The sequence below is a fragment of the Pan troglodytes genome, chromosome 4 (genome assembly GCF_028858775.2).
Source record: "Pan troglodytes isolate AG18354 chromosome 4, NHGRI_mPanTro3-v2.0_pri, whole genome shotgun sequence".
Taxonomy (NCBI): domain Eukaryota; kingdom Metazoa; phylum Chordata; class Mammalia; order Primates; family Hominidae; genus Pan; species Pan troglodytes.
In genome coordinates, this window is record NC_072402.2 from 136,230,986 (window position 1) to 136,374,052 (window position 143,067).

The 143,067-nt window shown below is 45.4% G+C and overlaps 2 protein-coding genes, 1 long non-coding RNA gene, 3 other non-coding genes and 1 pseudogene across 10 annotated transcripts; 3 read left to right on the top strand and 4 right to left on the bottom strand.

Annotated features, from left to right (window-relative positions):
* Positions 1 to 4,287: 4,287 nt before the first annotated feature.
* Positions 4,288 to 40,919, bottom strand: ETF1 (eukaryotic translation termination factor 1). 4 transcript variants are annotated; one of them, XM_001171542.6, is made up of 11 exons: positions 40,777 to 40,919; positions 40,513 to 40,616; positions 16,889 to 17,064; positions 15,751 to 15,890; positions 11,743 to 11,881; positions 10,945 to 11,135; positions 9,667 to 9,796; positions 9,237 to 9,392; positions 8,757 to 8,821; positions 6,863 to 7,010; positions 4,288 to 6,581 (listed from the first exon to the last, which is right to left on the bottom strand). In XM_001171542.6, the coding sequence occupies exons 2-11, from the start codon at positions 40,596 to 40,598 to the stop codon at positions 6,499 to 6,501; spliced, it is 1,314 nt and encodes a 437-aa protein (XP_001171542.1). In that variant the 5' UTR covers positions 40,599 to 40,616; positions 40,777 to 40,919; the 3' UTR covers positions 4,288 to 6,498. The 4 variants fall into 4 exon arrangements, with proteins under 4 accessions (XP_001171542.1, XP_009448017.1, XP_003950685.1 ...); XM_009449742.4 differs by having other exon boundaries at positions 40,385 to 40,616; XM_003950636.4 differs by having other exon boundaries at positions 40,314 to 40,616; positions 40,777 to 40,913.
* An 80-nt stretch (positions 40,920 to 40,999) lies between these two features.
* On the top strand, positions 41,000 to 41,917 carry LOC134810108 (uncharacterized). Its single transcript, XR_010157334.1, has 2 exons — positions 41,000 to 41,084; positions 41,266 to 41,917. It is a non-coding gene; the product is annotated as an uncharacterized LOC134810108 (long non-coding RNA).
* An 11,074-nt stretch (positions 41,918 to 52,991) lies between these two features.
* On the bottom strand, positions 52,992 to 73,444 carry HSPA9 (heat shock protein family A (Hsp70) member 9). Of its 2 annotated transcripts, none has more exons than XM_001171426.6 (17): positions 72,907 to 73,444; positions 71,735 to 71,793; positions 71,430 to 71,517; positions 68,644 to 68,825; positions 66,620 to 66,744; positions 65,344 to 65,417; positions 65,150 to 65,256; positions 64,683 to 64,845; positions 64,301 to 64,393; positions 59,241 to 59,450; positions 57,523 to 57,750; positions 56,209 to 56,313; positions 55,522 to 55,639; positions 55,055 to 55,149; positions 54,428 to 54,520; positions 54,106 to 54,246; positions 52,992 to 53,768 (listed from the first exon to the last, which is right to left on the bottom strand). In XM_001171426.6, the coding sequence occupies exons 1-17, from the start codon at positions 73,204 to 73,206 to the stop codon at positions 53,691 to 53,693; spliced, it is 2,259 nt and encodes a 752-aa protein (XP_001171426.4). In that variant the 5' UTR covers positions 73,207 to 73,444; the 3' UTR covers positions 52,992 to 53,690. The 2 variants fall into 2 exon arrangements, with proteins under 2 accessions (XP_001171426.4, XP_063667609.1); XM_063811539.1 differs by having other exon boundaries at positions 71,735 to 71,836; positions 72,907 to 73,088.
* LOC112209336 (small nucleolar RNA SNORD63) lies at positions 56,626 to 56,695 on the bottom strand. Its single transcript, XR_002944077.1, has one exon. It is a non-coding gene; the product is annotated as a small nucleolar RNA SNORD63 (small nucleolar RNA).
* LOC112209335 (small nucleolar RNA SNORD63) lies at positions 58,705 to 58,772 on the bottom strand. Its single transcript, XR_002944076.1, has one exon. It is a non-coding gene; the product is annotated as a small nucleolar RNA SNORD63 (small nucleolar RNA).
* Positions 73,445 to 108,265: 34,821 nt separating the features above from the next.
* LOC100611508 (large ribosomal subunit protein uL1-like) lies at positions 108,266 to 118,823 on the top strand (annotated as a pseudogene).
* Positions 118,824 to 121,076: 2,253 nt separating this feature from the next.
* Positions 121,077 to 121,180, top strand: LOC112209361 (small nucleolar RNA U13). The gene has a single exon (XR_002944098.1). It is a non-coding gene; the product is annotated as a small nucleolar RNA U13 (small nucleolar RNA).
* The last annotated feature ends 21,887 nt before the right edge of the window (positions 121,181 to 143,067 follow it).

The window sequence follows — 143,067 nt, forward strand, 5'->3', positions numbered from 1 at the left end:
CAACATCCTGCCTTATTACAAAGAGTCCCCCTCTGCAGGCCCTCCAGGCCCACCCCAGCTGGCTCATGTTGCCTCCCCTTTCCCCACCAGAGAGCCTAGGCTGGGCATGTCTTTGGGTCTGGACAGTAATATAACATGGGGCAGAGGGTCCTGGCATCATCAAGCCCTGATTTCTCCTCATGCCTTCTCCCAGGAATCGGAATATCTCTGCATCTTTGCCTCTCAGAAGATCCTTGCCATTCCTGCTCGGAGCCTTTCTCTCAAGTTTCCACCCTCCTTCCTTATTCTCCTGGCTTCCTTGGAAATGGGTTTGCCCTCTAGCTTTGAGTGGGGATGGACAGGCAAGCAGAAGGGGCTAAGCCTAGGTATAGTATCTCAGCAGAGTGGGAGGAGCTGGAAGTCTATGGCAGTCAGGGAGAGCTAGATGGGGCTAATTTGGAAGGCCGGGGGCTGAAGAAGCAAGTTGATCCACACACCCAAGCCAACCTTGACTCACAGGGAAGTGACTTCAAACAGCTTTCATAACTCCATCTGGATGTTGGCCACCTTTCCTCTCCTAGCTCTTTGGTTTCAGGCCACCTGCTCCCTCCAATTGTCCCTTCTCTCATTTATAACATTGGAGAGAACAGGGCCTGGATGAAGAATAACAAGATCATCCAGCTGTTAAGAGCACCGAATCTGGAGTTGGAGCAAGTGTTCATGTTGGCTCTGCTAATTTGCTGCATGAGCCTGACAGGTCACTATATTGCTCTCTGGCCTCAGCTTTCTTCTGTCTTTAGTGAGGGGATTGGAATAGGTAAGGTGCAAGACCCTTTCTAGTGCTAAAATTAAGGGGCCCGGCACAGTGGCACACACCTGGAATTCCAACACTTTGGGAGACAGAGGCGGGCCAATCACTTGAGCTCAGGAATTCAAGACCAGCCTGGGGAGGCTGGGCACAGTGGCTCACGCTTGTAATCCCAGCACTTTGGGAGGCTGAGGCGGGCGGATCACAAGGTCGGGAGATCAACACCATCCTGGCTAACACGGCGAAACCCTGCCTCTACTAAAAAAAAAACAACAAAAAATTAGCCGGGCGTGGTGGCTGGCGTCTGTGGTCCCAGCTACTCAGGAGGCTGAGGCAGGAGAATGGCATGAACCTGGGAGGCAGAGCTTGCAGTGAGCCGAGATCGCACCCCTGCACTCCAGTCTGGGTGACAGAGCAAGACTCCGTCTCAAAAAAAAAAAAGTCCAGCCTGGGCAACATGGCGAAACCTCATCTCTACAAAAACAACAAAAAACCAAAAATTAGCCAGGTGTGGTGGCGTATGCCTGCAGTCCCAGCTACTCGGGAGGCTGAGGTGGGAGGATCGCTTGATCCTGGGAGGTTGAGGCTGTAGTGAGCCAAGACTGCACCACTGCATTCCAGCCTGGGTGACAGAGTAAGACCCTGTCTCAAAAAAAAAAAAAAAAAAAAAAAAAAAATTAGGTGCTAAAATTATAATTCCTTAAGAAGTCTAAGTATTGGGTATTGTGGAGAAAAGCTATATAAAGGTATGGCTGTAGACTAAGGACTAGAGTCGAATGAGACTCTTTCTGAGAGTCCGTTCTGAGAATGGGCTTGACATTCCCAGGTACAGCTTTGCCTTCTTCTCATCACTTCCAGGATTGCTCACCTACTTGGGGCCAAGGGCCCCCCAGGAAGCCCTTCTTCATGCTGTTTTATTTCACTCTGTAGGGATGACCTGCATTTGCACTGGCTTTGGAACCAAACAGACCTGACTTTGAGTCCCAGATTTTGCCACTTAGTAGAACGTGGATGGGAAGATATAAACAGCATCTCCCTCACTACGTTTTTCTAAGGATTACATAACTGTTCAACAAATGTCAGTGACTATAGTTACTTCACAGACGGATAGCTCAAAGCCCAGAATAAGGAGTAAGAAAACTGGGCAGAGCTGGATTGAGACTCCTGGGATCTCCTCTCCGTTCACTCATCCCTACTCCTTTGTTAAACTGCCCTCTCCACTTTCCTAAAATTTAAGGGCAAAGCAAGTTGTCCCAGGCACCTCTTAATGCTTGTCAGAAATCCCCCCTACTTCAGATGAAGCAAATTTCTTCCAGTCAGCGTCCTTAACTCTATACCACCACCTTGTGGTCACCAGCACAAACTTTCCCTGGCCACTTCCAGACGACCAAGGTTGGGAGTGGAGGAACCATGAGTAGCTGCCATCCCAGTCCTTGCTAAGTGCCTTCATGTGCCTTACTCCATTTAATCCTTATTACAGGTGGTGAAACTGCTACTCAAAGACATGGAATAATTTGCCAGCCTCTCAGGTGGCGCCAGGATTTCTACCTCAGACCTCAGAGATCCTGCTTCCTACTGCACTCTCCTGATAGCTTCCTGGGAAGCTGGCTGGCATGGCACTTCAGATTCAGGGACTGCCTGATACTGTGAAGTCACAAACCCAGTTAACTGCAGAGCCAGAGCCTTTTTTTCTTTTTTTTCGAGACAGTCTCTCTGTCGCCCAGGCTGGAGTGCAGTGGTGCCATCTCGTCTCACTGCAACCTCTGCCTCCCAGGTAGAGTTTCTTGTGCCTCAGCCTCCTGAGTAGCTGGGATTACAGGCGCCCACCACCTGTTCGGCTAGTTTTTGTAATTTCAGTAGAGACGGGGTTTCGCCATGTTGGTCAGGCTGGTCTTGAACTCCTGACCTCGGGTGATCCACCTGCCTTGGCCTCCTGAAGTGTTGGGTTTACAGGCGTGAGCCATGGTGCCCAGCAGAACCAGAGCTTTTCTTGACTCCCTTGTTTGGTTCTGGGCTCTTAGCTAAGCCCCAGGTAAGCCTGCCAGTTTCAGGGAAGGACTCCTGGAGATGGCTGTATCTGAAACAGAATTCACCAGACAGGGTTTTAGACTTGATTTACAGTGAACCCTTTAGGTGGTGAATTGTTTTCACCTGTTATTTCTAGTGCCTGCTATTCAGCCACATCCTCAGCAACTTGCAGCACCCAAACTGCCACAAAACAAGCAAGTAACTGTGCCCTGCTTCCCTAGCTCTAATCGGATGCTCCCACACCACTTGGCTGTTCAGTTCCTAGGTCCCCTGAGACCCAGTCCCATCAGGACTGGACTTGGCAGGCAGGAATCCCCTGGCATTCACTCAAGCTGGCAACAAAGAAGCTGGCATGAAACTTAAATTCCACCTTGGCTCTCAGCCCTAAATCCACTGTGCCTGTCTGGGAGTGTCATGGCATGCGTCTTGGAGCCAGAGAACAAAAGATGGCAAGTGCTGCAGGCCCAGACAGGCAAGGACCACAGCCCATATATCCTGCACCACTGTGCTGCCTTCCAACAATTTTGTCTTCAAGAACAGCACCTAGACACGCATTAGAAGGGAAAATTACACTTCCACCAGCACAGGCATGTTCGCCCCTTCCCAGCTGGTAATTGAGTTTCGTCGTCAGAGCTATCACCTAGATCAGGTAAGAAAATGGGTGAAAAGTATGCCAAGTGCCATTACTGGTCAATTTTACTTAAAACAGTTTTCTCAAACCTGGAGAAAGCAAACCATGCACCACCTTGGCTCCTCAACTAGGCTTCCTAAACTACCTAAGAGGCTCTTTAAGCACCTCAACCTTGGGGGAAAACAAAGAAAACAAATCCTCTTCTGCTCTGAACCTGGCCTAGGAGCCCTGCTCCTCTGGACCAGCCCCTGACCTGCTCTTGGATGGGCTACTACTCTCCTACCCAGTGTAAGGTATGTAAGATGAAGGAGCGTGGGAGAGAGAGGGCCCAGGCCTAGTTTCTGCTATTCCATCTGGACCATTCTATTACAGGACTCAAAGACAGATACAGAGAGAACTTTGGAATAAGGCCTGGGATAAAATTTTGGTGTTATCACTAAAGAGCTGCTACTTAACCTTCTTTTGTTCTGTTTCATCACCTGTAAAATTGGGTACACCATCTACCTCCATGGGATGCTGGGTTATGGGATAATATACTTAACATACCTTAAAAAAAAAAAAAAAGCAAGATTCCCTTTGGCATGCATATAGAATGGGGGAGAATACAAATTAGTTTGGCCCCAGCAACCTGAACCTTCTTCTTCTAGCATAACTCTGGGATCATGACCTCAGAAAAACTTTGCATATACCTTTCCATAGACAAATGTAGTAAACACAACTCAAACCCAAGGCTGAAATGCTATTGGCCGTGACTAATCTGAGGTATGCCTTGGAGAACTCACTGTCTCCACAGTTCAGGCCTTTCTAGACCAGTCCTAAAAAATCTCAAGCACACAAAGTATATTCTTAAATATGGTTTAATACTCTTCTCCATTTCTGTACATCACAACACCAAGATTTTGCTGCTTAGGATCTCTCTGCAGAGGCTATAGAGAATGCAAAGGCTACGGTTTTCACCCCCTCTTATATGTGTTTGTATGTGTAAGTGTAATACATATCAATATATATTGATACACACATCAATATATAATGCAATATATATCACCGAAGAGAACACATTGATTAAAGAAATACAAAAATTTGGCATCATTTCCAAACTTAAATAGTAAAAATAAAAACTACAAAAGGAGCTGCATACCCTAAATGTATCATGTGAAACAACAAGCATATTCAAAAATGTAAATTTACATCCAATTTCTCTGGTCTTGTCATATCACATCAGACCCATTTACAATGGCAAAACCCTAAGGTACTGCTGTGAAGAGAGCATGTTTGCTCGCTCTTGGGTGTTCTGCAAACAAATAGCAGAGCCCAAAGCAAAAAAGCCTGTTCCGGTGAAGTCTCCCACGTTGGTGAACACCAAATAATGGACTCTTCTCACGGGGGGTTGAGACATCAGGTTACACATTGACAGACAGTATTTGGACCTCAGAGTACAGTGTGAGAACCAGAAACTTTACATTTAAGACATACTCCCTTCATTCAAGTGAAACAGGATTATTGGAACGATAGGCAGGTCTGTAACCTGGGAACAAGGAGCTGGTTCAGACCAATAAAGCTACGAGTGACTGAATCAAGTCAGTAAAGAACAGCAGTCAGGCACTAAAGTGTTAAAAGTACCCAATTTGAAAACCAAATGCACCCCACTACCCTAGTCAGTGTGGAGGTGATACCAATTGACTTTTAAAACCTTTGGTCCTTCAAAGTCCATTTGGTATACTTTTTTCCATCGCTACCACTGGGCACGTACTATACACTTTGTTCAACTGTCACCACCCTGGGCACGCCATGACCTTGCATGTCAGCTGGGTTCAAGTCTGACTTACAGCCCAGCTGTGAAGCATAAGCTTCAGGGTTTCAGGCCAACTTTTGGATCCAACATGGTCTTAAATCCATGGTGCCAGAAGCTGTGTCCCATCCCTTCCCACCCGCCCCTAATTTGTCATGTGAGAAGTGCTTGTAAGTCCCACATTTGAAACAGATGCTCCAACCCCACCAGGAGGTCAGGAGTTTATAATTACATGCAGTCATACATGTCTGTCGTTCCTGTGAAAAACCTTGCAGTTCATTTTAATAAATCAAAACATTCACATAATCTCATGCCATCCAACACAAGGAAAACACATCCACCTCCCTTTTAACAAGGATTGACCCAAGCAAAATAAAATCCTCTTTAAATTTCTTCGCTTCCACTTAAATTGCATGTTTTATTTCTCCCAATCCCAGCAATAGCACAGAAGCCCCATCATATCCATCCCAAACCGGTTTCGAGTAGGTTAAGGTTATAGGGACCCTTGTCGGAACATTGATACAAAGGGCTCCCAAACGCCGGGCACAAATGTGTCTGCAAACAGATGGAAGTAAACAGTGCACTGGCCCAAATGCTTCATGAGTCAGTTTGATTTTGCAACGCAATTTGCATCCTTGAAACTGCCAGTCTGGAGGGGGACGGGGTAGCGTGAGGGAGTGAAGTTGAAAGTGCCTCCTATTAGCTCACCCTTTCAACATTAAACAGAGACCAAGAGAGAAATGGTTCCAACATTTCACCACATATATTTCTTCTTACGCAGTCTAAGCTGAGAATGCCATGTAAATGGGTCACTGCGAAATGCAGCAATTTAATTTTTCTCCAATCAAAATAAGAAACAAACCAGTATGATCTCACTTCTATTAACTTTTGAAGGTTTACAGCAGTTAAAGTATTTTTGCTTCTATGTATGAAGGTTAAAAAAATCATTTTTTTTTCATAAAATACAAGAGCAACCAATTTCACCATCCAGTAAAAGTAAAAACTGGGATTCTTTTTTAAATTAGTCCAAAGTGGCATTTAGGAACTTAGTTGTAGGCTGCTGCGCTGACACCATGACAAACCAAAGTGTAGGGCTGGGTCTGGTTTTGTTTCGGTTTTCTTTTCAATATCCAATGCTCATGGATTAAGTTCTGGAAATGTTCCAATTGTAAGGCAGGGATCTGTTTGGATTCCACCATGGGTATGCTCCTTGGGTTGGATGCTGGAGGGTGAGGCACGTTTTGCCGGACCCATGTCGACTACCTAGTAGTCATCAAGGTCAAAAAATTCATCGTCTCCTCCTTGGTATTCCATTCCCTGGAAATCTACTCGGTACCGCAAGATACCTGGGGAAACAAACCAAAAGGTAAATTACCTGTGTTCACGGGATGGGCATGTGTGTAGGTGGCTGGTAAGGGAATAAGGGAAGCCCTATTCTCTTGCAGAATTGCAGAAAGCAAAGAGGTAATAATAAACATGGGTCCAAATTAGGAACCTGCACCTGCTGCGTCAATCACCTATCCCAGCAGATAATAAGCACCTCACCGGAAGCAGGGCTAGGGCTAGCCAGGAGGGACCTTGACCTGAGACCCTGGTTTTAAGTTTGGTTTGCTGATTTGCTACTCACCTCCAATTCCACCAAATCCTTTCACAAACTGAGACCCTTCTTGTGATTTATCTGTGACAATTTCCAACGTAGCTCCAAATTTTTTATAGTTGTTAGCAAACCATTCCAACAGGGGCATGCTCTCGATAAGCTCATGTTCCTGTCCGGTCTACAGGGGTGACCATGAGATACAAAAATGGGGGATTAGGATATACAAAGGCTAATTAGTCCCCCTCACAGCCCCTTGCCCACCTATCACTCTCATCCTCCCATTTATAGGCATGTCTGTGTGTAAAGCTCTGTAAGTCATCTCTGGTTTTGATAACCTAATGGATATAAGCAGAGAAATTCGGATTATTTCAAACAACACTTCTCCTCAGGCTCTACCCTCAGCTATGAAATACCAACACAAAAACTCAGTGGGTATTCAGCTTATGATTCCTACTGTTGACTCTAGAAGTCAGGCTGTTGTAGTGTCTCTAAGCAGCACCCATTCAATGGCTCAGAAGAGACATTCCAGGACTGCTTTTGGGAGTGGCCTCGTAGAGAACAAACCTCTCCAAACCAGAATTTGAGGAAGCTATCATTTAAACCTATCTCATACGGGAGGGTCATACTTTCAACTGTTGTGATGCACTTAGAGCAAACCAGAGAAGCCACTGCAGTGGAAGAGCTGATCAAGTGAAGAAAGCAGCACAGGTTTCACAGTGCAGGAGAGGCATTATGTAAATTACATTTTCCTCCCTATTAAATTTCAAGGATAATGAAATGTTTTCCTGATTGCTTAACTACTTAAAAACAAAGACAAAAACAAACAAACAAACAAACAAACAAAAACCAGGCCAGGCATGGTGGGTCACGCCTGTAATCTCACCACTTTGGAAAACCAATGCAGGAGGATCACTTGGGCCCAGGAGTTCAAGACCAGCCTGGTGAACACAGCAAGACCCCATTTCTATAAAAAAAATTAGGCTGCCTGGCATGGTGGCTCACGCCTGTAATCCCAGCATTTTGGGAGGCTGAGGCAGGTGGATCACCTGAGGTCAGGAGTTCGAGACCAGCCTGGCCAACATGATGAAACCCAGTCTCTACTAAAAATACAAAAATTAGTCAGGCGTGGTGGCGGGCGCCTGTAGTCCCATCTACTCGGGAGGCTGAGGCAGGAGAATTGCTTGAACTCGGGAGGTGGAGGTTGCAGTGAGCCGAGATCACACCACTGCACTCCAGCCTGGGTGACAAGAGCAAACTCCACCTCAAAAAAAAAAAAAAAAAAAAAAAAGGGAATGAGGGCTTGTGCCTGTACTCCTGGCTACTCAGTAGACTGAGGCAGAAGGATTGCCTGAGCCCAGGGGTTCGAGGTTATAGTGAGCTATGATTGTGCCACTGAATCCAGCCTGGGTGACAGACCAGGACCCTATCTCAAAGAAAAAAAAAAGACTGGGCATGGTGGCTCACACCTGTAATCCCACCACTTGGGAGGCCGAGGTAAGTGGATTGCTTGAGCTCAGGAGTTTGAGACCAGCCCAGGGCAACATGGTGAAAACGCCTCTCTACAAAAAATTCAAAAATTAGTTGGGCGTGGTGGTGTATGCCTGTAGTCCCAGCTACCAGAGAGGCTGAGGCAAGAGGATCACTTGAGCCCAGGAGGTGGAGGTTGCAGCGAGCCGAGATCATGCCACTGCACTCCAGCTTGGGCAACAGAGCAAGACCTTGTCTCCAAAAAAAAAAAAAAAAAAAAAGCTGCAGCTCCTTCCCTGAAATCAGATTCGCATGTGGCAGATAGATGACCACCTCCCACAGCACCCCCAATTAGTATGAGGTTTGGTTTCCCAAAGCTCACCCTCTACACAGCCAGTACTCTAACACACGGATTTATGCTTGCACGTATCATCAAACCAAGAAAATAATCACATACCTCTTTGTCTGTGAAATGAGATTTATCCTTTTCTTGCTCTGGAGTTAGATAGAGAATTTTCTCCTCTGTAGTATTAGGAGGAAAAAATGTGTTAACCTGGCTCTCATATACTAATCTGTGTAAGCTCCATAAGATGAGGTTAGATGAGAAAAGGGCTCAGGGACTCAATCTCTCAACATTTTTTCCATAAGCATGTTAGCATACACTGAGTGTCTACTAGGTACAATGCTTCAACCATAAGGAACATCAGAGATGTTCAAGATATAGTCCTGGTCCTCAGCAGATGTAACAATCTTAAGCAGACGTTAAACAGTTCAAGCAGAAAAATCTATGCAGGAATGTGCTACAGACTGAAGGACTGGGGAACAATGGGTAGATCTACCTTCTGATTGCTCCTGAAATCAGCCATCCCTCCCAAATCTCCACCCCAGGCTTCCTGGCTCAGTAACAAATAGCAACTTTATTTTCTAATTCTCATACCTTCTGTGCCTTGGCAATGAAGAACATATCTCATTATATCCAGATTTTCATAGACTATTAGAATTTCTACAGCTCCCATTTCCAAAGCCTTTAGTGTATCTTCAACGCCAAAACAGTACTTGCCCGTGTCCTGGCTGATTTCATCAAAGTATCGTCCTATGATTAGGGATCAGTCAACAGGATATATATTAAAGTTTCCCTAGTAGATACAAACACACCTATTCGACCTAATGACTAAAGAAGATAAAAAATAATGCTTTTACTGAGGCAAAAGAGTTAATAAAAATACTAAATATTCCTTTTTACATTTTTGGTACCTTGTCTCATACATACAATCACGTACACACACACACACACACACACACACACACACACACACACACACACACGAAAACATTTCACAGAATATGTAGTTGCATTTCACCGATACCTATTAATTTCTTCTCTTGAATGAATTTCACGTTGGAGAGGACTTCAGTAGATAACTCAATAGCTTGGTTGAATCCATTTTCACCACCATAGGATATATCAACTAATTTTAAAACTTTTGATTGTAACCTCTAACACACAAAAAAAATATTATTAGTACTTACTGGTACTTATTTAAAATATTATTAAAACACCTTTACTCAAACCCACTAACTCTTAATGGTATGCAAAGCTCAGCACTATGATCACTGAAGTCTAAATATGGGGAAGGAGCCCAATTTAATCAAAAGCTGCTCTTAAAGTGAACAGCACTGCCAATTATATCACACATTTTATTAGACCTACTATAGGACAACTCATTAAGTGCAAACAAAAATAAGTTATTGTGGAGGAAAGGGGGGACCACTGGCTCCTGCCAAATAAGGTAGTAGAGGTTAAGACGGGCTGGGGAGGGTGGCTCACACCTATAATCCCAGCACTTTGGGAAGCTAGGACAGGCAGACAGCTTGAGTCCAGGAATTCTGAGACCAGCCTAGGCAACATGGTGAAACCCTGTCTCTACCAAAAAGTACAAAAATTAGTTGGGCATGGTGACACATCCCTGTAGTCCCAGCTACTTGGGAGGCTGAGCTGGGAGGATCACTTGAGCCTGGGAGATCGAGGCTGCAGTGAGCCATGATTGCCACTGCACTCCAGCCTAGGCAAGATAGCCAGACCCAAGCTCAAAAAAAAAAAAAAAAAAAATATATATATATATATATATATATATATATATATATTTTTTTTTTTAAAGGCAATTTCTTTGGTGGACCCTCTACCATAAGGCTACTTCCTCCAGATATTGAAAGTGTATTATGGCTGAGCCCATGTTATAAAATGTGCTTTAAATGCTTTAGGCTGAATCAGCTGTCATACTGCTGAGAGCTTTGCTGCTATGTATCTCCAAGAATAAATCAGAAAAAGAAAATAAGGAACAGGTTTTAGTTTCTTTGAAATCAAACTCCATTCTACAGCCAATTCTGACAACCCAACTAAACAAAGGACCTCCACAGGATCCATAAGAAGCCCACCTAAAAATGGTTGATTTCAGAAGAGAAGGGGCTCAGAAAAGCACAGGGGAATGTTTCCTGATAAACATCTGTAAACCTGCTGTTTAACTCAGAGGCAAGTTTTTAACCCAAGGAATTTTAAAAAGATGTGTCTGTTCCAGTGCTCACACAGAGGACTCACCTACTCCTACCTAGGGTCTTACATAATAGAGCATCTACTTCTTACTTACCTGATCAAACATATCAGATTGACTTAGTTCAGTTTTAAAGTCAGCGGATCCAGCTAAAACTAGACCAGCCACATTCACTTTGTCCCCAGAAATAAACAGCTGCACAGCAGTCTCTGCTACTTTCCGAACATAGTTATGTCGCTTTTCCATTCTTAAACGGGCAAAACGCAAGGCTGACTGACCTCCTCTACCTTTGACACAAAAGTAGCAAGAGAAAAAGGCAATTATTAAGAACTACAAGATGTCTTCAAATTAAAAATAATCATGTCATCATCTAAGAAAAGGACAAAGAAAAATCACCATTCCCTTAACTAAACGTTCAGCATAAACTGCTACTTGTTTTCAGAGAGCGACTACTAATTCTATGTCAAGAGAGGAGCTGTAAGCACCAATGAGGCACCAGTCATTACAGGAGGCTTCTCTCCCCATCATCTGGATTCACTCCCCTCACATCATACTGTTTTCTTTTTTTTTTTTTTTGAGACAGAGTCTCACTCTGTCGCCCAGACTGGAGTGCAGTGGCGCAATCTCGGCTCAATGCAACCTCCGCCTCCCGGGTTCAAGCAATTCTCCTGCCTCAGCCTCACAAGTAGCTGGGATTACAGGCGCCCGTCACATTTTTGTATTTTTAGTAGAGACAGGGCCGGGCTGGTCTCGAACTTCTGACTTCGTGATCCACCCGGCTCGGCCTCCCAAAGTGCTGGGATTACAGGCGTGAGCCACCGCACCCGGCCCACCATACTGTTTTCTTATTGCTAGACACAAAGTAAGTGGGTTCATGTTCTCCTCCTGTATTACCGTGTTTCTTTGGGAGATCCACAGTGAATTTGTGCAGGACTTCTCTTGTGTTTCCTTGGAGTGTGCCAAAAAGTGCACCACTACCATCTATTACAATGAATCCAAACTTGCTATCATCTGAAAGTAGTGCTGTAAGAGCCTGAAAAGCAAACACAAGTACCACACGGTGAATCCCAAAGCTTTGCTAAGGTCAAAAAAACTCTGAAAGGATATATACAAGCCCTTTCACTCCACTCACCATGCTATTAGCACTGTGGGAAAACCTTCTACGGAATAATTTATAGACTTCAGTTATAAACATGTAACTCTTATGGACAAATTTGAACCCAATAAGGAAATAACGAATGATATCTATGTGAAGCTTTTCAACATATTTGACATGGGCATGTAAATATAAAACCACAAAGATATCTGTATGCCCATGTTTATAGCAATATTACATACAGCAGTTAATACTACTCAATCTCAAAAAGGAAGAAAATTTTGAAACACACTACAACAGGGATGAAACTTGAATACATGCTAAGTGAAATAACCCTGTCAAAAAAGGACAAATACTGTATGACTCCACTTATATGAGGTTCCTGGAGTAATCAAAATCAGAGCCAAAAAGTCAAATGGTGGTTGCCAGGGGCTGGAAAAAAGGGGGAACAAGGAATTATTGCTCAATGGATACAGTTCCAGTTTTATAATATAGAGTTCTAAGCTGGGTATGATGGCTCACACATGTAATCCCAGCACTTTGGGAGGCTGTGGCAGGCAGATGGCTTGAGCTCAGGAGTTTGAGACTGGCCTGGGCAACATAGCGAAACACTGTCTCTACAAAAAAATACAAAAATTAGTTGGCTGTGGTGACACGTGCCTGTAGTCCCTACCAGCTACTTGGAAAGGCTTTAGTCTGGGAGGTGTAGGTTGCAGTGAGCCAAGATTGTGCCAGTGTACTCCAGCCTGGGTGATCCAGAGACCCTGTCTCAAAAAACAAAAAAACTTTAACTTGTTCCTTTTTTTTTTTTTTTTGAGACAGGGTCTCACTTTGCTGGCCAGGCTGGAGGGCAGTAGCCATCATAGCTCACTGCAGCCTCGAAGTCTTGGACTCAAATGATCCTTCTGCCTTAGCCTCCCAAAGTGCCGGGGTTACAGGCATGAGCCAGCATGTCTTTAAAGGTATTGCAGCTAATGATTCTGAGTTTTATGAGGAAAACCTTCCTTCTATGTTAACTTTATATCCCTTTATGCCTTCCCAAAGAGAAAATATTGAAACAGTCCTGGGACATACATAGATAAGAGTTCTCACAGTGGAATCGGAATACTACACACTTAGTTGATCTCTAATTGCCAGGGGACAATCTCTTTGGAAGTAAGAAATTGTTACCCATTCCATTTTATTTTTATAAACTGATCCTCCTCTTTGGCCTCCCAAAGTGCTGGGATTACATAGGTGTGAGCCACAACACCTGGCCTTACCATTCCATTTTAAGAAAATAGCCCCTTCAATAATTGACTAGAAAGCAGATGGATCAACTAAGAATCCATCTTTAACAAACCATGCTAGATAGTTAGCATTAAGACATGAATATTGTGGCCGGGCGTGGTGGCTCATGCCTGCAATGGCACTTTGAGAGGCCAAGGTGGGTGGATCACTCGAGGTCAGGAGTTTCAGACCAGCCTAGCCAACATGGTGAAATCTCATCTACTAAAAATACAAAAATTAGTTGGGCGTGGTGGTGCACACTTGTAATCCCAGCTACTCAGGAGGCTGAGGCAGGACAATCACTTGAATTCGGGAGGCGGAAGTTGCAAGGAGCCGAGATCGTGCCATTGCACTCCAGCCTGGGCAACAGAGCAAAACTCAATCTCAGAAAAAAGAAAAAGAAAAAAAAAAAAAAAAAGACATGAATATGAGTATTGCACGTTAATAATATAGCCTTATCAAAATGACCTGTTAGGTAGATTGAAGTTTTTAATAAATCTGCTTATCAGGGAATAGGCATATCCCTTATTAGAATATATAATTACCCTGATAAACAGGATATAACCCTCTCAGTTAACGCTAAAATGTACAAAGTTAGCAAGATTAAACAGTATCTTAGAAAAGGAGTTAAGGTTTGGAAAAAAGCCAACAAGGCTAACTCAGTAAGTGAGCAAAAGCCAGACAACATGGGTACCTGGCACTGTTTAAATCAACAAGATTCAAAATCGGCTTTCATCCAACCAGATACAGGTAAGTGGTTTCAGTGGCTGAGAGGCTCCCTGAAAAACCCTCTGCTGTAAGTAGAGTGTGGTAGTGAAGAGAAAAACAGTCTGGATTGTCTATGCAGTCGACCAAGATCCAACTATAAATGGACTTCCCATCAAGTTAGCAAAAATCATCCACTGTAAACTGTCGACAAATGTCAGCTCTAATTCCACTGTAGAGGTTTTTCCCTAGGTTGATGAAAGGCAAGAGAATGAACTAAGGAGCCAGCTGTGAATTCTTGATTGTTCTACTGTTGACTGATTTAGGTCACTCTAATGAGGTTTCCTTTCCACCGTTCAAGTTCATCTTATGGCAGCTTTGTCACTCAAAAGTTTCAGGGGAAAGGGGGGAAAATGAGTTCTTACAGTTCTGCTACTAAAAATTTTACAATTGTTATATGAAAACTGAGTGCAATAACTCAAAGAGTATAACTGGACTGCTTGTAACACAATGGATATACGCTTGAGGAAATGGGTACCCTATTTTCCATAGTGTGATAGCTCACATTGCATGCCTGTATCAAAACATCTCATGTACCCCATATACACCTACTATGTACCCACAAAAATCAAAACACACACACACACACACACACACACACACTTTGGGAGGCTGAAGCGAGCAGATCACTTGAGGCCAGGAGTTTGGGACAGGCCTGGCCAACATGGCAAAACTCTGTCTCTACTAAAAAAACACAAAAAATTAGCCAGGCATGGTGGTGCACACCTGTAATCCCAGTTATTCAGGAGGCTTGAGGCACAAGAATCGCTTGAACCATGGAGATGGAGGTTGCAGTGGGCCAAGATTGCACCACTGCACTCCAGCCTGGGCGACAGTGTGAGACTCTGTCTCAAAACATGCTGAATGACTAGTGTCATAATAAATGTAAATTGCCTTACTTTTTGAAAACAGACAGCTTTGTAAAATGGTACAACGGTTTGGAAAACAGTCTAGCAACTTCTTAAAAAGTTAAACATAATTACTATATAACCTACACGATTCCACAAATCTAAGAAACATGAAAATGTATGGTCACATAGAAACTTGTCCATGAATGTTCACAGCAGCATTATTCATAACAGCCAAACAGTGCAAACCACTCAAATGTAAAACTGATGAAAAGAGAAGCTATATAAAATATGAAATATGGCATATATGTATACAATGGAATACTACTTGGTAATCAAAAGGGATGAAATGTACTGATGAATGCTACCACATGGAACCTTAAAAGTATAAAGTAAAAGAAGCCAGTCACAAAAGGCCACAAACTATATGATTCCATTATATAAAATGTCCAGGCTGGGCGGGGTGGCTCATGCCTGTAATCCTAGTACTTTGGGAGGCTGAGGTGGGTGGATCACGAGGTCAGGAGTCTGAGACCAGCCTGACCAATGTGTTTAAACACCATCTCTACTAAAAATACAAAAAAATTAGCTGGGTGTGGTGGCATGTGCCTGCAATCCCAGCTACTCAGGAGGCTGAGACAGGAGAATCCCTTGAATCTGGGAGGCGGAGCTTGCAGTGAGCCGAGATCATACCACTGCACTCCAGCCTGGGAGACAGAGCGAGACTCCGTCTAAAAAATAAATAAATAAATAAAAATAAAAAAATAAAAATAAAAGAAGTACAGCACAAGCATATCTATGGAAAGAAAATATAGTGGTTGCCTAGAATGAGACAGGTAAGTGGGAGGGATGGGGGACTGACTGCTAATGGGTACGGGGAAAGAATTCTGGAGCAATGAAAATGTTCTGGGTTTGACTTCTTACCTCTGTATGGAATTTGTTGTCACACAAATACAATGACGTATTAATTGGTTTGAAAGGTTCAAAGTCAATGTTGACTTTCTTTTCCTTTCCTTCTTCTGTTACAATTGTTCCACAGTATACAACCAGACCATTTGGAGGTACTGCAAAGAACACAAACAATTTTTCTACTTTACCCCATATCTAGTTTTTCGTCAATTAATAGAAAATGTTCCCATAGCCTATTTTCCCTGCCTGATCCTTTAAGTCATAATTTAAATAAAGCAGAAAAAGCTTGAAATCTCTCAGGCAGAACTCTCTCCCTAATTTTAAAACTTCTTCTGAGACGTTTCAGTAGGATTTATTCTTTAAAGTAAACAGGCTGGACGTGGTGGCGGCTCACGCCTGTAATCCCAGCACTCTGGGAGGCTGAGGTGGGCGGATCACCTGACATCAGGAATTCAAGACCAACCTGGCCAACATGGTGAAACCCCATCTCTACGAAAAATACAAAAAGTAGCCAGGGGTGGTGATGGGTACCTGTAGTCCCAGCTACTCGAGAGGCTGAGACGGAAGAATCACTTCAACCTGGGAGGCTTGTGGTGAGCTGAGATCGGATTACTGCACTTCAGCCTCTGGGTGACAGAGCAAGACTCTGTCTCATCCCAAAAAAAAAAAAAAAAAAAAAAAAAAAAAAAATTGAGACAACGCCTCACTCTGTCACTCAGGCTAGTGTGCAGCAGCGAGATCGTGGCTCACTGCAACTCCCACCTTCCGGGTCCAGTTGATTCTCTCGCCTCAGCCTCCAGAGTAGATGGGACTACAGGTGTGTGCCACCAGGCCTGGCTAACTTTTGTATTTTTTGTAGAGACAGGGTTTTACCATGTTGTCCAGGCTGGTCTCGAACTCCTGACCTCAAGTGATCCACCTGCCTCAGCTTCCCAAAGTGCTGGGATTATAGGCATGAGCCACTGTGCCTGGCCTACTTAACTTTCAATAAACAAAAAACAAAACAAAACAAAAAAGCTAACCACCAAGGCCAAAGAGACACTGATGACAGCCGACTTAAGGGAACATTAGTGAACAAAGCACCATAGCAGCATCACAGTATGAAACATAACCAAAATGTGTAGAGAAGGAAAAGGAGCAAACTCCAGATTACCTTTGTTATAAAGTTTGAGTCTTTGTTGTACAGATGTAATGGCTCCCAGGACTGAAAGGCGGTTTACTCGTGACTTAATGTTAGATGCAGTTCCAAACTCATCCGCTAACATTTTTGCCACTCGTGAAATCTGGTCTTTGGGAGGAATGATCAATGATATCATGCTGGTGCCATTGCTGTGGAAGAAAGAATAACTCATTAGGGATTTAAATATCATGTAAGTAAACTCATGTTTCTCTCTGGTAAAAGCAAGCTACAGGGAGATGCCCCAAAGTTATGGAAACAGGTCACTCTCAAAGGAGTAATGTAGGGACTATATTAGTCTTGTTTATGAACGTATACACAGAGTTAGGAACAGTGTTCAGAATCTAGTGCTCAATTTGATTGAATAGTGAGGTAAGTTATGTAAAGAATACACTTGGAGAGATACTTGAGAAACACCTCATTTCCTAAAGAAAGAAGCTATCTATGATAAATAAGGAGTGTCAACAGGCTGGAATTTGGTAGTGAATCTGTCCGTGGGAGAGCCTTCAAATGTGGTGGTTGAGTGGGAGACGCCATGATAGGATGATGCAATGAGTCTTTCCAAAGTCTAGGCATATTTGTAATCAAGAATTTAGTATTCTAATGATGGGAAAGGAGAACTGTGGAAGTCACAGAAATGTCCCAGTTATGAAATCTCTCTCTCTCGGCCGGGCACGGTGGCTCACGCTTAATAATCCCAGCACTCTGGGAGGCCGAGGCGGGCGGATCACAAGGTCAGGAGTTCGAGGCCAGCCTGGCCAACAGAGTGAAACCCCGTCTCAATTAAAAAAAAAAAAAAAAAAATTTGCTGGGCATGGTGGCAGGTGCCTGTAATCCCAGCTATTCAGGTGGCTGAGGCACGAGAATCACTTGAATCCGGGAGGTGGAGGTTGCAGTGAGCCGAGATTGTGTCACTGCACTCCAGCCTGGGCGACAGAGCTAGACTTAGTCTCGAGGAAAAAAAAAAAAAAATCTCTCTCTCACAAACTCATTCTCTTTAAATGGCAACATATTAATTGCATTTGAGTTTGATTAAAAGGAGGAATGACTGACAGCCTGATAAATTCTGGGTGCCCAACCAAACTCAAGTTTTTAGAACTAAAAAACGGGACCAAAATCTGACCTATGGAAGATACCATCAAGGCCCTGCCACATGGGAGGTCCCTTCTGAGCAGTTACCAACCCATTTTTAAGCCCCCTTTAAATTTCAACACCAATGCCAGTAACATATCTTTTTTGTCTACAACTTCCAAAGACACTTATCATCACTACCAGTCAAGAAATACCTCATCGGAAAATTCCTACTTCTATGCAAAGCAAACACAGTGGCTCACACCTGTAATCCCAGCACTTTGGGAGGCTAAGGTAGGAGGATCACTTGATTCCAGGAGTTTGAGAACAGCCTGGGCAACATAATGAGGCCCCCATCTGTACAAAAAATAAATAATCAGCTGGGTGTCACGTGATGCAGGCCTGTAGCCCTAGCTATTCAGGAGGCTGAGGCAGGAATATCACTCAAGCCCAGGAGTTAGAAACTGCAGTGAGCTATGATTTGCCACTGCACTCCAGCCTGGGCAACAGTGTAAGACTGTCTCAAAAAAGAAGGAAGGAAGGAAACAAAGTGTTGGTGAGGATGTGGAGAAACTGGAACCCTTGTGCATTGCCAGTGGGAATATACAATGGTACAGCCATGTGGGATAAGTGTGGTAGCTCTTCCAAAAAAAAAATTTTTTTTAACACCTAATTACCATATGATCTAGCCATTCTACTTTCAATTATATACCCAAGAGTGAGAGCGGGGACTTACACACCAATGTTCATAGCAGCATTATTCACAATAGCCTAGAGGTGGAAGCAACCCAAACATCCACTGGTGGATGAACAAATAAAAAAAAGTGGTGTGTGTGCACAATGAAATATTATTCAGTCTTAAAGGAAGGAAATTCTGACACACAAAATGGATGAACCTTGAACACATTATGCTAAGAAAAATAAGCCAGACAGAAAAGGACAAATACTGCATGATTCTGCTTACATGAGGTAACCTAGAATATTAAAGTTCATAGAGACAGAGAGTAGAAATGCAGTTGCCAGCAACTGGAGTAAGGTGGAACTAGGCAGTTGTTTAATAGCTGTTTTAGTTTTACATGATGAAAAGTCCTAGAGACTGGCTGTACAACAGTGTGAATGTACTTAATACTGCTGAACTATACACTTGTAAATGGTTAAGATGGTAAACTTCATGTTATGTATTTTTTACAATGAGAAAAAAATTCTTAAAAATCAACTACTTAGTCCATTTATAACTTATTTTTTTTTTTTTAGATGGAGTCTCGCTCTTGTTGCCCAGGCTGGAGTGCAGTGGCACCATCTCAGTTCACTGCAACCTCAGCCTCCTAGGTTCAAGCGATTCTCCTGCCTCAGCCTCCCAAGTAGCTGGGATTACAGGCGTGTGCCACCAGGCCGTTAATTTTCTTTGTATTTTTAGTAGAGACTGGGTTTCACCATGTTGGCCAGGCTGGTCTCGAACTCCCGGCCTCAGGTGATCCCCCTGCCTCAGCCTCCCAAAGTGCTGGGATTACAGGCGTGAGCCACCGCGCCCAGCCTGTAAGTTAAAATTTTTTAGAGCATGCACTTCCCCAAAACAGTAGTTCAGTTCTCAATTTTTTGCAGATGAAAATCACCTGGGGAGTTCATTCTAGGTGATTCCTTTTCAAAAAGGATTCCTGTAAGTTTCATTTCTTTTCTCATCCTGATTTTTCTTAGTTTAGTCACAACATGGATAAACGACTATTTAAAATATTAGATGATCTACATCAAGTGGATTTCAAAATTAAAAACTTTTAGGCTGCTCTACAGAGTAGCCATTCTCTTGTTTTTTGTTTTTTTGTTTTTTTTTTACTTCTCTAATCAACTTGCTTTCATTCTCAAAAAAAAACCCAAAAACCGACCTTTGGACTTCAAAGGATAGCATTAGGAAAGTAAAAAGACCCACAGAATGGGAGAAAATATATGCAAATCATATTATCTCTTAAGATTTATGTAAAGAATATAAAGAATATGTAAAAACTCATAATTCATCAACAAAAAACCCAAATAAAAAATGGGCAAAGGGTGTGAGGAGACATTTCTACAAAGACATAGCATGTGAAGAAATCAAAATCTTGATTCAATGCTGTTGGGAATGTTAAGTGGTACAATACTTCCAGAAAACAGTCTGGCAGTCCTTAGGAGTTTCAACACAGAGTTACCATATGACCCAACCACTCTACTCTTAGTTAGATACCCAAGAGAACTGACAAAATATGTAACACACAAAAATTTGTGCTTCAATGTTCATGGAGGCATTATTCATAATAGTAAAAAAAAACCAAAACAAACGAAAAAAAGAAACAACCCATATGTCCAACTGATAAATGAATAATCAAAATGTGGTACATTCATATGCTGAAAAACTATTCAGCAATAAAATAAATGACATATTGCATTAACTTACACTACATTGGCCAGGTGTGGTGGCTCATGCCTGTAATCCCAGCACTTTGGGAGGCTGAGGCAGGAGGATCACAAGGTCAGGAGATCGAGATCATCCTGGCTAACATGGTGAAACCCCGTCTCTACTAAAAATACAAAAAATTAGCCAGGCGCAGTGGCAGGCGCCTGTAGTCTCAGCTATTCAGGAGGCTGAGTCAGGAGAATGGTGTGAACCCGGGAGGCAGAGCTTGCAGTTAGCCAAGATAGCGCCACTGCAGTCCGGTTGGGGCGAAAAGAGCAAGACTCCGTCTCAAAACAAACAAACAAACAAACAAACAAACAAACCCTTACACTACATCAAGTAAAAACTGTCACAAAAGAACACATATTGTAGACAGGGCACAGTGGCTCACGCCTGTAATCCCAGCATTTCGGGGGGCCAAGGTGGGCGGATCACGAGGTCAAGAGACCGAGACCATCCTGACCAACATGGTGAAACCCCGTCTCTACTAAAAATACAAAAATTAGCCGGGCGTGGTGGCGTGTGCCTGTAATCTCAGCTACTCAGGAGGGTGAGGCAGGAGAATCGCTTGAACCCGGGAGGCGGAGGTTGCAATGAGCCGAGATCGAGCCACTGCACTGCAGCCTGGATGACAGAGCTAGACTCCGTCTCAAGGAAAAAACAAAAAAATTAGCCGGGCGTGGTGGCGTGTGCCTGTAGTCCCAGCTACTGGGGAGGCTGAGGCAGGAGAATCGCTTGAACCCGGGAGGTGGGGGATGCAGTGAGCCGAGACCGTGCCACTGCACTCCAGCCTGACAACAGAGTGAGACTGTCTCAAAACAAAAAAAACACCACATATTGTATAGTTCCATTTACACAAAATGTTCACAATAGGCATTCCAGAGAGACAAACGTAGATTAGTGGTTGCCAGGGGCTGAGGAGAGGGAGGAATGCAAAGTGATTGTTAAAGGGTACAGGGATTTTTAGGTTGATGGAAATACTGTTTTTCTTTTTTTAAGGAAAATATTTTAAAATTAGTGGTTGCACAACTCTGGAAAAACAGTGAAATAATGCACTTTAAAGGGGAAAGGCTGGGCGAGGTGGCTCACACTGGTAATCCCAGCACTTTGGGAGGCTTGAGGCAGGAGAACTGCTTGCGCCTAGGAGTTTTGAGACCAGCCTGTGAAATGTAGTGAGACCCTGGCTGGGCATGGTGGCTCACACCTGCAATCCCAGCACTCTGGGAGGCTGAGACAGGCAGATCACTCGAGGCCAGGGGTTCAAGACCAGCCTAGCCACTATGGTGAAACCTCACCTCTACTAAAAATACAAAAAGTTGCTGGGTGTGCTAGGCGTGGTGGCTCATGCCTGTAATCCCAGCTACTCTGGAGGCTGAGGCACGAAAACTGCTTGAACCTGGGAGGCAGAGGTTGCGGTGCAGTGAGCCGAGATTGTGCCACTGCACTCCAGCTTGGGTGACAGAGTGAGACTCTGTCTCAAAAAAAAAAAAAAAAAGTTGGGCATGGTGGCACACGCCTGTAATTCCAGCTACTTGGGAGTCTGAGGCACGAGAATCGCTTGAACCTGGGAGATGGAGGTTGCAGTGAGCCCAAATCGTGCCACTACGCTCCAGACTGGGTGACAGACCGAGACTGTCACAAAACAACAAACCAAAAACCAAAAAAATATAGTGAGACCTGTCTCTACAAAAATTAGGCAAGTATGGTGGTATGTGCCTGTAATCTCAGCAACTTGGGAGACTGAGGTGGGAGAATTACCTAAGCCCTAGAGGTTGAGGCTGCAGTGAGCCGTGATCACACCACTGCACTTCAGCCTGGAAACCAGAGTGAAACTGTGCCTCTTAAAAAAAAAAAAAAATTTCTTTCTGTTTTTTTTTTTTTGAGACGGAGTCTTGCTCTGTCACCAGGCTGCAGTGCAGTGGTGCGATCTCGGCTCACTGTAGCCTCTGCCTCCTGGGTTCAAGCAATTCTCCTGCCTCAGCCTCCCCAGTAGCTGGGACTACAGGCACACGCCATCACACCCGGCTAATTTTTGTATTTTTAGTAGAGATGGGGTTTCACCATGTTGGCCAGGATGGTCTTGATCTCCTGACTTCGTGATCCGCCCGCCTTGGCCTCCCAAAGTGCTGGGATTACAGGCATGAGCCACCGTGCCTGGCCAGGATATTTCTTTCTTTCTTTTCTTCCTTCCTTTCCTTTTTTTTTCTTTTTTACATTTTTGGAAGTTAATTTTATTATATGAAGATGGTATACAAAATACATTCATCATGACTAAAAATAATAGGACCCAGGATATTTCTTTTAATGTCTCTTGGTCTCAACCTGACAGTTTCCCCCATAAAAGCCAAAGCATGTTTTCCCGAGAAGTAGTAATTTGTGTTTTTACTAAATTATTAATAAATTCTAATTTTATCATGTTAAGAAAAACCAGCTTACTATTAATAATTTTTTTTTTTTTGAGATGAAGTCTCACACTGTCACCCGGGCTGGAGTGCAGTGGGGCGATCTTGGCTTGCTGCAGCCTCCACCTCCTGGGTTCAAGCAATTCTCCTGCCTCAGCCTCCCAAGTAGCTGGGAGTACAGGCGTGTGCCACCACGCCTGGCTAATTTTTGTATTTTTAGTAGAGATGAGGTTTCACTATGTTGGCCAGGCTGGTCTCAAACTCCTGACCTCGTGATCCGCCTGCCTCAGCCTCCCAAAGTGCTGGGATTACAGGCGTGAGCCACCATGTCTGGCCTATTAATAATTTTATAAGGAGAACAAGCAGCAGTATAAACAGAATCAAATCTACAACATATGGGAAACTAGAAATCCCAAATCTGCCCTGACCTGATCTAAAGGCTGGCTTTAGTACAATAGCTACCAGTATAAATTGAGCTGACTTACATCTTGAAGGCAAAGGCTGATCTGATATGAACCGAAGCACACTAAAAAATGCAGTATCACCTGGCCAGGCGCGGTAGCTCATACCTGTAATCCCAGCACTGTGGGAGGCCGAGGCGGGTGGATCACCTGAGGTCAGGAGTTCGAGACCAGCCTGGCCAAGATGGTGAAACCCCATCTCTACTAAAAATACAAAAATTAGCTGGGTGTGGTGGCACACGCCTATAATCCCAGCTACTTTGAAGGCTGAGGCAGGAGAATCGCTTGAACTTGGGAGACAGAGGTTGCAGTGAGCAGAGATCACGCCACTCACTTCAGTCTGGGCAACAGAGTGAGACTCCGTTTAAAAAAAAAAAAAAAAAAAAGTGTTATCACTTTATAAACTGTTTCTATCTGATATTTCACGAGACTGTAAGAAAGTTACTTCCTGAGATCCTTATAGATTATTGGATCTATACCCTTAAAGGGTATTATAATAAGTTTAATATTGTAGTTAGACTGCCAGAACCATCTAAACTTTCCCCTAATTACTGAGAGTGCATCATCTCACAGTAGCCCAATATGCCAGCTTTAATAGAATCTCACCTATCCAGAGTCCAGTGGAAGCTGGCAAGAAAAAGAAATCAGAAAGCTGGTTACAGAGTCAAATTAAATGGGCTTACGTGTTAAGTGACTAGTAAGAACAGAAGCAGCACTGTGAGGGGAACGAAAATAAACCCCCTATATTAGCTTTTAACTACAGGTGTTTAAAACATGAAAATATCTCAAATTGGGTCCTAGAAAGCTTATTTCCATAAAGCAAAATTTCATAAATGTGTACTATAGTGTCTTCGGTATTTGCATTGGGAAGGGATCTCATTAACAGGACCTCTTGCCCTGGAAGTTTTCTCCTAGTGGTTAATTCCACAGGTTTTCCAGGCAGAAAATGGTTTTCTTCCCGCCTACCCCCTGCCCCCCAAGGATGGAGTCTTGCTCTGTTGCTCAGGCTGGAGTACAGTGGCACGATCTTGGCTCACTGCAACCTCCGCCTCCCAGGTTTAAGCAATTCTCCTGCCTCAGCCTCTGGAGTAGCTGGGATTATAGGCATGCACCATCATGCCCAACAGCTATTGTTTTTTTTTGAGATGGAGTCTCGCTCTGCTGCCCAGGCTGGAGTGCAGTGGTGCCATCTCAGCTCACTGCAAGCTCTGCCTCCTGGGTTCAAGCAATTCTTCTGCCTCAGCCTCCCGAGGAGCTGAGACTACAGGTGCATGCAACCACACCCAGCTAATTTTTTGTATTTTTAGTAGAGATGGGGTTTCACCATGTTAGCCAGGATGGTCTCGATCTCCCGACCTTGTGATCCGCCCACCTCAGCCTCCCAAAGTACTGGGATTACAGGCATGAGCCACCATGCCTGGCCTTCTAATTTTTGTATTTTTAGTAGAGATGTGGTTTCACCATGTTGGTCGGGCTGGTCTGGAACTCCTGAGCTCATGATCCACCTGCCTTGGCCTCCCAAAGTGCTAGGATTACAGGTGTGAGCCACTGTACCCGGCCCAGAAAACAGTTTTCTTTCTAACTAGATGAGCTGGCTGTCCAGTCCTCCCACTATCAAAAATAGCTACTCTCAGATTGGCAGCCAAAGTTACATATCCAAAAATCAGAATTCTGTTTGGGTGTCTACCTTGAAGGCTGGTTCATAAACTTCTGTGCTATTTTCCCCAATAAATTACAAGCTAATCAAAGACAGTACACAGGACAGTATGGTGTGTGCTCTGCTGCCACCCCTTGGATAGGGGAGCAAGCATTCTGGCCAAACCACGGAATCAAGGAAATTTATGATACACTGCTTCAGTTATCATCACAAACACTTGCTAGGCTTCTAAACTGTAATTTCCAAAAAACCTTTTTGATAATTCCTTCTGGAGTTATGTCAAACTCTACATACATGCCAATGGAGAGAAAAGATATTTGCTTTGGGAGAGACTGGAAACACTGGGCAACTAAACAGAACTTCCATCACAATCTAGACTGTAGGTGCCACCTACCTGACACAGGGGTCCACTCATGCACAGGGAGAATACGAAGAGATAAAAGATGGGGAAAACACTTGAGTACCAATTTTACTGGCTTATGCTTGGTAAGCCAATTCTCAAGGGGCCTACAACCCTAGGGGTTTGTAGGAAGTTCTTTCTTTTCTTTTTTTTTTTTGAGAGGGGGTTTCCCTTTTGTTCCCCAGGCAGGAGTGCAGTGGCACGATGTCACCTCACTGCAACCTCCGCCTCCTGGGTTCAAGCCATTCTCCTGCCTCAGCCTCCTGAGTAGCTGGGGTTTCAGGTATGTGCCACCACGCCTGACTAATTTTGTATTTTTAGTAGAGACGGGGTTTCTCTATGTTGGTCAGGCTGGTCTCGAACTCCCGACCTCAGGTGATCCGCCCGCCTCAGCCTCCCAAAGTGCTAGGATTACAGGCGTGAGCCACCATGCCCGGCTGGAAGTTTTTTCTTAAAAGGTGTTGGTTTTTTTAAAAAGCCGACATGCTCTGACTTACAGAGAATAGTTTCCTAAGATGCAGTCGGCAGGGAATGGAATGAAAACGGATGGCAAAGGTAAAGGCTCAGAGCTGAGGAAGAACAGGCAACAAACCCCAAAGATTTGGAAAGTTTAAGGCTAAAGAGGGGAGAAATTTGGGACAAATTAACTGAGAGAACTCAAAATGCCTTACAGCAACCCTTCAAATAAGATAATGATGTGGAGGGCAAAGCAATGACCTTAAGATAAGCAGCTACTTACTTTCCACTGCTGATAGTTTAAGAAGATAAACATTCATTAAGCAACCCTATTGTATAGTCCAGTTGGGCAACCTTACATTCCATATCCATGTAACATTCCAGAGGACCAAGGAGCAAATACACCTAAGAATGTAATCTTGTTATAGGATTCCACTTTAAAAAATGGCTCAAAAGTGTAGCTTGCCTAAGAATTGTTTTTTGTTTGGTAGATTTCTACAAAGTTGATAAATGAAACAAAACTTGAAACTTGGTCTTGGCTTCTTATTCCTTTTGAATTAGGTGCAAAAAATTACCTTTCACTAGTTTCCCTGCATGCCCCCTCCCCCTACCTTCTATGGGGGAAACATTAAGTTTCTGAATTTACCTTTAAAATAAGACACCTGACTAGGGAGGGGAAATGCAGATTATTAAATGGATGGCTTTCACTTTAAAAATTTAAAGGGTACTTTAATAACTTCTGATGTTTTGTATGTTAGGTTTAATACAAGCAGACTGGGCCGGGCATGGTGGCTCATGTCTGTAATCCCAGGACTTTGGGAAGCCGAGGCAGGTGGATCACCTGTGGTCAGGAGTTTGAGACCAGCCTGGCCAACATGAGGAAACCCATCTCTACCAAAAATACAAAAACTAGCTGGGCGTGGTAGTGCATGCTTGTAATCCCAGCAGGAGAATCGGCTTGAGCCTGGGAGGCAGAGGTTGCAGTGAGCCAAGATCCCGCCATCGCACTCCAGCCTGGGTGACAGAGCGAGACTCCATCTCAAAAAACAAAAACAAAACCAACAAAAACCAAAACCAAACAAACAAAAAAAAAAGCAGATTAACGTTTTTCCAGTAAAGTTTCCAAACAAGATAAACGTTCATTTACCCTCACTCCTGCAAGTCAATCAAAGTTGTTAGACCAGTTTGTGTAAACACCTAAAATAAAATTAAGGAAGCTGAATACTTCCATGTCTTTTAAAGTGAACACCCTTCAGGGGAAAATGAAAAATAAAGCTCTCACTAAGGAGATGCTGGCTACACAGGCAATCTACAACCTGCTTTAACTGTAATAGTTTTCCTTCGTTTTTCTACTATCCCTATACTCCTCTTCCGAAATCAAAGAACTAGTGAATCATGGGGTACAGCAATGTGTCACATGCAGGTTGTAAAAACTGGGCAAAACAAGAGACAACATACAGCAATGTATCCCTCAAAGCTCCCAGGGGCCTCTGCACTCAGATTCTCTTCTTGTTCTCATTGGTTTTAGGGGTACTTTGGCTTATCAAAGCTTTCATCAATGCTTCACCCAGAGGGTTAACTTCTGAAAAATCAAACAGGTGAAAAAAAGGAATTGTAACAGAACTAAACCAAATAAATCCCAAACAAAACTCAAGTAGAAAGATAATTTTTTTAGAGATGGGGTCTTGCTCTGTCACCCAGACTGGAATGCAGTGGCACAATCACAGTTCACTGTAACCTGGAAACTCCTGGGTTCAAGTGATCCTCCCACCCTAGCCTGGGACTACAGGTACGCACCACCACGCTCAGCTAATTTTTCTTTTTATTTTCGAGATAGGATCTCACAAGGCTGCCCAGGCTGGTCACGAACTCTTGGGCCCAAACACTCCTCCCACCTCAGACTCACTGAGCAGCTAAGGTTATAGGCGCAAGCGACCGTGCCCGCCTGACCCACAAGGATCTTAACGTTCACCATCATCAACAATGCTCAAGAACACTTCAGTTTGCATACCTCCCAGCCCTGAATCCTTTTAGAGCTTTCTAAAGAAGCAAAATAAAAGAATACATGCTCAGACACAAAAGATCCCTTCTTCCTCCATCCTGACTCAATAGTTTCTGAATAGGGAGAGTGAGGGTGGTGGTGATTTTGGTTGAGACAGTCTCAATTTTGAAATATGAAAGATTTTTTTTTTCTCTGAGACAGAGTCTCGCTCTGCCACCCAGGCTAGAGTGCAGTGGTGTGATCTCGGCTCACTGCAGCTTTCGCCTGCTGGATTCAAGCGATTCTTCTGCCTCAGTCTCCCAAGTAGCTGGGATACAGGCGCCCACTACCACGCCCAGCTAATTGTTGTATTTTTAGTAGTGATGGGGTTTTGCCATGTTGGCCAGGCTGGTCTCGAACCCCTGATCTCAAATTATCCACCCACCTCAGTCTCCCAAAGTGTTGGGATTACAGGCTTTAGCCACCGTGCCCAGCTCATTCTTTTCTTTGAGACAGAGTCTCGCTCTTGTCTCCTAGGCTGGAGTGCAGTGGCGCCATCTCTGATCTTTGCAACCTCTGCCTCCCCAGTTCAAGCAATTCTCCTGCCTCAGCCTCCCAAGCAGCTAGGGTTACAGGCACGCGCCACAATGCCTGGCTATTTTTAGTAGAGGCAGGGTTTCACCATGTTGGCCAGGCTGGTCTCGAACTCCTGACCTCAAGTGATCTGTCTGCCTTGGCCTCCCAAAGAATTGGGATTACAGGTGTGAGCGACTGTGCCCGGCCTCAAATACGCAAGATTCTAATGCAGAACTAGGGTTGAGAATCACTGCATCTGGCTTGCTTTCTTCACAGGGTCATCTCTAGGTCTGCTGAAGGTAACAAGCCTCCACAACCTCACCTCCACCCAAAGAAGAACCCAGAGCAGTTGCTTGCTGCATTTACCCTATGCTATGGTTTGAAGGTGTCCCCCCAAATTCATGTGTTGGAAACTTAATCCCCACTGCAATAGTATTGAAAGGTGGGGCATATGGGATGTGTTTAGGTTATGAGGGCTCTGCCCTCATGAATAGATTCATGCTGCTATTTAAAATAAGGTGCTTATAAGACCTGAGAGCTACAGTCACACGCGCACACAAAAAAGATAAAATAAGGTGCTTATAAGTAGTGGGCCATCTCTCTTTTGTTCTCTTGCCATGAGAGGAACAGTGTTCCTCCCCAACAAAGGATGCAGCGTTCAAGGTGCCATCTTAAAAGCAGAGAGCAGGCCCTTACCAGAACACCAATCTGTGGTATTCTGTTATAGCAGCACAAAAACAAAAATCAAAAAACCCCCAAAACCTAAGACAACCTAGCTATAATACAACCATAATGAATTGTGACAGCTCAGAGATACTCAACTTTACCAGCCCGAACACTCACTCCCCCTCAAGTACTCTGCCATCCAAGTCATCACTTGTAAATCACGTTAACTACTTTCAGGTTAGGACCAGGAACGTTTTAGACACTTACTATACTCCCTAACTGGGATGTACAGTACATGCTCCCCAAGAAGCTTTCATCCCAGGGTTTGATGGCTGGGTTGTGCCTAGGCTATGGATGGCCAAATTTTTCACCACTTCCCTTTTCAAGCTCCCATCTGTGCCTGCCTCACAAAGTTCAATTTAAATCTCAGCCAGAGGCCAGGCGCAGTGGTTCACACCTGTAATCCCAGCACTTTGGGAGGCCAAGGTGGGCGGATCACGAGGTCAGGAGATTGAGACCATCCTGGCTAACAGGGTGAAACCCCATCTCTACTAAAAATGCAAAAAAATTAGCCGGGCGTGGTGGCGGGCGCCTATAGTCCCAGCTACTTGGGAGGCTGAGGCAGGAGAATGGTGTGAACCGGGAGGTGGGGCTTGCAGTGAGCCGAGATCGAGCCACTGCACTCCAACCTGGGCGACAGAGCGAGACTCCGCCTCAAAAAAAAAAATAAATAAATAAATAAATAAATCTCAGCCAGATCATTTCTGGGAAAGTCACTAAGCCAGCAGTATTACATGGATCACCACCTGAAAATCAATCAGTTCCTCTTCAATTTCTACTCCATTTCCAAAACTGTCATTGTTTTATTCACTGTGTGTTTTCCATTTTTCTTCTCCCAAATTTGCAAAACTAAGTTTAAACTTTTAAACTAAGATGGTCTTTTTGATATGGGGTTAATATGGGAACAGAATAGGAGGAGCCCAGATTCAGGCTCACGTCCAGCTCTATCACTTAATGGCCGTGTGACCGAAGGCAAACCACACAAATCCCTGTGGGTCTGTTTCTACTTACTTCACAAGATCATGACGATTCTACGAGATCATATATGTCAAGTGCCTAGCTTGGAGAGCAGATAGTAACTGATCACTAAATGGTAATGAGATGGAGCTCTAGTTCTTGACTATTGCCTCCCCTCCACCAGTAGTACCAGTTGGAAAGAAGTAGCACAGCCCAACTAGAAATGGGGAGGGGAGAGAGGTAATATCAGATGGGGTTGAAGTCTTATTTGAATCCTGTTAGGTCCTGAAGTATGAGCTGATTTTTTGTAGCAGATGATGGTCACCTTTATGGGATTACAGGACTTGCCAAATCTTCCACAGAACAAAAGAGCTATACCAAAAATAATATGGCCAGAACACTGGAAACTCTGTAATTTATCATAAGGGAGAACCATAGAAATTCATTCCTTTCTAAAACTTGTGTGGCATGAGTTCAGTATTCTGATATAACCTATGGCCAGTCTTCACAGGGACCTGATACCCAACTTCTCTTTTCTCTTCCACCAAGTATCAAATAATGAAACACATTGTTTACAGTAAGTGTATATAAGCTTCTTTTTTTTTTTTTTTGAGACGGAGTCTCACTCTGTAACCCAGGCTGGAGTACAGTGGCGCCATTTCGACTCACTGCAACCTCCGCCTCCCGGGTTCAAGCAATTCTCTTGCCTCAGCCTCCCAAGTAGCTGGGATTACAGGCACGGACCACCACGCCTGGCTAATTTTTGCATTTTTAGTACGGACAGGGTTTCGCCATGTTGGCCAGACTGGTCTCGAACTCCTGGCCTCTCCATCCACCTCAGCCTCCCAAAGTGCTGGGATTACAGGCGTGAGCCACCAGGCCCAGCCCAAGTGTATATAAGCATCCTGAGGGCAAAAATCATTTTAGCACATAGTGGTGCTGAAACATTTGAAAAATGAATAAATGGCCAATTCCTACCATCATCTCTATATACTCTTTTTTTAAGCAAACACCAGAGATTTATTCTAAACTACCAAATAAAATACCAATAAAAAAATCTGGCCGGGCACAGTGGCTCACGCCTGTAATCCCAGCACTTTGAGAGGCCGAGGCAGGCGGATCACGAGGTCAAGAGATCGAGACCATCCTGGCCAACATGGTGAAACCCTGTCTCTACTAAAAATACAAAACTTAGCTGGATGTGGTGGCACGCACCTGTAGTACCAGTTACTTGGGAGTCTGAGGCAGAAGAATCGCTTAAACCTGGGAGGCAGTGGTTGCGGTGAGCCAAGATCGCACCACTGCACTCCAGCCTGGAGACAGAGCAAGACTCCACCTCAAAAACAAAACAAAACAAAAACCAACAACAAATTGTCAGTCCTTGGAGAGGAACTAATGTGCCTTAAATTGACTAACTGTCCCCATCTTTCACTGCACCTAAAAGCTCAAACCATCATACTATTAGGCGTTTACCTTAAGAAAACCAGCACTAAACAAAACCAACCCTTATGAAGTGTCATTTTAATTTTGTTGATCCTCACATTAATGCCACCCCACTCCCTCTACTACCACCTATGAGGCATGTTAGGAGGTGGATGGGGCTGCCTTTTATAAAAGGTTTAGTTAGACTATCAAATTAGGAGGGATGATTCTGTTACCCTTCAAAGGGACTAGGAAAGTTACCTGAAATTAGTTTATGCAATTGACCTTAGAGTCAGATGCTATTACCAAATGGGAGAAATACCAAGACCGGAACTTACTGAGACATTACAGCAACCTCCACCCTAGGGTACAGAATAACTCAGATGTCCAAACATTTTCAGAATAAAGTTCACAAAGGTTCATTTTAGCTTTCTATCCCCCAGAGAACAAAGATTTACTCAGTCATCTAAAACAAAAATGTACACATTTGGTAGAGTGTGTACACTTTTTCTACAATGATAGGCATTATTAGTCTTAAAAAGAAAAATTAAAAGATCTTCACAAACCCCGTGGAATATTCCACCAGGAAGCAGCTTTGAAGCTGGAAAATTTCTCTAGTGTTCTTACAACAGTGCAAAGCAAGAGACTGCAATCACAACCAGTGTTTGGGATTCATTACTTCACTACTTAGATCTTTCTAATATACGAATGAGCTCCTGGGGAGGGATTTTGCAACAAGTTATTTCTCTCTCCACTGATGCTGGTCAAGAATAAACATGTTCAGTATCCAAGTTCTTCCTAGGGTGGAAATAGCATGTCTGTTTTCTTTTAAATATTTGCACCTGAGTCTCAGCACACCTGCTCCTCCTACTAAATTACAAATCTCCATGGACAAGAGTCTTCCTTTCAGAAGGGAATGGGAGACGTCTCTATTCAGCAAAAGAAATACTTGCCAAAGGGCAAGGTAGTGTTGTACAAATTAGCACCACAGGCTTTGAAATCAGAAAAGTGAGTACAGAATCTGGCACTGACCCTTACTAAAGGCTGTGATATTAGGCAGCTATTTACTCCCTGTATGTATTTTAATTTCTTCATCCATGAAATGGCAATAATAGCTTTCCTCACAGAGCTGTTATAAGGTTATGGGGGGGGTCAAATGTATGCTTACTCATCCTCAGAAAACTAGTTTCCTTTTTTTTTTTTTTTTTTTTTGAGACAGAGTCTCCCTCTATAGCCCAGGCTGGTATTGGCTCACTGCAACTTCCGCCTCTTGGGTTCAAGGGATTCTCTTGCCTCAGCCTCCCGAGTAGCTGGGATTACAGGCATGCGCCAACACACCCGACTAATTTTTTTATTTTTAGTAGAGACAGGTTTTCACCATGTTGGCCAGGCTGGTCTTGAACTCCTTACCTCAGTGATCTACCTGCCTAGACCTCCCAAAGTACTGGGATTACAGGCATGAGCAACCATACCCAGCCAATGTTACCTTTTTTAAAGAAGAAGAAAGCATTAGTTCCCCCATGAAGCAGATGGGGAAACTGAAGCCCATGGATGAATAATTGGCTTTTTTTTTTGAGACAGAGACTGGCTATGTTGCCCAGGCTGGAGTGCAGTGGCACGATCTCGGCTCACTGCAACCTCCTTTTAATAAAAGATGAATTTCGGCCAGGCGCGGTGGCTCACGCCTGTAATCCCAGCACTTTGGGAGGCCGAGGCGGGCGGATCACCTGAGGTCAGGAGTTCGAGACCAGCTTTGCCAACATGGCAAAACTCTGTCTCTACTAAAAAATGCAAAAATTAGCCGGCTGTGGTGGCGGGTGCCTGTAATCCCAGATACTTGGGAGGCTGAGGCAGGAGAATCGCTTGAACCTGGGAGGTGGAGGTTGCAGTGAGCTGAGATCACGCCACTGCACTCCAGCCTGGGCAAGAGAGCAAGACCGTCTCAAAAAAAAAAAGAAAAAATTAGCCAGGCTTGGTGGGACACACCTGTAATCCCAGCTACTCGGGAGGCTGAGCTGAACCTGGGAGGTGGAGGTTGCAGTAAGCCGATCGCACCACTGCACTCAAGCCTGGGCGGGAAAGCGAGACTCCGCCTCCAAAAAAAAAAAAAAAAAAGACCTTAATCATCTGCTTATACTAAATCCCCTTCAACATGTACTGTGTTATTCTGTACTCACTAATATGGAGTTGAAAATGGTTTATATTATCATTCCATGGTTGTGTGGCAGATCATGTTTTCATTTTATTACATATTTCTTCCAAAATGTCTAGTGCCCAACTCACAGCAGATGTTTGGTGAAGCCCATTAGCTTACTGGTTAATAGTAAAAGTGCATTTCTGGCTTCATATTCATATACCCAGATGTGTATTTTGGAGGAAAATCTAGTTTATAAGGTCACAGACACGGCAGGAAAACAAAAAGAACCTTTTATTTTGACTATGATCATTCTTCTAAAGGAGATCTTAGAAGAACAAATGAAAATGTGAAAACAAGAGTACAAACTCAACATGCAGAGCTATCTGTATGACAAGAACCAGTTGTCAGGCACCTGAAAATGTCAAGTCCTCTGAACCTGAAAGGATTGTGAGAAGAGTAAAGAGAGTGGGCAAGGATGTGTGTCAAATGGCATAAGATAAAACCGTATCAGAGGAAGCTTCATCATACTCTCTGAGGACAGTACCCAGTGAGAAACCTCAGACTCTCAATTTCTAACCTGCCGGGGAAAAAAAGCCTGAACCTTCCTAATTCCTTCTCCCCCTCACTAAGATAGTAGGCTGCTGAAGAATTAAAAGACACCTACAGAATGTATCCTAGGAGAAGGTTCTATTCTGAGAGCCCTAGAGAATAGGCTGGACTGAGAAGTAATTTCTACTGTCCAGCCTCTTAGTTGAACAGATCCAGCAGTGGGAAGGCAAATTTCTCCTTCCTACTCTTCAAATAGGATCGAAGACCATTTAGCCCTGCTGCAAAGCTGACACTAACTTTTTTAACAATGAAGTACCATCCCAGGACAGGGGGTGGTGCTGTACTGGGCCGACCCTCAATCTCAAGTTCAAAGAAAACGAGCCCTGTGAAGAAAGGGTCCAACTGGTGTGGAGGATGGGAGAGACCTATAACCTACACAGCACTCTGCCTTAAATGATACTCTAATTATGTACTCTTGCTTACCTTGCAATATGTCCAGAGTAAGCCTTCCTTCCCTGGAAGCATAAGTATATCTGCTATTACAATAGGAGGTCTGTCAAGACTTGAAATTCAAAGGGAGTAATTGTTCATTAGGTTCACAGTGCACAGAACACCATGCCAGATACAACGGCTGTTAGGACTAGTTCTGAGTTGAAGCAGGCAGCCTACATACTTGGAGGAAACTAAGGACCACCACCACATCCTTTCTAACATATATACTCTGTCCTCTTCCCTTTACCACCTCTTTTCTCTCTCATCTATTTCTCCTCTTTCTCATAGTTCAGACCTGTGGCATCTGTATCCTGATCTTTTAATAATACAGTTCTCCATTAGGGTATCTCTACAGTATCAATGTTTGTATATACAAAAGGAAAGAGCTAACATTACAGAGCACTCTCTATGTGGCAAATGTGGTGTTAAGTATTTTAACCCGTATTATCTTAACTGTTACCACCTAATCCAAGATTAATGTCCATAGTTACACATGTGGAAACCAAAACTTGGAAAGAGTGAGAAGTCTGTAGTTGTTTGTTCTATATTCATCTCTTCTCACAAAACTTAAAATAGTCTAGTTCTTGACTTTTTTCTCATGTGGTCTTTATTTATTATTATTATTATTATTATTATTTTTGAGATGGAATCTTGCTCTGTCGCCCAGGCTGGAGTGCAGTGGCGCAATCTCAGCTCACTGCAAGTTCCGCCTCCCGGGTTCAAGCCATTCTCCTGCCTCAGCCTCCCAAGTAGCTGGGACTACAGGTGCCCGCCACCATGTCTGGCTAGTATTTTTAGTAGAGACAGGGTTTCACTGTGTTAGCCAGGATGGTCTCGATCTCCTGACCTTGTGACCTGCCCACCTTGGCCTCCCAAAGTGCTGGGATTACAGGCGTGAGCCACCGCACCAGGCCCCTATTATTATTATTATTTTTTTTTTTCTGAGACTGAGTTTCGCTCTTGTTGCCCAGGCTGGAGTGCAATGGCGCAATCTCGGCTCACCGCAACCTCCACCTCCCAGGTTCAAGCGATTCTCCTGCCTCAGCCTCCCTAGTAGCTGAGATTACAGGCATGCGCCACCATGCCTGGCTAATTTTGTATTTTTAGTAGACAGGGTTTCTCCATGTTGGTCAGGCTGGTCTCAAACTCCTGACCTCAGGTGATCCACCTGCCTTGGCCTCCCAAAGTGCTAGGATTACAGGCGTGAGCCACCACGCCCGGCCTGGGCCCCTATTATTTTTGAGACAGAGTTTCACTCTGTTGCCCAGTCTGGAGTGCAGTGGCGGAATCCCGGCTCACTGCAACCTACGCCTCCAAGGTTCAAGCATTTCTCCTGCCTCAGCCTCCCGAGTAGCTGGGATTACAGGTGCAAGCCACCACACCCAGCTCGTTTTTGTATTTTTAGTAGAGACAGGGTTTCACCATGTTGGCTAGGCTGGTCTTGAACTCCTGACCTCAAGTGATCCACCCACCTTGGCCTCCCAAAGTGCTGGGATTACAGGTGTGAGTCATCATGCCCAGTCCTCATGTGGTCTTTTAATTTGTCTAACCAACAGTTTGGGGGAAGGGAGGCATGGAAAGAGCCAGAATAGAGGACAAAAAAAGTCTTCTTTATGAGCCTGAACTTTAAATGGTTCAGGTATCTGTATCAAAGACCACAATGTATCATTTTAGCTACAACCAGTCCTTCAACGATAGTGAGGGAAAAAAAAAAAAGAATGTGAAATTCAGTGCTTTGAGAATATTATTTCCACCACCATTTAGGTGAATATTCTATTAACCAACAATGTTTACTTGGGGAAGGTAGTCAAACACATCCAACATACCTTAATTTATTCAAAGTATATAAATTAAGCAATCTGTTCATATTAATTATCTCTAAGATTTAAAACATTAACCTATTCAATGATCTCGCCAAAACACTAACTGTTAAATCTATATAATGTGAGGAATTCAGTGGGGATTCTTTAAAAATGGTTATATTTGGGGGCAGGAACAACCAATTTTATTTCATTTAGAGTTAAGATATCAACAAGTTATTTTTAAGTAAACAGTTTTTAAAATGTCCAAACACTACAGCAGAAGTTTGCAAGCTCACTGACCTTCAAACAAGGGTTATGGTTATGAGGGTTATCTGACCAAGTGTTCACTGGATAAGAAACACATAAGGTTTCCTAGTGAAGATAAGTGAAGACATTTTAACACCCACAGACACAACCTAACCCAAATTAACACTGTCCATTCCTTTGTCACATTCACCACTGTCCCTGGCTAGCACAGGCTCTAGTTATGATTTTATTAACATTACCTTAAAACTATAAGGTGTCCAACACTATTTCTGAGGCCACCTCTTGCCTGCTCAGAAAACACCAAGAGAAAAAACAACCAATAATTCTCCCCCTTTTTCCAACATACGTTGACCTGTTTTAGTTCCTTATTCAAGATACCCTCAACCACAGTATTGGTTTATGTATACATTTGTCCTTCATAAGCCAACTGTGGAGTATATACCAGGAGCAATCATTAACAGGGAAGAACTACCATCAACTTTAAGTGGGGCCTATGTCTACCAAAATAATTAACTGCTTATTTTACTAGCACACACAAACTAACATTCGACCAGGCTTATCTGAAACCAAATAAGCATGTTCTACCCAAATCAAAAATCAAGTTTATGTGTGATACTCCTTTCAACTCAGAAGATTAAGTATGATGCTGGTTACAAAACAGAATGCTATCAAGTTCCCCATTTTAGTAATGTGGCCTCTATAAATGCTCTTCTACACACGTGTAACATAAAATAGAATCTGTTATAGCTCAGACTACATTTTAAGGAAATCTAGTTTTGTATTTTCTGAAAATAAAATATACCCATTATAGCACATTGGTTTAAGTTCTGAACTCTGCTACATTTTTGCTGTGACATCTTGGACAAATTATCTCTTAGCCTCAGGTGCCTTGTCTACCAAATGGTGGCAATACTTGTGAGGATTAAATGACTTAATAATGTACTGTAGCACAGTCTATAATATAATATAGTATGTGCTTAATAAATTATTTTGCCAACATACTTCCCTTTATTCAGATGTAGTTAGTGAGCCCATTTTGCAGGTGGTTCCTTTTTCAAGCTACATTAAATTTGGGTCATATATCAAGAGATAACCACATAGGATTATCTTAATTTCAAAATCACTCTTATTCTAGCATATTTTAATAACTACTGTTAAAAACAAATCCATGATTCCTATGCCTAGAATTCTACACTGCTAAGGGGAGGAAAGGGCTTTTTCATTTCCAAAACAATACTGTTACTCAACCACTAAGTCTCACTACCTTGTCCTAATAACCATGCCTGAAAACCTCAGTTTCCTCCTGAAAACCAGAGTATCCCCAAAACATCAGCAAATACAGATTCATTTTGCCATCCACTTAAGTCTTTAAAGCCCATTACAATTCTCCTAAAGATATTTTATCACTAGGTAAAGTAGGAATAACATTTTTCACTGTACCCTATCTATGAAAATCTAGAGTCTGACTTTAACACAAGTTGGCAATGAAAATATTCCCACCTCCAAAAACTGGTATATACTGGGGAATCTTCTGACTCCCTTACCAATACTCAGAGATGGCCAAGATTTTAAATTTCCATGGGATCAAGATGCAACCAAATTCTGATTAAAAGCAAAGTAGGACATGATTATTAACCACAATGTGTAGCGGAAGATCCTCCAGCTATTTTAGACAGCTTAATCATGTCTGAAATATCCAAACTCAACAACTTGAAATACAAGTTGTGTCTTATAACTTCATTTTTAGCATGCTTTAAACTTTACTGAACTTTGCTAAACAAAGAGGTAAAGCCTTCAAAAGCCTTAAAGAGGCGCTTAAAAGTTTCTAGTGGCTAGGTAACATGGGTAGAACAAATTTAAGAATGAGTTTCCTTCATTAAGCAGTAGAAAGGAATGCTGTTACTTATTAAGCAATGTCATCTTCAATGTTACTTCATTCAAACAGGCAAATTATAGTCATGATTTAATTTTTTGGACTGTTTCAGAGAATATAACGTATGCAAATTAAAATGTGTGAACCTGCCTGCTACTGAAAGCAGTAAGAACAAATCCAGAGGTCACATCCACCTATATACAATACTGCAACAACAGCAATCTATAAAATGCAATACTGGATTGAAGGCTTCAAGTAACAAAACAGAAGATCCTACTGAAACAAAAGAACCTGGCTAATTCTTGGTAGTGCAACATAATGGGTCGTGACCTATATTACCCTTTCTGTACAGTATTCTCACATTTTGGGAATAACTGGTCACTCTATCATACGGCACAAGTTCCTGTAAGATCATTAAGAAGGTCTGGATATTCTATTGAATTCAAAGAAAAACCTAAGGACTAACAAATAAGCCGCTGTCTTCGATTCATATTAAACTAACGTTTCTCCAGTAAACCGAAGGAGTGAGCACAAGCCCGTCACTGCGTCACTGAATGGGGCCAAACTTTTAGAAGCCTCATTCCAAACAGAACTGTCCCTAATTTATTAAGAACAAAACACTAGTAAAACCAACCTGTGAATTGGGCCTTCAGTACAATTAAGCACATCCTGTTTCATAAAACAGTAATAATGAAGAGCTTGGAGGGGCTGTCATTCTAAAATTGCAAATCTACCCATAAATGACAATCCTGGGCTGGAAACCAGAATGTCAAATTCTTGTGCTGAAATCAACTTTTCACATGGCCTGAGGCAGGCCATTCTACTATTCTAAGAATGCTCAGACATACAAGTATGTAATAATGTTCCAAACACTTTTTTTGGGGGGGGGGGCACTTCCTGTAAGTAAAAAGTTTCTATGACTGGGAAAGGAACAAAATAAAGTAATAGAAGAAACAGGAATACCCCTGGCACACCTTCCTCAAACGAACAACATTAAAAAAAAAGAAAACACACACACACAGCTAATTTTAATCTAGCCTACTCTCCCCGCAATGGACACACCTACAGTTTCTTATCAAAATGTACAAGACTCAAAGCCCATTTAATTCAATGCTGAATCTCACTCAACAAGCATCAAGCACATCAGGCGCCTCTCTACAGCGATATCCCCACAAGTTTCAGAGAAATGCCAGCAGGGACTCTGTAGTTATGATTCCTATCAAACGGCCCCCTAATCCATATTTCTCCTGGACATACACATGCAGATTCATTAACCAAAACCTACCCAGCACCCCTCACATCGCGCGTACGTTGGCATTTTCAGTTTATAGGTGGGTCCTGGAACAGCTAAAACCAGGAAGCTCCGGGGTAATTAGAGGACTTGGGAGAAGTCATCTTGGGACAGGTGGAAGACCCAGAGAAATCAGGAATCAGAAAGAAGCTGTCCCTGGCCACCTCTGCTTCCCGTCCCATCCAAACTTCACCCACCCGGGTCTCAGAAGCCCAGAAGGGAGAGGCCATTTTAATGAGGCCTGGCTGAGAAACGAAAGGAGAAGAGGAAATCAGGGAAGGGCCTTGGGAAAGGAAGGCCGAACACTTTGCCACAATAGCACCCGAGTCGGGTGGCAGCACCTGGAGCCCGAAGAGGGAGGACCTGGACTTAAGGGCCCGGGAGAGGTGCAAAAGTAGCGGTGGCCTACCACGAGGGGGGCCGAGTGATCTAAACCGGGGAGCGCGGGCCCCTTACCCCCATGCGGGGAAAGGACCCCTTCTCGGGCCAACCGCGCCGACCCTCGCCCCTGGGTCAGGGGCTACTACCCAGAGATCCAGAAGGCGGGAGTTGGCTAGTGCCTGGTTCTCCTCATCCGGCCATGCGGCGCGGGGGCGTCCATCCTGAGGGGTCCGGGAACCAAGAGGGCACGGAGGGTGCCGGACGCGGCGCTCACCCGCGGGCCGCCTCCAAGCTCTTAATGAGCTTCTTGATCTTCCAGATCTCCACGTTCCTGTCGGCAGCACTGGGGTCGTCCGCCATCTTCTCGCCTCCTCCTCCCTAGAGCGGCCCGGCGGGGCCCGGAGACACCAAGACCACAGAGTTAGCGCCGCCGCTGGGGCAGAGCGGCCCCCTTCCTCGCCATCCCCCAGAGGCCCTCTCCTCCCGTCCGGTGCAGCTCGCCACAAAGGTCACCGGCCTTTCCCTCCCCGTGCCTTACCTAAGGGCCCAGTCCTGGGCGGCAGCGGCTGCTCCTCCCCGGCGGCGGCTCCGCGGCGGCGGCGGCTCTGACGTAGGACACCGGCTCCCTCTCTCCAGGCAGCTGCATGTGTTGCAATCCGCTCACATGGGGCCTGTGACATCACTTCCTCCGCCAGGGGCGGAGTGGAAGGCGGCAGGCGGAAGGGAGGGGGCCGGTGCGAGTGAGGAGAAGCTCTGCGTCCGCCGCGACTTCTCATTGGCTCTCTGCCCCGCAGCCTGCAATGAGCCCGCCGATTGGCCGCAGCTGGGTCCGCGCCGCCTTGTGAGGTAAGGCTGGGGGGTGGGAGGTGCCACCTTTCTTCCGGCCCGGCAAGGCGAGAGGAGGAAGCGGGCGGAAGCCGGTGGCTCTCGCGAGTTTACTGAGAGCCCCCGTCAGGCTCGAATGGGGGTGGTTCTTAAAGAGAGAGGACCGGGGTCGTCGTCTTTTCAGTCCATTCTCCTTGAATAGGGTGGACATCTGAGGCTTTGCGACTCGAAGCTAGGCACTTGGGCCCGACGCGCGGTTTGAACGGTGCTTGAGAAGCCGCGAAGAAGCGCCTCGCGCTCAGCGGCTTCTTCGCTGACGAAGTGCTGCGGTCTGCGTGCGTCATGGCTGCACGGAATAGTGTGGAGGAGTCCTGGCCAGTAGGTCTGGATGAGGAGCCTGCCTCCGGGCGGTCCGGGACCCTCACCTGCAGGGGCGAAAGAGTCCTGTTTTCTCTCGCCCCAGAGCTAGGAGGGGCTCACTTTGGACTTAGAACTTTATGGGGTGGAAGACAGCGGGGGCTGCCTGAGCTTGGAGACCTGAGGTATCTATCTGGTCCCATGTATGGTTTGGCCTGAGCCGTTGAGAATGGGGGTGGAGAGAGTTGAAACAAAATGGGCATCCACATACGGTTAAAACTTTATCTTTTTGAGTTAGGATTTTTAGGCGGCTACTTTGTCCCCCCTCACCTCGTCTGGGTTCAAATATTGAGCCCAGACCGTGTGCTGGACCCTGTTTTCCTGGGGATACAGAGGTGAACCAAACAGATGACAGTACTTACCCTTATGGAGCTTATAGTCGATTGGGTTTTTAAGTTTGTGATTTTATACTTTTTGTAATAAAATAATTACACAAATGCTTAAGTACTTCAGGGTGCTCTGAGAGTGTATGGCGGGGACCCAGCTCTGAAATGAGACTCAAAGGATGATTAAGAGTTTGTCAGGAGGAAGCAGAATACAGTTGAGAACTACAGAAACGCCAGTGTGCTGGCACAAGGTCAGGGACGGGGAGAGTGGTTTGAGGGAGCAGCAGGGGAAGAGGTCATGTAGGGTCTTTTAAGCCAGATTCAGAAGTTTGGTTTCTTTCAAGAACAGTGGGTAGTTTAAAGGGTTTAGAGCCCTGGTTTGGACTGGAGAGAGCACAGGAGAAGCCCAGAGACCATTTTGGCTGCTTCATTATCATGTGAGAGATGATTTTCGCTTACATTAGGGTGGTGACAGTGCAGATAGAAGTGAATGAAGGGCCTGGTGCAGTGGCCCACGGCTGTAATCCAGCACTTTGGGAGGCCAAAGGGGAGGATCGCTTGAGCCCAGGAGTTTGCGAGCAGCCTGGGCAACATGGCAAGATTCCGTCTCTACAAAATTACAAAATATTAGCCTGGTGTGGTGGCCCGCGCCTGTAGTCCCAGCTGCTTGGGAGGCTGAGGTGGGAGGAACCCTTGAGCCCAGGAATTCGAGGCTGCAGTGAGCTGAGATCACACCACTACACTCCAGCCTGGGTGACAGAGCGAGACCTTGTCTCGAGGAAAAAAAAAAGTGAATAGGACTGGATAATGGATTGGTTGAGGAAAACCAAGAATGGTTCCCAGAGTACTGAAGTGGTGACATTTACTGAGGTGGGAAAGGTGAGGAGTAGGTGTTGGGGGATGATTGAGAATTTCATCTTGGGCCTGTTAAGTTTGAGATTGCTTATGAGACATGTAAGTAGGGATGTCCGTCATGCGCTTTCATTTGTATGGTTTTTGAATACTTTTTGCATGTGTTATAAACTGTGTCCACACTTTGAAGATGGGGGTATGACCTCCATTTCATACATGGGGAAACTGAGGCAAAGAAAAGTGAAAGGGACCTGTTCAGAGTCCACAGCTAGTTTATGGCTTCCCGACTCCATTTTTGGAGTCCAGTGTATTATACAGTGACCCCATTACCTGTATTTTCATAGGGTGGGGACACGGTCATACTTCTGTCCCCCAGGAAATGAATCTCAGGTTGGAACCTCTTCTTTGGGTTCCATTTTGTAGTTTTTGGCATATGTTCATTTGTTATATAATATTGTACTCCTGCTGTGTGTGTGTTATTCACTGTGTTTAGTAGTGAACGGAGGGGTCTTCTTAGTCATAAACACTGCTTACTGACTAGGAATCAACTGTGTCCAAGGTTTTCCTTCATTCCTCTTGCCCTGGTTCCTCCTTTCTATATTAGATTGCCCTACTCTACCCTTCCTGTTCTTTTTTTTTTCTTTCTTTTTTTTTTTAAAGACGGAGTCTCCCTCTGTCGCCCAGGTTGGAGTGCAGTGGCACGATCTTGGCTCACTGCAACCTCCACATCCCGGGTTCAAGCGATTCTTCTGCGGCAGCCTCCTGAGTAGCTGGGACTACAGGCGGGTGCCACCATGCCCAGCTAATTTTTTGTATTTTTATTAGAGTCGGGGTTTCACCGTGTTAGCCAGGATGGTCTTGATTTCCTGACCTCGTGATCTGCCTGCCTCGGCCTCCCAAAGTGCTGGGATTACAGGCGTGAACCACCATGCCGGGCCAGTTTTTGTATTTTTTATTTTTAATTTTTTTTTTTAGCAGAGACAGGGTTTCACCATGTTGGCCAGGCTGATCTTGAATTCCTGACCTCAGGTGATCCACCTGCCTCCGCTTCCCAAAGTGCTGGGATTACATGCGTGAGCCACCACACCTGGCCTCCTCTTCGTTTTGATGTTTGTGTTTACAGCATTGCTTCAGGTCCATGCTTGAAGGCTTTCTTCTGTGTGATTCAGGCTGAAGTAAGCATGACGACATCCCAAGTAGGATTGCTGTTTGTCAGCCTCTGAATTCTTAAAACTTATTTCTTAGACAATTGCAGGCCCAGGTAGCCCCAAAAGCTCCTTGCCTAGTTGCTGCAGATTCACCATCTCTGCATTTAGAATTAGAAATCAGTGCATTAGAGGCAAAGGCTGGGATAACTATCTACGTGAAGAGGTTTGGGATGTATGAAGCACGGATGGTAGTGCCTGCATCAAGGCTTTTTAAATGGGACCATGACGATTCATTGTTGAGGAATGTTCTGTGATATAAAAGTGATAAAGATTTTTCAAACTGCTAAATGGTGAGAACAAAATATATAACCTCTCTAGGCACACAGATTCTCTGAAAAATAAAGGAATTGTTCTTTATGATCTCAGAACTTCCTCCTCAGCTCAAACATTATGTAACAAAGTTAAATATTGGGATATAGGTGATGTTCCTACCTAATTAGGTGGGAGTAGGCGAGTAAGTTTTTGTTTCATTTTTTTTTTTTTTTTTTTTTTGAGGCAGGGTCTCACTGTTGCCCAGGCTGGAGTACAGTGGTACGATAATAACTCATTGCAACCTCGACCCCAGGACTTAAGCGATCCTTCCACCTCAGCCTCCCTAGTAGCTGGGACCACAGGCACGGGCCATGATGCCTGGCTAATTTTTGTATTTTTAGTAGAGATGGGGGTTTCACCATGTTGCCCAGGCTGATCTCGAACTCCTGACCCCACGTGACCCACCTGCCTCAGCCTCCCTAGTAGCTGGGACCACAGGCGTGGGCCATGATGCCTGGCTAATTTTTGTATTTTTAGTAGAGATGGGGGTTTCACCATGTTGCCCAGGCTGATCTCGAACTCCTGACCCCACGTGACCCACCTGCCTCAGCCTCCCAAAGTGTTGGGATTACAGGCCTGTTATAAGTTTTGATGTTGAAAGCACAAATAAGTCTTTGTGCTTAGAGAGAACTGGTCTCTACAAAAACAAGAAAAAAATAATCAGCCAGGCACAGCAGCATGTGCCCCTAGTCCCAGCTACTGAGGAGGCTGAGGCAGGAAGATCACTGGAGCCCAGGAGTTTGAGGTTACAGTGAGCTGTGATCACTGCACTCCAGCCTGGGTGACAGAGCAAGACCCTTTCTCAAAAAAAAAAAAAAAAAAAAAAAGCTACAGAATGAGGTTATTTGTCACTAATGTGAAGATAAGTTTAAGAGTAACGAAGATAGACCACACACAGTGACTGATGCCTGTAATCCTAGGACCTTGGGAGGCCGAAGCAGGAGGATTGCTTGAACTCAGGAGTTGGAGTACAGCCTGAGCAACCTAGTGAGACCTCATCTATACTACAAATTAAAAAAAAATTTAGCTGGGCATGGTGGTGCACACCTAAGTCGTCCCTAGTAGTAGTCCCTAGCTACTCAGGAGGATCACTGGAGTTCAGGAAAAAAAAAAAAAAAAAAGAGTAGCCAAGATGAAGGCAGGGAAGGGATGGTTGTGGTAAGATTTGCTAAAGGGCTGCCTTTGACTCTTCTGGAAGTCAGTGTGGTTGTTAGAGGAAAGTTTTCTCTCTCTTTTTTTTTTTTTTTTTTTTGATACGTAGTCTCGCTCTGTCACCCAGGCTAGAGTCAGTGGCGCAATCTCAGTTTACTGCAACCTCCGCCTCCCGGGTTCAAGGGAGTGATTCTCCTGCCTCAGCCTCCTGAATCGCTAGGACTACAGGCGTGCACCACCATGCCCGGCTAATTTTTGTATTTTTAGTAGAGACGGGGTTTCACCATATTGGCCAGGCTGGTCTTGAACTCCTGACCTTGTGATCCACCTGCCTCGGCCTCCCAGAGTGCTGGGATTACAGGTGTGAGCCACTGCGTCCGGCCAGGATATCTTATAAGTTAAAGTAAATGAAGACCTAAGCTGTAGTAGTACAACATAAAGTAAGATTTAAGGTTTTTATAAATTGACCTAGGACAAGTTGTTTATGGAGTGCAGTGTGTGTGAAAGGGACTTGGAATGGGCAAGTGTAAGATATCCTTTGTTCCCCTGTGGACACCTAGTGGTGAAATGCAATTCTTCAGTTGAAGAGGGGACTGCAGCTAAGGAATGACAGTTTCCTCTCTAGAGGATCAGACATCTCTACATGAATTTTTAGTCTTGTTAAATTAAGCACACACTGGCCATTAATGCTTTACTGTGTAATGATTTCCTCCTTTAAGAAAATAAGGCCCACGGACCCACGGAGAACTAAAACTTAATGTTTTTCTCATTCTCTCAGTGTAAAAAAAGGTGTGTGTGTCTGTGTGTGTGTGTGACAGAATACCTGTTCTAGGGAGAGCTCATTAGCTGGGGTCTATCTCTAGCATATAAGAGAGTATTTATAGGGAGAGCCTGAATCCTGCCCTTGGCCCACCTGAAGAGGCAAGTGCTTAATGTTGCCAGTTGCCAGTGGTGCCTTGTTTGACTCAATAGAGACACTTGTAGAATAGCTAGACAAATGTTAATCTTTTAGTTCAATTCCATAAATATTTATTGCATGCCACTTTTTTGGTCCAGCACTGGGACAAGTGCTGAAAATTTTTAGATGTAATTCAGTCCTTATATTTATGGTCTTTTGTGGGGGTGCAGGGGAGACATAGGGATGTTAAACAAGTAAGATAACAGATAAAACAAATAGTTGTTTCTTGGACTGAAGCAGAAATGAACAAGGTGAGCCTGGAACATCTTGTTATATCAGTAAGCAAAGAAAGTAACATGGACTACTGGGGTTTTGTCAAAACGACTTAAGGGCCAACAGGAAGAGGCTCTCAGGCCAAGGTTAGAACAATTTGAGTATCACTAAGAAAGGTTGCAATGAAGTGAAACATAAAAAGTCGAAATCCATGAGTTCACGATGACACCCAAGAAACCTAATTTCCCCACTTTTGATTATGGAATTAATTCTGAAAACTAGTAAATTAAGGAAAAGAGCTAAACATTTAACTGGTCTTCCCTTATATGTAGGTACATTGCAGTGTAACTTGGTACTTGTTAAAAGGGGAATTTTCTCACTATAGAGGTATTCCAATAAAAATGAAAAGACAGAAGTAAAATAATATACCTTTAATCAAATTAGAGATCTAGGTAATGATCATCAGTGGCTACTAACATGACAAAAGAGCCAACCGAAATTATGTTTGGAATTCATATAATATTTTAAATTCTGATGGAAATACACATCACCTGTTGTAGAAAAATGAAACGGTCTGGGCGAAAGGCTCATGCTTGTAATCCCAGTGCTTTGGGAGGCCAAGGTGGGAAGATCACTTGGCTCAAGGAGTTTGAGACCAGCCCGAACAATATACTTAGCAAGAGTGCCATTTCTACAAAAATCATTTTAAATTAGCTGTGTGTGTGGTGGCAAGCACCTGTAGTCCTAGCTGCTTGGGAGGGTGAGGCAGGAGGATTGCTTGAGCTCAGGAGTTTGAGGTTACAGTGAGCTATGATAGCACCACCCACTCCAGCCTGGGGAACAGAGTGAGATCCTATGTCAAAAAAACTGAACTTGAATTGGATTAAATGGGACGAAGGAATACATTAAATTACATCACAGGGAAGCAATTAGTAAAATCTAGAATGTAGGAGACGCTACGGGACCAGTGGTCCAGTTTCTAAAATAAATTGCAAAGGGGAAAAAAGGCAGGGAAGCCTAAATTGAAAGGAACTTGGACATGTCAAACTATGTGGGTGTGACCCTTGGTTCCTGACTCAGATCAACTTTAAAGTTATGAGACTATTGGGAAAAGCATATTCTTGTTTGCTATAAAGATGTTAAGAGGTGTGAAAATTATATATATATATTTATTATTATTATTATTATTATTATTATTTTGTTTTGTTTGAGACGGAGTCTCACACTCTTGCCCAGGCTGGAGTGCAGTGGTGCAATCTCAACTCACTGCAAGCTCCGCCTCCCGGGTTCACGCCATTCTCCTGCCTCAGCCTCCCGAGTAGCTGGGACTACAGGTGCCCGCCACCACGCCCGGCTAATTTTTTGTATTTTTAGTAGAGACGGGGTTTCACCGTGTTAGCCAGGATGGTGTTGATCTCCTGACCTTGTGATCCACCCACCTTGGCCTCCCAAAGTGCTGGGATTACAGGTGTGAGCCACAGAGCCTGGCCAACAATGATATGTTTTGTAGTATAATCCTTTTAGAAGTATATACTTTCGGCCGGGCGTGGTAGCTCACGCCTGTAATCCCAGCACTTTGGGAGGCCGAGGCAGGCGGATCATGAGGTCAGGAGATTGAGACCATTCTGGCTAACACGATGAAACCCGTCTCTACTAAAAAATACAACAACAACAAAAAAATTAGCCGGGCATGGTGGCAGGCGCTTGTAGTCACAGCTACTTGGGAGGCTGAGGGAGGAGAATGGCGTGAACCTGGGAGGTGGAGCTTGCAGTGAGCTGAGATTGCGCCACTGCATTCCAGCCTGGGCAACAGAGCGAGACTCTGTCTCAAAAAAAAAAAAAAGTATATACTTTGAGTCAAATTATGAATTCTAGAATTTGCTTCAAAATAATCCAGAAGGTAGGGAAAAATGTAATAAAAGAGATGAAGGCCAGGCACGGTGGGAGGCTGAGGTGGACGGATCACTTGAGCTCGAGAGTTTGAGACCAGCCTGGCCAACATGGCAAAACCCTGTCTCTACTAAAAATACAGTTAACCAGGCGTGGTGGTACATGCCTGTAACCCCAGCTAATACTCAGGAGGCTGAGGCAGGAGAATCGCTTGAACCCAGGAGGCAGAGGTTGCAGTGAGCTGAGATTGTGCCACTGCACTCCAGTCTGGGTGACAGAGCAAGACTCCATCTCAAAAAAGAACAAAGAACAAAAAGATGAAGTTGCTAAATGGAACATTAAGTAATTAAAAAATAAGAGCGTAGGGAAGGGTGTGGTGGCTCATGCCTGTAATCCCAGCACTTTGGGAGGCCGAGACGTGTGGATCGCCTGAGCTCAGGAGTTTGACACCAGCCTGGGCAACACAGTAAAACCCCATCTCTACTAAAAATACAAAAAATTTGCCGGGCTTGGCAGCGTGTGCCTGCAGTCCCAGCTACTTGGGAGGCTGAGGCAGGAGAATCGCTTGAACCTGGGAGGCGGAGGATGCAGTGAGCCGAGATCGTGCCACTGCATTTCAGCCTGGGCAACAAAGTGAGACTCCAGCTCAAAAAGAAAAAAAAAGCGTAAGAATTTGAGTGAAATGATCTGTGTGAGCTGAGTGGGGAAGGTATACCAAGGAGGTGGATGGTAGACCAAGGATGCTAAATAAATGCACAGGATTGAGGGGATGGCAAATGGCAAAGGGGTGACTGGTATGGTATGACTTGAAGCCATTTAAGCTAGTAAATTTACCATATAATGGTTAACCCTCTTTGGGACAGACTCCAAGGAACCAGTGAAAGCGATGGACCATTTTCCTAAAAATAATCAATACTCACAATCTTGCACTTTATACTCAGTCCCTTATGGACTCCCCACCCCACAACCCCATCACCTTTGACCCTAATCTTCACTTTCTCAGTCAGGGGCTTCAACAATCTGTTTAAGAGCCTGTGAGTTTGGTGGAACATTTTACTTTCCCATTCTTGATTGCAGGGCTGATGCCTACCTTAAAGGCTGGTTTGATGTTCAGCTGCGGTCTTTAGTGTCAAGACAGATTACCTGACCTGCTGTAGCAGAAATGGCTCCTAATAGATTTAACTGTAGGAAATTGCTGATATTCAATTGTTTATCTACTCAAATGCCTGTTTCAGCAATTCTGTAATTGCTAAAGCACAGCTCCTGCATGCTGTTCAGAGTGCTGTAGGTCGCCCTATAGCTCCTTTATCTGTTCCCAGGGCTTTCACTCATTTTGTATTCTGATACTAGAGGTGGGGAAAGGGAGAAGACAAAGCCCTTACAAAGTGGCCTTATGAGCCGGGCACAGTGGCTCATGCCTGTAATCCCAGCATTTAGGAGGCCAAGGCGGCTGATCACGAGGTCAGGAGTTCGAGACCAGCCTGACCAACATGGTGAAACCCCATCTCTACTAAAAATTCAAAACTTAGCCGGGTGTGGTGGCATGCACCTGTAATCCCAGCTACTCAGGAGGCTGAGGCAGGAAAATCGCTTGAATCCGGGAGATGGAGGCTGCAGTGAGCTGAGATCATGCCACTGCACTCCAGCCTGGGTGACAGAGTGAGACTCTGTCTCAAAACAAAAACAAAACAAAAAAACCTGGCCTTATGACTGGAGAATAGAGTTGCAATGGTATCTGAAATGGTGAAGGGTCTCTTGAATATTGGTTATTTCCAAAATTTGAATTGTTTCTTCATACCCAATCTTTTCATGCAGTTTGTAAGAACTTGCTTTTATTTCTGCTGCTCCATCTTGCTTGTAGTCACTACTATAAATGTTATGTGGATCAAAGAAATGGAATGTCTTGATTTCCCTGAGAATTGACACATTATGTACACATGTATGTAGTATTTCTACTGATAATGTATACCTCACTCAACACAAATAATCAGGCTGGGCACCGTGTCTCATGCTTGTCATCCCACCACTTTGGGAGGCTGAGGTGGGAAGATTGCTTGAGGTCAGGAGTGTGAGATCCTGTCTCTCCCCGCCTCAAAAAAAAAAAAAAAAAAAAAAAGCCTGGCACGGTAGCTTGCACCTGTGGTCCCAACCACTCCATAGGCTGAGGTGAGAGGATCACTTGAGAGGTGAGCCAGGTGTGGTGGTGTGCACCTGTAGTCCTAACTACTTGGGAAGCTAAGGCAGGAGGAGTGCTTGAGCCCAGGAGTTCGAGGTTGCAGTGAGCTATGAATGCACCACTGCACTATAGCCTGGGTGACAGCAAGACCCTGTCTCAAAAAACAACATAAAAAAAGGAGGCTGGGTGCGATGGATCACCTGAGGTCAGGAGCTTGAGACCAGCCTAGCCAACATGGCAAAACCCCGTCTCTACTGAAAATACAAAAATTAGACCGGGCACAGTGACTCAAGCCTGTAATCCCAGCACTTTGGGAGGCCGAGGGGAGTGGATCACTTGAGGTCAGAAGTTCAAGACCAGCCTGGACAACGTGGTGAAATCCCATCTCTACTAAAAATCCAAAATTAGCTGGGTGTGGTGGCAGGGTGCCTGTAATCCCAGCTACTAGGGAGGCTGGGGCAGGAGAATCAGCTTGAACCTGGGAGGTGGAGGTTGCAGTGAGCTGAGATCGCACCACTGCACTCAGGCCTGGGTGACAAGACTGTCTCAAAAAAAAAAAAAAAAAAAAAAAAATTAGCTGGGTGTGGTGGTGCGCACCTGTAGTCCCAGCTACTCAAGAGGCTGAGGTGGGAGAATTGCTAGAACCCAGGAGGCAGAGGTTGAGGTTGCAGTGAGCTGAGATCACACCACTGCAATCCAGCCTGGGCAACAGAGCAAGACTCCATCTCAAAACAAAAACCAAAAAAAACAAAACACAAAAAACCAAAAACAGTAAGTTGGTGTAAGAGGGATACCGTAAGTTCTTCTTGGGACCTAAGCAAGTACTTACAATCACTAAAGGGAGGCTCTACTAAAGAATAAAACCAATCATTTCTTTTTGCCTTTTGTGAGTTAATTTTATGTGTCAATTTAGCCATTGATGCCATTTAATGGGTTAAACATTTGTCTCTCTCCAGAAGAGATTAGTATTGAATTGGAGATTGCTCTGCTTTGATGTGAGTGGACATCATCTAATCAGTTAAGGGCCTATATAGAACTGCCAGAGCTAAGACATCCATATTCTTCTAACCTCGGACTAGGACACCACTGTGTTCCTGGTCACTGAAATTTTACCCCAACAGCTTTCCCAGCAGTGGATTGTGGGTGGGACCTAGGTTCCATAATTGTGAGCCAGTTTCTTTCTTACAGTAAATCTTATTCTAGATATATATCCTATTGGCTCTAGGGAATCTCCATATACCTTCTTGCTATTTATGCTATTAGCTTTACTGATAGGTGACTGAAATACTGTGTCCACCCATACCCAAGCAACTTCTCCCTCCTAATAGAACTCAAATATATATTTTGCTTGGGCATTTGGCTCCTCTCTCTGATCCCAAGGATGAATCTTGACTAGCGTTAAGCCAGTAGTTCTCAACTGGAGTACTTTGGAAATCCTGGAGGGCTTTTAAAGTTATCTTTAGGAGACAGTAGAGGCAGTGGGCAAGGGCCAACCAAAAATGCTAAAAGTTATTTTCCAACACACCATGTAACAATCCTTCATAATCCTACAATGTTCCCATTGAGTGTTCATGTGGTTGGAAACCTGAGCCTAGAATTTTTCACGAATCCCAAGAATCTTTTACATGGGTGTTAACAAGCACTGAATCTTCCAGAAATGTTGTCTAAATCACTTCCTTCATACTTGCAAATTAAATTGATTTCTTATACTGATTTTTGGAAATACAGTAATCTCATTTCTACATATTACAAAACATTATAAAAGGAGCCATTGTGTCTGATATTCTAAGCCCATCTTGATAACAGACTCTTTTGAACATGGCATATGACATTCGTCCATGAAACATAAGGGAAATGTGCTGGAAGACTTTTGGGAAATCTTAACATTGAATAAAGATGTAGTTGCCTTTCTGCTCAGGTTGTCAGCACATGATAATTAGAACTACATCAGAGAATTTGGGACAAGCCAGTACACTGAGGACAGAAAAGCAGAAATAGGGAAAGAAATCTGGGTTCCTGTTATTTTTGAGCCATAGAAATAGTATCTTAGGACTTATTTCTAGATGCAGTTTCTTTAATGTAAGCCAATTCTGGTTATTTCTACTTGGAGCTGAAAGCAACCTGAAAATAGCCACCTTGGTTTTCATGTTAGAGATCTAAAAACTTTCATGTTAGAGATCTAGAAACTTTCAAGATTCTAAATGTACCAAAGGTCTAAGGGGAGAAAATAAAATCCTTCAAACAAGATTTGCACATGCTGATACTGCTCATTATTTCATTATAACAGCCCTTCCAAATCTTGAATTTGCATTTTTAACCAGTGTTAGCAAATCCTGTATTTCCCTCTTTGAGAAATATGGGAAGCATGAGCCATGACATATTCCTGAAGCTAAATCTCAGGGCATCACCCCCACAAACAAGAGATCAAGATGCTTTCTGTATTTATTTAAAAAAAAAAAAATTCCAGAATGGGTAAGAGAACAATCATCAAGGATGTAGGTGCCAGACACAGGGCAGAAGGTAGCTAGAAAAGTATGCCTTAGGGAAGTTAAAGGTCTAGCCTCATTCCTACCTTGTTTTAATAGCTGTACCTAATATAAATAGCTAAGTTTCCCATTGTTCTAGATTCCTCTGCCCCATCTACAAACATGGCACAGCCAGCTTGACTTGCAAGGCCTCAGTTGAAGGACCCCATGTACATACAGGCCAGTACAGCAGTACTAGGCTAACTAGAAGGATCTCATCCCCATATGTGGTCTCATTTCAAGTCTATGGATGACTACCTTCATTGCTGTGTGCGAGATGGTTTCACCCTTTGAAAATATGGTCACTTCAGCATAAAATAGTTAAATCTTCATGATCAATTCATCCTACCTCCTTTTACATGCAGCTGAAAAATGACAGGCTAGGGACATAGAATATTGTGAACTTTATACTGTTAGAATCACTGTCCATTAAATGATCACTAGCTAATGGTCACTAAATTTACAAATTAAGGAAATTATATATAGAATACTGCAAAAACACAGTAAAAAGACTGAAGTTCGCCCATTTCTGCTCAGGAAGTCTCTTCACTCCTAAGCTTCATATGTTGTCCTTCTGGCTTCAAAATTTCTGCTATTATTACTGTTTTTCCTCCTTTTGATCTTCCTTTTGTTCCCCAGTGCCAGAACTTCCAGAGCCTTCTCGCTCAGATGCCATCTGTTAAGAAAACATTTGAGAGCCACTCAGATTTAACGTTAGAGCTAACCATTTGCTCTTTGTTGCACTCCAAGATGAGGGACCCACATATGTCCTCATCATTCATTTCTATTCCACTCCCCCTCCCCACTTTCTACCCTACTGGTGGTTTCTGGATTCCTTCCCTTTGACACTAACTCCAATGCCAAAGTAGAGTCAAGACGGCAGGAGACTATCTCCCAACTCTAATCTCACTCTAAATTCCACAAATGGCTATGGAGGGAGCCACCAGTGACAGTCATCAAGAACAGTTCCATCCAGATCAAGTTAGAATCAAAATCCACTTCAGCCCTTGTACCTTTTTGTATGCCATTTCGAACAGCTTCAATGATGCCTGCTGAAGAGAGGATGCTGCCTGTCTAATATTTTCTCCTGTTTCGCTGTCTTTTCTAGCCAGGAGCTCCCTCATTTTGGAAATCTCTTCTTTCAGCTTGTTGCACTTAAAAAAAGAAAACAAAAGTCCTTACTTTTCCAGGTCTCCTGTACCATTACAAGTAGAAGTACTATTTAGAAATATTTTAAAATAATTAAACCCCTATCAAAACCCACAGAAAAATAAACTTCACTGGCATTGGTAAAAATGTGTTCAACCTCTTGAGTTACTTTAAAATAGAACTCACCTCATCAGCAGGTAATTGGTCCTTGAATTCTTCCATCTTGGTTTCTGTGTCGTGAATGATTCCTTCAGCCATATTAACTGCTTCAACTCGTTCCTTAGAGAAATTAGAAGTTTAAACGAAGACTTTCCAATCAACCAAAGTTTGCTGAATGTCTATACTCAGACAATAAGCTATGTGTTACATACAGTTACAGATAAAAATAGAGTAAGAGGGAGAAATCAGAGTGGCATGAAATAGTCTGGGATGGCTTTGAGAGAGATTTGGGCTAGATTTTGAACATCAGAATTGTGACAGGGAAAACAGAAGAAATAATAAAGGCACTGCAAACATAAGGTATAAACAACGGGGAAGGAAGAATAGATTATCTTAGGTTTTCTCTTACCCACAACCTATGACATGTCCAAACTCTCCCACTTTCTTGTTCAAGCGATTCTCCTGCCTGAGCCTCCCAAGTAGCTGGGACTGCAGGCGTGCACCACCACGCCCGGCTTCAAACGATCTGCCCACCTTGGCAGTGGGCTTACAGTGCTGGGATTACAGGAGTGAGACACTGCGCCCAGCCCCAAACTCCCACTGTCAAGACTGAGCTTTACTAAGATTAAAGTTCAGAAGACAAGAAGTAATCACCTTCTTTCGCCGGTCTTCTTCAGCATATTTCTCTGCATTTTTAACCATATTTTCAATATCATCTTTGCTTAATCCACCAGAAGACTGGATTACAACTGTAGTAAACAGAAAGCATTTCATTAATTCCCAGGTGAAGTTATATGCCTCTTCTTCCTCCATTGCATTAAGAGTACTCCTGCTCATAGCAGCCAATCTTGATACAAATTATGAAGAGGAGAAATACCCTATAGTCCTATAAAGCAAAATGAAACCAAGGACCCAATATATACACAAACACCAACTGGCCTGTTTGCCCATCAAAACTTCAGCAATCCACAGGCTCAGTGCCTGTTTGGGGGGAATAAACATTACACTTGTACAAGTAAATCTGATAACTGAGGGGCAAAGAGGACTCATCATCCTAAGAGGGTCTATTCCCAAGACCTCCCTCACCTCACTCTTAGGGTCTGATAAATAAGGTGACTTACTCTGCTGCTCACGTCCTGTGCCTTTATCTTTAGCAGAAACATGTACTATCCCATTGGCATCAATGTCAAATGTAACTTCAATCTGAGGAACTCCACGAGGGGCTGGTGGAATTCCAATCTAAAATAAATAATATCCAGAGTAAGGTCCTCTTACAGAGGGGTCCAGTGCTATTATTTCCAAATCTATATGGTTTTCTAGTAAACAAGTCACTTGGTTCCTGGGAGAAACAAGTGATTTAATGTACAAAACACAAAGTTTATAAGCAACAGTAGTAGTTTGCTGCCTGAAATCAACTGGTTTTATATCAGTGAAGTTTAGCTATAGCAAGTAACCATAATGGCTGTATGTACCTGTGGACACACTAAATGACAGATAGCAAATCTCCTCACTATTATTCACCTCACCAATAACCAATAAGCAATGCTGATCAGAAACCAGTAACAATATCAAATGTCTTTTAAATGAGTAATCAGGAGTTTATTTCTGAGGAAATTCCTAAGGCACAAGGAAAAAGCAAGGCTTTCAGGTAAAAACTGATGCCATGGGTATCTAGTTGCATCCCTTCTTCTCAAGACTACTCAGTATGTACGTGTATGCCAGCAGTTTATACTAATATTTTTATGGCTTAGAATATTATCTCACTTTACAGTGAAGGAGGCATAGTATTCAGGATTCACAATACCTACCAAAGTAAACTGTCCAAGGAGTTTGTTGTCTCCAGCCATCTCTCTTTCACCCTGACACACTTTAATTTCCACTTGCGTTTGACCATCAGCGGCAGTAGAGAATACCTAGGGAAGAAGAAACCCTCCTGGGTTGGCAATGTGATTAACCTACTCCATTTCTATAGAAAAAATGAAAGCCAAAGGTTCACATTCCAAGACTGGAAGACTCCTAATTTACGGTATGTTCAGAACAAAGGCTGATGTCTTTATAGGGAATAGAAGTAGGATTAGTACAGCAAATGGGCATACAATAGCAACTGTTTCAGCTAAGCAAATGCATTGTACAAAGACGCAGCATTAGGACAGAAGTCCTCAAAAGGAACTAAAATGTTGAAACATGCTCATCTGGGGAAACGGGATCAGAGAAAGAAGATGTATCATGCTCAGTCACAGGAAGTCACCACATACTTTTCTTCAGAGTGATGTGTTGACAAATACATCACGGCACAAATATACCAACAACCATAGTTTTATGGAAAAACATCACAAGATTGGGTAAGTCAGGAAATAATTTTTTTTTTTTTTTTTTTGAGACAAGGCCTCACTTCATACTGTCGCCCAGGCTGGAGTGCAGTGGCATGACCTCAGCTCATTGCAACCTCTGCCTCCCATGCTCAAGTGATCCACCCACCTCAGCCTCCTGAGTAGCTGGGACTACAGGTACACAGCACCATGCCCGGCTAATTTAACTTTTTGGAGAGAGGGAGTTTCACCATGTTACCCAGGCTGGTCTCAAACTCCTCAGCTCAAGTGATCCTCTCGCCACAGCCTCCCAAAGTGCTGGGATTACAGGCATAAGCCACGGTGCCCAGCCACAAATAATTCCTACTTCAAGAACAAGCCATGTCCAAGTAGCCCTGCTTGGTATCTCGGCACCCTCATACCACCCCCTTCATTCATCCATAAGATAAGAACACTCCCCTAAGTCTGGTCCAGACTATCCTTTTTACTGTCTTTGAGAACAGAAGACTACAGGGAATTCAGTCTCAAATGACTGAGATCCCTTTTAGCAAATTATGTTAATCCTGTGGAGGAGACTACTGATGTCCTTCTTATAATCATCACTACCAGCTAACATGTAAGAACTTTTCTGGTAACAAAAAAACAAAAAACAAAACACAGGATTCTCACCACCCACAGTTATCTGTTTAATATTCTAAACTGTAAAACAGAAAAAAATGAAGTTTTCTAGAAAAAACTCATGAAAGTGGCTGCAATTACATCCGTCATAGAACCTAAAACCCATGTGACAAGGTAGGAAGTGATGGCTCTTACCTGGCTCTTCTTGGTTGGAATAGTGGTATTCCTATTAATAAGTTTGGTAAAGACACCTCCTAGAGTTTCAATACCCAGAGACAGGGGAGTGACATCAAGGAGCAGCACATCCGTGACATCGCCGGCCAACACACCTCCCTGAATGGCAGCTCCAATGGCCACAGCCTCATCAGGATTGACAGCTTTACTTGGGGCTCTGCCAAAAAGATCCTGTACAGTCTGCTGAACCTGAACATCAAGGAAAAAGAAACTGTCAGCCCACACTTGGGAACTACCTGAGGAGAACAAAAGGGAGCATGTGTCCTACGCTCCCAGCCAGATCTCAAGACAGGCTAACTCAAATCTGAGAATGTTTATTCAAATAACCATTTCGTACTTGGGTTCCTGCTAATGATCTTCTAACACTCATACACTTTATATCTATAGAAGTATCTCCTTCATGACCCTTGTAAATCTGGGAAGGATTCTCCTAAGTTTTATTATCTGCTTTCCTACACAACACATTAAATCATTTGAAACAGAGGATGCAAGGCAAGGGGACTTAGAAGTCCACATTCTCTTGTATATTATCAACTAAAGACCAAATTATCATAGGCAGCTGTAGCAATAATTTGCATTGCTAACATGGGGCATGGTCTTCCCTTGTGTTTATTAGTGATAAAGTTCCATTTGAATAGCATCGGGGATACTTTTTCTTCTTCTTTTTTTTTTTTTTGAGACGGAGTCTCGCTGTGTGGCTCAGGCTGGAGTGCGGTGGCGCAATCTCCACTCACCGCAAGCTCCACCTCCTGCGTTCACGCCATTCTCCTACCTCAGCCTCCCAAGTAGCTGGGACTACAGGCGCCCACCAAATTTTTTATATTTTTAGTAGAGACAGGGTTTCACCGTGTTAGCCAGGATGGTCTCGATCTCTTGACCTCGTGATCCGCCCGCCTTGGCCTCCCAAAGTGCTGGGATTACAGGCGTAAGCCACTGTACCCGGCCTCGGGGATTTCTTAATATATGAGGCATCCACCTGGTCCAGGACCTTTTTTTTTCCAGGTTCATTTTTTTTTTTTTTTTGCATATTTCCTTAAGGCCATGTATTTCAATGGAAAAATTAAGAAAAAAAACAAGGTCACTATCTTAGGTCCAAGATAATCCTATTTAGGCTACCAAGAAGAACTGCATCTTCAACAGGTTTGTGCTCAGTCATTAGTTTTCCACACGTTCTTTCAGAATGATGTGTTGAATAAAATACATCATTGCACAAATCTTTGTCAAAGAGATGCACTAAGCTGCAAAGACACATGTACAAAGATGGTGGCCGGGGGCGGGGTATTACCAAGGTTTTATGTTCCTCTCTGACCTCAAACTTTGTTTCAATCCTAAAAATTCTATGACTGAGTTCGGGATCCTCCCTGCTACTGCCCCTAAAGAAATTCTGCCCCTCCTAATTTTTCATACATACATACATACATATATATATAAAAATTGGACTCATGTGATCTGCCCGCCTCAGCCTCCCAAAGTGTTGGGATTATAGGCGTGAACCACCATGCCCGGCCTATTCTTCAATTTTAACAAAACAAACAGAAAAGAATTCTTTAGTGAGGATATAATCTCATCTCCCTTTTAGGTCACCCCAGCAGAATGGGCCATATATTTGTGCCACCTGTCCCAAGAATACACTATGCACCAGCCCCCTCTCTCCATGACAGAATTCCATTGGTCCATACCTTGGGCATCCTAGTCATGCCACCCACAAGAATCACTTCTCCTATGTCACTCTTGCTGACTTCTGCATCTTGCATAGCTTTTTGGCATGGAGCGATAGTCCTTCTGATTAGATCAGTGACAATCCCTTCAAATTGAGCACGGGTCAACTTCATATTCAAATGCTTGGGTCCAGAAGAATCCATTGTAAGATAGGGCAAATTGATGTCAGTCTGCAAATGAAATGTTTAATTGCATGTCAGCGAGCAGGCCAAATGACGGTTACATTTATTATTTCAACTAAAATATGACCATGCCCTAGGACAGAAGACTTGCAAAACCACAGGGAGGGTGAGATCTAATTTAAATGAATAGTCACCAAGAATACTTTTTTTTGTTTTTGAGACAGAGTCTCATTCTATCGCCAGGCTGGAGTGCAGTGGCATGATCTTGGCTCACTGCAACCTCCGCTTCCCAGGTTCAAGTGATTCTCCTGCCTCAGCCTCCCAAGTAGCTGGGACTACAGGCATGTGCCACCATGCCCAGCTAATTTTTGTATTTTTAGTAGAGATGGGGTTTCAGCATGTTGGCCAGGATGGTCTCGATCTCTTGACCTCGTGATCCGCCTGCCTCAGCCTCCCAAAGTGCTGGGATTACAGGTGTGAGCCACCCCATCCGGCCAAGAATAGTTACTCTTTAAGATGCAATGTTTTGCCGGGCGCAGTGGCTCACGCCTGTAATCCCAGCACTTTGGGAGGGCGAGGCGGGTGGATCACGAGGTCAGGAGATCGAGACCATCCTGGCTAACATGGTGAAACCCCGTCTCTACTAAAAATACAAAAAAAATTAGCCAGGTGTGGTGGCACATGCCTGTAATCCCAGCTACTTGGGAGGCTGAGGCAGGAGAATCGCTTGAACCCGGGAGGTGGAGGTTGCGGTGAGCCGAGATTGTGCCACTGCACTCCAGCCTGGGCAACAAGAGTGAAACTCCATCTCAAAAAAACAAAAAAACAATGTTTTATCTCCCCAGAGATAAGCACTATAGAATGTTTTAATAAAGTTTATAGTTATTAACAAGAATGCAGCAGATAAGCAGGAAAAAAATCCCCATTCAGAAGATAAAGAACTATTCTGCCACTAAATATTCATTAGAACCACACTACTGTTTTTCCTTCACCAAGTTTTAAAAATATCCCATGTAGGTGAAGAGAAATGTCAAAGTTATGTTCTGAACCAAATAACATGCCATTAACCCTGGGCTCTGTAAGTTCCAGGACGTTTACAAGTGATACGAAAGCTACAGACATGCTCTCATTAATGTATGAGGACTGACTTGTATGGCCATCACATCCACGGAGAGCAGCTGACAGTCACACCATGTAACATCCAGTATTTAATAAATCCCAAATCCCAGTACAACATGGGATCTTACAGTGTGTAACTGAGAGTGAGTCCTTAACCATCTTTCTTCAGGAGAAGTATCCTAAACATTTGAATACTTAATAAATAGAGTTAACACACCATCTGTAGAATAGTAATACCTAAATATTATTGACAATTTCTTTTTTGCAAAATGTTGATTAACCAAATCAGAACACAGAATTATCTAAATCAATGCTATCCAGTAGAATTTTCTGTGACAATGAAAATGCTCCTTATGCTGCTCAATTCAGCAACCACTCACATGACTACTGAGCACTTGAAATAAGACTAGTGTAACTGAGAAATGTAATTTTAAATGTTATTTAATTTTAATTAATTCAAAACCCGTATTTGGCTATTATAGTAGCACGACTCTAAACACTAAAAGCTAATGGCAACCTGAAAATCTCCAGCACTAACTCTCAACCCTCTACAACCACTCCAACATCTATCACAATGTTCTTTCCTTACCCTCCTCTCTCAAACCCAACCACTTATGTCTTACTCTCACTCTCATCCAAGTCTTTTCTCAACACATGGTTACCAATAGCCCCCCCACACCCACTCAGGGTGCCTTCTGCCCTTCACAATTCTCCACTCTACTCCAGCCAAGGGCTTTTCACAAATCGACACATGACCATGTTACTATCCTCAACTCCTCTGGGGTTTGTATTCACTTATCTTGGGAGAGACACCAAATCCCAAATCTATAAAGCCTCTAGCCCAAGGGTATCCAATCTTTTGGCTTCCTTGGGCCACACATAAAATACATTAACGTTAACAATAGCTGATGAGCTTAAAACAAAAACAAAAAACAAAACCCTCAGTATTTTAAGAAAGTTTACAAATTTGTGTTGGGCCACATTCAAAGCCATTCTAGGCTGCAGGTTGGACAAGCCTGCTCTAGCCTCATTTTCCATGCCCACCAACAACCGACCCCAATCTTCACTCTGCCCTTTTGGCCACTCTGGCCCTTTCTCAGGTCTTCACCTGAGAGCCTTACTCTTAACCCATTACACATGCCCATTTATCTTTTTCTGATAAACTCATCTCTCAGATGCTATTCTTGTTATGCTGAACACCTCTCTCAGGTACCTTCTTAGATTATTTTTATTTTATTTTTCATTTTTATTTTTTGAGACAGAGTCTCATTCAGTCACCCAGACTGGACTGCAGTGGTGCCATCTGGGCTCACTGCAACCTCTGCCTCCTGGGTTCAAGCGATTCTCCTGCCTCAGCCTACTGAGTAGCTGGGATTACAGGCACCTGCAACCACACTTGGCTAATTTTTGTATTTTTAGTAGAGACACGGTTTCACCATGTTGGCGAGGCTGGTCTGGAACTCCTGACCTCAAGTGATTCACCTGCCTTGGCCTCCCAAAGTGCTGAGATTACAGATGTGAGCCACTGCGTGCGGCCCCTTCTTAGATTGCTTTTAAGAGACCTGCTCTTTCACCCAGGTTGGGGTGCAGTGGCATTCACAGCTCACTGCAGCCTCAAACACTTGGGCTCAGAAGATTCTTGTGCCTCAGTCTCCTGAGTAGCTGGGACTACAGGCACGCACCTATGGTGTAGTGCACCACGCCCAGCTAGTTTTGTAGAGACGGGGGTTCTCACTATTTTGCCCAGGCTGGTCCCCAATTCCTGAGCTCAAGTGATATTCCTGCCCTGGCCACCCAAAGTGCGGCCCCTTCTTAAATTGTAACTGCATTTTTACCATTTGTTACATTAATAGTAACTTACATTTAGAGTATTCACAATTTCCTATGTTTTCCTAAGCGTGTAATATTTATGAACTTGGTAATGCTCACAACTCTTAAGGGAAGAGTACCACTATTATCCTTGTTTTGTAGATAAGTAATAGTAACGTTAATTCATCCAAGATCACCAATTAATAAGCGATACAATGGGGACTTGAACCCCAGCAGAATGCTTGCAGAACCACCCTTAACCTTTACTTTGTATCACTTCTAGTTTAACGTTTACTAATCTGTTCTAATTAATGTCCATCTTTCCAAACCACAATATAATCTGCATGAGGGTAATAAACGCTAAGAATTTATTCTATAGATTTAAAATCACCTATGCAAAACTGAATGTGTAAGGATGCTCAATACATCTTGCTATAATAAACACTGGAAAACAATCAAAATGTCTATCAATAGGATGCAGCCACACTAATTAAAACCAACCAATCTCTTCCAACACCTCGCATCCCCTACCCCAAATGTCAAATCCCTGGGAAGAATTACAAACTTATCTTCTGGCAGTGCCAGGTATTTCAACCTCAACCCTAACCAACGTTGCAATGTTCTGCCACTCCATGATAGCAGGGGCAAAGTAACATCAGCAAGACCATGGATGCGTGTGTATAACTATGTCACTCCTCACAGCCACTTAAAAAAAAAAAATCCAGGTTTGAGGGGAAGGTTCATTAGCAGCAACCACAGTGACAACCATCATAAATACCTCTTCCCTTGTGGGTGATCAAAATAAAGGTGTCACCGCTCTGCTTTTCCTGCTGTCACCCAAGACACCGGAAATAGATCTGCTGCTTTCTATCTTCATGGGTCTCTAACACAGATCTAACATGGTTTATATAATTCTATTCTTGGTGGTGAAGTCAAGTTTCACCTCTCAGAACTGGAGCTAACCAAGCTGACAAAGAGGCTGTGTAAATCTGATGCTCACAGACGGAAACTTGCACAAGCTTCAGCTCTTTTTCTAGACTGGTGATTCAAATTATTGTCATTTTTTGACACAGGGTCTCATTTGTCACCCAGGCTGGAGTGAAATGGTGTGATCACGGCTCACTGCAGCCTCGACCTCCTGGGCTCAAACAATCCTCTTAGCCTCTGGAGTGGCTGGGACCACAGTTGTATAGACTATGACCAGCTAATTTTTCAAATTATTAAGTGAGAGACAATTAGCCGGGCTCAGTGGCTCATGCCCATTATCCCAGCACTTTGGGAGGCCGAGGCAGGTCAATCACCTGAGGTCAGGAGTCCAAGGACCAACCTGGCCAACATGGCAGAACCCTGTCTGTACTATAAATACAAAAATTAGCCAGGCATGGTGGTACACACCTGTAATCCCAGCTACTTGGGAGGTCGAGGCAGGAGAAATCACTTGAACCCAGGAGGCAGAGGTTGCGGTGAGCCAAGATCACGCCATTGCACTCTAGCCTGGGCAACAGGAGCAAAACTCCGTCTCAAAAAAAAAAAAAAAAAAAAAAAAAAAAAAAAAAAGACACTCAGAGACTCTCCAATTCACAAGGAGAGGTTATTTAATATTGTCAGTTAAGACAGCAGTTTTTCCAAGCTAGTAATTCTAGTTTTAAACACTGCCAGAGCTGGTTTTAAAATAAATGTCTTTAACTGAAAGGCAAACAAGTACACCCAGCACATCATTCACACATTATTTAGCTCCAGTATACGTAACTGATTTGGGTGGCTAAAAAAATTTCAGCTCATAAAGAAACTAAAGACCTTACTGTCCCTGTGCTCATGGCAAAGGTCTCTAGAAACCAGAAAACTGAAAAAACAAACAAACAAACAAAAAAAACTCAACTGACATTAGGCCAATTAGAAAATACTATTTATTTTAAATAAGCTCCGGCTGAAAATATCAATCAAGACTGCTCGAATTTTCCGTGTCTCACCTGCACAGATGAGGAGAGTTCACATTTAGCCTTTTCAGCAGCTTCCCGTACCCTCTGAAGTGCCATGTTGTCTTTAGTCAAATCAACCCCTGTCTATAAAGTGAAGACATTGAACACCAAACACCAGCATTAGTGAGGTGATAAATTTAAACTGCAGTAATAAGGTGGAACAACACAAAATGAAGTCATACCTTTATATATAAGCATGAATTACTTTTTATTACCCTTAATGTGTAGGGAAAAAAAATAATCTATTCTGAAAAGAGTATCTGTGTCTAGAATAAGGGGGTTGAACTGAACTCGTAAACAAAGCAAAGAGCAATCTGAACAAAGAATTTCTCAATATCCCAACGTCTACATATTAACCACATTGGTAACTCACCTCTCTCTTGAACTCCTTCACAATGTGCCGTAGCAAGGCCTGGTCAAAGTCTTCCCCACCTAAGAAGGTATCCCCATTTGTGGATTTCACCTCAAATACTCCTTTCTGAATTTCCAGGATAGAAATATCAAAAGTTCCACCACCTAAATCATATACAGCAATGCTGTAAATGATTTGTGAAAAAAAAAAAAGAAAAGAAATCCTTAAGAACAAAACTTATCACCAGGATATAAATTTCAATAACCAAATACAGATAATCTAAGCTACTTCCCTGAGATATGTACTAGTTAAATTACCATGGCCCAAAAGAAAACAAAAGAATGGTTTTGAAATGAAAAAACAAAGACAATACAGACTTAAAATCAGTAAAAGCACTATTTAGTTTAAGTAAAAGGCTCAATTACTAAGAAATTAAGTGACACTTTAGTTTCACACATCCAGGTGAGAAATTTACTGCACAAACTTACACTTTGTCTTCTGATTTGTCTAGACCATAGGCAAGAGCAGCAGCTGTGGGCTCATTAATCACCCGAAGCACATTCAGTCCAGATATCTGGCCAGCATCTTTAGTGGCCTAGAGAAAACAAAGAGAAAAACATTTTTATACCCTTCCATCCCAGGCACCTTACTTTTTGTGAATAAGAATGCTAATTGACCTCACCTGTCTCTGCGAGTCATTGAAATAAGCTGGGACTGTGATCACAGCATTTTTTGCTGTGTGCCCCAAGTAATTTTCTGGAAAAGAATGAAATTCAATCATGGAATTCTGTCAGAACAGAATTATTAATATAGCCCAACAACCTGTGTCATCCTTTTGGAGCCACAGACAACATTCTTCAGTCTTTTGGTAAGTGACCTAATATGTCCTTGCAGGAAAACACTCCAAGTAAATACACTGGTTAAAAACCCAAGATCAGGCCAGGCACGGTGGCTCACACCCGTAATCCCAGCACTTTGGGAGGCTGAGGCGGGCGGATCACCTAAGGTTGAGAGTTTTGAGACCAGCCTGACCAATATGGAGAAACCCCATCTCTACTAAAAATACAAAATTATTCAGGCATGGTGGCACATGCCTGTCATCTCAGCTACTCGGGAGGCTGAGGCGGGAGAATTGTTTGAACCCGGGAGGCGGAGGTTTCAGTGAGACAAGATCGCACCACTGCACTCTAGCTTGGGTGACAGAGCGAGACTCTTGTCTCAAAACAAACAAACAAACCCAAGATCGGCCGGCCAGGCACGGTGGCTCATGCCTGTAATCCCAGCACTCTGGGAGGCTGAGGCGGATGAATCACCTGATTTGTCGGGAGTTCGAGACCAGCCTGACCAACATGAAGAAACCCCATCTCTTTACTAAAAATACAAAAGTGGCTAGGCATGATGGCGCATGCCTGTAATCCCAGCTAAGTTGCGGGGCAGGGAGAGGGCAGGAGAATCGCTTGAACCCGGGAGGCGGAGGCTTCGGTGAGCCGAGATCGTGCCACTGCACTCCAGCCTGGGCAACAAGAGTGAAACTCTGTCTCAAAAAACAACAACAAAAAACCCCCAAAAAACAGAAACCCCTAAGATCACTCTTTCAACATTTTAGTGAAGGTTCACTAAACTACAATGACCTTTAGACTTACAACAGCCACTTCAAATAGGAAGTTCTAATTTATACCTAACAGGGACAAAAGCTTAATGTGTAGTCTTGTGGCTTTCAATATAGAACATTACCCCCTACTGGAAAAAAAGAAACAAGCCAGCCACCATTAGTGAAATTTGAAGATTAATTCAATCTGCAGGGAAAGCATGAAGTGTAACACAGTTTTGCCATTCCTAGGTTTTCTATACAAAAGGGACCACAGATTCATCTACAGGAGCTGGGGCACAGGGAGCTAGTGATCTCACAGGAATCATTGTTCTTAGAACTTTCCCAGATGTGAACTAAACCCACTCACCTGCAGTCTCTTTCATCTTCATCAACACAAATGCTCCAATCTGACTCGGAGAATACAATTTCCCATGAGCCTCAACCCAGGCATCACCATTGGAGGCACGGACAATTTTAAAGGGAACATTTTTACTGTAAGACACAAAAATTCTATTAGAGAAAACTACCTGAACAACTTACCATGACAAAATTACCACATACCATGAACATCCATCTTCCACCCCAAGAGACTCATTCATGGCCAACAAATGACAGTTTGTGAAATTCTTTAGAAAGCAATCACTAACGTGGTTTATGAGAATTACAAGGCAAAATGAAATAAATAAAAAGCAATCACTAACATATAAAAACATTATGATGAAACCTCAACATTCTTTATTTAGCGCCCCAGGCAGAAGATTTTTGCAGCCACTTTAGAATAATTTGATGAAACCGTTACTGTATGATCCAGCAATTCTACTCTCTAAGACAAATGGAAATATTTATGTCCACACAAAAACTTGTACACAAATGTTTATGGCAGCATTATTTCTAATAGCCAAAAAGCAGAAACAGCTCAAATGTCCATCACTTGACAAATGGATAAACAAAATGTGCTGTATGTCCATACGGTATAGTATTATTTGGCCATAAAAAGGAATGCAGTACTGACACATGCTACAACATGGATGAACCTTGAAAACATGCTAAGTGAAAGAAGCCAGTCATAGAGGTCCACGCAACTCCATGCATACAGAATTCATATTCTACTCAAGCTCAATAAAGCTGTTTAAATTTTTAAAAATATTTAATTTATATATATATAGACAGAGACACACACAGTCTTGCCTTGTTGGCCTAGATGGTCTTAAACTCAGCCTCAGACAGTCTTTCCCACCTCTGCCTCCTAAAGTGCTAGGATTACAGACATGAGCCACTGCTCTAGGCCTAAAACATTTTGTATACAACAGGAAACTCTACCTATGCTTCTAGTTTTTTTTTTTTTTGAAACAGGGTTTCACTGCTATTACTCAGACTGGAGTGCAATGGCATGATGTCGGCTCACTGGAACCTCCGCCCCTCAACGCTCAAGCCTCACTAGTAGCTGGGACTATAGGCGCGCACCACCGAGCTTGGCTCTTTTTTGTATTTTTTGCAGAGGTGGCTTTTCCCCAAGTTGTTCAGGCTGGTCTCGAACTCCTGAGCTCACCTCAGCCTCCCAAAGTGTTAGGATTACAGGTGTGAGTCACCCCACCGAGCCTCTAGTATGTCTATTTTAGAAAAAGGCAGGCTGGGCATGGTGGCTCACGCTTGTAATCCCAATACTTTGGGAGGCTGGGGTGGGAGGGTCAGTTGAGTCCAGGAGTTCAACACCAACTTGGGCAACATAGTGAGCCCCGTCTCTATTGGGAGGGGGGAAGAAAAAAGAAAAATCAAGTCTTTTTCTGTACTGGATCAACACATGATAGAACCTGCCATTTCTGCCTTATGTATTCAACACTGAACTATGTGGTTTAGGAATGCTTTGCAAATTTTCATGTATCATGTCAATACATAGCAAAGACCTAATCTGTAAAGACAAAAATGAATTTTTTTCTTTTGAGACAGTCTCAGCAGCCCAGGCTGGAGCGCAGTGGCAGTGATCTCGGCTCACCGCAACCACCGTCTCCCGGGTTCAAGTGATTCTCCCGTCTCAGCCTCCTGAGTAGCCGGGATTACAGGCACCCACCATCATGCACAGCTAATTTTTGTATTTTAGTAGAGACAGGGTTTCACCATGTTGGCCAGGCTGGTCTTGAACTCCTGACTCCAGGTGATCCACCCACCTCGGCCTCCCAAAGTGCTAGGATTACAGGTGTGAGCCACTGCACTGGCCAAAAATGAATTTTTTAAAGGGATTACCCTTTTGGCAGTGGTACAGATTTCCCCTAGGGACAATAAGTAAAATTACTAAAGTAAGGTGCTCCAGGGATCCTCATCAACATGCTGAGGCTCTTCTGTGTGGCCCTTGCAAATAACTGCTTTTTGCAAAAAACTTTTGCTGTTACTCACATGTCTTTCTGTACTTCAGGATCATCATATCGCCGGCCAATGAGACGCTTGGTAGCATAAAATGTATTGTTTGGGTTGGTGACAGCCTGTCGCTTGGCCGGCATTCCAACAAGTCGCTCACCATCTGCTGTAAAGGCCACAACTGAAGGGGTGGTTCTGGCACCTTCGGCATTCTCCAGCACCTAAACTCCCAAAATGTGATAGAGAGTAAGTTTGTAGTTATCACTGGTATGTTTTTTGAGATGGAGTCTCACTCTGTCGCTAAGGCTGGAGTACAATGGCACAATCTTGGCTCACTGCAACCTCCGCATCCTGGGTTCAAACGATTCTTCTGTCTCAGCCTCCCTAGTAGCTGGAACTATAGGCGTGCACCACCACACCCAGCTAATTTTTTGGCATTTTTTAGTAGAGATGGGGGTTTCACCATTTTGGCCAGGCTGGTCTCGAACTCCTGACCTCAGGTGATCTGCCCGCCTCAGCCTCCCGAAGTGTTGCGATACAGGCATGAGCCAATACGCCCAGCCTATTACTGGTATCTTTGCAGCAATCATTTAAGACACAAAAACAGCTCCCAAATTGCAAAACAAATGCACATCAACAATACTACCGGGCATGCTTTACTGCTGATAGTTAATGAACAGTAGATATTTAAGGTATCTTTAGCCCTTTACTTTCAAACTACTATATTTTTTTTTTTTTTGAGAGGGAGTCTCGCTCTTGTCACCCAGACTGGAGTGCAGTGGCACGATCTCGGCTCACTGCAAACTCCCTGTCCTGGGTTCAATTCTCCTACTTCAGCCTCCTGAGTAGCTGGGATTACAGGTGCCTGCCACCACGCCCAACTAATTTTGTGTGTGTGTGTGTGTGTATACTTTTAGTAGAGATGGAGTTTTGCCAAGTTGGCCAGGCTGGTCTCGAACTCCTGACCTCAGGCGATCCGCCCACCTTGGCCTCCCAAAATGCTGGGATTACAGGCGTGAGGCACCGCGCCTGGCTTTTTTTTTTTTTGAGACAGAGTCTCACTGTCACCTAGGCTGGAGTGCAGTGGCACTGTCACGGCTCACTGCAGCATTGACCTGCCAGCCTCAGCTGATCCTCCCACCTTAGCCTCCAGAGTAGCTGGGACTACAGGGGCACACCACTATGCCCGGCTAATTTTTTGTAGAGACAGTGTTTTGCTATGTTGCCTAGGGTGATCTTCAACTCCCACGCTCAAGTGGCCTCCCCAAGTGTTGGGATTACAGGCATGACCCACCAGGCCTGGCCCTGATTTACATTTTAAAAGCTGCTTTGGTTGCTTAAGACTCTTGTCAGGTGAACCTTTGTAGTGCTGACAATTGTATGTATCTAACTTCCCAGAAAAGGATTTAAATGTGGTATAGAGGTAGGACTACTAATTTACTATTAAGAGGGGTGGGAATGGCTTGCACTGTTTGGTTACTCTGGTAACCACCAAAGTGCTGCATTTTCTAAATTGAAACAAAGTTGGGTGTGCAGAGACAGACTAGAAGTGGAGCTTCATCTCTGAAGTAATGCATGTTGTTCATTGGAGCAGGCTATTTCTTTTGAAGCCTCCTTACTCTGTACATGCAACCTTTATTCCCACCGGGTTCTTAGCAAGATTTAGAGCACCTGGAATTCTTGACTCTTGCTTCTTCCATTCATGGCCTCTTTTGCTTTCATACTTCCTTTACCCCCAATCTCCTCTTCTGAAATAACCTGAACTGTCTATGGTCTTCTTATCCCACTTGTTTGGCACCAAGAGATTATTCCTTCTCTTGGCCCTAATTTGGGCTTCTTGGCATTTTTCCTATATGCCTGATATCTGTGGCCAACCCCCCAAAAAATTTAGAAGTAGATATAATTCTCCATGTGGAAGTAAAGATTCTTGTCCCAACATTGGGTATGAAAAACCTGATCTATAGTCTCTTCTTTTTTTTTTGAGACAAAGTCTCGCTCTGTCACCCAGGCTGGAGTACAGTGATGTGATCTTGGCTCACTGCAACCTCCACCTCCTGGGTTCAAGCGATTCTCCTGCCTCAGCCTCCCGAGTAGCGGGGACTACAGGTGTGTGCCACTACGCCCAGCTAATTTTTGTATTTTTAGTAGAGACAGGTTTCACCATGTTGGCCAGAATGGTCTTGATCTCTTGACCTTGTGATCCACCCGCCTTGGCCTCCCAAAGTGCTAGGATTTCAGGTGTGAGCCACCGTACCCGGCCAATTTTTTGCATTTTTAGTAGAGACGGGGTTTCACCATTTTGGCCGGGCTGGTCTTGAACTTGGGACCTCAGGTAATCCACCCTCCTTGGCCTCCCAAAGTGCTGGGACTGCAGGCGTGAGCCATTATGCCCGGTCAGCCCTGATCTATAGTTATGTTTTTGCTGTTTTAGTTGGAAGTACTTCCAGGCCAGGCTTAGTGGTTCACATCTGTAATCCCAGCACTTTGGAGGCCAACGTGGGCGGATCACTTGAGCTCAAGACCAGCCTGGCCAACACAGTGGAACTGTCTCTACTGAAAATACAAAAAATTAGCCAGGAATGGTGGTTCACGCCTGTAATCCCAGCTATGTGGCCAAGGCAGGAGAACTGTTTGAACCCAGGAGGCAGAGGTTGCAGTGAGCGGAGACCGTGCCACTGCACTCCACCATGGGCTATAGAGACTGTCTCCAAAAAAAAAAAAAAAAAAAAAAGCGCAAATCAGGTTCTCAAATTCCTTAACTAAGGAAAAGAGCACAGAATTCTGGACAGATTCTGGATAAGGTACTAGTTATCAATCATGCTCACCTTTGCTTGTTTACCTTCCATAACTGCCACGCAGGAGTTGGTAGTACCCAAATCAATACCAACAACTGCTCCCTTGATTGCTTCTGATCTGTAAGACATTTAGAACAGTGTCACAGCTATTGTTATCTTGATAGACCAAAGTCACTGGAAGATAATATTTAATTGGAAAATTAACAGTGGTATACTACATAATCTCTAAATAAATACAGATAAATAATTACAGAGAAGAATAATCACAAATGTAGAAAACACTGCTTTGAAGTTTAATATGTATTCCCTCTCAAAGGAAATGATATTATACTTACGCATAATCCCGCCTTGAAACAATTCTAAAAGCCTCATGACTAAGGCCATTCCAGCTATCCTAAAAAAGAAAAAACTGACTCAGTCACCAACCAGTGTGTATCCTGGGAGGAAAAAGAGAAAACTTGGGCTCACTTAATATATAAAAAACATTAAGCTACTAAAACAGTAAATATTAAAGTTTCCCAAATAAGTAAGATGAAAAAAGGTAAATAAAAGATGGCCTTAGAATCACATTACAGTAGGATTTCTCAACCGTGGCGCTGTTAATTTTGGGCCAAATTTTTGTGGTGGGGGCTGTTCTGTGCATTGTAGGATATACAGCAGCATCCCTGGCCTCGACACCCTAGAAACCAATAAGCACCCCAGTAAGTTAGTGACAACCTAAAATATCCACAGACATTGCCAGATGTCCCCTGGGGGAAAACACTTCCCCTTACCTTGCCGTGCAATTAGTTTAAAAGAACTAGAGTTACTAAGGGTCTTTGAAAGAAAAAAGAAAAGTAGTGGCGTTTCACTAGGATAAAAGACCTTTATTACAACTTAACCTCAGGCTCCTTCCAAGCCTTCCTTAATGCCCACATACAATTCCTGTTCTCCAAAGCATTTGTTTTTTATTTTACAAAACAAGTAACCACTCCATAGCCTTTTCTCCGCCCCACGATCTGCTTTTCTTCCTGAAGTAACAAACGAGTACAATCTTACACCACAGATTTTGAGAAAATGTTGCTAAGCACGAAAACTGGAGTTCCGACTCAAAGCTTTCTTATTTTATTTCACCGTATCAACGGGATCCTTACACACTCTGTATTCTGTAGAGGAGCCAAAAATAAAACTGAAAATAGTGGCTTTCCCAATAGACTGCATCCCTCACCCCCAAGGCCAAACCTTTCCATTCAGCCACAGAACAGGCCATCAGGACCACTACCTGGTAATTTTAAAATGACACTCTAGATCGCGAGGGGTGTGACTCAGCAGGGCCCAAGCCGGAGGCAAAACCTTGGGCAAAATCTTGAGCCGGCAGCGCTAACTATGGAAGGCCCGTTACCTTCCTTCCCGCCTGACCTATCCTGGAGAATTCAAACCCTAAAGGGCGCGCGGCCTGCCGCAGCGAGGCCCGAGGCCCAAGGCCCGAGGCCGTGACCCCATTCGGGAAGGTCCCACAGTTCCTCACCTGGTGGCGGGCGGCCGTAGGGCCCCGGGAGGCTGCGGCGCCCACGAGACGGGCTGCTGCAGCTCGGCTGGCACTTATCATGGCGGATAAATGGAAGAGTACGAGGCAGCAAACAACCGCTCCGACGGCTAAGGGCTGCGCGATGCGGTGGCGGCAGCGCTTCTGGAAACCTCCAACCACGTGGGGTGAGGGGCGGGGGTTGGTCACTGCGGCCCAGAGGCCCGCTCTTGCGCTGAGGCGCCGCCCGCGCCGCCTGACCAGAGGATACTCGACTGCCGCTCCCGGAGCCAGGGCGTACATGTAATATGCTCCGCAGCATGACGGTTGGAGAAAGCCTGCCCTTCTGTCCCGGCTGCGGCGGCTCTGAGCTCAGAAAGAGTCCAGGGAAGGAAGAGGGGTATGAAGGCGGTATCTCGGACAGCCCCGGTCCTCGGCGACAGGAAAGACTCAAGGTCACACGGGATAAATTGCGAACCGATTACAGTCTTCTTGCGTCAGTTGCGCGGGAGGAGGAGCCTGTTGCGCCTGCGCAACAGACATCCAGCTAAGAACCTAGAGCGCATGTGCGCAAGGAGTGGCACAAAACATGGGTGGAGACTAACTACAGCGCTCATTGGGTGCCCGAGTGCACGCCAGCGTTCCCTGGGGCGAGCCCGGGCGCGTGCACACCCCCCGGGCGTGGACGTGTTCCCAGCTCCCGCTCCTGGAGGACGGCGCCATCTTGTCTTGTGGCTTTGTGAAGTGAGGACGTCAGTACTTTTGTTGTTTGGTCCCGCCCGTTGTTCACAACTTGAAAGACACTTGGATATGCAGACGTTAAACAATTTCGTGTTGCGTTTTATCACAGGGGTCTTGGGTTTCCAACTACAAAGCGTTTGATTCACACAGAACATTAGGCCAATTAGCCTGCACAAAGGGAAAAAAAAATAGCTGAGCTTGGCCGGGCGCTCACGCCTGTAATCCCAGCACTTTTGGGAGGCCGAAGCGAGCGGATCGCGAGGTTAGGAGATCGAGACCATCCTGGCTAACACGGTGAAACCCCGTCTCTACTGAAAATACGAAAAAGTAGCCGGGCGTGGTGGCAGGCGCTTGTAGTCCCAGCTACTCGGGAGGCTGAGGCAGGAGAACGGCGTGAACCCGGGAGGCGGAGCTTGCAGTGGGCCGAGATCGCGCCACTGCACTCCAGCCTGGGCGACAGAGCGAGACTCCGTCTCAAGAAAAAAAAGAAAAATAGCTGAGCTTCAGGCTCTTCCTCTCCCCACTGTGCTGGGCCTGACTTGAGACTCCTCTGGCCCTTTTTAAACCTTGTGCTGGTGGCAGGATGTCAACTACTTCACTACCCTGTGACCAGTTTTTAGGTTTTTTTTTTTTTTTTTTGAGGCAGTCTTTGTCACCAGGCTTGAGTGCAGTGGCGCCATCTCGGCTCATTGCAACCTCTGACTCCCTAGTTCAAGCGATTCTCCTGCCTCAGCCTCCCAAGTAGATGGGATTACAGGCGCGCGCCACCACGCCCAGCTAATTTTTATATTTTTGGTAGACACCGGGTTTCACCATGTTGGCCAGGATGGTCTCGATCTCCTGACCTCGTGATCTGCCTGCCTCGGCCTCCCAAAGTGCTGGGATTACAGGCGTGAGCCACCGCGCCCAGCCCAGTTTTAGATTTTTAAGAAGAGGAATTAATTGATTCAACAGATATGTTTTGGCATGCCTACCGTGTGTCAGTCACTCTCCTAGGTGGTAGGAATACAGCGAAAGCGAAACACGAATGAATGGCTGATGACAGATTGAACTTGATTTTGGAGATGAAGCAATTTGTCCTGGAAGCCCGCTTTCAAAAAAAGAGAAATGTTTCAGACCCCCTATCTCTTCAGGAAGATCAGTATTATTAAGTAGTCACCCCTGGGTGAGGAACTGTGAAGGAAATGTTGGGGAAAGTTGGGGAGGGAAAGAAGCTAACTGAAGGGTTTACATTCTGAGGAGGATGGCAGTGGGAGTAAGAAAATAAACAAAAGTCTAACGTAACATGGGTTATAGATTATATAGATTCTAAAAGTTTTTAAAAAGCCTCCCACACACTCTTAACTGTCAGCTATTATTATATTATCCTCACTAGTTACTTAACACTTCATTTCTCTTGTTTTTTAGTTCTCTCAGAAGGCAGGGGTGGCCAGGCGGTGGCTCACGCCTGTAATCCCAGCACTTTGGGAGGCCGAGGTGGGAGGATCACTTGAACCCAGGAGTTCGAGATCAGCCTGAGCGACAGAGTGAGACTCCATCTTTAGCCTCTGTCGCCCAGGCTGGAGTGTAGTGGTGCAGTCTCAGCTTACTGCAGCCTCCACCTCTCTGGGCTCAGGTGATTCCACTGCCGCCTCAGCGCCCCCCTCCCCCGAGTAGCTGGGATTCCAGACATGCGCCACTACGCCTGGCTAATTTTTGTATTTTTCGTAGAGACGGGGTTTCGCCTTGTTGCCCAGGCTGGTCTCCAACTCCTGAACTCAAGGGATCCGCCCGCCTCGGCATCCCAAATGCTGGAATTACAGGCGTGAGCCACTGCGGCCGGCCAATTTATTTTATTTTATTTTATTTTATTTTTAATTAGCTGGGCATGGTAGCAAGCACCTGTAGTCCCACCTACTTGGGAGGCTGGAGTGGGAGGATCACTTGAGTTCAGGAATTTGAGAACAGCCTGGGCAACATGGCAAAACCCCATTTCTACAAAAAATTAGCCGGGCATGGTGGTGCACCTGTAGTCCCAGCTACCAGCTACTCGGGAGGCTGAGGTGGAAGAATCACCTGAGCCAAGAGAGGTCGAGGCTGCAGTGAGTCGTGATTATGATTGTGCCATTTCACTCCAGTCTGGGTGACACAGCGAGACATTAAAAAAAACAAAAAACAAAAAAACAGAAAGAAATAAAGGAGAAAGGAAGGAAGGAAGGAGAGAGGGAAGGAGGGAAAGAAGGAAGGAGAAAAGGAAATAAGGAAAGGAAGGAAAGAGAAAGAGAGAAAAGAAAGATGCAGCCGGGCGTCGTGGCTCACGCCTGTAATCCCAGCACTTTGGGAGGCTGAGGCGGGTGGATCACCTGATGTCAGGAGTCCGAGACCAGCCTGGCTAACATGGTGAAATCCTCGTCTCTACTAAAAATACGAAAATTAACCGGGCGTGGTAGTGGGCACCTGTAACCCCAGCTACTCGGAAGGCTGAGGCAGGAGAATTGCCTGAACCCAGAAGGCGGAGGTTGCAGTGAGTGGAGATTGCACCACTGCACTCCAGGTGACAGAGCCAGACTCCGCCCCCCCCCCCCCCAAAAAAAGAGAGAGAGAGAAAGGAAGAAAAATGAGAAGGCAGGCTTTCTTAAAGGCTATCCAAACAGGCTCATGATTCCTGTTTGTAGAGATTTAGATTCTAAAACAATATACCGATGCAAAGAAGACAGAGGAGTGACAAATAATATTGAACATTGAAATGCAATAAAAAACATGTTCTTACGTTGTACATGACGGGGCGGAGAAGGGCAGGTGGAAATAATTGGAGTAACTGCATACTTCTCACTTCTCTGTTGTATTAACTGGTTCTCCTAAGAGTTTTTCTTTTCTTCTTCTTTTTTTTTTTTTTTGTATTTTTAGTAGAGATGGGGTTTCACCATATTGGCCAGGCTGGTCTCGAACTCGTGACCTCAAGAGATCCGCCTTCCTCGGCCTCCCAAAATGCTGGGATTATGGGCGTGAGCCACCGCGCCGGCCAAGAGTTTGCTTTCCTTTTTCTTGCTCCATACGTTAAAAAGCCACGAAGTGTTAATCAAAGGAATCCTGGAATCAGGCCGGGCGCGGTGGCTTACGCCTGTAATCTCAGCACTTTGGGAGGCCGAGGCGGGTGGATCACGAGGTCAGGAGATCGAGACCACGGTGAAACCCCGTCTCTACTAAAAATACAAAAAAATTAGCCCTGCGCGGTGGCGGGCACGTGTAGTCCCAGCTACTCGGGAGGCTGAGGCAGGAGAATGGCGTGAACCCGGGAGGCGGAGCTTGCAGTGAGCCGAGATCCAGCCACTGCACTCCAGCCTGGGCGACAGAGCAAGACTCCGTCTAAAAAAAAAAAAAAAAAAAAAGAATCCTGGAATCAAATGTTGTTATCTAAGGGTGTAGGAAACTACGATCCTATGGGTACATCCAGTGTGTTTGCTGTTTCTGGTGGTTTCTCAGGCGCCTTGCAAATACTCTCCACGACCACAAGGGGGATGTGGTAGCGCTAGATATTCAAAGCACAAGCTTTATCATATCTTCAGCGTGAAGGACAGGCTACTGGACTGCTTTGCAAATTAACATGGGCTACAGCCTGAAGGCTCAAGGAAATGAACCTGAATCTAAAAACATAAAGGTTCAGATGAGCAAGAATGGACAGATCCGTAGCTAAATGGTATAATTCTTCTACAGCACAGTGCTGTATTTTATTTCTGTTGTCATCTCAGTGCAAAATTGGGAAATGGAAGGAGCTAATGCATAATCTGCATGCAGATAAATGTTTACCAAACAGAGCAGGCGGCTGTCCAATACCTGTGTATGCCATACATATATATTATTCAGGAAATAATTATATATGTATAATTATTTTTTCTTTTATAGAGATAGGGTCTTGCTGTGTTGCCTAGGCTGGTCTCAAACTCCTGGCCTCAAGCAGTCCTCCTGGCTCAGCCTCCCAGAGTGCTGAGATTACAGGCGTGAGCTACAATGCCTGGCCTATATTTTTAATAATATTCTAACTGGCATGATTGTTACTTTAGCATATTTGAAGACAGGTAACTAGTTTCAACTTTTAAGTATTTAAATAACTCATTCATTAATAGGAATTGTCATTAGAATAGTAATCACCAATAGTTGTTGAGCGTTCGTTTTAAGTGCCTTACAAATGCTTTATATACATTATTTACTGACATGTTCACAACAATAGTCTCAAGTAAATATTATTGGTATTCCCATTTTGCAGATGTGGAAACTGAGGCCTAGAGTGGTTACATAGCAATTGAATGGTGAAACTAGAATTTGAAGCCAAACTCTCTTACTCCAGAACCTGCACTACTAAACACTAGGCTCTGCTGTCTAATAACCAAGCTAGGTCTTATCTTTTACCTCTACTTTCACATATCCAGAAGGTGCGTTTTATAATACTGGCCTAATACATTATTAATAGCAGTTATTTTAGGCAGCAGAATTAAAAAGTTAGAAATACTTTAACCTTTTTTAGAATTATTTAGGTTCCAGGACAACTATAAAGTTCAATCTGTATTATAACTCATAGGATCAAGTTTATATTTTTAAAGTAAAGTCTCTTTAAACTGGTGACTCAGAAGACATTTTATTCAGTTTCCCCAAAGATGAATAGCATGCTGTGGCACTTTCCATCTTCAGGAAATAAAAATGTGGCATACTGCAGGGATTTGTCACCTTTGTTCTCCTTGGAATTTTTCATGTACCTGTGGCAGATTTCAGGAGACAGTTCCCACTTTTCTCTTTTGGCATTAGCTATACTCTATTGGAGTGCATTACACAGTGTCGCTCCACTCAAGTCTGGTTCAACAGAGCTTGCCCCAGCAAAGTGTAGGAAGAATTATGGCAGGTGATGTCCCTGGCCCCAGAAGTGGTGACAATTAGCAAGTTTCATTCTATGGTGAATGCCTAGTAACCCACCAACCTGCCCTCTTTCTGTTAGGAGAAAAGAGAAATACAGGATGACCCTAAAAGAGAAGTAAGGCAGCAATAAATCAAAATAAGATGTCACTTTGATTAGATAGGACATTTACATTCCAGTGACAATGTAGTCTCATTGCTCAAGGTAGAAAGCAGTCAGTTACTCTCACTCTGGATTTTCAATCATGTTTGGAAAATAGTTGGCTATTGGATAGGTCAAGGCCTTGTGCAAGAAGTTCCTACTGGGAGGGGGGAGGGCTGACAAAACAAGAGATTTGCTCCTCATGAAGATCTATTTAATATTTAATTCTTAAAGATGTAGGAGCCTTTTCTGGATTTTTTAGTTTAGCGGGCCAAATTTGTAATTTATTCTTGACCAGCATGATATAGTGTGAAAGGAACCCTGAACTAGCCGTTAAGCCTGAACTTGGGTTCTAGAAACCTGGAAAGAACCTTAGATAAAGAACAGAGAGAATCAGTGAATTGCCCAAGGTCACACAGACTGTTCCAGCTTCTGCTCTACAGCCTCCTTTTTTAACTTGCTATGCTTTTTAGAAATAACCCACATGACTTCAGGTTAAATGTTTAGTCAGTGCAGGACCTTTTTCAAATGCTTACAGACAATTCTGGCTCATCACCCTCTTCCTCCTATCCTGTCCTCACCCTTTCAGGCACATGATTAGTGAAATTACGTCAGTTGCCTTTTCAGTTTGCTTAGATTATATGCTCTCTCTATGCGAGGAGCTGTTGGTTTCTGCTATAGACTGAATGTGTGTGTCCCCCAAAATTTATGTGTTGAATCCCTAATTCCCAATATGATTATATTTGGAAATGGGCCTTTGGGAGGTGTTTAAATCATGAAGATGGGCCCTCATGATGGAATTAGTGCCTTTATTTATTTATTTATTTATTTATTTATTTATTGAGACAGAGTCTCACTCTGTCACCCAGGCTGGAGTGCAGTGGCGATCGCAGCTCACTGCAAGCTCCGCCTCCTGGGTTCATGCCATTTTCCTGCCTCAGCCTCCCGAGTAACTGGGACTACAGGTGCCCGCCACCACGCCCGGCTAATTTTTTGTATTTTTAGTAGAGACGGGGTTTCACCATGTTAGCCAGGATGGTCTCTATCTCCTGACCTCGTGATCCACCCGCCTCAGCCTCCCAAAGTGCTGGGATTACAGGCGTGAGCCACTGCGCCCAGCCGGAATTAGTGCCTTTATAAGAGGAAACAGGAAAGATGATCTCCCCTTCCCCATGAAGAGAGCCCACACCAGAACCCACCATGCTGGCACCCTCATCTCAGACTTTCAGCCTCGGGAAGTGTAAGGAAGAACTGTCTATTGTTTAAGCCATCCAGACTACAATATTTTGTTGTAGCAGCCTGAGCTGACCAAGACAGTTTCTCAGTTTCCCCATTCCTGTTCCTCAACTGTCAAGAGAGGAAATACCCAGGTTTCCTTAGGAGATGAGAGTTTAATGGAAGACTAGTTGGGAAAGTAAAGCCATTGTCTCAATACCCATACAGCCAGAATGCTGGAAGAACAGGGACTTCTTAGTCAGGCTCCATCAGGAGCTGTAGTGGCCAGTTACCTGTTTTCTTCTTAGAAATGGATTTCTGGTGTTCTCATCTGCACTGACTCTGCCTTTTTCTAGCTCAGCCTTTTTATGTTAGCTTCTCTAATTCTTCTGCTGCAATGGTACCCAAACTTCAGTAGCAGTCAGAATTACTAGGCGGTTCTTTAAGCAGGCAGAGCACTGGTATCCCACCTCTGGACATTCAGGTCTGAGATGGGTCGTGGAATCTGCATGTTTAATAGAGGGGGATTCTGTCGGTGGGGTGGAGATTAAGGACCATGTCTTTTTAGAAATAGCCCAAACTCTGTGGTGTCTTCTTGTCTCCAAATTTTTTCATTACATGTCCCTATTAGAAAAATATTGGTGCACATACTCCCATTATGTGTATGTTCATGTATTTATAAACTACATATGTGTATATAGTACTATTATTACAAATACATAAAAATAGAAAACAAAAATGAAAGAGATAAAATAGAAATAGATTTAAATACTTCTTTCCTATACCCCAAAGTATCCCTGGGGCTGCTTGTACCACCCTTGCTGCCTTCCTCTGTGTGGCTTGATTACATCATCCCATATGGAAAGCCTTGTCGGGCAGAGTAAAGGCCCAGAAAAGTGCCAAGGTGTCACATGGGTCACTGGTTTACCTTACAGGCCCAGCCTTTAGTTTAAGTGCCAATTGCTTGTTTTATTCAACTAGTGGTTGAGGGGTTGGGTGAGAGGGCTTGTGTGTGTGTGTGCCATGACCTGAAGCAAGCCAGTTTACCTGGAAGGATCGCTTTGACCATTTCTTCAAGGGAAAAGGGGATCTGCTTGCATAAGGGTCTCATGAACACCTCTCTTCCATAAAAGAATGAACTGTTTCTTTTCTTTTCTTTTTTTTTTTTTTGAGACAAAGTCTTGCTCTGTTGCCCAGGCTGGAGTACAGTGGCACGACCAAGACTCACTGCATCCTCCACCTTCTGGGCTCAAACAATTCTTGTGCCTCAGCCTCCCAAGTAGCTGGGACTACAGGCATGCGTCACCATGCCCAGCTAATTTTTGTGTTTTTAGTAGAGACGGGGTTTCACCATGTTGGCCAGTCTGGTCTCTAACTCCTGAGCTCCGGTGATTCACCCGTCTTGGCCTCCCAAAGTGCTGGGATTACAGGCATGAGCCACTGCACCCCGCCAGAATAAACTGTTTCTAAGCGTGCCAATGGGTAGAAGCGGTGGATGAGGCCATCCTGCCTGTGCTCTGCAACTTTGCATGGCTTCCCAAAGGAAGTCTGCTCTGTCCTAGGTTGTGTTGGGTGTGTGCATTGGTGTACATGTGTATGGTACTGGCCCACTTCTCTCTCATTCCATTACAGCATGAATCCCTGGCCTGAACTGGGGAAGTCACTTTCAGAATTAAAGGCAGCCAACAGAACATCAGCACCCAGAGCCCTGGAGAACAGCATCTGTGTTTGAGTGGTAAAGTGTCAACAGGCCGCTTAAGGAGGAGTGGTAACTGAGTCCCTGAACCCAAATACAATTCTTCCCTGGGGTCTGTCTGTGCATCTATCTGCTCTCGAATATAGTCCCAGTTGCCAAAGACGTTTCACTTTTTCTGGTGTGTAATCTGTGGTTCATTGATATTGTCCTCTTGTTCTAGGACACCATTTTGTGAGTGGAGTATCATTTTCACGAGTTAGAGCGACCACACTGGCACTAGAGCCCAAAGTCAGAACTGGGAGAATCCCAGACACATTTCAGAAATCAAGTTACTAAGTAAATAGCAAAGAGCAATCTCCCTAAAAGGTTTATTTAGTTATCAAATACGGAAGTGGGTTTCCTACCTTCTTTTTTTCGAGTACTTTTCCTCCTGCTACGTAAAGACATTTACATTTTCAGCTTTCTTCGGTGGACCTAGGTATCTGAGTGCTGGTGTTCTTTGAGAGTACTCAAAGGCCAGAGAGAGTAGAATGTTCTTTGGAGAGCTCTGCAGAGGAGGGAGGCCTGGGGTGCTTCTCAGATTCAGGGCAGTCAGCAGCCATGTGTATGTATCTATTTCCTTATTGGTAGGGAAATTTGAAAATAGATTATTTAGGGTTTTATTGTTTTTCATTTAGCTTTATACCATTGAAAATCTCTAGGACTGAAACATCATTTTTTTCTATCATTTTGTGTTCTGCTTATTTTGTTTACTATTGTCTAAAGATTTCTGCATGTCAACCTGGTCCCATATACTTGTCATTTTTAATGGCTAGCTATATAATCTTATTCCATAAGCTACATAAGTTTATTCCACTGAATGCTCTGTTCTTCCAAGTTTTTATTTATTTTTTATTTTTTCAGGGTATAGGGAGAGAGAGGCTGCATTTCTAAAATATCTCTGAGAACAAGCTGCTTTTCAGAACTCAAATCAACATGTGATCTTCTTCACTTTAGGGGTATATGCAGGAAGCCATTAGACACAACCAGGTATTGAATTGTCTTCCCTGAAGTCCGTGTCTGTGGGTCTGGCTGGGCCACTTGATGAGAAATCTCAGCAAGAGGTCTCAGACACCAAACTGGGGAAAAAATTAAACTGACAGAGTGCTTGATATTTCCAAGAAGTCGCTTAGGTTCTGTGTATTACCGCAGCATTCAAAAGGGAGACATAGTTCAGTGCTGTGATTAAAGTGACTTTTGCCGTTAGCCTCTTTGTTCATGTAAGATATAATGGTGGGTTATAGCCATTTCATCATTCGGGGGTGTAATGGTTAGCTAAAGCTATTTTTCTCCAAAGGGCCAGTTATTTCTGCAGTTTTTCTCTAAAACTTCAGCTTTAGTGGGTAGGAGCCATAAATTCTGTGACATAGCTGCCTTCTTATCTGTCTTGGGAGTTATAGATTACAGATATAAGACAATTCATGTACCTCTGCATAATGAGGTGAGTTTTATAAATCATAAATCTTCACTTAACATGCAGGTGGTGTTGGGTACCAGGTTTAGAAAAACTGATGTAGTTGCCAAGTTCATGAATGTCATAAATCATTCATGCTAAGGTAGCCCAGAATCATGCTGTCCTCTGAGGCAGACCAATTTCAAGGTTGTTGTTAAACACAAAAATGTGAGTCTCAGTGATTGTTTTTCAAAATGAAATGCACTTTTTTTGAAGATTAAAACCAAATTACCTTTCTTTTTTAAGTTGAAGTCAGTTTCCTAAGACCCTCCCTTCACCCTCAAAGAATCTATCAGTAATAATATCTTTCCTTCCCTGATCCCTGAATTCTATCAGAAACACATCACAAAATACATAACCTGTACATTTGCAATCCAGATCTTTAATGTGCTGAAAATGAGATTCAGACGTTTCAATAAATCTTGAGGCACATTTTTTGGAAAAAAACCCCTGGAGTTTTGGGGGTTATTTTCTTCTTGTTCCATATTTTACATGAAGTTGCCACAGATTAAAGATATGCTGATCTTAGTAAGTAAGGGTAGCTCTCTTCCACACTGCCTCTTTGGGGCAAAGACAGGGAAAGAGTAGGGTCTAAAGAGATGTGATCCCAGCTGGGTGTGGTGGCTCACGCCTGTAATCCCATCACTTTGGGAGGCCAAGGCGGGCAGATCATGAGGTCAGGAGATCAAGACTATCCTGGCCAACATGGTGAAACCCCATCTCTACTAAAAATACAAAAATTAGCTGGGTGTGATGGTGCGTGCCTGTAATCCCAGCTACTTGGGAGGCTGAGGCATGAGAACCACTTGAACCCAGGAGGTGGAGTTTGTAGTGAGCTGAGATCTTGCCACTGCACTCCAGCCTGGTGACGGAGCGAGACTCAGTCTCAAAAAAATAAAAAATGAAAATAAAAAAAGAGATGTGATCCCAGGCTGGGTGCGGTGGCTCACACCTGTAATCCCAGCACTTTGGGAAGCTGAGGCCAGAGGATGGCTTGAGCTCAGGAGTTTGAGTTGAAACCCTGTCTCTACAAAAAATACAAAAATTAGCTGGGTGTGGTGGTGCACACCTGTGGTCCCAGCTACTTGGAAGTGTGGGGTGGGAGGATTGGTTGAGCCCAGGAGGTTGAGGCTGCAGTGAGCCATGATCGTGCCACTGTACTCCCGCCTGGGTGACAGAATGAGACCCTGTCTCAAAAAAAAAAAAAAAAAGAGTGTGATTCCCGGGACCATGTGCTGGAAGCTGTGCAGTATGGATGTAGACATGTGATGCCTGGGACGGCATGCTGAAGCTGTGCAGTATGGATGTACCCCTGTAAGGTCCCAGGCTTTATCCAGACTCCTGGGATGTGGATATTAAACCATAGTGTTTTCACTGAAAGGTGCTCACTTGGTAAATGAAGAAAGCTATGAGGCTGGCTATTATTGAGGAAGGAAAACCTGCCAGTGCTTTTGGTGAGAAGCCCTGAAAGAGAAAAAAAGAGAAGAAAATGATTTTGCTGGAGGCTAGTAGGTTTTCTAAGGGTAGATAAATGTCTGCATAAACTATCTCTTTGTGCGGTCTCCAGCAAAGGGACATATGGCAGATAACGTGTGACTTCTTCCCTTTCGTGTACCACAGAAGTCCATTGGTGGTGAATATGTGAACAGCTACCCCTTCAAGGTGGGTTAAAAATGGTGAAAAATGGCAGGAGCCAGCCCTGCATGGTGGCGGTATGTGCCTGCAGTTCCAGCTACTGAGGAGGCTGAGGCTGGAGGATCGATTGTGCCCAGGAATTTTAGTCCAGTCTGGGCAACATAGGGAGACTCTATCTCAAGAAAAGAAAGTGTAAGGGCCAATTCCAGGCAGAACATCTTTTTTTCATGGAATACAATCGAGTTTCCTTCTGTTGTGATAATCCCACTTACCCTGTGAACCCAAATTCTGAGGCTTGGATATAGCTCCTTAACAACTTGTGAATTTTTTTTTTTTTTTGAGACGGAGTCTTGCTGTGTTGCCCAGGCTGGAGTGGTACTATCTCGGCTCACTGTAAACTCCGCCTCCCGGGTTCACACCATTCTCCTGCCTTAGCCTCCCGAGTAGCTGGGACTACAGGCGCCCGCCACCACGCCCAGCTAATTTTTTTGTATTTTTAGTAGAGACAGGGGTTTCACCATGTCAGCTGGGATGGTCTTGATCTCCTGACCTTGTGATCCACCTGCCTCGGCCTCCGAAAGTGTTGGGATTACAGGCGTGAGCCACCACGCCTGGCCAACAACTTGTGAATTTGCAGAATTACTAACATGATCTTTGTAATTTAATTAATCTCGTGAAAATATTGGAAGGCCGTTTCCTGCCAACTTCTTTTTCACCCCTCCTCTCCCTCCTCCACACTGCAAGCTCACCCTTTCTTTGTGTCTCCATGCTTTTTGTGTACTCTTCTCACTCTCTGGAATGCTCTTCTCTTTCTTTTCCAAATGTTGGGCCAGGCTCAGTGGCTCATGCCTGTGATCCCAGCACTTTGGAAGGCCGATGCAGGAGGATCACTTGAAGTCACGAGTTTGAGACCAGCCTGCGCAACATGGTGAAACCTCATCTTTATAAAAGATATGTACAAAAATTAGTTGGGCGTGGTGGTGCACACCTGTAGTCCCAGTTACTCAGGAGGATGAGGTGGGAGGATCACTTGAGCCCAGGAGGCAGAGGTTACAGTGAGCTGAGATCATACCACTGCAGCCTTGGCAACAGAGTGAGACCCTGCCTCAAAACAAAACAAAACAAAACAAAACAAAACAAAAAACAAATGGTGAGCTCCTATTCATCCTGTAAAGCCCACCACTTAAATCTCACCTTCTCTGTAAAAGCCTTCTCTGGCTTCTTGAGCTTGTCACTTGATCATCTGTGCTTCTAGAGAACTTATCCACAGTTCCATCACAACATATCACAGAGGATTTAATTATTTGCTGGAATGGCCATTCCTCTGAATAGATAATGAGCATATTAAGGGCAGGAAGAGAGTTTTGGTAATCTTGGTATTGCTAGTCCTCATCATTTCTGACACAGAGTAGAAACTCAGTGACTAAATTTTCTCCTTTTTTTTTTTTATTACCCTGTCCACCTGAGCAGTAACATGCAGCCTTGGGAGAGAACAAAGCTTTTTTTAAGTTGCATTTCATCATAACTTATGGATGCCAAGACTAACTCATAAAGCATTGACTTGAGTCCCCTGTAGGGATGCCTGCAGGCAGACAGCAACCGAAACAAGGAGAAACTTTGTGCATTCTCAATGTGTCCTGGGATTTGCTGTAGATTCTGGGCAAATCTAGTTCTGTTCTTTATTCCTGTATATCACTAGGACTTTTATGTCTTTGTCTTTTCGCTGAAATCATTCTAATCTAGTTCTCATCCTTTCACACTTGAACTGTAGCAACTGCAGCAGGTATGACTCTCAGTTTATAAATTCATGTGTGTAGGAAGTATCACATTTATTTATATTCTTAAATAAAGGTAAACTCCAATTACATGCTCTGATCCCATCTGACTGTTGGGAAAGTTAATCTAGCTTATTTCTTGTCTTCAAGCTTGCATTATGGTTCCAAGATCTTATATTTTGGATGAGATTGGAGGGAGCTTTGAGTTGTCCCATCATTTGTACCATCACTTCAGGCCCAGGTACTGACAGCCTGCTCTTCATCCTTGCCTCATCCTATGGCCTGGGGTCCTATCTCCTAGATATACCATGAGGCCAGGCCTCTCTAGGGTCTTGCTCCCTTCTTAGGTGCTGTCATGCCAGGGATCAAGGCCTGGGTTCCCTTGTTCCAGGACCTACAAACATTCTCATTCCTGGCCCCAAAGCATCTCTTTCTAGTCTGCTTGAAGTACCTTCCTGCATCATGCTGCTCTGAGGCCAATTTCCTTAAGCTCTAGGCTCTGTCTTGTTCTTCTACAGTGGTCTTTGATGGTCTTTTTATTTTTTACTTTTATTTTTATTTATTTTTGAGAGACAGTGTCTCACTCTATCACCCAGGCTGGAGTGCGGTAGCATGATCACAGTTCACTGCAGCCTTAACCTCCTGGGCTCAGGTGATCCCCCTGCCTCAGCCTGCCAAGTAGTTAGGATTACAGGCATGTACTACCATGGTTGGCTAATTAAAAAAACTTTTTGTAGGCTGGGTGCGGTGGCTCACACCTGTAATCCCAGCACTTTGGGAGGCAGAGGCAGGCAGATCACTTGAGGCCAGGAGTTTGAGACCAGCCTGGCCAACATGGCGAAACCCCGTCTCTACTAAAAATACAACAACAACAAAAAAAGCTGGATGTGACAGCGCCATGCCTGTAGTGCCAGCTACTTGGGAGGCTGAGGCAGGGGAATCGCTTGAACCTGGGAGGCGGAGGCTGCAGTGAGCAGAGATTGCACCACTATACTCCAGCCTTGGCGACAGAGTGAGGCCCTGTCTCAGAAAAAAAATTTTTTTTTTTTTTCGTAGACAGGGACTCACTCTGTCTGTCACCCAGGCTGGTCTCCAACTCCTGGGCTCAAGTGATCCTCCTGCCTTGGCCTCCCAAAGTGCTGGGATTATAGGTGTGGGCCACTGCACCTGGCCTTTTGATGGCCTTTGAAATCCCAAACCCATGTCACTGCAGCCATGTATTGGTTATGGTTTACCTTTTGGTGCATGTTTCTACTTTCCTCATTTAGATTTGTGAACCTTCTCAGGTGCAGAGACTACCACTTTCTTGTATCCTGAGTCACCACAGGGCTTTTCATAGTGTGGGGGGCACTTATTAAATGTTGATTAATTACGATAATGACGAGGACACAGGACTATTTGTGAGCGCACACAGCCCTGCCACACAGTGAGAATCAGGAAGATGAAGGGAAGAAGGGGCCAGGTTCATTATTGTCATATAATCATGAATATTTCACTGGTTTGTATCACCAAGGAGTAGCCTGTTTGTCCTGCTGCCAGCGCAGGAGGAAGCATTTGCCCTGATAATGATGAACAAATTTCCTTGATCGAGTCCATGGGCCAGAGCTCCTCTGGGTGCTGGTCAGGCTGGCTTTGCCCTTCTTTGGCTTCTTCACAGGCTGTCTTGCCCGGCTCTCAACAATAGATTTCTCTGTCACGAATACAAACTAGCCAGGCCCTCTTGAACAAATCAACCTCCCCGACACCTGCTCAGAGCAATTAGCCTTCCAATGTGCTATGGTTAATAAACACGAATGGTTGTTATCTGCTTTTCCTTGGCTGGTCCTGTGAGTGTCCTCACACAAATAGGCAGTTTGACCAGAGACCAGCTCCAACTCATACTTGGGTCAGAGAAATGGAACCCGGAACCCTCCTGCCTCAGCCTTCGGGGCTTCATGGATACTCCCTTACCTCAGCCTGCTGTGACCTCATCCCAGCCCCTCTCTGGCCTCCATTTGGATTCATCTGGTGATAGAAAATGAGCAGAGGAGATACCAGTATCATCTGGGTGGTGGGACTAGATGACCTTTAAATCCTGTGACTGCCCATCCTGCAAGTCTTTGATTCTATACTTTCCACTTGCTTGGTTTTTTTTGGAGACGGAGTCTCACTCTGTGGCCCATGCTGGAGTGCGGTGGTGCAATCTTGGCTTGCTGCAACCTCTGCTTCCCGGGTTCAAGCAATTCTCCTGTCTCAGCCTCCAGAGTAGCTGGGACTACAGGAGCTGGCCACCACGCCCATCTAATTTTTGTATTTTTAGTAGAGACAGGGTTTCGCCATGTTGGCCAGGCTGGTCTTGAATTCCTGACCTCAGGTGATCTGCCCACCTCAGCCTCCCAAAGTGCTGAGATTACAGGCATGAGCCACTGCTCCTGGCCCACTTGCTTGTTCTTAATCAACATTTAAAATCCCCCAAAGGCCGGGCGCGGTGGCTCACGCCTGTAATCCCAGCACTTTAGGAGGCTGAGGAGGGCAGATCACTTGAGGTCAGGAGTTCGAGCGGGGCCAACATGGTAAAACCCCATCTCTACTAAAAATACAAAAATTAGCCGGGCGCAGTGGCACTCGCCTGTAATCTCAGCTACGTGGGAGGCTGAGGTAGGAGAATCGCTTAAACCTGGGAGGCGGAGGTTGCAGTGAGCCGAGATGGTGCCATTGCACTCCAGCCTGGGTGACAAGAGTGAAACTCTGTCTCAAAAAAAAAAAACAAAACAAAAAACCCAGAGTTGGGTGTGGTGGTGCACACCTGTAGTGCTGAGAAGAGGATCACTGGAGCCCAGGAGTTCAAGGCTGTAGTGTGCAATGATGGTGTGCCTGTGAATAGCCACCACACTCCAGCCTGGGTGACATAGTGAGATCCATTCTCTTAAAAAAGAAAAAAGTCTCCCAGCTTCCTGCTGGTCCCTTCAACCTCCTTATATCGGCAACCCTTCCTTGATAGATTCACTGCAGCAACATGGGCCTTCTTTCGGGTCCTTGAAAGTGTTGTTTCTGCACTTCCATAGGCCCTCACTTCTCCCTAGATCACTTTCTCCCCACCAGCCAGTTGTCTAACCCTATTTAGCCTTCAGGTCCCAATATAAATGTCACTTGTATAGGCAAGCTTCTCCAGCCCACAGAATAGATTAGATTCCTAAGGCTTAGGCCAGTCCTGTATATTATCTTCCACAGCACTGTCTACACCTATAATACTTTTTTTTGTTTTTTGAGATGGAGTCTCACTCTGTCGCCCAGGCTGGAGTGCAGTGGTGCGATCTCGGCTCACTGCAGCCTCTGCTTTCCAGGTTCAAGTGATTCTCCTGCCTCAGCCTCCTGAGTAGCTGGGATTACAGGCACCTGCCACCATGCTCAGCTAATTTTTGTATTTTTAGTAGAGACGGGGTTTTGCCACGTTGGGCATGGTGGTCTCAAACTCCTGACCTCAGGTGATCTGCCCACCTTGGCTCCCAAAGTGTTGGGATTACAGGCGTAAGCCACTGTGCCTGGCCTATAAGCTACTTTTTAGTAAAAAATTGTTTAGTATTTATCTTCTCTAGTGTTTTGATTCTTCATGTGTGCAGGGACTATGTCTGTTTTGTTCAAATTTTTATTGCCAAAACCTGGCCCAACATCTGACACCTAGGAGCTGTTCAGTAAACATTCATCGATTGGCCGCCTGCTTGCCATCTCAATCATGAAGTTGCCCTGCTGTTCATTCATGTATTGGTTTAATGTTGTTTCTCTATTGTTTATATGTTTATGCTTGTCTGTTTAATGTTAACTGTCTTAAGTAGTACATTTCTAAGGGGCTAGAATCCATGTATAGAATTTTCTTTGTATGGTGTTTTGTATGTGGGTGTAAGCGTATGTATCTCATTCCCCAACTGTAGGGAAAGAATGAGGAGGTATTGAGAGGCCCAGGCAGGCAGATCACCTGAGGTCAGGAGTTCGAGACCAGCCTGGCCAACATGGTGAAACCCCGTCTCTACTAAAAATACAAAAATTAGCTGGACGCGGTGGCACGTGCCTGTAATCCCAGCCACTGGGGAGGCTGAGGCAGGGGAATCCCTTGAACCTGGGAGGCGGAGGTTGCAGTGAGCCAAGATTGTGCCACTGCACTCCGGCCTGGGCAACAGGGTGAGACTCTGGCTCAAAAAAAAAAAAAAAAAAAAAAAGAGGTAAAATTGAGAAGATGGCAGCAAGTGTTACCATGGAGGAGACTCTGAAACTCAGTCGAGATGACTTCTGAGTCCTTATGGTATTCCTGAAGATGGGCAGGGTTAGGGGCAGGACTGAGGGAGTTTTATGATGTTGTTAAAAGTGGCTGCACTCAGAACTGTGCTATATACTGCAGAGTAACAGGAGGAGGGAAGAGAGAGTCTTCAGGAAATGAAGAAGAAAGAGGAGAAGTGGGCTGAGCTGGAAGCCTCATTTTCCACAAGGACACTGAAACATTGTTAAGCCAAGGAGAACTGTTAGCTCTGACAATAGCTCCTCTTCTTATGAGTCCTTTGGTGTTTTAATTATTTTTAAAATAAAGATTGAAGAACAACTTTTATAACTGCAACTGGAACAATGACAAGCAGTACTGATGGGGTATAATCATAACAGAAACTTTGTTTTCAGCTCCCACTGTTTCTTCTTTTCTTTTCTTTCTTTTTTTTTTCAAGACAGAGTCTTGCTCTGTCACCGAGGCTGGAGTGCAGTGGTGTGATCTTGGCTCACTGCAATCTCTGCCTCCAGGGTTCAAGCGATTTTCTTGCCTCAGCCTCTTGAGTAGCTGGGATTACAGGTGCCTGCCACCATGCCCAGCTATTTTTTTTTTTTTTTAGTAGAGACGGGATTTCGCTGTGTTGGCCAGGCTGGTCTCGAACTCCTAACCTCAAGCAATCTGCCCACCTCGGCCTGCCAAAGTGTTGAGATCACAGGCGTGAGCCACTGCGCCTGGCCCCACTGTTTTATTAAACCTGCTTTGTAGTGATGGTCTTAAGTGTGCTCCTGGACAAATACTTTTCAGGATCCCTTGGAGGTGTTAGGAAGCCTTATAGCCACTGTACGCAGTACAGCATGATTTCAATTAGGCACTTAAAATGTTCAGCTTGGTATTATCAATGTTTCTGCTTGGTTTTCGAAGCTTAAGCTATTTGCTATTTGTCCTTCCTATCTGGGGCCTGCTGCAAATGAAAAGAAAGGGTGTAGTCTTTCTCTTCTGAAGTTTCTGATCCTTCTAGAATTAGAGCACAAGAAACTAAGAGGCGACAGAAAATATGGTACTTGTCTCATGTCAAAGCTGGCTTTGCACTCTCCTACCTCCCAGTGTGGCCAGTGTTTAAATCTAGCTTTCTCATAAAGCACTTTTGTGGGTTCTTCAGAGATCTGCACACACACACACACACACACACACACACACACACACACACACACACACACACAGAGCTGCTGCTGCTGCTGCTGCAGCAGTTCCCAGTGGCCTGGGCAAGTGGACTCCCCTCTGTCAGTTGCTTTCGCCCTCTCCGGACCCTCATAATGTAACAGTCCATTTCCAGTTTCTCTTCTGCTCAGGCCTGTTTGCCCTCTGACATTCCTATTGGTCAGGATCTAAAATGCTCTCCAAAGCATCCCCCTATGCATGTGCCCCACCTCAGGTCTGTGAGAAACAGGTTTTTGCCCACACAAGCTCTGAACAAATCCCAGCATCACAAAGCAGCTGCTAGCACATATGGTGGCTTCTACATTTTTTGGGCTGGAGTCAGAAATTAGACCACTCTGTCCTGCTAACTGCAGGAGAAGACACATATCAAACTCTCCTAGGAGTCTCTTCCAAGCCCTTCTCATTAGGCTTGTAGTGAAACACAGGTATCCTCTTTCTTTTGGAGGGGGTACCCATAGCACACGAATACTTTGCACCGAATAAATCCTTTTCAGAAACATTCTCTTAATATCCAACAATTTCTTTTTCCCCTTGATAGGGGTGAAAATTTGAGAGTCCCATAAGTGATTGTCAACTGTTTCCTATGAAAATTTGCATCATTGCTGGCACCTCACTTTGGTATGACATGGGTACTACATATTGGAGCCTTACTGAAATTTCCAAATAACACAATGTCATCAAACAAGGGATTTCAGGAACCAAGTGGTTATTTTCTGAGTATAGGTAGGTAATATTATTGTTCTCCTGTCTTCTCTCAAGGAAGCTTAATTGTTCTCATCTCTAAAGTGGGCCCTCATCCTTTCCTTGCTCAGTAAGAGCAGTAAGAAATCTTGAGGATAAAGATGACTCTGCATGGACCACAGGCCCTTGGGAATAGTTAAGTAATCTACAGAGGAAGCCTCTTTCATAAAGAAGGCAAGTAGAGGTGAAGGGCATGATGGAAAGAAGAAAACGCTAATTTCATTAGTGTTTTTCTGATCCCACCCCTACCTCGGTTTGGAGCTGTCCTCTTGTTGTATGAAGGTCTCTATTATAGCCCCCAAAGCAATGCTTATGCACAGCACAGCCAGTGGCTACTGGGCTGCCTTCCCTAACTCCTGTCAGAGAGATCAACAATCCTTGGCTCAGTGTTTCCCTGGCGTATTTGTATCTGTGTCTATGGGTTTAAGGTGGGAGGGGTAGATGTCATCGCCTTTGACAAAATGGCTGAATCTCTTTACTTTATCATGATGAAAAGACTTCTTGGTCTTCCAGTTCAGAGCCAGAGCCTGCCTTGCAAGGAATTCAAAGGCTCTGATCTGGAGCTGCTGTCAAGCCAGCAGATGGAGTCACAGTCCTCTGTGTGCTGCTGGGCCTACCTGGGCTGGTGTGCAATGTGATGCTGGGCCCAGCTCTGCAGCCAGAGGGGACAGGGAAATGAATAAAAATGATGGCACCTCATTGCCATAACTGTTTTCCTGACTGCACAGGAGTTCGATAAAATATGCTCCTGGGGAGGTTGCTTTCTTGTATCGCTCTGGAATCACTGCAGAAGCAACTGTAAGGAGTGAGTGCTCGGATTCCTGAGACAACTGTAGGGCATGGGGCAGGGAAGATGCAGAGATGACAGAACCAAGTCCTGGGCAGTGGAGGAATATGGCACAATTCGCTCACCCCTGCAAAACCTCATGGGGGAACAGGGATACAACCAGTGGCTCTTGGAGAAAGGGCAGCCCTAAGAGGAAAGTTTAGACAATGATGGTGAATTACCATCTGCTTGACTCTCCTCTGTCTGAATTGCAAGCACTGGAGTCCCTTTTACTAACATCTGTAGACTGCTTAGGAAATTTGCTTTGGGGCTAGTAGAATTTAAGTTTCCCCGAGATTACTTTTTCCTATTCTCTAAGCACCCCCCCACACACAGCTTGATAGATAGTAGCTCTTAATAAATCACACAGGCGTGAACGGTGCTCCCACTGAGAACTCTTCTCTGCCCCTCTCCAGCCTACAGGAGGCCTGCTGTGAAAGGAGCCCTCCCTACCTCCTCTCGTAGCTTCAGAATGGAGGTGGGGCAGTGGATGGATTCCTACTCTCTGTGACTATCCTCTCTGACCTCCTCTATTTAAATAGCCCAAATTCAGAAGTAGGAGTGGACCTGAGGACCCAGCAGGATAGTCTCTCTAGCCCACGGCCTAACCACTGCAGATGCCCAGGAAACCAGGGGGCAAGTGGGCCCCCCTGGCTGGTCCTTTGCTCAATCCTGAAGGCATCTGTGAAGGGAGTGGGGGTGCTTGGGTTCTTAGCTGCAAAGCAGGTGGCATGGTCTCCTCTTCATTGGGAACCCAGAAGTGTCTGGCAAGTCTCTCTGCCACAGGCCTCCCTGGGGACCAGAGCTCTTTGAAGAGAAGAAAAGGTTCTAGGAACAAGAAAGCTGCTGCTCTTGATGAAAAAGTCAGGAGGGAAGAAAATGAGACTAACAAGGGCTGAAGAGAACTGTCTGTGGGCTGAAGAGAATGTTAATGGCTCTGCTCCCGAGCTTCAAAGCCTGAGCTGGGTAGGAGTGCATGCACATGCCTCAGCTGTCACCTCCAGAATACTTACCAAGGACTGAGGCTTGCAAGCATTCCCAGCCTGATTTTCCCAGATCAAGCAGAGCATCTGCTAAGGCAGAAGAAAGAGAAGCCATTGGGAGATCCTAGGCCTGGTTCCGCTAGCTGGGGTTTAAACTTAACTCTTCCATATCAGTCAACAAATGGGGTTCCCAGAGGAATTTAGGTGGCAGGGAAATGACTGGTGGGGAAATGGCTCTCGTGGAACAAAGCTGGCTTTCCTGTTTAGAAAATGGTAGCTGCTATAGACTGAACTGTGTGCCCCCAAAATTCGTATGTTGAAGCCCTAATGCCCAGATGGTATTTGGAGGTGGGACTTTGCGGAGGCAGTCAGATTAAAGTGAGGTCATGAAGATGGGGCCCTCAGGGTGGGATTAGTGCCCTTATAGGAAGAGACACCAGAGGGCTTGGTTTCTCTACTCTGCCTCCCCCTCTCCCGCTCTTACTGCCCCCATCTTGGACTTCTAGCCTCCTGAACTGTAAGAAAATAAATGTCTGTTGTTTAAGTCACCCAGTCTATGGTATTGTGTTACATCAGCCCTGGCCAACTAACGTGTAGCTGTATTGGATGCTGCTGGTACCCTGCCCAGATTCCCTTTACCTTTTCAGTGTATCCATCCCCCAGCTGTTATCTGGGACTCCAATAGCTCACAGATGTCCCCGCCTCCAGAAAATTGCTCCCAGTGTGTAGGAGACCCTTTGTACCCTCCTGTACCCATCCCCTTCAGGTTTCAGCCAAGAGGGTACAAAGACCAGCCCCTTCATTGCAAGAAAGGATCAATTCCTTGGTGCTGTTTATGCTCTTGAGTGCCCCCCAGTGGAGTCAGGCTGAGGCTAAACACAAAGTTGCAGCCATATCCTTCTCTCCTACCCTTCCCTGCTTCCTTCATTCTCTTTCTTCTGAAGCCACATCTCAATAAATCGTGTGCCTTGAATCCTACCTCAGGCTCTGCTTCTGGGGAACCTGACCTAATACAGCCGCTCTCCCAAGTGGCAGAGTATTGAGCAACCCAAATGGCTGTAGAGAGCCCTGTGAGTATAGTGATGATTAATGCCCAATGACAATGAGCATTGGGAACAACAGCCCCTCTCTCTATGTTCAGAAAGCATAGAGGAGTAAAGGCCCACTGAAAAAGAAGTGGAGTGTGTTTTTCTAGCAATAGATGGCTCCTTCAATAGGCATCTGGCAGACAGCTGTGGTAGCAAGGGTTTAAAAAGCCTTGTTAGCAGAGAGCCACAGGCTGAGGTTCCATAGGTTTAACCAGTAAAGGAAGCACATTGACTGGAAGAACCTTTGAGCCATGACTAGACAGTCAGCCGGGTAGGTCTGTGCTCTGCCTGGGAGCCAGCTGCGCCCTGAGTGCCACACTCCCCTGGGCAGGGTCCGGAGCTCTCTGGAAGAAGCCCAGCACCTGCCCAGGGAACCGGCTGCTCTGAGGAAAGGCGGCAGGTACTCAGGTCTTGTCATCCCTCTGCTATGTTTTGCTCAGCTTCTTGGCCTCTTCATGATGCTATTTTGTTCTTGGGGCTTTCTTTTTCAATCTTTTTGCAATTGTTCCCTTTAAATTTCCTCCTCCTTCCTTTCTACCCCCTGCTTTCTTCTCTGAGTCCAGGCTTCATTATTAGGGCCTGTGAGATTGGGTCTGGCTCCATTTTTTAATTTTAATTTTAATTTTTTGAGACAGTGTCTCAGTCTGTCGCCCAGGCTGGAGTGCAGTGGTGTGATTTTGGTTCACTGCAACCTCTGCCTCCCAGGTTAAAGCGATTCTCCTGCCTCAGCCTCCTGAGTAGCTCGGATTACAGGTGTGTGCCACCACGCCTGGCTAATTTTTGCATTTTTAGTAGAGATGGGGTTTCTCCATGTTGGCTAGGCTGGTCTTTAACTACTGACCTAAGATGATCCGCCCACCTTGGCCTCCCAAAGTGCTGGCATTATAGCCACGGCGCCTGGCCAAGGTCTGGCTCTATTTTGGAAGGATGAAGGTGGATTCTTACTTTCTTCCAATAAAGCACCTCCAAGACAGTTCCTCATTGCTTCTGTCACCCCTTAGAGCTTAACTTCAATGCACCGTTATGTTGAAGACCTCCTTCCCACTAGTGGTGAGGATGGGAAGGGAGTTGGTGAGGGGGCAAAGAACCCTCTCCGGCAAGGCCACTGGGTGGTACCTTGATCCGTCTATTTTGATAGTGATCCCCAGGGAAAATGAGACAGAGAACACAGTAAATGTTTATCGAGATGCTCCCAAAGATGTAGGGATACACCTCAAATATCTCTGACCTCAAAGCACTTAGTTGACTCACTATTTCTAGAATCAGAGTGGCTCCTGATTCTTACTCTCAAGAGATCTGGAATCTTGTGTTTTGATTTAGAGGTGAAAAGGAAAATTTTGGATAATTATTATCCATTTCCATAACTTTTCTCCCAACATATTTTGTGGGAGGGAATAAAATAGGGGTAGTGCCGGGAATGGTGGCTCATGCCTGTAATCCCAGCACTTTGGGAAGCCAAGGCAGGTGGATCACTTGAGCTCAGTTCAAGACCAGCCTGGCCAACATGGTGAAACCCTGTCTCTACCAAAAATACAAAAAAATTAGCCAGGCGTGGTGGTGTGCGCCTGTGGTCCCAGTTACTTGGGAGGCTGAAGGATGAGAATGACTTGAACTCAGGAGGCAGAGGTTGCAGTGAGCTGTGATTGCGCCACTGCACTCCAGCCTGAGTGACAGAGCGAGACTGTGTCTCAAACAAACAGAAAGGTAGTATAAGGACCTTATCCCAGAGAGACAACTAACTAAAAGGTAGCTGTTTTCTTCCAAACATCTCCAGCAAAACGGTCGACTGGCTTTGGGAAGACTAGATCCATGACTTCAAATGATGCATCATGGCCAGGGCACTGTGGCTCACACCTGTAATCCCAGCACTTTGGAAGACTGAGGTGGGAGGATTGCTTGAGCCCAGGAGTTCAAAAGCAGCCTGGGCAACATAGCGAGATCCCATTTATACAAAAATAAATAAAAATTTCAAAACACCAGCTTATTAAAAAACACGCTGGGCACGGTGGCTCACATTTGTAATCCCAGCACTTTGGGAGGCCAAGGCAGGCAGATCATGAGGTGGGGAGTTTGAGACCAGCCTAGCCAACACGGTGAAACCCCGTCTCTACTAAAAATACAAAAATGCCAGGCGCGGTGGCTCATGCCTGTAATCTCAGCACTTTGGGAGGCCGAGGCGGGCGGATCATGAGGTCAGGAGATCGAGCCCATCTTGGCTAACACGGTGGATCCCTGTCTCTACTAAAAATACAAAAATTAGCTGGGCATGGTGGCAGGCACCTGTAGTTCCAGCTACTCGGGAGGCTGAGGCAGGAGAATGGCATGAACCCGGGAGGCAGAGCTTGCAGTGAGCTGAGATCGGGCCACTGCACTCCAGCCTGGGTGACAGAGACTCCATCTAAAAAAAAAAAAAAAAATTAGCCAGGTGTGGTAGCACACACCTGTAATCCTAGCTACTCAGGAGGCTGAGGCAGGAGAATTACTTGAACCTGGGAGGTGGAGGTTGCAGTGAGCTGAGATTGTGCCACTGCACTCCAGCCTGGGTGACAGAGCAAGACTCTGTCTCAGAAAAGAAAATTAACAAACAAACAAAAACACACACACACAAAAACAAATGGTGCATGGGGTACAGACTATCCCTGTTCCTTGGCTTTGCTTGTTGCTGCCTTGCTTCAGGGTCAGACAGCCTCTTCACATATGGCAGCCAGGTGGCCACCAGCAGCTCCAAACCAGCGCTACCCTCAGAACTCACCATTCCATGGAGAGAGTATGTATTTTTTCCATAGCTCCTGCAGAAGCCCGGAGAGCACTGTGATTGGTCTGGTTTGAGTTCTACGTCCTTCTCTGAATCAGTTGCTGTGCCTAGAGGTGTGGAGTAATCTGATGGCTAGGCCTGGGTCATGTCCTTACCCCTGAAGTCCAGCGGAGGATCTTGCCACTCCCAGGACCATGTGGTTTTGGAATAACTAAAGAGATTGATCCCCTAAGGAAGCAACACTTGGGGAGGAACTCGTGTCCATTACAGCATGCGTTGTCTTTTTGCCTTTTTGACTGTAGAGTACATCTAGCTCATTCAAATGAAATTGCTTAAGAAACACAAATGATGGGCTGAGCGCGGTGGCTCACGCCTGCAATCCTTCAGGAGTCAGAGGTGGGTGGATGACTTGAGGTCAGGAGTTCAAGACCAGCCTGGCCAACATGGTGAAACCTCATCTCTACTAAAAATACAAAAATTAGCCAGGCATGGTGGCGGGCACCTGTAATCCCAGCTTCTCGGGAGGCTGAGGCACGAGAATCACTTGAACGCAGGAGGCGGAGGTTTCAGTGAACTGAGATAACGCCATTGCGACAGCCTGGGCGACAAGAGCAAAACTCCATCGCAAAAAAAAAAAAAAAGGAAACACAAATGATGGGTTCAGCAGTCAATTATAAGAGGTACTTTCTAGACTCAGTTGTGAGGAAAGGGAAGGTCAGTATAAGAGAGGATCAAATCAGTCCAGCTCCTGGTCATAGGGTCCAGAAAACCAGCTAGGGGTATTGGAGAACCATGAGGAGGAGGCAGTCTTGCCATGAACCCATGGGTTGTGCCAGGAGCAGCAGCTTGCACATAGCAGCACTCAGATAATGTTTGTAGAATGGCTACTCCAAGAGTCAGAAGGTCAAAGAGAAAGCTGAGAGAAGCAGGAAGAACCAAGAACTGAAGGCAGACTCTTGTGCTAAGTCAGAGTCCCACTCTTGCATCAAGCCATGTTCCTGCAATTTGCCAGATTGTACACAGCTGATACTCTAGGATTTTCCCACACTATATGAAACTCGTTTTGTTGCCTTCATTCTAAACAGCCGGTAAAGTATTTGGCTTTCTAATAGTTCACAATGGAGGACAGGGCAGGGACCCATTAGAAATGACAGGTGACGCTGGTCTTGTGGACAGAGTCTTCAGAAACAGGCAGTCTTCCTCTTGAGAGTGAATTATTTTATTTTTTGAGAAAAAGTCTCACTCTGTCACCCAAGCTGGAGTGCAGTGGCACCATCTTGTCTTACTGCAGCCTCTGACTCCCAGGCTCCAGCAGTCCTCTCACTTCAGCCTCCTGAGTAGCTGGGACTACAGGTGCGTGCCACCAGGACTGGCTAATTTTTGTATTTTTCGTAGAGACGGGGTCTTGCCATGTTTCCCAGGCTAGTCTTAAACTCCTGTGTTCAAGCAATCCTCCTGCCTCAGCCTCCCAAAGTGCTGGGATTACAAGTATGAGCCACCATGCCAGGCTGAGAGTGATTTTTAGACATTGTGACATTGTAACAAATTTTCAGTTATAGATAATTGTCATAGAGAAAGATTCCACGTGGGGCTCTTTAAGCAACATTTTCTTAAGCATGAGTGGGTTTTGGGAAATGAGTGCTGATTTACCCTTCCCGCTGTCCTCCCTCCCATCTCTCCGTGCATGGCCTTTGTGGCCAATAGGCAGGCAGGCATTAGTGTGTACTGCACGGAAGCATGTGGGTTCTCAGGCCGGGAGCTGGCATTCAGCGACCTGGCCTGAGCACAATGTGGAAATGAAAAGATAAAAACCTGAGATATGTGATGGGGGCTGCAGTTTGGAATAAATGGGTTCAGGCCCTCTGCCCAGTCAGCCGAATGCTCTGGCAGCTGCTGCATTTAATGGACGACTCCATTAACATCTCCCTTAAGGGAGGGCTGTTGGGGGTGGAGGAAAGAGTGTGTCGGGGTGTGTGTGTGTATATGTGTGTGTGTGTTTGTGTATGTGTGTGTAGAAACTAAAAAGGCTTGGAGCTTTTCTCCATGATCTCTTGGAGTCTATTCACAGTTATAAATCTGTTGTGTTGGCGTTTTTGGTTTCCTGGGGGAGCTTTGTGGTTCCCTTTGTCTGTGTACCATGGCAGGCTTTGGCAGCTGAGGTGGAGCTGGAAGGACAGCAATTTGGATAGGGTAGAAGGGGGGCTCAGACCACCTGCCTTCTCAGCCCCACAGGCTAGGGAAGATGAGAAGGAATACATCTTTTCCCCTTTGTTTTTTGTTTGTTTTGAGACAGCATCTCTGTCACCCAGGATGAAGCACAGTGGCACAATCAAGGCTCACTGCAGCCTCAAACTCCTGAACTCAAGTGATTCTCCCACCTCAGCCTCCTGAGTAGCTGGAACCACAGGTGCATACCACCATACATGGCTAATTTTTTAACTGTTGTAAAGATGAGGTCTTCCTGTGTTGCCCAGGCTGGTCTCAAACTCCTGGCCTCAAGCAGTCCTCCCACCTCGGTCTCCCAGAGATTACAGGAGTCAGCCCTTTCCACCTTGTAATGAAGAAATTGTCAGTTCTGGAATTCAGAAGATAAAAACATGAAGGACTCTGGGGTGCCCTCAGAGCGATTCTGTGATGATGCTGGCAGATGAGGAGAGGGGAGGGAGGGAAGAGGCGGGCCCCAGGATCCAGAAGCGGTGTCATGAGTGACAAGATACTGGCCATTGCAGGAGGAGATGAGAGCCAGGTCTAAAGGGGGAACACGGGAAGCACAGACTCATCTGCCTGGTGTGCTTAGATTCAGGCCCTCTCTGGATGGAGAGGAGGAGGAGGTGCCTCTTCCCATGGCTAATGAATGAGACTCAAAACCTGCCAGATAATCACGGTGCCTGAGTCTTCCTGAGTCCCTCAAACACAGAGAACACAAAGGGTAGTAACAGGAAACCAGGTTTCCACTGAGGGATTTTCAGTCCTAGATCTTCCCGCTCTAGTCTTTTAGCTGCTGTCAGACCACATTAGAGCAGAATCTTGAACCCAACCACATGACAGCTGCTGGGAATTTCCCCCAGAGGAGAGTGTTGTGACACGAGCAGGCAGAGCAGCTCTGATCCAAGACTTTGCTCCTGGCATCCCTGAATACCCTGACTAGCTTACCTCTTCTTAAAAGTCACTTCCAGAGGCAAAGCTAGGTACTTGGGGGTGGTGTCTACCCACTAAACACACAGAACTGTATATGACTTGCCCAGAGACAAGTTCTTAGATAAAGGCTGTGATTTGCAGCCATAGTGGCCTGACCCTGAGTCCTGGGTTGGCAGGGAGGCCAGGGTGGAGGGTACAGTGGACATGACCCTGGCTTAGAGGTGAAAAGTGTGGGGTTCAGGTCCTGATTCTACCCTGTGTAGCTGTGTGACCTTGAGATATTACTAAGTTCTATAAGTTTTAGTTACTTATCTCTAAAATGGAAATAATACTTTCCTCAGAGTGTTATCAAAAAGCGTATAAAATCACTTTGCAAAATGCTGTATTGATGGAAGGAATGATTTCCTTTATTCATTCTGTCTTCCAGATCCAAAGGCTGTTCTTGGGAATGTGTGACAGCTATTGGGTTCAAGGGAAGCATCTGGAAAGGTGTGTGTGTAGTGAGGGCAAGAAGAGAGGAAGGGGGAGTAAAAGATAGGGGAAGTGGTGTTCCCTGTAGTCATAAGGACATGACATGAGCTTCTCATTCACACAGTAAGAGTCAATAAGCACCTGGTGGAAGCCACTGGCTTGAAACATCCACGGGCCTGATGCTACCCCGATATAGGGAGGGTAAACAGGGGCAGCCAGAAAATGGGGTTGTGAGCATGGGGAGAGAGTGAGGGGCAGGCTCGTGATGAGGTGCTGGCTGTGACTCTTCAGGCCTCGATCTCAGATTCGGGCTCCTCTTTTTACGCATCTTGTCCGCCTTCATTCCCACTGCCAACCATTTGGCCCTGCGTTCTACTCCTAATTCTCCAGAGAGAATTTGACGCCCTCCCCTCACCAGGTTGCCCTGGTTCAGAGCTTGAACTCTCATTATAGGGTACATGGTTTGCTTAGGATATAAACAGTAGCTCAAATTTTTGAGGGACTCCTATGCACCAGGTACAGTGCTAGGTACATATCTCACTAATATAACCCTCCAAACAACCCTACTGCAGTAGCTTCTAATATTTTCCCTATTGTGTAGATAAGCAAACTGAGAGGCTAGATAACCATCAAGTGGTAGAGCTAGGATTTGAATCCAGGCCCACTGGCTTCAGAGCCAGAGCTTGTAAGCAGCTTCCTTACTGCTTCCGAGGTAGGACTGTGAGTGAAGCTGTACCTCTAAGCAAGTGAGTGCTCTCTTAGGAGCTGTGAATGGGTATGGTATGAAAAGGGCTCTATTGCCATTTCAGGTTGATAAACACTGAGGGAAGGGGTACATGGCTCCTTGACATGTTCCAGTAGAGAAACTTTCTCCCTTTGTTGACTCTGGAGTTTCTTTCCCAACATTATCTAAGCAGAGAACTCATTTTTATTTTTTGCAACATGCCTACTAATCTACAATGGACTACAGGACTGCTGGTTTGGGAAATGCTCTCCTAGACTTACCCTCCACCCCACACCACTCAGCACCAGGGCAGCTAGGACTTCTGCAGAGCACCAAGTGTTTGGTGGCCAGTCAGCTCAGATGGCAACCACAGGCTGGTAATTAACCAGGGTCAGGCAGCAGCTGCCGTCCCCGGGCTGATGAAGAAGCCATCCAATAGAGTTGGGTGGTTTATTTCTTGCTTTCATTTCCCTCTGTCACTGCTCTTGTCTAGACCCTTTATAGATCAAGTCTGCACTGTCACAACAGTTTCCTGACAAGTGTCCCTGCCAGCTGGTTCTTCCCTCCAGTCCACCCTACACACCTGGCCAGATCTGTCTTCCTAACATGAGGCTTGGAGCTTGCCACTCTCCTGTCCCAAATGTATCAATTCAGCTTTCAGGACTGTCTTGGTTCCTTTTTCCCCCTGCACACCCTATACTGTAGATGCAGCTGAATCATTTCAGGCCCCTCTGTGCTCTGCACATTCTGCTTCCTCTGGCCAGTGCTTGAAGAGCTCCTTCCTGCCTCAGGAAGTGAGGGAGTTTCTTTCCCAACATTATCTAAGCAAAGAACTCCTTTTTATTTTTTGCAACATTCCCACTAATCTACAATGGACTACAGGACTGCTGGTTTGGGAAATGCTCTCCTGTCACAGTCCTGTGTTCTCACTCAGTCACTTACCTATTCAATAAGCATTTATTTTGTGCCTATGTGCCAGGTCCTGGGCTAGAATAATACACACTCCTTAACCTAAAGAAACTAATAAAAACAGATACATCTACAATGGAGTGATGTGTATTATGATAGAGTGATACTCAGGGTTTCACAGGCAGGGACACTATCTCTGCCTAGGGCACAAAAGGCAAGTCAGGGCAGGCTTCCTGGAGAAGGGGATGTTGAAGCTTAAAGGACGAAATGGTGTTAGGCATTTGAAGGCATATGGTATGCCAGGAACTGGCCAAGGATGTGTTGGGTACCTGGATCTTTGCAATAGGCTAAGCAGGCAGGTTCTCCCCAACCTCTCTGTCCTCAGGGAGAATCTCAGGCTAATTCTGCTGACCTGCAGAAGCCAGGTGAGGGGACAACACTTGTTCTCATCAGGAGGTGGGGTCTAGGGGCTGAAAGGTGGAAAGGGGGACAATGCCTCACATGCTCCCTGCATCCTGTGGTTCAGGGACCAATTCCTCCTCCTCCCCAGCTCCCAAGTCTCCTCTAAGAGATACAGACATTCAAGCAGTTTGGTTGCCAGGGGCAACCCTAGAAGGCAGCTTTATTCCAAAGGCAGGCACTGAAGCCCCTACCCGGGGGCCTCATAGCCTGGCTCTGATAGACAAGGGGTAGGTGGTTCAATTCGGCCAGTCCCCTTTGGGAGGTGACAGGACAGAGTCTGAGTAGCGCGTGTGGAAGATAACCCTTCCAGCCACTCAGCAGGGCCCTGAGAAAAGAAAGGTGACCCACAAAACAGTAGATGGCATTTTAATCCACACGAATACTTAATATGAGTAACATAACCTTGTTTTTTCTGAGACGCAGCCTAATTTATTTCAGGCCTCAGGCTTAGTAACTAACCGCTGACAACCTGCAGGTCTGGTGCATGTGTGTGTAGGTCTGCAGTGTTAATGAGATTGTAGAGGTGGTGAATTTCTCTTGTTCACAATTTTCCTGCTCTGTTGAGGCTGTCCACCAGTAAGTTGCTCCTTTTCCTGAGCTAGGACTTGTGATCTGGGAATATGGAGACTACCTAGAAGGCAGAGGGTACAGGCTCCTCTTGAGAGAGCACGCCTGGTGCAAATGACAGGCAGTTGGGTTTACCAACGCTCCCTGCTTCTTTCTCTCATTCCTGTTATTCTGCCTGCTTACATTGCCCTCTGCTCTCCCCACAATGAGAGAAGCTTGTGCTATGTGGAGTCAGAACACCTGGGTTTGTTTCTGCTCTGTGACTTGGATGATGTATTTAATCATCTTGAGCCTCAGTGTTTTTACCTGTGAAATGGAAACAGTAGCACCTGCCATACCCAATCACAGGGTTATTGCAAATATCAAATGAGATAATTGATGAGAAAGTGTTTTGTAAACCAAGTAATGAGGAGGAGGAGGAGGAGAAAGTTGTTGAGTGGTTACTGTGCTAATTGCTGTTCTCTTTATTTATATTATCTCTTTCTTTTCTCTTCTTTTCTTTCTTTCTTTTTTTTTTTTTTTTGAGACAGAGCCTCACTCTGTCTCCTGGAGTGCAGTGGCATGATCTCGGCTCACTGCAGCCTCCACCTCCCAGGTTCCAGCAATTCTTCTGCTTCAACCTCCCAAGTAGCTGGGATTACAGGTGTGTGCCACCACACCTGGCCTATTTTTGTATTTTTAGTAGAGACGGGGTTTCACCATGTTAGCCAGGCTGGTCTCGAACCCTTGACCTCAGGTGATCCACCCGCCTTAGCCTCCCAAAGTGCTGGGATTACAAGAGTGAGCCACCATGCCCGGCTGAGACTTATTTATGTATTTAAGACAGAGTCTTGCTCTGTCTCCCAGGCTGGAGTACAGTAGCACCATCTCAGCTCACTGAAACCCCTGCCTCCTGGGTTCAAGTGATTCTCATGCCTTAGCCTCCCGGGTAGCTGGGATTATAGGCATGCGCCACCACACCTGGCTAATTTTTTTATTTTTAGTAGAGACAGCGTTTCACCATGTTGGCCAGGCTGGTCTCAAACTCCTGATCTCGTGATCTGCCTGCGTCAGCCTCCCAAAGTGGTATGATTACAGGCGTGAGCCACCATGCCTGGCCTATACAGCCTTTAAGAGCAGAATCTTCCTGCTTTCTAATTTCTTCCAGTTTATGTCAAATCACTGCCCTCTGGCCCAGCGTGTCCCAAACACATGAGCTTCCATTATCATTTCAGGGCCTGCCATGGCAGGTCTAGTTTAGGGCCTTTGCACTAGTTGTTCCCACAGCCTGGAAGCTGCTGCTCTGAGATCTTTGCCTGGCTGGCAACTTCTTATTCAAATTTTATCCTAAATCACAAATCTTTCCTGATCTCCCAATTTAAAATAGCTTCCTTGGGGGCAAAAACATAGACTGTACACATGTACTTGCTTTTGTATGAATACATTTCTCTGCAAGGATGCACAAGAAATTAACATTTTGTTGCTTATGGGGAAGGAAAGTGGATAGCTAGGAAACAGGGCAGGAAAAGAGACTTATCTGCATATCTTTTTCTATTTTTAAAAAATGTAGATTCATTAAATATATTATCTATTCAAAAATGAATTAAAAAATAAATAAAAAGAGAAAATAAAGTAGGCCCCTGCTGAGCATCCAACCTTCCTTTCTTCCTTCCTTCCTTTTTTTTCTATCTCTATTTCTCTCTCTCTTTCTTTTTTAGAGACAGGGTCTTACCCTTTTGCCCAGGTTGGAGTGCAGTGGTGCGATCACAGTTCACTGTAACTTCATGATCCTCTGGCCTCAGCCTTCCAAGTAGCTAGGACCACAGCTGTGTGCCCACCAGGTTTGCCTGGGTATTTTAAAAAATATTTATTTTGCAGGAATAGGGGATCTCGCTATGTTACCCAGGATGGTCTCAAACTCCTGGCCTCAAGTAATCCTCCCAAAATGCTGTGATTACAGGAATGAACCACTGTGCCAGCCTCTTTATTTACTTTATAAATTTTGTTTACAAAACAGGTGGTAGGCAGATTTGGCCCATGACTATAGCTTGCTGATCTGATCCCTGCTCTATCATATCTTATTTGATATATATCCTGGCATTAATTATTGGTTTCCTCATTTCTTATCTGCCTCTCCCCACCCCCACATACTAGAATGCAAGCCCCACGAGAGTAGGGTGCCTCTCTGTCTCGTTACCACCATATGCCTACACCTGGAACCATTTCTGGCTCATAAAGACTCAATAAATAATTGTCAAATGAATATTTGAATGTATTATGTTTGTCTGGGCTGAAGAGAAGAGCAACTCTATTTGAAGGGAGATCAGATGAGATAAACTTCTGATGGCAGCCCCTCTGGGAAGAATAATTTCCAGTTTGATCATCCTCAAGACAGTCCAACCTGTAGTTCTTGCCTCAAGGAGGAGCTGCTCATGCCGACCTCCTGACAGCAGATATGAAACTGAGTAGTACCTGTCCTCCTAGGACACGTTCCAGAAGAGAGGAGAACCGATGGATTAATCACTTTTCAATTTAAGAAGAAAAAGTACTTTACACACACACACACACACACACACACACACACACACACCCAGGAGAGACCTCAGAGCCCAGGGAAGCTGCTCAGTTGGCAAGTTGGGCTTTGCAGACTAATATAGTTGCCTTGCCTGAGGGTATGGAGGAACCGGAATTCTGACTACCAGAATGACATGGGGAACAGCCAGGACCTGGAGAGGCGGAGGAGGTGGGGGAAAGTGGGAGAACGGAGTTTGGCACATTCCAATTTAGGCAGCACATTGCCCTGAACAAACAGCCTGAATCACCACGTGCTTATTAATTTAAAAACTGTTTCTGAATCAACACATTCTTTGCCTGTCCAGGGCTGGGCTTTTTGCAGCCATGTAGCACACTGGCCAAGAAAGTGTGGGGTCCTGAAGGAGAAATGGCACTAGAGGAATCACCCGAGCCACTGGGCACTGCCTCCCAAGGCTTGCAAGACAGCGCAGAGGGTTCCCAGACTGCGCTACTTTTGTTCCCTTGGAAGAAAGTCAGTAGGCAGATGCCTCTTCTACCTCCCCCAACACTCTCTTCAACACCAGACTCCCTCTCCAGCTCACTCAGAGGAAGCTGGGAAGGTTCCAGTGGTGCGCTCCTGAGAAGCAGTGGGAAGGGCCAAGGTTACGAGTTACCCAGGCATGGGGGCGAACCCTGGCTCCCTCACTTGCTAGTTGTGTATTCTCTCTGTCTCTCTCTCTCCGTCTCTCTCTCTTTCTCTTTCTCTCTCAGAGAGACAGAAATGAGGTCTCGCTATATTACCCAGGCTGAAGACTGGACTCCAACTCCTGACCTGGGCTCAAGTGATCCTCCTGCCAGTCTCCCAAGTAGCTGGGACTCCGGGCACACGCCACTGCGCGCTTGGCTGTAATCTTGATCAAATCATGTAAAATTCCTGAACCACAAGTTTTTTTTTTTTTCTACAGTAACACCCTGTGGAGTTATGAAAATTAAAATAAAATAATGTGCCTAAAGCACAGGGACCAGAGAAGCAGCCGGATAAAGAGAAGGTCTTGGGGAGGGAGGAGGGCAGGGTATTGGCCCTCCAGCGGCCAGCAAGGAAAATGATGCGGCCCATCTTTGGGTACTTGCAGCTGAGCCCACAGAGTCACATGTTTTATCCCCGCACAGTAGGGAATGTCCTTTGACTTTTCTGACCCAGGATCTAGCTTGGCAACGCCGGGTCCTCCGGTACTCAGGACTTGGCTCTCACTGGCTGGTTCTCTTGGAGTTTTGAGAGAGCTCTGAGAGGTCCTTGAATCCTTTCTCCTTCCCTCTTGTAGTGATGTCTCTCTCTCAGACAAACCCAGGGACTGCTGGCCATCAGCTGAACCCGAGGGGAGCGAGGCCACAGCCCATGAGATGTACCCCACACTTCCTCTGCCCCGCCCCCCAACCAGGACTGTGTCTGTGTTTTTCAGGGTGTGCTGCTGGAGCCCTGGGAGGAGGGGGTTGGGCAGTCGCTGGCGCTGCCGCTGGTGGTCCCTGTGCTTGAAGTGCCGGTGGTATCGGAGTCCATGCACCCAAGGCCCAGCACCCAGCAACATTCTCTGGCCCAGCAGAGGGGTGAGAGATCAAAGGAGGGGGCGTGGGGCATGGATTGCTTCTGGGCAGACCCATGCCAATGTGACATGGGGTTTCCTGCCTGAATGTTACTGTGTGGCTGTGCCTGCCACGCTCATCTGGTGTGTGTGTGTGTGTGTGTGTGTATGTGTATGTGTGTGTGTGTATGGGTGGGTGTTGGGGGGTGTACAGACGCTCTGGGTATGTAGGGGGGTCAGCACTAGGGGTGCTTCTAGGATTTGTCTGTGGTCTCATCTCCGCCCTCCCTGCTCCTGGAGGGGGAGCTGTAACTCAGCCCGGAGGCCACCTAGCTGATTCCCCTCCCCCCACCCACCAGCCGCTCGCTCTGTCACAACAAGGAGCTTTGGCAGAAAGGGAGGGGAGCGTGGGTGCTGCGGAGAGAAAAACACCCCAAAGTTTCAGAAAAAATGGCAGGAGAGATGCCAGCACCCAGGAGCAGGAGCCTTCTGCTTCTCACAGCCTGCACTGCTGGGCTGGGGGGAGACCACGGTTTCCTTTCCTTCCTTTCTCCCTTCCTTCCCTCCCCGCCCCTTGCTGCGTGATATTCAGGAAAAGGAAACATTACAGTGAGGGGAGAAAGGGAACAAAGAGATGCTTTTCAGAGGGGTCATGGGATCTTTCCGTAGCCACCAGAAGACACAGTTCTGGGCTCTGCTTGCTCTGGGCTAAGTGGGTGTGTATGTGTATGTGTGTGTAGAAGAGAACAAAAAGAGAGAATGTGTGTGTTAGTGTGTTAGTTTATGCATGCCTGTGAGTAAATGTGTGTCTGAGTGTGGATGTGAATTGGGCGTGCATGTGTGTGTTGGGAAACAGTAAAGATAAAAGCAGACAGAACAAAAAGAATCATATACAAGATTGGTTAGACAGCTGCCTTTAGTTAGTCTACACATGAATACTCGAAAAATGTTTGTGCAATAGGTTGGCCATTACCCAATATTGCGCGGCATTAGAATAAACATGTATACAATGAAAAACCTCCAGATTGACACTTCTTCCTCATGCTTTTGAAATCAGGGTATTTCATTTGGGCAATGACTCCTTTTCTGCAGGGTAAAAACTTCATTTACTCGCAGGTAGCTGGAACACCATTAAATATTCTTAAGAAGTTAGTTAATATTACATGAAGCTTCATGGAGAAAATATAAATATCTATTTATAATGATATATTCACTGTGAATTGACTTCTTTATTGTAGTTGGAACACGTAGCATGAGATCTACGGTCTTAACAAAAATTTAAATACACAATGCAGTAATATTAACTATATTAACTATAGGTGCTATGGTGAACAGAGGTCTAGAACTTATTCATCTTGCATAACTGAAGTTTTATACCTGTTGAACAGCAACTCCCTATTTCCCCCATCCCTCAGCACTTGACAAGCACCATTCTCGTTTCTGTTTCTATGAGTCTATTTCAGATAATTGGTGTAAGGAGAACAGTGCAGTTTGTGCTTCTGTGACTGTCTTATTTCACCTAGTATAATGTACCCCAAATTCATCCATGTTGTCATATATGACAGAATTTTCTTCTTTTTAAGGCCAAATAATATTTTATTGTATGTATATGCCATGTTTGCTGTATTTGCTTATCTATTGATGGGCATTAGTTTCCATATCATGTGTATTGTAAATAATGCTGCAATAATCAGGAAAATGCAGACATCTCTTGGAGATCTTGATTTCAATTGTTTTGGATAAAAATACAGAAGTGGGATTGTTGGATTATATGACAGACATTTTTCCAAAGAAGACATACACATTGCCAAAAGGTATATGAGAAGATGCTTAACAACACTAACTGTTAGAGAAATGCAAATCAAAACCGTAGTGAGATGTCATCTCGTCTATTAGGATGGCTACTATAAAGGGAAACAAAAGGTAAGAGTTGGCAAATTCATTGGGAAGTAAAATGATTCAGCTGCTGTGGAAAATCGTATGAAGCTTACTCAAAAATTATGAATTTTTTTCCCCCAGAATGCTTAGCTCTTTTTGTAACTTTTATTTTAAGTTCAGGGGTACATGTGCAGGTTTGTTATATAGGTAAATCTAAGTCATGGGTCTTTGTGGTACAGATTATTTGATCACCCAGGTATTAAGCCTAGTACCCATTAGTTATTTTTCCTGATCCTCTCCCTCTCACACTCCACCATCCAGTAATCTCCAGTGTTCATTGTTTCCCTTTTTGTGTCCATGTGTTCTCATCATTTAGCTCCCACTTATAAGAGGACATGTAGTGTTTGCTTTTCTGTTCCTGTGTTAGTTTGCTAAGAATTATGGTCTCCGGCTCCTCCTGCAAAGGACATGATCTCATTCTTTTTTTATGCCTGCATAGTATTTCATGGTGTATATGAATTAACTTTCGAGTGGAGAAAAGAACTGGTAGATTTGTGAGATTAACAAATATTTCCATAGATTCAAGTTCATTTTCCCAGGGTTTTCTGAGCTTAATAACCTCTCAAGTATCTGAAATATAGTTTTTCTTCCTTTCACAGAGCTATTTATGTTATATATGAACTACAACTTAGAGTATTTAAAACTCAATAAATAGTGAAATTAAAAAAAAAACAAAAAACCTCATTTACTCAAAGCTCAGAATACAGTTTTGTGAGCATTTCACCAAAGTAAGGGCTAGAGTTTCTCTTAGCATTATTTGCTTACAAAATATTTGAGTTTGTAAACAAGATCCCAAGGGAAATATTTATCCCACTCAAGAAAACAAGTTACTTTTACCTCTTTGAAGTATCTATTTGCATTCCAACAATATGGTACTTATAAATCACTCCTTTCTAGCAACTTATTAAAGCAACTCTTAGAGGCAATACTTTTAAAAAATAGCAAGGCTGTATTTTTTTTTTTTAAATTTAAAGGCCTGCAATGACTTTTAACAGCTTATCTGACTTACTGATGTCTATTCGCTTATGATTATAATAACTTCTTACATTTAATGAATGCTCTTCATGCACCAGACACTGCATTAAATGCTTTACATACATGCTCTCATTTGGTCCTCCCAGCCAAGGAAGTACTGTTATTTTACAACTAAGGGGTAGAGAAGTAACTTAACCAGTGTCAGGTAGGTAATACATGTCAGGGCAATACTTAAATCTGAGTTTTGAGTCCAAAGCCCCATGCCTTACCCTACATGCTCAGTTGCATTTCTTTATATTTCTTTCTTTTCTTTTTTTCTTTTTTTTTTTTAGTCAGAGTCTCACTCTGTCATCCAGGCTGGAGTTCAGTGGCACGATCTCAGGTCACTGCAACCTCTGCTTTCTGAGTTCAAGCAATTCTCAAGCCTCAGCCTCCGTGTAGCTGAGATTACAGGTGTGCACCACCATGCCCAGCTAATTTTTTTGTATTTTTAGTAGAGCCCCGGTTTCACCATGTTGACCAGGCTGTCTCGAACTCCTCACCTCAAGTGATCCACCCACCTTGGCCTCCCAAAGTGTTGGGATTACAGGCGTGAGCCACCGCGCCTGGCCCATTTCTTTATATTTCACTGCCCAAAGATGTCCAAACATCAGCATGCAGGTGCCTACAGGTGCCTACAGAGGGCTGTCCCCACAAAAATCTTAGCTCCTGGTCCAGACCCACTGTTAGGGCCAGTGCCTGGGCATTATGGGTCAGTCCAGCTCTGAGATTTTAATTCCTGTTGTTGGAATGAGGGGAATAAATGGGGACTCAATCTCTTGGGATTTTTCAGCTCTCTCTGAGGCATCAGATTTTTTTCCTAGGGTCATCTCTGAGAGAAGTATGCCTGGAACATTGGCATGAGGAAATCAATCAATGCAAAGCATATAATGAGGTATGTATTCAGCACCATGAGGACCAACCCAGCGAGAATAAGCTCAGAAGGTTGTAGGAAGAGTGTAGGACTTGGAGAAAGAGCAATGACCCTGCACTCCCTCTAGAAGGGGTGAGGGAGAGGGGACAGGGAGGAAAAAGAAGGTGATGGGAAGGGGTTGAGGAGGAGCATGTGGGGTATGTGCAACTGGATGAGTAATGGAAAGCAGCTTTATTACTTTGACTTTTTGAAACAAGAACCAGCTTATGAAGGTGGGGAGGGAACAGCCTGGGAATAAATTAATTGAGAAAGGAAATTAAAGCCATCATTTCTGCTCTGCTGACGAGCAGATGTCAGCATGCCTCTAGCCTCTTGCTATATTCAGTGCTTTTCTAGAGATAAATGGTGGAGCTCAAAGAGGTTCCAACAGGGCCTGTGCTGAACACTTGAAGGCTCTAGGATATTTTGGTCATGAGAAAAGAGGGCTGAAAGTTGAGGACCAGGCTTCTAGGCTCTGAGGATTTTTTTTTTTTTTTTACATTAGCTATTTCACAATTACCAGTAGATTTAACTGCAAAACTGAAGGGAAATCAGGTAAGCATTTATAAAAGAGGAAATTAAGATGCTGGTATTCCTACCAAGATGACTCGAGGGAGAAAGAAAAGAGTTGGAAACACCTTTGCCAAGCCATTGAGAAGCTAGCATTGAGGGCAGAGAGTGCTTGAAGCAACCCAGCCTTAAGGCACTCTCTTAGAAGCAGCCAGGGCAGAGAGCAGCGGGGACAGGCAGTTCCAGCAATAGCTGGCTGAGGAGGATAGAGAGGGAGGCTGGCTCAGCAACCTAGCCTGGGAAAACAACCCCGGTGCTGAAATGCATTAGAAGTTCTCTACCCTGTATCCCAGTACTTTGGGAGGCCAAGGCAGGAGGATCGCTTGAGCTTATGAGTTCAAGACCAGCCTGGGCAACATAGAGAAATATAGATAGACCTTCTGTCTACTAAAAATAAAAAAATTAGCCGGGTGTGTTGGCATGCACTTGTAGTCTCAGCTTCTTTGGAAACTGAGGTGGAAGGATTGCTTGAGCCCTGGAGATGGAGGCTGCAGTGAGCTATAATTGTGCCACTGCACTCCAGCCTGGGCAACAGAATGAGATCCTTTCTCAAAAAAAAAAAAAAGAAGTTATTTGTGAAGACTTACTCCCAGCAAGGGGAGACAGGCAGAGTGTGCACCAGAAACCAGGCATCTTCAACATGGATATTTTGGATCTTTTCTGCATCCAGACAAAGGAACTTATTTACTAACAGCTGGCAGATATGGGCAAAATCACAATTTGATGGGTTAACCAAGGTCTGTATTACGTGCATAGGGGCATCGCATGAAAGAAAAGTGAGTATCTCCAAACCCAATGAGATGTTAACATTTATATGCCCCCTTCATAGGGGGGATGTGAGGGGAGATATAGGCAACTTAGGGGACTGTAAATGATTTTGGGGAAAGATGAATGGGCCCTTAGAAGAACAGGTGACATCATGAGATGGTCTGGGTATGAAGTGGGCCTCTAGTTTCCTCTCCTGGTTAATCTTCCCTAGTTGATGAGATTTCTGGGGACGGGACTCATGACAATGGAGTTCTTCTTGGAGAATCTGTCCTTAGGCAGATGAAGTTCAGAGAAAGCCTCTCCCTGCATTTGCTGTTTCCCAGGTGTCCTCACTTTGAGGCCCAAAGCAGCATATTTTGGGGTGGCATTTTCTGAACTCCTTTAGAGCTAATCTGTCAGAAGGCAGGTGGAGCCTGGGTCAGACGAATCTGAGCATGCCCAAGTTACATAAAAGTTATGTGTCAACAAGCACATCCTGCTCCACTTTTTTTTTCTTTTTTCTTTTTAGAGACAGGGTCTTGCTCTGTCACCCAGGCTGGAGCGCAGTGGCACGATCATGGCTCACTGCAGCCTCAACTTCCTGCCCACCCTACTTTTTTAGTATAATAGCTGAAAGATATGGAATGTGGAATTGATGAAGGGTGACTCATTAAAATTATAATAGCAATTAGGAACAAGCAGAAAAAGACCATAGGCAAGGACAGTTTCATGGCCAAGATCATATGTTTTCCCACATTTTATATTTGGCGAGCGCGTAGGAGGGATCAACACACCCAGACTACTCTCCAGCTACAACTTCGGTTTCAACAAAACCCTGAATCTGACACCCTCGGCCCAGGCCCTCTTTCTCTTTCCTCAGCACTAAGGCTCCTGTTGGTGCTCTTGGCATTAGTGGCTTCAAGGCGAGGGTGAATGGGTTTGTGTTAGTGACTTTGTGGATGAAAGGACACTTGAATTTTCCTTGCCCAGCCTCGGCACTGCCTCAGACATTAAAGGCTATGAAATCTGCGCTGGTGTTTTGGTGAGGGAGTGGAGTAGTCTCAAACCACTTTTTATACCCTATGTGAGAAGGAACTGTCAACCTAAATAACGATCAGAGAGGCTCTCTAAAAGAAAAGGTCTTTATTTTGGAATAGAGCATTGTAATGGGAATATGAAAATGCATGCCATAGTAAACTGTTTGAGTGAAGGAAGACAGAGTCTTTCTTTCTTTTTTTTTTAGATGGAGTCTCGCTCTGTCACCCGGGCTGGCGTGCAATGGTGTGATCTCGGGTCACTGCAACTTCTGCCTCCTGTGCTCAAGTGATTTTCCTGCCTCAGCCTCCCGAGTAGCTGGGATTACAGGCATGCGCCACCACGCCAGATAATTTTTTGTATTTTTAGTATAGACAGGGTTTCTCCATGTTGGTCAGGCTGGTCTTGAGCTCTCAACCTCAGGTGATCTGCCTGCCTTGGCCTCCCAAAGTGCTGGGATTACAGGTGTGAGCCACCGTGCCCGGCCCTTTTTTTTTTTTTTTTTTTGATACACGGTCTGGCTCTGTTGCCCAGGCTGGAGTGCAGTGATACGATCTCGGCTCACTGCAGCCTCTGCCTCCCAGGCTCAAGCAATCCTCCCACCTCAGCCTTTCGAGTAGCTGGGACTATAGGCGTGTACCACCATGCCTGGCTAATTTTTATATTTTATGTAGAGATGGGGTTTCATCACGTTGCCCAGGCTGGTTTCAAACTTCTGAACTCAAGCAATCTGCACGCCTCGATCTCCCAAAGTGCTGGGATTACAGATGTGAGCCACTGTGCCCAACCTGATAAAGGCTTTTAAAGGAAAAATTAAGAAGATTCCATAATTATTTAAAAATAATTATCCTTGGCTTTAAAGATCAATATTAAGGGTGATGCCAGTCTGAGCTTGGACAGGCAGTTGCTGGGCAGATGTCCTTGCAGAAGTATTTTTTTATGAAATGTTGTGAAGGCCTTCATGCAAGGTTGTGGGTTTTACAGTCTTTTGTGATTTTTTTTTTTTTTTAAATCAGGCATACAAGCATGAAAACCCTCTCTTCGTGGCCTGCCCTGATTCTATTTGTCAGGGTTTTCTTTTTTTCTTTTTCTTTTTTTTTTTGAGATGGAGTCTTGCTCTGTTGCCCAGGCTGGAGAGTAGTGGTGCAATCTCAGCTCACTGCAACCTCTGCCTCCCAGGTTCAAGCAATTCTCCTGCCTCAGCCTCCCAAGTAGCTGGGACTACAGGTGTGTGCCACCATGCCTGGCTAATTTTTTGTATTTTTAGTAGAGACGGGGTTTCACTGGGTTAGCCAGGATGGTCTCAATCTCCTGACCTCGTGACCCGCCCACCTCAGCCTCCCAAAGTGCTGGGATTACAGGTGTGACCCACTGCGCCCAGCCAGGGTTTTCTTAACATTAGTGACTTTATTTTAATCTTGACAACTTTCACAGAACTTAATTGTAGTCCCTTAATCCATAGTTGCCTCTGATTCTGAACTGCCCAGAGAAAAAGGACGTTAGTTGGTCGGTTCCCTGGGTTTTTTTCCTTCCAGTCATTTATTTACAACTGGTGTCACACACTGGAGATGTAAGAACAGAAAAAATTGTGGTACCTGTCCTTCAAGAACCACAGTCTTGTAGGGGTGACAGGGATAGAAACCACAATACAGGCCTGGGTGCAGTGGCTTATGCCTGTAATCCCAGCACTTTGGGAGGTTTAGGTGGGTGGATCACCTGAAGTCAGGAGTTCGAGACCAGCCTGGCCAACATGGTGAAACCCCGTTTCTACTAAAAATACAAAAATTAGCCAGGCGTGTTGGTGCATGCCTGTAATCCCAGCTACCTGGGAGGCTGAGGCAGGAGAATAGCCTGAACCCGGAAGGCGGAGGTTGCAGTGAGCTGAGATCATGCCATTGTACTCCAGCCTGGGTGACAAGAGTGAAACTCTGTCTCCCATCCCCCACCCCTAAAAAAGAGGTCACAGAGTAGAATTTGGTGCAGGCAATTGTTCCAGGGTCCCAAGTCCAGTAGGGCTTAATAGCTATCTCCTATCCTGGTCCTCAAATGAGGAATTCTTTTCTCCCTTCTTCCCTTCCTTTCTTCCACAAAGATGTAGTGAGTGCTGTGAGTTAGGTCTGAGTTAGGTCCTGCAAATACATAAATGAACAAATACCACTCCATGCTTAGAGGAGATCACGGACTAGTTGTGTTCTTCCCAGACTCCATGCTAGGGTATTCACTGGTCCATTTCACTATCATGATGAAATGAGAAAAAGCAAGAGACAATGTAGTGAGTCTTTAAATAAAATTAAATGGATTCAATATAAGATCTTTTCTCTTTAGTTTGAAGTTATATTCTTATGTACATTCTTTCCTCAAAACATGTTGATAGTAGATGGTAGTCATCACTGATTTGTTTGTTTATTTCCTTGCTCGCCAAAATGAAAATTAAGCAATCTTTTGTCACACCACAAAAAGTACGTGTGTGTGTATTAAGTGTTGTTACTGGTTAAAGATTCATTTCCTCATTTCAAAAGTGGGATTAAGGCGGGGCACGGCTGTAATCCCAACACTTTGGGAGGCCGAGGCAGGTGGATTACTTGAGGTCAGCAGTTTGAGACCAGCCTGGGCAACACGGTGAAATGGTGAAACCCCATCTCTACTAAAACTACAAAAAAATTAGCCGGGCGTGGTGGCACATGCCTGTAGTCCCAGCTACTTGGGAGGCTGAGGCAGGAGAATTACTTGAGCCTAGGAGGCGGAAGGTGCAGTGAGCCGAGATGGCGCCACTACACAATAGCCTGGGAAACAGAGCGAGACTCTGTCTCAAACAAAACAAAACAAAAAAACAACAACAAACAAAACCAAAGTTGGACTAAGAGTGACCCTTTCTCATCTAATAAAGTGGACCTTATACAGGGAACATGGATTTACCAGACATGACAAATGCAGGCTCTCATGCCACTCCCCACTCTCCTTAGACTCAGAAGGGAGGAAATGGGAGAGCCCCAGGCCTCAAGAGAGGCAGGATTAACTCTTTTCTTGTTATCTCTGCACAAGACACCAAGAGCAGCAGCCTCTTGAGACCCTGTAGGAGGCAGTGCGGGAAGTCCTGGACAGGAACCAGTGCAAGTGCCAGAAACTTTTGGGAACAGTGGAGCTACAGATCAGCTTGAAGAACTCTGACCCTCAGAAGGATGAACGCTGCTTGGGCACTGTCATCTGAAGTCCACTCGCCGCCCCAGGTTCTCCACGTGTGTCCTGGGGGACCAGCAGCACAGGGTTGAGGCCAAGCCTGTGGGTATCTCCTACGTGGACATCGAGGTGCTGAAGAAACTCTACAGGAACAAGAAGCTGCTCAACAAGTATGATGCCTTTCTGGCCTCAGGGTCTCTGATCAAGCAGATCCCACAAATCCTGGGCCCAGGCCTAAATAAGGAAGGCAGGTTCCCTTCCCTGCTGATGTACAGTGAAGACATGGTGGACAAAGTTGATGAGGGGAAGTCCACAATCAAGTTCCAGGTGAAGAAGGGGCTCTGTCTGGCATGGCTCTTGGTCGTGTCAAGATGACAGACGATGAGCTTGTGTACAACGTCCATCTGGCTGTCAACTTCCTGGTATCATTGCTCAGGAAGAATTGGCAGAACATCTGGGCTTTACACATCAAGAACACCATAGGCAAGCCCCAGTGCCTGTATTAAGGCACATTCTAATAAATCTTAGTGCCACAAAGAGAGAGACAGAGAGAGAAAGAGAGAGAGAGAGAGATAAACAGAGAGAGAGAGAGAGAGATAAACAAAGAGAGATTCGGGATTCAGCAATCTCCTTTCTAGACAAGGGCTGCTCCCCCTGACACCACAGAGGAGATGGCTGATGTTCCAGGAGTCTACAGGCCCAAGAGACCTGGGTTCATCCCATCTCGTTGGAGAAGGACAGCAATTCTACAGAGGGACTCAGCGGGAAAAGCTGGTGAAACACGAATAGGCTGCCCCAGGGAGGAGCCTCTGGCTCTTTTATAGGGTAACTGAATATGGTCACCAGCTTTTATCAAAATTAGCCAGGTACTCAGAGTTTCCAACGGCCCAGGCACAAATAATCCACAAACCAATCACTTCAAATTATATCCCTGAAATAGTCACACGCATGCTCTCAACATACCATTAGCACCTAAACTCAAACTATGACACACCCACAAGTCTGCATCACCCTGCTTATAACTTAAAGCTTGTGGGTTTAAACTAATTTAGGAGTCAGTCTGGGGACCAAAGGGGAAAAGTCTTATAATGAGGTGGCGATTTGCTTAGGGAGGAGAATGCAATGCATGCGTGACATCCAGAGGCTGGGAACTAATCATCTCATAGGAGAGGTAAGTGTGTAAGCAGGCTGGGCGCAGTGGCTCACGCCTGTAATCCCAGCACTTTGGGAGGCTTAAGGTCAGGAGTTCGAGACCAGCCTGGCCAACATGGTTAAACTCCTGAGATCAGGAATTCAAGACCAGCCTGGCCAACATGGTAAAACCTCATCTCTGCTAAAAATACAAAATTAGCTGGACATGGTGGCACATGCCTGTAGTCCCGGCTACTCCAGAGGCTGAGACAGGAGAATGACTTGAACCCAGGAGGCAGAGGCTGCAGTGAGCCAAGATCGTACCACTGCACTCCAACCTGGTGACAGAGCGAGACCCCGTCCTGAAAAAAAAAAAAAAAAGAAAGGACCATGGTGTAGGGGTAGGGTGGTGAGTTTAGCATGGGTAGAGGTGATGGGCATCTGGTGGAAGTACCTGAAAGGCACTAGAAAGGGAGGTTGGAGCCTGATTGTGAAGGGCCAGACCAGGAGTAGGTTCTCAGGAAGCAGAGCCGAAGGGAGGGCTGCCGACCAGTGACCTAGGGAAGCTTTCCCTAGGAGCTGACCCTTGGGGTGCGTTTCTTTTCTCATCTCTGCCTTAAGGCTCTCTTGTCTCTTTTCTTTCCCCCGCCCCACATTCCTATGCACGCCAGGCCCAAAACATTCTCACAGGCTGCTGCTCTAATTACTTCATCCCATTTTAATTCTGCTGAGTTAGGAGCCTGTGAACTCAAGAGGAAATTCATGCAAAATACCCAACAAATTGAATGTGCTGGTGTTTTAGAACACCAGGTCTGACCCTATCTGCCCCCTTCATCCTCTCTTCCTGTGGCCCTGCTCCTGACCAATCTCAGCTTGAGAAATCAAAGGTAGAATGTGCTGGTGAGAAGAGAGGGTGGCATTGATTGAGAAAGATGTTGAGTTTCACTGAATTGTTTGAGCCATTGCTTGGGATGAGGACAGGGTGGAGGCTTTCTGATGGGAGGCTTCTGTGGGAACCTTTTTGGAACTGATGGAGTCCATCTCTAGAGCTCCAAAATACCACGTGTGTTTGTGAGTTGTAATGTTTCCTTGTCCCTCAAGATACTTACAAGTTAGGAGAGATTTCTTATTCCAGCTGTTTGTCCACGGAGATGATAAATCATTTAAAACAAATGGATGGCTGTTTTCTTTCTTTCTTTTTTTTTTTTTTTTTTGAGTCGGAGTCTCGCTCTGTCGCCCAGGCTAGAGTTCAGTGGCGCGATCTCAGCTCACTGCAACCTCCACCTCCCAGGTTCAAGCAATTCTCTAGCCTCAGCCTCCCAAGTAGCTGGGACTACAGGCACATGCCACCACGTCTGGCTAATTTTTGTATTTTTAGTAGAGATCGGGTTTCACCATGTTGGCCAGGCTGGTCTTGAACTCCTGACCTCAAGTGATTGGCCCACCTTGGCTCCAGAATGTGCTGGGATTACAGGCATGAGCCACCATGCCTCGTGGATGGCTATTTTAAAATCAGTGATTCTCGAGTTTGAGACAGTCTGGGCAGCAAGGCAAAATCCTGTCTCTATTAAAAAATACAAAAATTAGCTGGGTGTGGTGCTGAACTCCTGTAGTCCCAGCAACTCAGGAGGCTGAAGTGGGAGGATGGCTTGAGTCCGGGAGACAGAGGTTGCAGTGAGCTGAGATTGCATGACTACACTCCAGCCTGAGCAATAGAGCCAAAACCTGTCTCAAAAACGAAACAAAGCAAAAAAATAAGTGATTCTCAAATTTTTCGGTCTCAGGACTCCATTATACTCTGAAAAATGACTGAGGTCTCCAAGAGCTTTTGTTTATGTGGTTATTGCTATTGATATTTACTGTATTCAAAATGAAAACTGGGATCCTTTTGTAGTTCATAAGCATGATGATTGGGTTTTCATGCTTGTGTGTGAGATGTGCTTCCCTCAAACCTTGTTATGATGGTGGCACATTACCCATCTGATGTGAAAAAAAAAAAGAAAGAAAGCCTGAGAAGTTGAAAGAATATTTATTAATCCATTTAAATTTAAAATACCAAAAAAAAAACCATAATGTGTTAACATAACTAACACATTTTGGTGAAAAAAGTACTATATTTTCCCCCTAAAATAGTGATAAAATTGGCATGTTTTACATTTTTACAAATCTCTAATAACTGGCTTAATAGAAAATACCTGGATTCTCTTATCTTATTCTCTTATTACAATTAATCCATTTCTTTTTTTCTTTTCTTTTCTTTTTTTTTTTTTGAGATAGTCTTTCTCTGTCACCCAGGCTGGAATGCAGTGGTGTGGTGTGATCTCAGCTCACTGCAACCTCTGCCTCCCTGGTTCAAGCCATTCTCTTGCCTCAGCCTCCCAAGTAGCTGGGATTACAGGTGTGCACCACCACACCTGACTCATTTTTGTATTTTTAGTAGAGACAGGGTTTCACCATGTTGGCCAGGCTGGTCTCAAACTCCTGACCTCAAGTGATTCACCCACCTCAGCCTCCAAAGTACTGGGATTACAGGTCTGAGCCACCATATCTGGCCTAATCAGTTTCAATATGTTGTTTTGGTTGAACTGGCCTCAAGTGATCTGCCTGCCTTGACCTCCCAAATTGCTGGGATTACAGGCATGAGCCACCGTGCCTGGCCAATGCTGTTATTTCCTAAATATCTCTTTAATCCATAACATGAAACAAATCTGGCCTCACTGAGTTAGAAAAGTGAGGAATATTTTAGTCTTCAGATAATTGTGGATATTTTTCTTGGACACTACACCAAAAGTTGACACACAGCAGTTTTTTCTTCTTTTCTTTTTTACTCACCACTATATTAATGAGGAAACATAGTAGTTTCGTAAAGGTATGTGGAATCTAAAATCATGTCAATCAATTCCTATTCTATTACATTAAAATCCATTGGTTTATCTTGAACTTTGAAGAGATTTTGTAACATTGTGTATTGGTCATTTGGAAAATATAGGTCCACTGAATTATACATAGCTTCTAAATGCTGATGCATTTCATTATACAATACTTTAAAATCACATTCATTATATCACTATCAATCTCATCAAAGAAGTCTTTAGGAATTCGGAAGTTTTCAAGTTCATGGTGACAGATATAAGTGTTCCAAAATTCTAATTTTTCACTTGAAAGCTTGAATTTTATTATTGGCAACAAATACTGTCAGTTGTTTCCCTTGAAGTAATAAGCTTACTTTGTTCATTTTTGGGAAACTATCTGCCAAACACTCAAATTTGAATAATCATAGTTTGTCTCTCCATTATATTTTCAAGTAAAAATAATTCTCCTCGCTGGGTGCCATGGCTCACACCTGTAACCCCAACACTTTGGGAGGCCGAGACAGGAGAATCACTTGAGCCCAGGAGTTAGAGACCAGCCTGGAAACAGAGTGAGACCCTGTCTCTACAAAAAATATACAAAGTTAGCCAGGTGTTGTGGTGTGTGCCTGTAGTATCAACTACTCAGGAGGCTAAGGTGGGAGGATCGCTTGAGAATGGGAGGTCGAGGGTGTAGTGAGCCAAGATCACACCACTGGACTCCAGCCTGGGTGACAGAGTGAGAACCTGTCTCAAAACAAAAACAAAACAAGAAAAACCTCAAAAAACAAAACAAAACAAAAACAACCAAAAACACACACACACGCACACACACAAAAACAGAACAAAACAAAATGGTGCTCCATGAAAAAAGAGGCTAATTCTGCTTGAAACTCAAACAATTGCAGAAGTGCTTTTCCTGGAGACTATCACTGTACTTGGGATACAGCAGAAATGCTTTATGTGTACTTCCTATTTCGTCAGAATATATATATATATTTGAGACGGAGTTTCCCTCTTGTCGCCCAGGCTGGAGTGCAATGGTGAGATCTTGGCTCACTGCAACTTCCTCCTCCCGGGTTCAAGCGATTCTCCTGCCTCAGCCTCCTGAGTAGCTGGGATTACAGGCATGAGCCACCACACCCGGCTGATATTGTATTTTTAGTAGAAACAGGGTTTCTCCATATTGGTCAGGCTGGTCTCGAACTCCCAACCTCAGGTGATCTGCCTGCCTTGGCCTCTCAAAGTGCTGGGATTACAGGCATGAGCCACTGCGCCCAGCAGAATATTTTTTAAAAAGTACCCAAGGATTGAGATTTAGTAGAAATTAATAATCTTTACCATTTGATGAAGAACATTCCTAAGTAAACGTGAAATTTTTTTAGTGCATGTGCATGGCAGTGAAGTGTACTATGAATACTAGCACAGGTTAGCACAACTGCTTCGATTTGTTTTGAGGTGCAGTCTGTTTTACCCACCATTGCTTTTGCACCATCAGTGCAAATGTCAACACAATGAAAAAGGCAAATCGTATCTTACACTATTATGAAAATAGTTTCAGCGGGGCACGCTGGGTCACGCCTGTAAATCCCAGCACTTTGGGAGGCCGAGGTGGGAGGATGATGGCTTGAGCCCGGGAGTTTAAGAACAGCCTGGGCAACATGGCAAAACTTATCTCTACAAAAAATACAAAAATTAGTTGGGTATGGTGGTGCACACCTGTGGTTCCAGGTACTCGGGAGACTGAGGTAGGAGGATCACTTGAGCCTGGGGAGGCAGAGGTTGCAGTGAGCCAAGATCGCACCACTGCACTCCAGTCTGGGCAGCAGGAGGGAAAGCCTGTCAGAAAAAAACAAAAAACAAAAACAGAAAAGGAAAGAAAATAGTTTTAACTTCACAGACCCTTGAGAGGGTCTTGGGGGCCTCCTCAGGGTTGCATGGAGCACACTTTCAGATCCACTGCCCTAAATGACGTGTCTGAGTTCCTGAGAGTTGGTCCTAGGCCTCTTTTCTTCTCACTCTACTCTCTCCTTAAGTGAGCTCATCTACTGCCTTTGAACTACCTCTGAGAAAATGACCCACACATTTGTCATCTCCAGCCGTGACCTCTCCCTGGAGCTCCAGACTGTGTATCCAGCTGCCGGCTCAATTTTGGCAGTTGGGTGTCCCAAAGGCAATATGTCTAAGACTTTACTTCTGGTCTTCCATCCATTTATATAAGCCCAAATCCTTATTGTCACCATGTTCCTCCTCACCCCGTATCTAATCAATCATTAAGTCCTGTAAATGCTGTTATTTCCTCTTCCTTTCTCTCTCTTTCTCTCTCTCTCTTCCTTCCTCTTTTGCTTCCTTCCTTCCTTTCTTTTCTTTCTTTCTTTCCTTTTTTCTTTCCTCCCTTCCTTCTCTCTCTTTCTCTCCTTCTTTCTTTTGAGACAGAGTCTCACTCTGTCACTCAGGCACAATCTTGGCTCACTGCAATGTCCCAGGTTCAAGGGATTCTTCTGTCTTAGCCTCCTGAGTAGCTGGAATTACAGGTGTGCACCACCATGCCCAGCTAATTTTTGTATTTTTAGTAGAGACGGGGTTTCACCATGTTGGCCAGGCTGGTCTCGAACTCCTGACCTCAAGTGATCTGCCCACCCCAGCCTCCCAAAGTGCTAGGATTACAGGCGTGAGCCACTGCACCCGGCCAATGCTGTTATTTCCTTAATATCTCTTTAATCCATAACTTCTGTCTCTACCACCATCACCACTACCAAAGCAAGATACCATTACCTCTTGCTGCATTACCACAACAGGCCTCCTTCAATCTGTTCTCCTCATTATAACCAGAGCAATCTTTTCAAAATGCAAATCTGATTATGCCAAAACCTTGTTTAAACCCTTCAACAACCTCCTATTGCTCTCAAAATAAAGGTCCAAATCTTTAACATGGTCTGTTTCCCCAGTCTAGGTCAGATTCTTAAAGTTCTCATAGAATCATGCCCCCTTCTTTCATAATAGTCATCGTCGTTTGTATTTGTATATTCATTAGTAGGATTATTTGATTATTATCTCTCTCTGATGAGACTATAAGTTCTGTGAAAGCAGAGACAACCACATGGTAGATATTTTATAAATATTTGCTGAGTCAATGATTCAATGAGGCCTAGGACAACTCCTCTGAGCATGGAGTAACCACTGAGAAATAATTCTTCTGCCCTAGGCCCTCGAGTTGGAGAAGACCTATTTTCATTCTTATCGTCTCACAGCATTTCAAAGAAAAATGCTGCTTTGTCCAGGCATTCCATCATAGTGTCTTCCTAAGCATGAGGCACATTTATCTTCCTTTTGACATAGGCGCCCTCTTTGCTCCCCATCACTCATCCTGCCAGTGGTTCTTGAAGTGGGTTAGCAATACTGGTTCTTCAGGATTATAAGAGAGGGGACTGGGGCTGGGCGTGGTGGCTCACGCCTTAATCCTAGCACTTTGGGAGGACCATGCTGGAGAATCGCTTGAACCCGGGAGGCAGAGGTTGCAGTGAGCCAAGATCGTGCCATTGCACTCCAGCCTGGGTGACAGAGGGAGAATCCGTCTCAGAAAAAAAAAGAGAGAGAGAAAGAGAGAGGGGACTCTTTCTCTCCTACTAGGTGGTTGGCTAGGAGGCCCATTTCTGCAATAGAGAACAAAATGTATTAAGAGAGAACAAAGGAAGAACAAAGGGAACAAGAGAGAACAAAATATGGCCTTTCCTATAGAAGGGAAGGGAAGGGAAACCAACGTTTATCGAGCAACTACTGTGTGCCAGGCACTTTGAGACTTTTGTTGTCCCCTTTCATCTTTTTTTGGAGTTCCAGTGGGCTTTTAATCTTTACAACAACCCTATGAGGTAGGAGTTATGGTCCCATTTGTATAGATGAGAAAACAACGGGCCCAGAGAGTTTAAGTAACTTGCCTAAAGATACACAATATAGTGTATTTGTCCTGTTTACCTACCTACCCTAAGACCCCTTCTAAGGAACTTTGTACTGGCAAAGATTTTGCAGCAGGCCATATTACATACCATATGACATCATCCCTACCCCAGTAGTTTATATCACTACTTACCTACCCCTGCCTCTTCTGCCCTAGGTGATTAGACCAGAGGGAGGTTCTAACCTTAGCCATGTTGGTCCATGGGCTAGCCAGTCACCTCTGACTTATTGCCTGGTACAGAAAGACAACTGGCCAGTAGGATTCCCTCTTAGTAACCTCAACCTGAAGCAGAGTTCCCCAGCAGGGAGCACAGACTGGGAGAGATGCAGACACACCCAGTGTGGCAGAATCACATTGAGGGTGGGCAGAGCCTGAGAAGGAAGAGCCGTGACCTTATTTTCACTCCTTAAGAGCCCCTGAGGAGTCTTTTTTTTTTTCATTTTATTTTTTTTGAGATGGAGTCTTATTCTGCCACCAGGATGGAGGGCAGTGGCCCTCCACTTCCCGGGTTTAAGCGATTCCCCTGCCTCAGCCTCCCGAGTGGCTGGGACTACAGGCGCGTGCCACCACACCTGGCTAATTTTTGTATTTTAGTAGGGACAGGGTTTCACTATGTTGGCCAGGCTGGTCTTGATCTCCTGACCTCGTGATCCGCCCGCCTCGGCCCCCCAAAGTGCTGGGATTACAGGCATGAGCCACCATGCCCGGCCCCCTGAGGAGTCTTGAATCCAGATTCCTCCTCAGCTTCAGCACCTGCCCCTGGGGTTTCCTGACAGGCCAGAAGTGGTTCTGCATGTATTTTTATACTAAGCTTCTGTGCCTGAGCTAACTCAAGGGGTCTCTTTTTCCATAAGAGTCTACCTCAAATGGGTAGGGTCACTCAAATGAGTGACAGGGTCAGGATTGAAACCCAAGCCTGTCTGTTTCCCTAGCTTATCCTCCTTTCAGTATTCCACAGAGGGTGAGCCCTTGAGCGGTGTCAAGCGCCCACTGCCTGGGAATGAGCACAGCCAGCTTTGCAGCAAGGCACTAATTTAAAGAAGAGTGTGAGGAATCCTCACTTTCTGAACACTCTGAGGTGGGCCAAAGACTAACAGCGCCTGGCCTTGCCTTGGGAAGCTTTCCTGAGAAGTACAAGCCATGCCATCTAGAAACCTTCCCACTGTGGGCCACAGTTCAGTGTGTGACATCATGTATGAAATCACTAATCATCAGTGACATTACTCGATGATGCCATTTCCATAATGACCCTAAATCTTGGTCAGCTCAGGATGGGAAACCACAGAGAGCCTGGGAATTAGGCAGACCAGGATTCCAGTCCTCTTCCTGACTGTTTGTCCTTGGGAAAGGCAGCACTGCTTTTCCTGTCTTTCCTCTCAGTGTCCTTGTCTGTAAAAACTGGGAGCCAGGCAGGGTGGCACGCACCTGTGTTCCCAGCTACTCAGGAGGCTGAGGCAGGAGGATCACTTGAGCTCAGGAGTTCAAGACCAGCCTGGGTGACATAGCAAGACCTTGTCTCAAAAAAAAAAAAAAAAAAAAAAAGAAAGGGGGGATATTTCCTATCTCAGAACAAAAATCACAGGAGATAAATATGCAAGATCCTGCACTGAAGGGAGTTGGTGTTTAATGGGCACAGAGTTTCAGTTGGAGAAGATGAAGAAGTTCTGGAGAGGGATCGTGGTGATGGTTGTATGACAGTATGAGTGCACCTAATGCCACAGAACTGGACACTTTAAAATGGCTAAAATGGTCGATTTTAAAGGAAATAAATACACACATATATATTTCCTTTTTGTTTTGAGAGGGAGTCTCACTCTGTTGCCCAGGCTGGAATGCACTAGCACGATGTTGGCTCACTGCAACCTCTGCGTCCCGGGTTCAAGTGATTCTCCTGCCTCAGCCTCCCAAGTAGCTGGGATTACAGGCACCCACCACCATGCCTGGCTAATTTTTGTATTTTAGTAGAGATGGGGTTTCACCATGTTGGCCAGGCTGGTCTCGAACTCCTGACTCAGGTGATCCACCCGCCTTGGGCTCCCGAAGTGCTGGGATTACAAGCGTGAGCCACTGTGCCCGGCCTATGTTACCTATATTCTACTACAATGACAACAATAAAAAGACTTTACCTTGGGCCCCTCATGTAGCAGGTACCTTAGAAATGCTGATTTTTCATCTTTATCCCATGTAGCAGAAGCCAAGGTCCAGTTAATCCCGGTGCCCTTAACCCAAGGCAACCCTCTGGCCTCTCCTTCAAGACTCTGAGACGTAGAGCCCACCACAGCCCCCTGCCCCAGAGAGCTGGAAGCCCATCAGAGCAATGAAGTAAAGTCTCCAGACCTGGGAGATCAGGACACTCCTATGAACTGGCACTTTCAAGGAAAGAGCCCAGGACCTGGGACTGCTGTGGCTGAGAAGAGCTGGGCCCAAGACTTGACCAGGTCCGTCCCCAAGCCCCAGGACGCCAGGCCCGTGGGGCAGTGTCCAGGGTTCTGTCTGCTGAGACCCTCCCTCGCTGGAGAAAGGAGCACTTGGTGGGCTTCTCATCAGGAAAGAGGAGATGGTTGAGCTGCATCTCCACTGAAAACTCCAGAGTTCATCTGGGAGGGCTCCTTTTTCTCCAGCCATCAGTTTTCTGACTAGCAATGCTCATTGTGTGCTGTGTAGGGCTGGCCTGGTTCCTCTTCCTTATAGCAGCCCCCTGCCTCCTCCAAAGCCAGTGCCTGTGTTAATATGATAATGCCATGATAGTGGCCAGGAGATGGTTTTACCTAACTGATTAGGCCCTCTGGAGTGGCATCTGGGGCACAGGCTTAATTCTCCCTGGCAAGGAGGCAGCCAGGGCCCAGGGCTGGAGAGGACAAGGCACTGGCTGGGAAATTGCATCTGGGAAAGCACTGAGGGGGAAAATTGGAAGTATCAGAACTTCCCAGGTTGCTATTCCACAGAGGCCAAACATTGTTAGCAGCAGCACTAATTATGATCCAGAAGAGTCAGGCCTGGCTGCCTAGCCTGCCAAGGCAGTCCTTGAGAGCGGCCTTGGGAGCCAGTAGGGCAGAGGCAGAGATGCAGGCAGGCTGGGGCTCTCAGCAACAGGGTGAATTTGGGAGAGGAAAAACTGCAGAGCCCTTCAGACCCATGTGGAAGGGGAGCTGGATAGACTGAGTTGCTGGGTGCCTTCATGTCCTTTAGAAGGCTTAGAACTATGATAGGAAGGGTGGAAATTAGATGCTTTAATGATTTCTACCTGCCAGGAATTCAGAATCGTCTGTATTTGTCTCCACTTCCTCTCTTCCCATCCCTGCTTGTCCTCAGTGCTCCAAGGCAAATTCTCTTGTCAATGTCACCAGTGATTTCCATGTTGCTAATTTCAGCTGTCATTTCTGAGTCCCCATTTTACTCATCCTGGCAGTGGCATTTGACATGGATGGTTTCTTCATAAAACACTCTCTTCCTTTGGCCTCCATGACACGCCCAGTTCTCCTACCTCCATCATCTCCTGGGCTGGCTCCTCACCTCCCCATCACTGGATGCCTCAGGGCTGTCCTTACGCCTCTGTTCTTCTTCATCCATCCTCACTCCCTAACTAATTCCATCTATCTCTGGACTTTAAAGCCAGCTATGTTGATAGGTCGTGGTCATATCCAGCGGCTACTTGCCATCCCCATGTGAGTCTCTCTTATAGTCCTCTCAAACTCAGCAGTCCCTCAGTCTTCCCCAGGGCAATAAATGCAAATCTGTTCTACCAGAGCCGCAATCTTGGAGTCATTCCTGGTTCTTCTCTTCCTTTCATGTCCCCTTATCCAATCCCTTGGGAAATGCTATCAAGTTCTACCCTTTAAATTATCTCCAGAATCTGGTCACTTATACCCAGTTACACCACTATCACCCTCATCAGAACCACCCACTGTCACTGTTTGCCTGGGAAATTACAATAGCCTTTGAATTAGGTACAAAACAGGCCATCATGGTGGCTCATGCCTGTAATTCCAGCCAAGACAGGCAGATCACTTGAGGCCAGGAGTTCAAGACTGGCTTGGGCAACATGACAAAATCCCATCTCTACTAAAAAATACAAAAATTAGTCAGGCATGGGGGCGCGCACCTGTGATCCCAGCTACTTGGGAGGCTGAGGCATGAGACTCGGTTGAACCCAGGAGGCAGAGGTTGCAGTGAGCCGAGATCACACCAGCCTGGGTAAGAGAGTGAGACTCTCCCTCAAAAAAAGAATTAGGGGCCGAGCACAGTGGCTCATGCCTGTAATCCCAGCACTTTGGGAGGTCAAGGTGGGCGGATCACAATATCAGGAGATCAAGACCATTTTCTATTAAAATTGTATATATTATTTGAGCTGTACAATGCAATGTTTTGGTATCTGTATGCATTGTGAAATGATTACCACAATCAAACTAATGAACATATCCATCACCTCACGCATTTACCTTTTTTAGTTCATGTTCTTTTTTTTTTTTTTTTGAGACTGAGTCTCGCTCTATCACCCGGCTGGAGGGCAGTGGCACGATCTTGGCTCACCGCAACCTCCACCTCCCGGGTTCAAGCAATTCCCCTGCCTCAGCCTCCGGAGTAGCTGCGATTACAGGTGCCTGCCGCCACGCCCGGCTAATTTTTGTATTTTTAGTAAAGATGGGGTTTCACCGCCCTGGCCAGGCTGGTCTTGAACTCCTGACCTCGTGATCCGCCTGCCTTGGCCTCCCAAAGTGCTGGGATTACAGGCATAGTCCACCGCGCCCGGCCTGCTCACATCCTTTTTGCTGGCATTTTGTCACATGGCTGCGCTTAGTTGCAAGGGAGGTTGGGAAATGTAGTCCTTTTTCTGAGCAGCCATGTCGCCAGCTAAAATGTGGAAGGAAAGGATGAATTTGAGGGGAAAACTCCTTGCTCTGCCATAGTCTCCTAAGTGGTTTTCTTCTTTCTGCTCTGCCCCCTACAGGTTGTTCTAAACACAGCAGCCAGAGTAATCCCGTTAAATCAGAACGTGTCACTTTTCTGTGTAGAACCTTCTAAAGACCTCCCCCCTCACTCAGAAAGAAATCTAAAATCCTTACCATGGTCTACAAGGCCCTACATAATCTGAGCACCAATTTCTCTCTGATTTCATATCCTACATCTTTCATCCTTACTCACTCCACTCCAGCCTCACTCACTCCACGCCTTGCAAAATACCCCCACCTCAGAGCTTTTGCAGCTGCTATACCCTCTGCCTGGAACATTCTTTCCCCAGATAGCTGAAAATGTGTCTCCTTCACTTCCTTTAGGATCCTGCTCAAATGCCACCCACTCAAAGAGGCTTTTCTTGGGCCCCATTCCCACCATCCCCATCCCCCTTAACATCCTTTGTTTTTCTCTGAGGCAATTAACATTACCTGAAATATTATGTTTACTTACATTATATGTGTTTTTCCCACTAGAACATATGATCTAGGGTCCACATACAGCAGGTGTGCTCTACATGCTTGTGGAGTGAATGAACAGATGAAGACAGCAGTGCATGGGAACAAATGCAGCAGAAGGCTGCTTCTTCCTTAGTCATTTCAGGAGGACCCATGTCTTGATTCCTGTTGTGGGTCCAATTTGGAAACAGACTCCTTAGTTTCTTGCTTCTAGGAGCTCCCTTGAGTTCAATTTATGAAATATTCATTAGACATCTAGTGTGTTCGTTACCTAGTATGGCAGATATAGAAGGAAAATAAGCTATAGAGCACTATTGGCCCTTGGGAAACATATGGATTGGTTAGGAGCCTAGATTTTGTCCTTTTCTTTCTTTGCAAGTGTGACCATTCAGGTGTTGTGTAAAAGGCCAGGGAAAGAGTGGCTTCACTCTTTATGGAGGCATGATAAACTGGTATGGCCTGGGTAGGAAAGAGGGGAGGAGGCCGGGCGCAGTGGCTCACGCCTGTAATCCCAGCACTTTGGGAGGCCAAGGTGGGTGGATCACCTGAGGTTGGGAGTTCGAGATCAGCCTGACCAACATGGAGAAACCCCATCTCTACTAAAAATACAAAGTTAGCTGGGTGTGGTGGCGCATGCCTGTAATCCCTGCTACTCAGGAGGCTGAGGTAGGAGAATCGCTTGAACCAAAGAGGTGGAGGTTGCGGTGAGCCGAGACCGTGCCATTGCATTCCAGCCTGGGCGAGGGCAAAACTCCGTCTCAAAAAAAAAAAAAAAAAAAAGGAAAGGGGGTGGGGTCTGAAGAGAGGCTGCCCCATTACAGGTTATAGTGTTTTTTTTCTCCCTCTTATTCCCTATGGAATAGGGCTTCGTTCCTTGCTGGTCTGCTTAAGAAACAGTTTGAGGCCGGGCACGGTGGCTCAGGCCTGTAATCCCAGCACTCTGGGAGGCCGAGGTGGGTGTTCACCTGAGGTCAGACATGGTGAAACCCTGAATCTACTAAAAATACAAAAATTAGCCAGGTGTGGTAGCAAGTGCCTGTAATACCAGCTACTTGGGAGGCTGAGGCAGGAGAATTGCTTGAACCAGGGAGGCAGAGGTCTCAGTGAGCCGAGATTGCGCCACTGTACTGCAGCCTGGGTGACAGAGCAAGACTCTGTCTCAAAAAAAGAAAGAAAGAGAGAGAGAAGGGAAAGAAAGAAAGAAAGAAAGAAAGAGAAAGAAAGAAAAAGAAAGGAAGGAAGGAAGAAAGGAAGGAGGGAGGGAGAGACAGAAAAAAGAAGAAAGAAAGAAAGAAAAGAAAGAAAGAAAAAAGAAACAGTTTGAACCAGTTCTCATTTGATGGAGGAGGGGGAAAGATAGACGGGGGTGGGGGTTGGGGTTGGGGGCTTGCGGGGGTGGGAAGGGGCCTGGCCAGAGGGCTGCAGAGGGCTGGTGGGGGAGAAGGAAAGGAGGGCTAGGCTTTAGGGGGCCCCAGCTGGAGGGAAAGGTAGCTGAGAAAAGCTGAGGCTGAGTAGGAGATAAATGACCTGAAAAGATTGCTCCATTATCCTTCCTGGCTCTGGGCAAAATGCAAAAGGTCATGCTTGGTTATTTTCCCCCCCACTCCCTCCTCACAGGGCCACTTAGACACTGCTCTGACATTTACAGCCGCAGAGGATCAGAGGCCTCTTCTGAGGCCTGGCTCAAGATTTCCACATTGGGAAAGTTCCAGTTTCTTTTTTTCTTTGGATGAGGCTGCTTGCTGCATCCCTCATAATTCTTCCTTCTCTTGACATTCCCCTTCAGTCCGAGAGGGAGAGCCAAGAGCAGTGGTTCTCAAACTTGAAAGTGGATAAGAACCACTAGAAGGCTTGTTAAAACAAGTTTGGGCTGGGTGCAGTGGCTCACACCTGTAATCCCAACACTTTGGGAAGCTGAGGTGGGTAGATCACTTGAACCTAGGAGTTCGAGACCAGCCTGGGCAACATGGCAAAACCCCATCTCTACTAAAAATACCAAAAGATTACCCACACTTGGTGGCGTGTGCCTATGGTTACAGCTGCTCTGGAGGCTGAGGTGGGAGGATCACCTGAGCCCAGAAGGTCGAGGCTGCAGTGAGCTGTGTTCATGCCATTGCACTTTGGCCTGGGCAACAGAGTGAGACTGTCTCAAAAACAAACAAACAAAAAAACAAGTTTGCCTGATGCCACACCCAGAGCTGATTCAGTAGGTCTGGGGTAGGCCTGAGAGCTTACATTTCTAGCAAGTTCCCAGCTGATGCGGATGCCAATACTGCTGGTCCCAACCACGTTGGGAGAATCACTGACCTAAAGCAACTCATTTGGGTCAAAAGATGTCCCTCATGGATCTTCAGTCCTTTTCTCCAGCTCCCCAACCAAGGGGAAGTAGGCTTGAGTTATCACAAGAGTCATCCAAATTCAATGTCAAGGACTTCTTGACCATCAGGTTTATAGGACAAGGCAGTCCACAAAATCCCCCCCCTCTAAATCTTTGAGAATCTCTTCCATTCTCATACACCTGGGTGAGTGAAGATCTGTTCTCCCCTGCCACAAACCCCACTGCCTGGACAGGGAATTCCCGGGACTTGAGAATGGCAGCAAGTGTGGCAGGTGGAAGATGGGAGGACAACAGATGCCGAGTAAGCAGAGGGAACCCCTCCCCTCCTACATGCTATTTCTTTGAGATTAAAATATTTGTTTCTTCCTGGGCTCTGCTCAAGCCCATATCTGGGAAAGCATTTATGCTTAATGTCCTCAACCCATTAGCAACCCGGCATGGGGCTCTACTAATCAGGGTCCTTAATGGCAGCACCGTGAAGAGTGAGGCTGTAAGTGACTGCACCTGCTTCCCAGCCTCAGCTGGAGAGGAAGTGTCTAGACAAGACCAGAGCCTAGGTAGGCTCAGCGGTGGCCTGAGAATGATTCATGCCGGCTTATGAGGCTGATCTGACCTAATGATAACCTGTCCTCCCACCTCCAGTTTGGTAGGGGTGCAGAGGAGGCTCCCTGGTTACCTTGGCTGAAGTAGCAAGACCCCCCAGTCCTACTCAGCCTCCTCTTCTCTCCTCAAATTACAGAACATTGGCCTCCTTTAGAGCATATTCTTCTCCCAGCATCCAGCATTTATTGAGCACCTCTATGTGCAAAGGACTCCTTCCTGCACCAACTGCTTTCCATTTCAAAATCCACAAGCTCGTACTTGAGTCTGTCACCAAATAGGGGGTGAGGGCCTTTGACCTGGAATCTAGGGGATACCTAGGGATCCTCTAGTGCTCAGACTGTGTGGGCTGCACCTTCTGCAGCCACTCTTGATGAGTTGGGTTCTTTGGCTTTGATCTACAGAGGGAGTATTTGGAGAGCCCTTATTTAAGAGTAACCAGATATTCTAAGGATCAAGGCCAGTCTCGAAGTATTTGCCTCTTGCTTCTCTTGACATGATGTGTTTGGTCCTTGCTGCAGACTAAGTGTCCCCAACTAAATGCGTATGTTAAAACCCCACCCCTCAATGTGATGATATTAGGAGGTGGGGGCTTTCGGAGGTAATTAGGATTAGATGAGGTCATTGGAGCCCTCATGAATGAGATTAGTGCCCTCATTCATGAACGGGGCTAGGCATGGTGGCTCATACCTGTAATACCAGCATTTCAGGAGCCCAGCGCAGGAGGATTGCTTGAGGCCAGGCGTTGGAGGCTGCAGTGAGCTATTTGTGCTACTGCACTCAGCCAGGGTGACAGAGCAAGACCTGGTCTCTAAAACCAGAGTCCTGAGAGAGCTTGCTGCTTCTTGCTTGCCTCCTCTCTCTGTGCTCAGCCAGCTGAGGATACAATTAGAAGCTGGCCATCTGAAGGAAGAAGAATGCCCCTCCCAGAAGTTGATTCCAATCTTGGATTTCCAGTCTCCAGAACTGTGAGAAATTAATTTCTGGTCAGGTACAGTGGCTCACGCCTGTAATCCCAACACTTTGGGAGGCCAAGGCAGGCAGATCACTTGAGGCTAGGAGTTCAAGACCAGCATGGCCAACATGGTGAAACCCTGTCTCTATTAAAAATACAAAAATTAGCTGGGCATGGTGGTGCACACCTGTAATCCCAGCTACTTGGGAGGCTGAGGCAAGAGAATTGCTTGAACCTGGAAGGCAGAGGTTGCAGTGAGCCAAGATGGCGCCACTGCACTCCAGCTTGGGCCACAGAGTGAGACTCTTCTCTCAAAAAAAAAAAAAGAAAAAGAAAAAGAAAAAAAAAAATCTGTTGTTTATAAGCCACTCCATTTACAGTATTTTGTTATAGAAGCCTGAACTGACTAAGGCAGTTCCACTAGACAACTCAAACCACTGCAGCTCTCCCAGATTCTGGAAAGGAAAGATATCCCACTCCACCCCCACTCAATGAAACACTTGAGACAGGAGGTGAGTTTCTGCTTCAGAAGGACATGGAGTCATGCTTTAAAAAGGACTATAGAAAAAACAAACAGGCTGGGTGCAGTGGCTCATGCCTGTAACCCTAACACTTTGGGAGGCCAAGAAAGGCCGATCACTTGAGCCCAGGAGTTTGAGACCAGCCTGGCTAATGTGCTGAAACCCCGTCTCTACTAAAAATACAAAAATTAGCCAGGTGTGGGCGTGCGTGCCTATAATCCCAGCTACTCGGGAGGCTAAGGCAGGAGAATCGCTTGAACCCAGAAGGTGGAGGTTGCAGTGAGCTGAGATTACACCACTGCACTCCAGGCTGGGCAGCAGAGCGAGACTCCATTTCAAAAAAAAGAAAAAACAAACAGATTGGTTGCAGTGCCTCATACTCTTGATCCCAGCACTTTGGGAGGCCGAGGTGGGCAGATTGCTTGTGCTCAGGAGTTTGAGATCAGCCTGGGCAACATGGCAAAAACCCATCTCTACAAAAAACACAAAAAAATTAGCCAGGTGTGGTGGTGCACACCTGTGGTCCCAGCTACTTGGGAAGCTGAAGCATGAGGCTCACTTGAGCCCAGGAGGCGGAGGTTGCAAACAACATAAGAGAAACAACATAAGAGAAACCAGCAAGTGCCAGTGACTGGTTCTTGTTCATTCTCCCCTCGTTTATGGGAACTTCAGAGCCTGGAAGAGGTAGAGCACCTCTAAGGGGGACACCACACAAAGCCACCACACTAAGCCACCACTGTCATCAGAGCCACAGGGCTGGACAGTGCTGACTTTACTCCTACTCGGAGGGGAAAGCCTATATGGACACCTGTATTCCAGGCCACCAACAAGCCCGATGGTTGTCCAAGAGCTCAGGGCCTCCTCTCTCCTGCCTTTTCTATTCTGGTTCCTCAGCCTCAGGTCTGAGCCATGGGAAACCCTCTCCAATCTGCTGCAACAGAACATCACAAACTGCTCCTGTTGTGGTCTGGGCTGCCAGTTCCCTAGCCTGCTGTTGCTACTGGAAGAAGACTACGACGTCAGTAATCTCTCCCCATGCCAGTCCCTTTGTAGGTGGAAGGTGCCCATTTGAAAAGAATCACATCTAAAGCAGACAATTCAGAGCAATAGGGACAATGAAGGAAGCAAGAAGTGCCAACTGGGCGAAGCCATGTTTCAGCCAGGCCCCATTATGCCTACACTTTTCCCAAGGCCCAGCCTCCCCACATGGCCGGTTCAGGCCCATCTGCCCAGCTCTCTTCCCCTCGCCTGCTCCTGGGCCCTGTCAAAATGCCAGCTCTTCCCTTCTCTGTCCCCTCTGCCTTCCAGGCTCCACCTGGCCCATCCCCAAGATGTCCAAACCTCCCAGCTGGAGGCTGGATTAGCAGCAGGCAGGGTAAGCCCGGCTGGGGCTAGAACAGTAGGTCTGAGCTGATGAACCTGTGTTCCAGAGCCAAGGGTAGATGGGAACACTAAGCAATTGAAATGTCACCTGCTTCCTGCTCCCCCCTCCCTACCAGGACATGATCTCCCTAAAGGCAGACTTTGGAGATGGAAGACCTGTGCTTGACTCGGATCTGTCCCTTTCTAGCAGCTAGCTTTGTACAAGTTAGACCCTCTAAGTCTCCACTTCCTCCTTTGTAAAATGAGGGCAGTAATTGGGGTAATTTGAGAAGGAATGGTAAATTGGTAGCTGAGGTACAGCTCTTAGCTTTTAGTTATCCTTCTCATGCCCTGCCCTTTCTGTCACCCTGGGCACTGGTCATGCAGGAGATGCTCTCTTGGCTGCTAGGGGGGTTGGGATGCCCCAGGAGGCAGCCTGCACCTTGCCAAGGAGCAGCCGGAGCCCTGAAACCTCCAGGAAGGGGTGGAAAAGCCTCTATCTGTGCTGTCTTTCCACAGAACCAAGGGAGAGGGTGGCCAAGAACTTAGGTGAGAAGAGGCACTGTGGGTGGCGGGGTGGGGTGGGGTCTCATTTCCATAGTTTTGTCCCAGAAGAATGTGCTGGGTATTTTTCCTGCCTTGCCCTGGCCAGGTTTGAAGGAGGAATCCCTGCTGGATATTGATGTCACAGGCTTGCCTTCCCCTCCCCAGCTTCATCCTTGTGATTTAAAGAAATTATTTGGACATAGAAGTTAATGGAAGTAGGTTGCTAGTGTGTGGGCGAATCCATCACTGTCTCCCAGCATTCCAAGAGTGGATCTGTCTTTCAGGGTGAGATATCCTAGAGCGACTTTCCAAGGTCTGAGAAATAGAGTCTACCTTGGGAGGACAGGGCCGGGGGCATCGTGGACAGGGATTTTAGAAAGTTGGGGTGACTGCACGTTAGTTCTAGGGCCTGGCTGGAGGGCTTTCTTTACTTATGGGGGAAGGGAGGGAGACGGTATTGGCACGGATGGGGATGCTGCTTCTCTACCTCCGTCCCCAGCTGTCTTCTGCCCCGGGAAATGGATAGGAAATAGACGGGCACATCCCCGCAGTCCACTGCTCAGGATGAGGAGGGCTGTTTTCGCAGCTGTCAGTGGCAGTGATGAAAGAGGTGGAGGTGAGGGGAGGAGGGGGTGCTGTTTGATGGAGCAGTGCTGTCAGGGGAAGAGGACTAGCTCCCCTTCCTTCCATTCCCCCATTCTCTCAGCTCAGCACTTCCTGGAGGTAGCATTCTGGGAGGGAGCTGCTTTGAAAGCACAAAGAACTAGTGCTGGAAGGCTGAGGGGTGGGGAGGTGTGAGGAGGAGAAGGTAAGTATTCAGGAGGGGGCAGACTGCCCCCTCAAGCCCCACACACAGCCAGGCCTTCCCCACAGCCTAAGTATGTGATGTGTGTGTGTATGTGTGTGTGTCCACGCCTACATGTAGTGCAAGCATGGACTTGCAGCTATGAAGTGTTGACAGGGAGAGTGACTAGGGACAATGCAGAAGCTGTTCTCCACCGGGCAGATGGCTCCTCTCAGGTATTTGCTCGGGTCTTCCTCTCTCCACTCCTTCAGTTCTCTCTCCACTCCTTCTCCTTGTTTTGTCTTTCTCCTCCTCAGTTTCTCAGCATCCCCTTTGCTTTCCCCCTCCCTCTCTTCTAGCTGTCATTCAGATGCAGCAAGATGGATTTAAATCAGACTGAAGATCCAATGTGGACTCTATATGGCAAATAAATAAATTAATTAATTAAAAAAAATCAGACTAACGAATAAACTGGGAAAGGGCAGCTGCAGATGGTCCAGGAGAGAGAATCCTGTAGGTTATGGAATGTTAGAACTAAACACCAGAGGAGTCTGCGGGTCTCTTCTGCACCTGTACACAGGAAGCTGGAGGTCCTTTGGGAAACATGTCTCATTGGCTCTGGGGGCAGTTGCTGGGGAGAAGCAGCATCTCCCCTCTTGTGCTTCCCATGGCTGGCTGATCCCTCGACAACACACTCATAGCCCTGAGATAATTGACTGTCTCAGCCCTTTCTTTCTTAGGCTCAGAGGAAGAGCCTGGTCTTGCTACACAGACCATGACTTTTCTCATGAAGCTGGGGACATCTGCAGGCTGGATGGCCTCCAGAGCTCTAGGCATGTGCCCAGAGGCCAGGCTGCCAGGCCCAGGTATGACAGCCTAGGCGTCCTCTCAGGTCGACTGCGCTTTAGACATTCTCCTCCTTGGTCCCTGATCCCCCTTGAGGAAGTCCAGCTCTGATTCAGGCTGTGGCAGTATCGGGGGGCAGCCTAAAGTGAGGACCCTTCTGGTAGGGCCTGCTCCTGCAGCGGCTGTCTTTGGGCATTGTGATTAGAATCTACTTTAATAATTCTTTCTCCCCGCCCCCCACACTGGTTTCAGCCAAACCAGACAGAAGGGGGCGCTCCTGAGTCATCCGAGAAGAGGATTCTGGGCTGATGTCTTAGCCCTGGCTCAGGGAACACCGGAAATTTTGTCTGTTCATCCGTCAATCTGAAGGTGACTGGTGCGGTCACCTCGTTCTCTTTCTTCCTTTGCTTTCTTTCTTAAGAGATAGCGTCGGCCTTTCTTAAGAGATAGGGGGCGGTGGCTCACGCCTGTAATCTCAGCACTTTGGGAGGCCGAGGCGGGTGGATCACTGGAGGTCAGGATTTCGAGACCAGCCTGGCCAACGTGGCGAAACCCCGTCTCTACTAAAAGTACAAAATTAGCCAGGCATGATGGCAGGCACCTATAATCCCAGCTACTTGGGATGCTGAGGCTGGATAATCGCTTGAACCTGGTGGGCGGAGGGTGCAGTGAGCTGAGATCACGCCACTTCACTCCAGCCTGGGCGAAAGAGCGAAACTCCATCCCCCCCCCCATAAAAAAAAAGGGATAGTGTCTCACTATGTCATCCAAGCTGAAATGCAGTGGCACGATTATGGCTCACTGCAGCCTCAAACTCCTGGGCTCAAGCCATCCTCTCACCTTAGCCTCCCTAATAACTAGGATTACAAATACGCACCATTACACCTGGTTAATTTTTACATTTTTATATGTAGAGGTGGGGTCTATGTTGCTTAAGTGGTCTCGAGCTCCTGGTCTTGAGCAATCCTCCTGCCTCAGCCTCCCAAAGTGCTGGGATTACAGGCGTAAGTCACGGCACCCAGCCCCACTCACCTGCAGACTGACAGATGGACAGACATTTTTTTTCTAGCAGGACCAGACAGAGACTTGGAGGAAACACTTTTATGACTTGTCCAGAGACTCCCTGGGCTGGAAGGAATCTGGCCTCTGCCTCTGGGAGATCAGCAAGTGGGGCAAGTCTTTGTCTGGGGCCATGGCCAAGGCTGGCTGGGTCCTAGGCTGGGGACAGTGTAACCCCTGACCATTTGCCAGCCCCCAGTAGCTCACCCTGGTCTGACTGTCTTGGCAGAGCTGAATGTCCCAATTTTCTTCAGAACTTTTTCCCAGGTTAATCTGTGTTGCTATTGCCCATGATCTGCTCACCACCTTCTTCATCATGAAAAAAAAAATGGCTTTCTCTCTTTCTCCCAGATCTCACAGTCCTCTGTGACTGTTCCTGGCCCCATCAGATGGGGATGGGCTGAGCCTAGAGTACTGAGCTGGTCGGCAGGGTGCAGCACATTCCTTACCTGGAGCTGACACTGTTAGGACTTTCTTCCCAGTTGTCTTCTTCGGGCTTCCTCCTCCCCACCCTGTCACCCCAAAGCCTCCCACACTCGGGAGTTTCTCCTTCCAGTAACAGGGCCTGCATGAGCACTGGCTTAGGGGGATGGGGTGGGGGGTACGATGCCTGTATCAGGTTACACAGCCCCAAAAGAAAAGGCTGGCTTTTTGGCTTCTAGCACCTCCAACTTCTCTCTGTCCAAAGGATGGGGGGCAGTCCTGGGTGTGGTGGCTGGTGTGGAGGATGGGACCTCTGGGCTGCCAACAAAGGCATTGCCAGCAGAGCTGAGGGCACAGGCCAAGTCTGGAGTCTGTGGACTTGTACTTGGGACATGCCCAAGTCATCCCTATGTCTACACCCTTCCATCTGACCAAGTCTTCTGTTCCCCCCAGAGCAAACTTGCCAACCCAAGACCACATGTGGCCCAGGACAGCTTTGAATGCAGCCCGATGCAAATTCATAAATTTTCTTAAAACATGATTTTTTTTGCGATTTTTTTTTTTTTTCTCACAGCTATCAGTGTTAGTGGGTTTTTTTGTTTTTTGTGGCGGGGTGGGGATGAAGTCTTGTTCTATTGCTCAGGCTAGAGTGCAGTGGCATGATCTTGGCTCACTGCAACCTCCCCGCCTCCCAGTTCAAGTGATCCTCGTCTCTCAACCTCCCGAGTAGCTGGGATTACAGGCTCGTGCCACCATGCTGGCTAATTTTTGTATTTTTGTAGAGACAGGGTTTCGCCATGTTAGCCAGGCTGGCCTTGAACATCTGACCTCAGGTGATCCACCTGCCTCAGCCTCCCAAAATGTTGGGATTACAGGCATGAGCCACTGCTCCTGGCCCATGTTAGTGTATTTTATGTGTGGCCCAAGACAGTTCTTCTTCCAATGTAGCCCAGGGAAACCAAAAGATTAGACACCCCTGCCCTAGAGCCTGGCTCTGTAGAAACTCTCAGGACTTCAGGGGTCTACCTCATTCCACAGGGCCACAGGGTTGCCTTGGGGGTGGTGTGGGGTTGCCCTACCCTTTTAAAATGCCCTAAGGGTCCTGACAGCTACGGGTGGATACCCAGCCTCAGCTCCAGCCCAGCCCTACTGAGGCATTAACTCTGGAGCTCTCTAGGGCAGTAGGGGGTAGGGAAGAGGCCTTCTCTGATTGAAAATCTGAAGAGAAGAAAATCGCGTGGGCCTGTAGCCTTTTCTTTGTGTCTCTCAGCTCTTTCACCAAGGACGTTTTCCCTGAGGTTTCATCTAAATTCTCCCAGCTGCAGTTCTAGCCCACTCTTTAGATCATGGCACACACTGCAGACCCCTGAGACACCCACCTGTGAAACCAGTGTGGGAATGGACCAGTGAGGTGCACATCTGTGGGAAGGGCCAAGGATGAGGAAACTGTATCTGTTCAAATCCCATCGCAAATCAGCTTCTTCATCCCTCTCAAAGGTCAAAAGCATGACAGGGCCCAGAGGAGTGTTGGTATTTTCAGAGAAGAAGGCAGTGAGGATTTGGGAGCAGTCCACCCTCCTCAGCCACATCTCAGATCTCCTTGCTGAAATAAGGCCTCAGCTGGGCCAACAGAAGACAGGGAACTTAGGCACCTGGAAGAGGTGCAGACCTTATCCATCCTCCTGTGTGTCCCCCCACCCCAAGCCTGATACCAGGCCCTCTGTATAGGGGCAAAACTTTTTCCATTCTAAACGAACATTTACTCCTTTTCTCCAGGACACTGGGCATTAGCTGGACATCGGCCTGTTCAGGGGACCTCAGGCTTGAGACAGAAATGAGGAAGCACAGAGATCAAAGCCTCCTTCCCAGCCAGGAGTGACTTTGAAGTTCACTGGCATTGCAATTAGGAATGACTTCCGCAGAGGGCAGGGATGGAGGGGAAAAAAAAAGGAAAAAGGAATGGCTTCCCCAACTACAGCTCCAGAAACCTCGTTTTCATAGCCCCTACTACTTAGGGAACTGGGAGTTTGGGCCAGTTTGGTGGTGGCTCCCCAGTAGGTAATCTGAAGGCCTGGGGTGGGGGTAAGGAGGGGAGTATAGGGATCACTCCTATTAATTGACACTTCCCATGGCTAAGGTGCTGTTCAAGGCATTTTACGTGTTTTGTCTCATGAAATCTGCAAACTACTCATTGAATTAGGTCTAATCATGATTTCTATCTTACAGA

Bases quoted from the DNA above. Each gene is read 5' to 3' on its own strand.
- ETF1 (XM_001171542.6), bottom strand. From the start codon at position 40,598: ATGGCGGACGACCCCAGTGCTGCCGACAGGAACGTGGAGATCTGGAAG. The intron at 17,065-40,512 runs GTGAGCGCCGCG...TTTCTTCCACAG, and splicing joins AGCTTGGAGGCGGCCCGCGG to CAATGGCACCAGCATGATAT. The intron at 9,393-9,666 runs GTATCGGTGAAA...CCCTAATCATAG, and splicing joins TCAAGAGAAGAAATTAATAG to GACGATACTTTGATGAAATC.
- HSPA9 (XM_001171426.6), bottom strand. From the start codon at position 73,206: ATGTACGCCCTGGCTCCGGGAGCGGCAGTCGAGTATCCTCTGGTCAGG. The intron at 65,257-65,343 runs GTGAGGTCAATT...TGTTTTCTCTAG, and splicing joins TCAATGACTCGCAGAGACAG to GCCACTAAAGATGCTGGCCA. The intron at 59,451-64,300 runs GTGAGACACGGA...TTTCATTTGCAG, and splicing joins AACTCTCCTCATCTGTGCAG to ACTGACATCAATTTGCCCTA.